General features: G+C 36.8%; 2 protein-coding genes across 5 annotated transcripts; both read left to right on the forward strand.

Annotated features, from left to right (window-relative positions):
• Positions 1-257: 257 nt before the first annotated feature.
• Positions 258-36,086, forward strand: nrip1a (nuclear receptor interacting protein 1a). 4 transcript variants are annotated; one of them, XM_084126581.1, is made up of 2 exons: positions 258-858; positions 31,787-36,086. In XM_084126581.1, the coding sequence occupies exon 2, from the start codon at positions 32,114-32,116 to the stop codon at positions 35,348-35,350; it is 3,237 nt and encodes a 1,078-aa protein (XP_083982707.1). In that variant the 5' UTR covers positions 258-858; positions 31,787-32,113; the 3' UTR covers positions 35,351-36,086. The 4 variants fall into 4 exon arrangements, with proteins under 4 accessions (XP_083982707.1, XP_083982709.1, XP_083982710.1 ...); XM_084126583.1 differs by lacking the exon at positions 258-858 and adding an exon at positions 7,172-7,294; XM_084126584.1 differs by lacking the exon at positions 258-858 and adding an exon at positions 24,261-24,835 and having other exon boundaries at positions 31,763-36,086.
• Positions 36,087-40,918: 4,832 nt separating this feature from the next.
• On the forward strand, positions 40,919-90,379 carry LOC311090942 (arsenite methyltransferase). The gene is made up of 11 exons (XM_084126588.1): positions 40,919-41,206; positions 42,057-42,187; positions 42,272-42,422; positions 42,550-42,686; positions 42,786-42,855; positions 42,979-43,060; positions 43,702-43,833; positions 44,024-44,166; positions 44,251-44,373; positions 44,510-44,588; positions 90,137-90,379. The coding sequence occupies exons 1-10, from the start codon at positions 41,114-41,116 to the stop codon at positions 44,585-44,587; spliced, it is 1,140 nt and encodes a 379-aa protein (XP_083982714.1). The 5' UTR covers positions 40,919-41,113; the 3' UTR covers position 44,588; positions 90,137-90,379.
• Positions 90,380-133,730: the final 43,351 nt, after the last annotated feature.

Consider the following 133,730-nt stretch of genomic DNA (forward strand, 5'->3'; position numbering starts at 1 on the left):
TTAGGAAGAGGACAGATATTTAAGCTGTGGCTTTAAGGGTGGCGTCCATCAGCATTGGGAAATCCGATTCATCTTAACGATTCGATTCGCTCGGGTGATTCGTTTTACTAAGCCGTTTAAACGATTCAATGATTCATCTGAATCATTAGCCTACTCATAAGTCTTCTCAGAAGTAATTTTACACTTCTTTGTTTTGTTATTGTTGTAAAATACAGTTAAATACGGGTATAGCCAAATTTATGATTAATAATATTTTATGTATCACATGTTTATTGTGTTAACATGTCACCTACCCCACAGATTTTCCCACGGTGATCACATGGAAAACATGTTTTTTTTTTTGTTTTTTTTGTTTGTTTCTAGCTTTTTCAGTCTGTTTTTTAGTTTGCCCTGGCTGGTTTTGCTTTCCTTAAAAAAATATAGCGACCCTGAGATAATTTATTATATTGTTAATGGAAATTGTTGTTGTAATTATGGAGTTTTGGTGGAACTGTGTTTACCATAATAGTGTATTTATTTATTTTTTATAAATGTACTCACTCTTTGCGAATCGGTTCGACTGAATCTTTACAAGAACGATTCGCTCTCGAATCGGATCTCACTAGCGTCCATGAGGAGGGTAGGAGGAGTGAACATGGCATTGCAGAGTGCCGGGGATACCTTGAATAAACAATTCAGTCAAGCGACTGACTGCAGGACTCAAGAGCAGAAGAAAACCGCGCATGTGGGGAATAGACGCTGTCAGCCCCAGTCATCTTTCCGTTTTCATATATCTGAATTGTTCGTAGAGAGAAATATCATATGCGCGCCACCCAAAATGCAGCATAATTTTCAACTGGATTCTCTTCATCCGAACAGGTAAGGCTTGGTGTGAAAATAAAATTTCTGGTTTATTTATTCGTTTGTTCACCAATGCATTAACAGCAAATCCAGAATCCGCTGTGTATTTTAATGGCTTGTGCGTATATGTAGCAGAGCATATATAGGGTGGTGGAAGCTGACGTTTCCATTTTGAGTCTTCATTTATTTCATTGAATGTTTACATGCAGGCATGCACGTATAATGTGTGCGGTTGTTTTAACAAATGCATGTGATCCAACGATTACATGAAAGCGACAAGGACTATACGCACCCTATATCATAATATAAGTTACACATGTACATTTATAGATAGAGGGTGTACCGGCAAGCACGTGAAATGTGATATAAAAGAGTGTTGTTGTGCTAATAGTAGCCGAGCTCAGTTAAAGCACTAGATATATCGTTACTGTGGTTGTGATAAGAGGATGATTTTAGCTCCATGCTTACCTCTTAGTTTATGTTTAGTCTAACTGAGACTCTTCAAGTTCTTGTGTGAAATCTTTAGCGTGCTCCAAGATCTTTCATTGAGAAACAAGAAATTATCTCGCGTGGTGCATGCTATAAATCTTTATCCTGAAATTCAGTGTTTATGCTTCCTAAAAACAATATTGTTTGGAGTTCAGTGTTGCAGACAATAGTATGGGTCTTGTAAAAAGAACATCAGATATTATTAACATATATTTTTTTTTGATCATGTGTGTAGTTTTACAAATTTTGAGCATGTAGGGAAATTTTACAAAGTAAACGGCACTTTTGAGAAATAGCAATTATGTACACTAATTTGAGACTCCAGCAGTCTTTATTTTTATTCTATGTGGAGGTGGTCGCCCCCTTATGCACGCAGACATGTTGATATCACATGACCAACTGGCTCATGCAATTGATCAATTTGTGCAATTGCGTACTATTAAAATCTGTTTACATTATATTACACTTTTTAAAATGAAGGTGGTTTACAAGCATATGCATTAAAAGAAAAACACTATAATATGCCCTTTTTCAGAGAGAAATCGAAACAGTCTGTCAGTTGCGTTATTATGCATTATATGTATTCGTGTAGTTAATGAGACAGAAAAAAAGATAAACAGATTTGGTGCATAGTGGCAGCAGTTAGTAAACATACTACATGCCTCCAGGCCAGTAGGCGTCAGTATGATGTTACTGAGTGCACCTTTATTTATTATATATTCATGCCTCTGGCTTTTGTTGCATTTCTCAATCCAGTGTGGAGCTGTGGATAACAACAGGACCTGAAGTATATAATGTTCAGTGGGTTGACTCATAGGTTTTTTAGGATAAATATACCTTATGACATTAGACAGTACTGAATGAGCATGGTGTTGTGTCATTAGCACAGCTGCACTGAATAATGTACTGTAATGACACTGTCTCTTTTTTTAAGCACAGAATGTGCACAGAAACTCTGTATGTGGGCAGTTGTGTTGATTTTTATTTTTGTATTGAGCATGACTAAATAAAAACCACTGAGTTGGTTCTCTTCTTACATCAGACTTTACTCAGTTTGTTCTGGTTTAAAAAAGTCCCAAATGTTGGGAGGAACAGCTTGCTTAAGATCACAATTACATGTAACCCAAAAACCTGACTACCCACTCACATAATGTTAAAGCGTAATTTGTTTATAATGTGGTTCTGTTTCAAATTAAAGCTCTTAGTCTTTCTGAAAGAGCTGTGAAGTAAGCTTTTGCAAACAATCTTGTCACCGAAGTCTAGATTAAAAGAAGTGGATATCTAGGATAGTGATAACAGCCAGTTAATAGTAATATTTGTGGACTCAGTTTCAACTCATGTTTTCCATATTTGTAAATGAATTACTTCATGTAGCATTCATTCTTATTAAAAGGGATAGTACACCCACAGATTTAAAATTTCAACATTTATTTACCATCGTTTTGTTCCAAACTTTTATGACTTTCTTATTTTCTGTGGAACACAAAATAAGTTTTTTTCCCCATATGAGTCAGTGGCATGACATCCCATGTTGTTCTTGACCCCATTTATTTCATTGTATGGAAAACAAATACATTATAATAAATGTTTAGGGCTGGGTCGATCTTTTAGTCTATGCTGTTTTCAGTTGATGAATTAATGGAATTGTAGTGCCTCCCATCCAAAAAATCACTATAAGCTTTGTTACTTTTGATATGAAAATAAGTTTTTCAAATTCTGTCAATTTTATTACAAAATTTGAATGTGGTGTGACTGATCGCTGTAACGCCTCAGAACAAACAGAGCAGCAGCGCGAAACGCACATGAACTAATCATCTCTTTTGCTTTACTACTAGTTACAGCACGGAATAAACATGAATGAACATTAGAAGGTATGTTAAAAAATACTTACCGAAATCCTTATGTGTCATGTAATCGCTCAATCAGTGTTTGAACTGCGGAAAGACGTAAATAAAATAGCTTGTAAACAGTCACGTAATGTTACATTTACCTCAGAAAAGCCATTCATTGACCATAAACTCGTTAGTCAGCTAGAAAAATTATCTATAGAGAGGAACATTTAGCTAAATATATGCATCATATTACATATTCATTATACTTTTTACTGTTCTTCAATATTTAAATAAATACGTCAAGTTTTTAAGAAAGCCATCATTTAAATGTTTATATTTCCAAAAATCAATTGGAGTAGAAACATAATTAGGTAATTATTAAGTTAGTATTTTAACTTTATTATTATAAAAACTTCCTTGTGTGTAATTTAAGTGTTTGTATACAAATCACTTAATTTTAACCTTCAATATTATAGTAATGTAGTACCAAAGTTTACATCATTAGTTGAGATTTTTATTCTTTGAGAAAATTTGCTATGTACTATACCTGATATATCCAAAATAATCGATATCCTATCTAATCGAATCACAAGCTTGTGAATCGAAATCTAATCGAATTGTGAAATTTGTGTCAATACCCAGCCCTCCCTCTTTTGTGTTCACAGAAGAAAAAGTCATATAGGTTTGGAACGATTGGAGATTTAAGATAGCCTGGCAAGCCAGACCTACATCAAGATGTTAGGTCTGGCAACTCACCATAGACACGGCTCAATCTGAGGGGCGGGATAAACGGCTGTCTTTCAAATTCCCTCTGCACGCAATAGAACAGCGCTTAACCCAACCAGAGCGTTTTCCAAACAGCGGAGCTAGTTGATAGATTCAACTTTTGCCATATCTGGCCGGCAAAACTACGAACACATCTTCCTTTTTTTAAGAATGACTTAAGTGCCGTTCTTTGCTCTTTTCTCAAAGAAAAACTTAACTCCAAGTCCTCCAGAGTCGAGGCCAAAGCCGATTCGAAAGATGTTCTCCAGCAGCAGCCGTCATTCTTTGTTTTCAAGTGCAGGGAACCGTCGCAACTCTGTCGTCATATGTTAAGCCCGCCCCGCCTACTCTATACACGACGTGATTGGCCTGACCTAATTTAGGTTTTTGCAGCTCGAAAGTCAATGGAGAGTTGCTAGACTACCCTGGCTGCAAAATACATTTTGCTGCCGCTAGGGTGCGTCTAGATTTCTAGGCTAGATTTAAGAGTGAGTAAACAATGATAAAATTTTAATTTATGTGAACTATTTCTTCAACATTCCTGTTAGTGAAACCATAATTAGACAGTTATAGTGGACATACACTAGTCAAAATATATGGATATCTAAAAGTTAATGTTTTTGATTATGCATAGAAGTGCCTGTGGTTTTCTTCTGTATTTGGTTGGACTCCTAAATGATGCTCACAGTCCTACAGAGATGTTTGCCAACTCTTGCTTTGCTTTTTTGTTGTTCTGAATAATATTATGATGTCAGTTCATCATATTACAAATTGAATTTCAAAGCTCATGGTAACTGGGCTTTGACAGAGTATGCAGTTGGCATAGAGAGACAGAAATACTCCTGTCGTTTTGCACAGGGCGGAACAGTAAATGCCATCTGATCATGTGGAAAGAAAGCCAGGACGAGGAAATGGAGGGATGAAGTGAAATGGTTTGTGTGTGTGTGTGTGTGTGTGTATGCGTATGGATGGCTGGAAGGGGTTCATTGTTCATGAGATAATGGCAGGATCATCTACCAGACAGGAGGTCACCACGCCCCTCAATCATAACCCATAATTGATTGACCATAATGGAGATTGAAGTACATTATTCATAGTTTGCGAGAAAAAAATTACAGCCGGCCCACTGTGAGATCAGGGTCAGATAAATCAGGAAGAGAGGTATGCATGCAAGCAACGGCTTGTTGAAGAGACAACCGGCTGAACGTGATCTTGTAAACATCAGGGATCAATGCGATCTCAGCAGCGCACCAGCTTTTAAGAAAATACATTTACAGTGCCTCTTAAATTGGCTTGTGTTGTGGTCCATGAGGAGGGCGGTGGTAAAAAAAAGACAAATGCAAGCAAAGAGTCCCGTATTAAACTAATGGCGTAAGCAAAAGTGGAGGGCAAAAGGAAAGAAGCATCTTAAATCATGTCTCCGTGTGCCAGCTCATCTATCAGCAGTACACCACAGAAATGATTTTTCCATCTGTAGAATAGAAATGTCAGCCCGAGGCAAGCGATGTGTATCAGTGATGTTTTTATAGAGTAGGCCAATATTAGGTATGCGATTTATGGCACATGTGCAACTATCCTTAACTTCACATGCATAGACTCTCAGAAATCAGAAGCCAAACTTAACGGGTTGGTAGCCAACGCTGTTTGTGAAGGTTTTTAGATTATTATTTTTTATCTGTTTATGTAATATCTCGGTCCATAATCTACTTTTTTATTTACAGAATCCTATGAAATTTTATAACCAAGCCCACATGGAATATGTGCCGACAGAAAGTTCCACAGATTTCTGTAGAATTGGAATGCCAGTCATTCATAAAATTCTACACATGCCTTATGTATACAATTTTTGGGTCTCATTTTCTGACATTTATGGGTAGTTGATAAATTTATGAATAAAAGAATGTGTATATTTATTTTAGGTGCTGTGAATGGTCACCATTTCTTCTAAAGGTGCACTACAGAATTTTGGCCTCATTATCATCATCTGTGGTTGAAACAATTTTTTATTTAATATATATATTTTTAAATAAAGTCTTCAATCTGACCTGACCACTCACAATTTTTTTTATATAGTTATTTAATGAGTGGCAAAATGCTGTTTTTAAAGTTTGCATGTAAAGAAAATCTTTTTACTAAATGCACGTTCGCATTCATTTTTCAGTGCAATGCCCACATCTCAAAATCAAATCAACAACCCATGCATAGAACCAGGTCACCTCCCAACATTTTTTCTTTTTCGATAATCCATTTCACTCAGATATACGTCACAATACAAATGAAAAATGTCATCACTTCTGTTTCATCGTGACTTTTAGAATTCTAGAGGTAGTTTAGCATTTCACACCGTACGACTTGTCAACGTCCCGGAAGTATTTCATGTCAGCTACCGATAAAGGCTCGATATAACCATATTTAAATCCATATCACAGCATGTGAAAATTGTCTGCAGATTCTTTCTGGGGCTGCTTATAACTTACTACAGTAAATGTCATAGTGACCTTTGAAACTTTCAAACCAGGTTTTAGTTTCTTTGGATATTGGCTGATTCTGCAAATATTTCCCAGAAATATTCACCAAAACCACTACATTTTAGCTCTGTACTGTAGCCATTACGTTCTAGCTCAGTTTTGAACAAGGACGGCGGGGTGAGCCGATCATTTCTAACTGCGTCTATGTCTCTAGACAGCTTTAATGGCTGTAGGGATAAAGGTTTTCGTAGGTCACCATGTGGCAGGATCAGCATAATTGAAGGCTTGAGAGGACGCAGTAGGGGCAATAGTTAAATTGGACTTAAGACTGTTATTCAATGGTGTCTTAATTTAACCACTCTGGGTTATATGAAGCAAATCCCACTGAGAAAAGTGGCTCACTCGAATGCCAATCATTCCTCACCGATCCTGAGACTTTTGAAGGTTACAGGGCTGTCTGTGGCTGGGCTGACGGATTGATGTATGTCCCCCGTCGAGCAGAGAATTCAGAGTCCAAGGCCGCCGCAGTGCTGTCCTATTAGGGGGGATTGTCCTTCACAACTTCTTAGCCGCCTGTCCTTTCTGGAGCCTACAGAGCTCAGGCAAGGGCATTGTGTCTGCTACAATAAGCCGAGCCATGGAGTGCTTCACCCACACATAATTATATGGCTTTAATGCAAGCATCTTTCACTGTTCATCCACTCACACCAGCAAGTGTAAAAAGAGTGGCGTTGTCAGAGGGAGTCAGTGGATGTATCCCTACTTCATTACGACTTGCTCTTCGGAATTAAATTGGTTCAGCAATTAACTAAAAGGGGATTTTTAGAATTTATGAATGACTGAGAAGATTGATATATTGCAAGAGAGGAGAGCAGCATGTGCAATGGATGTGAGGCAGAGGTAATGGATTTATTGTCACATTGAGAGGCACATGAAACGTGGTTGGGTGCGAGAATCACCGAATCCACGTTTTAGGACCATAACAGACTTGTGGCATTGTCTATGTGTTCGAGACTGGTTTCTGCCAGGTACTGTGAAAGTAAATTCTTTTCAAGGAGCTCTGTGGTGGCATTACGACATGAGTGATTTCACCAGCTGCTTTTTTGTGCTACCCAGTTCGATAAGATATGGGGTCATGCTTGCTAGATGTTGTCAGGAAAATCTAATCCAATGGTTGCCTGCCGAGACAAAGACGGCTCTATGCCGAGCAGATCAAGAAAATAATGCACAGCTTGAACTTAGACCTTTGAGGTGTTTCTTAAGAGTTAATTAAACAGAATTCATTACCAGGTAATCTATAACATATGGTAAGAAAAGATTATTGTGCCACCGCTTTGAATACAAACGCTTGGTATTTCCGTCTGCTCTTGTATTGAGTGTTTTTAGAGTTTTTAGAGTTTGGATTACAGCAGGGTGGTTTGATATATTTTTTGCTACCGTGGAAATATGTCAACTGGTAGATATTTTTCTGTAGTGATTATACTGCAATATTTTTTTTTATCAGGCTGTATATATGTGCTTATGTACTTTATTTTATGGTCTTGGCGGAATAGATCTGCTACGCTGCTGCTGCTGTTTTTGATTATTGGTGAGACTTGCTACTGCCAATACATTCAAAGACATGCTGCTGCTGCACATACAACATACATGAACCCCCCCGTAGAAGCTCTATACAGGTGGAGCTGGGTAAGGTGGAGAGTTTCTGAGGCGTGCTGCAAACAGTGGCAAGTATTTGAATGCTGAGCAGCAAGCTCATTGGCTGCTGATGCCACAGCAACCAATCAGCTGCGCTATGTAAATAACGATGTGATCACTTAACAGTTGAGTTAAGGACCTATCAGCCTGCGCCATCTAGAGATTCACGACAGAACTTATATATTTTATATAGTTACACACACACACAAAGACGCCAATAAATAAAGTAAAACGAGATAAAATTAAAATAAAAAAAATACACAATTCAGGCTATTTAAGGCAGTATTGGGAATGACTCGATAACAAATGCTAGACTAAGACACTTTTCTTTGCTCCTCAATGTAGCCTTTTTATATATGTTTCTTGAGTAAAAATAGTAATTATTTATGAAAAAATAATAATATGGAAATACAAGGTTTACGCCCAATAGCGACGATATATATTTTTTTATGCCGATATATTATCTGATATATACTGTTACTTTGATAACTTCGAGCCTTCGGCACAGAGTATGGAGACCTCTAATGGATTTTTTTATTTTTATTCTGCTTTATTTCTTAATAGTTACTCTATCAAACGGGTCTCTACAGCTAGTAAATGAACCTCTTAATGCCAAAGGCACTGAGAATAAGAGGGAACACCATGTTCAGCCAATCAGCCAAACAATATGTTCTTTAAAGACATTTAATATTTTCTTGTATGCTCCCCTCAGTTTTTTCTAAAGGTGGCTGAAACCAAAATATAGATTGTTGCTGTAAGATGTTACAGACAAGCTCTGGGGTTGTATTGGCATCACAGAAATGTTTTCAAGGTTTCTGAAAATGTTTGAACAGTCAGAGAGTTCATGGTCAAGGGCTATTTAGCGTGAGTGTCTGGAAAGTCCTCTGGCCATGATTTGGCAGAGAGCGAGTAATGGGCAGCAGATCCACCCCACCAAAGCATAAACTGGACTAATCTGTTACCGAGCAACAGCAGGCACCCCTTCACAACACATTTTGGGTGTGTAGTTCATGCTGTTACCCGGGGGATGCGGTTTTGTTGAGTTCAGCTCATGGCACATTTTTTTTGGAGTAGTCTGGTTGCCCTCCGTGTTTAGACTGTGGAAGGAATCTGCGGCGTTGGAGAGACAGAAGCACCAGGGACAGCTGGGTAAACATTACAGTTCTGTGTTTTCAACATGCCGCTTTGATATGTTAATTATTGATGCTTTTGAGGTGAGGGATGTAGTCTTTTTGTTGTGGTCATGTGTGCTTTTTTTGTTTTGTTTAATGGATTTATTGCCACCTTTGCGCTTTGAACAAAAAGTGTCACCTCATTCATCACAAAGAGGCAGCTGTTTTTCCATTTGATAGTCATCAGTAAATCAGAACATTACCCTTCCCCCAAGTAGCGCATATTCGCATACTAAAGAGAGCAGGTTTCCAAGACCTTGAAGGGGCGGACATGTCTTGGTCAAACCGTTTAGGATGACGCTATCGTCACCTTTTTATGCATGGCCTTAGACCTGACCCAGAGGGCCAGATTGTTTCCCACCAGGCTGAGATAATTATCACCCAGACCGCTTTGGAACAGCACTTTACTGTTCGTTCTTGTATTTTTAGTGGGCATCTTCAATAGTGGGGGCCGAAATCTGATCCAGCTTGCTCTGTTGAGTGGATCAAGGCCGTTTGTTGCTAGTATGTCATTCGTGGTTCAAGGTTGACATCCACTTTAGGAGTCACACCAAGGTCAAGCACGGTTTAATAAGCTGTTTTGTCAGGTCAGGACACATGATCTTCCCTCGACCAGTGATTTGAGTTAATTGTGAACAATGATCTCTCTGGAGCTGAGGTGAAAACAAGGCTCCGGGAAGAAAGCTCTGTGTCAGATGACCTGAACACATGATTTGTTTATTTGTGGAAGGTAACAGCCTCAAGTAAGGTCAAGGTGTTATGCAATTTAAGGTGAACTGTGGTGAAAGTGATCATTATTTTCATTTGGGGTGGGTAATATACATACACATCCATTCGAAAGTTTGGGGTACAGATGATTTTTTGGAAGCATTTACTTTTTATTTTACAATTTGTATTAATCTTAGAATCCCTATGATGCGAAATAGCTTCTGAAAATTTAGTGTTGTCATCACCGGAATAAATTACATTTCAAAATATTCAAATAGAATAAGCACTTATTTTAAATTGTAGAATTATTTAACAATATTACTGTTTTTTTCTGCATTTTTGATAAAATAAATGCAGTCTTGCTGACTTTCAAAAACATAATAATGCATATTATAAATATATGTAAATAATTAATTATCATTATTATCAATTTATTTTATATTATTTCTTTAGATATTATATAGCCATATATAGTAATTTCTTTTTTGATAATCTACTGACCTCATCATTATTTTGTGCGTGAAATAAACATTATATTTTGTTTAATCATTCACATGGGCTAATTTGGACATTTTCACAAATTTTATTCATGTATATCATTGGATTTCTTAGAAGAATTTATACATATTTGGGTTGGGCTGACCAAATGTAAAAATTATGAATCAACAATCAAAAAGCTCATACTGGTTGTTAAATAAGCTGAATATTGGGCAGACAAGTCCTCCCTGCATGATGAGAGGCTGGCTATTTTAATGCCCTTGCCCCAAGACAAATCACATGATCTAAATGTGTTTTATGATGTATCCCACTACAGAATTTTTGCCCTAAAATGTTATTACAGAAAGAGGATTTTCTAAAACCCACCATTAAAAATGTTTTAAAAAGGATGGATCTGGTCCTTTCTTCCCCACTGAAAAATAAACAATAAGTAAAATTTACTTAATTTTTATTTGGCAAGTTTTTGCACACATATTTTGTAAGTAAATTTAACACGCATATTTTTAAAGTAAATTTTACATATGGAATTAAGTAAACTCTACTTAACTAAGTTAAGTGAAAGTAACAAAGAAAATAAGTCATTTTAACTTGGCTAGTAAAAGGTTGAGTAATATCTATTTAGTTGAAGTTTCCTTTGCAATACATTTCACTCAAACAATATAACATTGAATTAAACTACACTTTTAAAGTTTATGCTTTACTTAGAAACATCTAAGTAGTTAATACAATAGATATTGTGTGAGACACCATTTCTACATATCAGAAGTAATGCAGCACCAGAACACAGAGACCTACTTGGTAGACAATACACAATGACGGTAACATTTGATGTATAGTTTTTGTTTGAATGTGTCATTTTGAGTAGAAAATGAACTCCAAATGAAGTTAGTAATCCTAACAACAAAAGCAGTAATACAACAGTGTAAATACAGCTGGAAAACAGTAAAAAAAAAAAAACCTCATTATTCAAGGCCCAGTGCATGATGGGAACACCAGTATCAGAAAAGTTGAGTAATTTTACTTAATTTTATAATGTTGATATTTGCGCTTTCATTTCTACACGCTTCAATTGAGTACTAATATAGAATTTACTTAGTTTTTTAAATTATTGCCTGAACTAACTTTTTCATGTAAATTACATTGTTTTTTCCTGTAGTATTTACTTCACCACAAAATCATTTTTATCAGTGCAAGGGCAGACTGATGTGATTGTTCTTACCACCGCCCTCATGGTAATTTTCTTTGCTGTACTGTGTTCATTTGTGGCATCAGCAGAAAGGAACTAGAACACAGAATCAGAACTGCTTCGCTAGGGTAGAATTATTTGGGCCAAAGTGAATAAAATGGAGGCCACTTGTTGGATTGTTAAATCTTGCTGATAGCAGAACCTTATTGTTTTAATCTGTACGTAGTAGTTTTTTTTTGTACATGTAAACATCTACATTTTGTAACACAAATGACTAGGTTCTAGTCCAGTGCTCTCACTATTACAGTATGTGTTACATAAGATAGTATAACTCGTATTAGGAGTCCACTTACAGGCAAATCGATCTGTTTTCAAAGTGAATCTAAGGGGATTTGTGATAATCTAAAACGACAGTTACGACCCTTTTGATGCACGTTGACATGACCCTGTTCTACACAGACCTCAACTCCGGTCAACTGCAGTGACACAATTTCACATATGCTTCAGTTAACCTCCATTTTATGCACAGCAGGCTGACAATTTCAGCTTTTATGTGTCATTTTGTTGTTTATGTAACTGTGGTTTGTCTGACATTCATAGCTAGACGTCTCTGATTTAGCTGGCCTGTTTTTTGAAAAGATATGATCTTTTTTGTGGTTTGACCTCGCTGATTAGGAGGAGATTAGAGCTGACCTGAAAACATTTGAATGGCGTAAATAAGGGCAATGATATAATTGGCGCTCGGCTCTGCTCATCCACCATTCGCCCGTTCGGTTCGTGTGGGTGCAAGGCCAGCAAGGAGAGCTGAAGGTGATAAAACATCCAAGTTGCCTGTAAATGAGATGAAGACTGGAGCAGCACCGGGTTCAGCCATTAAAGATGTTTTATAGCAGCCCTGCGTACTCTTCCCCTCCTGAGGTGCACACACGTAAACCTATCTATCAAAGGGAATTGACCTGCCTTTGAGTGATCACTTCACAAGACCTGCTGTTGTCATGAAAACATTCGCATGTCATCCATGTAGATGCCAACACCACTCATTTAGGGTAAAAAAAAGATATCTGACGTGTTATTTGAAAAATATAGTTCCTTAAAATGTGATGGCGATCACTCAAATTTTGAATTTTTTAACAAATGTGAAGCTTGAAAGTAACAACACTGAAAACGATACTATTTAAGCCCAATTTATACTTCTGCGTCGAACTCATGCCGTAGCTGCGTCGTAGGCTGTGTGTAGCGCGCGTACCCTGACGTGCACCTCTCCAAAAATGTAACAACGCGTCAACTCTACGCGGACGCAAGCGCTGTGATTGGTCTGCTAGGACCGCTCCCTCGGGTTTCACATGCTCCCTCTGCAAGTGTAATTGCACGTCAACGCGGACAACGACGCAGAAGTATAAATGAAAACCAATGCGTTGCCTACAGCATAGAGGCTCTGGCGTAGGTCCGACGCAGAAGTATAAATCAGCCTTAAGTCCCCGATATACTTGCGAAATCGAAGAACTAACTGGTGTGGCTTCATTTTGAACAAAATCAGGCCAAAATTAAGTTTGTTTTGGGAGTTTGAAACAGCTTGCAAAAGTCAGAACACTTTCCTCTGGCTGGTACACACCTTTGAACTATCATTGGTCTGTAGTGATTGCTTAATGGGAAGGTGTGGTTTGTGGCTCCGCCTTCGAAGCAGAAATTTCTCTGGTTAATTTCTTCTGTTCAGTCCGTTGAGGTCAGACGTCCGCGAGTAAAAACGTGAACGCACTGGAGAGCTGCTTTATAGTAGAAACTAAAGTTGTAATTTTAGTTGAAACCTACACTTACACACTCTTTTTTTGTTTTGTTTAATACTGTAATGCTGCTTCTATTGTAAAAAGTACATAAACATGATGTGACTATTGGAGTTCCGAATTAAAGCACTCATGCAAACATATCCACATCCCTATGATCGGATGCTTTCTTAACGGCTGTTTTGTCACCGCTTTCATTTTTGCTGTGTGGTTATTTATTTATTGAAATGAAAGTGCACAGCTCATTGTTACATATTCATCTAAACGCCGCTTGCGGCAGTGTAGGCGCCATTGGGATGTTTGCTAATTGTATACCGTTGCTCAGGTCTTTCAAACTTATTTTTACCCCTAAGAAATGAACGAAAAATAACTTTGCTCTGAGTATATCGGGCCTTTACAGTGTATAAAACCAAAATTAAGTTAATTTGTTAAAAAATTCTATTGTGGGCTAGCTTCCAACAAACTATTAGCACGCAGAGCTGTCTTATTTCTCGTTTGAGTGACATTTATTTCTCTAACACCATCTTCCACACTGTTCCCAACTGGTTTGCCTGTATTCGGCAGATGCCCTTGTATGACCTCGGTAACAGCGGATAGTGAAGCTGCCCTCTGAGCTTGTGGAACAAAGCAGAAAATAAAGTTGCTGCCTGCAAAGTGCTGCAGTGGGTGGCTTTAACATTCCCATCCACTTTCAGCTCCCGCTAACCTTGCTGAGCTCTGACATCATCCTGGAACAATGTCAGATCCATGTAGATGAATATAATTAAACAAGTGCTTATCATCCAGCCGGGGAAAGTTTAGTGGCAGGTCAACCATGTTTGCCTCTCTTTCGGCTGAAGGTCGGGCGAGGGTTAGACAGGCAGTTTGCAGGCTGGAAGGTATGTGAAAGACACAAAACACACACTGTAGGCCAACACAAGAACCTTTTCCAGAGCACAAAAAAAAATCTATTTTTACACTAGCTTGTTATTTACATTGAACTCTGTCGGGCCAGACTATATTGGAAAAATGGAGTACCAATGAAAAATTTATCACAGTTTCCTCAAATTCCACAGTTATTATAACCGTAAAACCAAAATAAATTAATTGTTGATCTCTCTTTTTTTTTTTTTGGTGGCTAATAGTTAACATAGTAACTGTATTTTTAGTGAAAACTATATATACTGTGTATATAGCACATATTTGCTAAAAAAAGTCAAGATAATTTAATAACAGATATCATATCACTGAACATAAACCAATCACTGTCAACAGTTCAGTAATATTTTGCAAGTGATTTTGTCATTCTGTCTGTGGTAGACTTGAGCTCTTTACACTAGACACGTTTGTTGTATTTGGTCTGCGATGTTTTAAAATTGATGGTCTATGTAAAGTACTGTCTTTTGTTGTTTGTCAGCATCTCATGACGTATAGTTGCATTTAAGACATTGTGTTGAAGTTGAAAGTAGTTAAACTTAAAGTAGTTTAGTTAAAAAAGCATCTTATGGCTTCTGTTACATTCTACTGCAATCCATCCAGCTATCTGTGCAAGAACGTGTTCTGTGAACAGAAAATGTACAGATTTTCATTACTTTAAAAAATGAGATGTACTAAATTAATGTCAAATTCACAGCCTTACTATTTACACATTAACATGCAGGTGACTGGTGACTGAGAATTGTGACAACTAGGATTTGCGACCTAACAAGTGAGTAAACGTGGCTCCAAAATGAGGCAGCCTGTCACGACCAAAGCCGTGGTGTTAGGTCTCAGCTTTGAATTCTAGCGAGTTCCAGCGAAACCATTTGCTTAAGATAGCATGAGGCACAATATGTTACTTAATAAGGCAAGGGATTTTTAGAGTCCTCCGCCATTAGCCGCTGAAATAATCTCCTCCCTGAATGGGAAAAGGCAGCAGTGAAGGGAGTAAAAAACGAGTGTGCTGCATAGCCTTTGGATAGGAGCAGTATTTAATTAAGATCAGCCTGTCTCACATACATGCTGGCTGATAAGGGCTCCAAAGCACATCTGGCAATATGAGAGCTTGATCTCTCTTCGCTGGGGTTAATGAAGGTGGTCTCTGCTGAGTTATGTGATAAAACTCAGCTGAACTTTTCTTTTGTCCAGTAAAAAAGTGGAAGACTTTGTGACCTATTTTCTCCAGCACAAAGCAAGAGTCTCTGTGAAATAAGTTTAAAGGGCTTGGAATGGAGTTCGGAGTCTTGTGGAAATAGAATTACTTTGATCTGAAAGGTTATTACAAATAGAAATATAATATTGATTCAGTACTCTCTGTATGAAACATTTGTACATAAATAACTACTGCTGGAAGATATATTTAATATTCTTTATATATTTGCAAGCAATGCAAATTATGATTTTGCAATGATTTTAAAATGCTTGGGTCAGTGACATGACCTGCATATTTTTGTGCCGAAGTGCTTTATATCCTTTTAAAATAATTGGATAAATCTGTGACATGTATGACTTTATTCTATAATATTTAGTTTGAATTTATCTTCAGTACATTTAGTTATATTTATTATTAAAAATTTTGGTTTCTTAAAGGGTAACTCTCGGCAAAATGCAACCTAGGTTTTTTTTTGTTAATCTACCCGAGGCAAACTTTCGTTTAAAAGCATAATTAGAATGGAAACGCCACTTTTTCGTTTTCGGTCAAATTGCCTTTTGAATGCGAGTGCTTGGGGCACTTCTATGATAGCATCAAAAATAGCTATTTTTAAAACACTAAGAAGGCTCGACACAACATGAAACTTTGCTCGAAGTATCACCAGAGGCTCTACACATGAACTTGAGCATTGAGAACATTGTTTGTGTACACAGAGTTTACTAAAAAGAAAGATTTTGAACAACTCACTGTAGCTGTGTCTGCAGGCATTTTGACAGTCAAAAATAGTCCATCTTTATTTGTTATTGACCCATGACCTTAAGGTTTCCTAAAGAGCAAGTATGAGAATGTGTTTCAGAGTTAAACTTCAGCAACATAAAAAAGCTTACTTTTTTTTAAAATTAAAATTAATTAAAAGTTATTTTCTTTATTCAGAGAAAATGCATAAAATAATGTATATGCAATATAACTTAAATCTTAAATTTTTTATTTTGTCAATTGCCTTACAAATTACTTTTTATTTTATTGTTTTGTTTATTTATTTTTCTATTCAATTTTTTTACTGTTTATTTAAGATATATGTCACCCAGCTCTCTGGATCACCTCTTATGGCCCGTGATGTTGACCTTTTGTCTTAAAGGGGAAGACAGACTAACTAATCAGCCTTTCCATTTTGCCCATGAACGTAACCTCTGATCTCAGGGTCACCTCATCTCGGTCCTTATCAGGACCCCTGGCAGTTGTTCAGCAAGAAATGGATACTCAAGATATCACTGTCCCTACAGAGTATTACTGGCAAGAACAAGCATTCTCGCCCATGTGTTCAACAGTAACGAGCTACATTTCTTACTTCTTGTCACGGTATATACCTGCACTTGAGTGTTGTGAAAGGCAAATGTGTCCTAGCATTCCACTGACTTGTGTAAACTTAGCTCTGCAGTGCAACCTGCATGTGTTGTATTTCCAGATAAGATATCTGGCAACATGTTTTCAGCCATACCAGGCCGGGATGATGAACAACGTTGAATTCCGTCCCCTCCTGATCACCCTCCTGAGGTTAAACTAAAAACCGCTCTATGCAGGCTAAAGCACACCCAAGTGCAGGACAAGAACAGCTGGGTACCAGTGGGGCCACGATTGGCAGGGTGTAGGGTTTCATCTGCCGAGGGGGTCAATTCTACTTCCTCGGAAGAGGGCCCGGGCCTCTGAGAATCTGTCATCGTTCACGTTGTAAACGCTCTGCATGTATCTGTTTTTGAATTGCCAGAAAAAGCCACCCTATCTAGGGTGGACATCCAACGAAGTGTTAATGCAATAGCATTCGGAGTAGTTCAATCATGCATTGAGGTGGCAAGTTGTATTTATGTAAAATGGTGTTTGATTAGTGACATTTTTTTTTAATTTAATGTCTTGGCTGAATTTTTAAATTCTGGATGCAATAAGATTTTTACATTTTTATTTTTTAATTAATTATTTTTAATTTAACTTAACTTTTTATTTTATTTTTTAATATATTTTTTGTAATGCCAATCAATCTGATTAATGTTTTGATGTATTTGATCAACTTCTTTCAAACCAAAAATAATATTTTTAGGCATTTTTGGCCAAAAAGTTGTGGTGAAAAGGGATACACTGCACAACTTATGTGCATTCTTTTTGTAATTGCATTATATGGCATGCATGTGGCATGTGACTGTTACGGATGGCGTTCAACACTACATCAGTGCGCAAAAGCTATCTGACCTCCTTTTAACTCTTATTCTTCTATTCCCCCCCTTGTCATGCCTTAGAGTAGACGATGCACTGCCTTCATATTGCAAATCATATCTTTGACTAGACCAGCAGATAACTGTGCGATTCCACTGTGGTGTGAGGGTAGAGGTACACGGCTCTATGAAATTTTTCATCACTGGGACTGATAGCACAGTCGGCCATTGAAGAAAGGCAGGATATTTGAGATTTCTATCAGGGTACCGTGAAGGGTTTATTTTTGAAGGGTTTGTCTTGCAGATGCAGTTCAAGGACGCCTGCAGGCAGCACGACCCTCGCTGTGCTTCTGACGTGACTCAAGGTCACGCACACTCACCCTCTGACATTCACTCACTACAGACAGAGAGCGAGAGTGTGTGTTACTGAGGAAGAGAGTGGGGGAAGGGAGGGAGCGAGTCATCTTCCCCTGTGTGCTCTGAGTAAACAGTTCACTTTGCTCTGTGTGAGCGCAGCCAGGGCCTCATTTGCTCAGCCGTTTTTACTCATCTCTCCCATTTGCAGACAACTTGAGACATGCTGTTCTCTGGCTGCCGCTCGGTAGGACCGTTTGTCATGTCGGGTTTTTATTTGACTTAAGTATGAGTTATCTCAAACTCGGCTCCGAAATTAATGCACCTTTAAATTCTGTGCTGTTTCAAGCCTTTATAGTTCTTTTATGTGATCAGTACTGAGCACTCAGGAGATTGAGATGACATACGCTTCCATTCTCTGCTAAACGGATGCTAATGTGATGTAATATAGCAAGTAGATTACCAAATGATATATTTATAATCTACCCAAAATAAAGATGTGCAAAACTACAAATTTTCATAACTGACCAGTCAGAACGAAGCTTTATATTAGCCTGGTTTAGCACGTCAACCGTAAGCCTTTCTTAAGGGGCGTTCACCTGTGTACACTGACCAATCAGTGTAATTTTAGTATTATTTAAATTAGTAGTATTTATTTATTTAGTAGTATTATTACTAATAAAAATGTTTATTAATATTTTTAATTATTTTTATTTTTCATTTTTATAGACGTTTTTTTAATATTTCTATTTAGCGTAAATTTATTTTTATTTCATTTTTATTTCGTAATTTTATCACGTCAACGTTTCATTTAATATTTATATTTTATTTCAGCTTTATTTAAATTATTTAAATTATCGAAAACATTACGTTTTAATTGACAATAACAATACTTTGAATTCGAGACTCGACTTCTATAAAATAATCATTTTAAGAGTTTGATTTGGCACAGTAGAAAGAAGTAGCCGATTACTTTAAATAACATCTTTAAATCCAATTGGAAGCTAATTCTGTCACCCAGTTGAATGAATGCGCAAATGGTAATCGTATCATGGCTAGCACTAACTTAATTGCCTTTAGAAAATGTATTAATTCTAATTATCTAATTAATCATCTAATTAATTTTCATAAGGAAAGTATTTATATTATACCCTCACCACTTTTTAGATCATTTCTACACCCCTTATTAGCATGTCAAAGCATGCTTTAGTACATTCAAACCTCTCTCAAGGAAGTTGTCTCTGATTTCCATCCTTTTAAGTTATCATTGTAAAAATTATAAATGCTAATCGATTAGCATAGCATCAAAGTGTCAATCACCCTATCCAAAAACTCTGATTCAACCCTTCTAAGTTCAGAACATCGAAGTGCGGCAGGCATGACCAAGGACATGTTATCGTTCGTAAGTGTTTATGCTACTGTTAGACACTCATTAATAAATAACAAAAAAGAAAATAGGACAAGAGGATAGAGGGAGGGAGAACAACTGTGTAAACATTACTTTTAAAGAGACAGGCATGTCAAAGGTTTGCTGACTCGTTTATCTTTGTGTCTTGCACTGCTATCACCTCCCCATTAAGTTTTTAATCCAACTTCATTTCTGCTAATTAGCAACTGTAGGACTGACAGGCCTTGCCATGTCCATCCGTCTGTGTCAGGACAACGATTGCCTCTCTCGAGTTGTTCATTACTTTTGTCTTTTTCAAGTCCTTCAAAAGTGCTTATTATTATTTAAGTCAAACCGATGGAAAGTGTACCGTCAGCTCTTTCGGGAGCGGGCCGTAGTAAAGAAAGCAGGCCAGGAACACAGGAGAGACACATAAAAAGCCCATGTGGAGGCCTAGCGCTAGCTGCTCTGCGGGTAGCCACCGCACATTTGAGATGCCGAGTTACAATGAGGATCTGAAAAAGTATTGCTGCTTCCTGAGGCTTTATGATGATTTCATTTAAGAGTTTGTTATTATTTATCCTAAAAAGTGGTGTGGCGATACCATTGTACAGGGATGGTAATACTGTGGTACTTTTATATATAATGTATGTAGGTTACAGAACTATTATCATGTTCATATAGAATTGTTATTTATATTCGACTCCAAAGCACTTTAAAGAGTACCAGGGCATTCCTAGTGTTGGTATATAAGCAGGAATGAGTTTTTTAATTTAGCAGATTGTTGGTAATGTATTATTCATGGAACCTCCATGACACGAAAATGAAAGAAACCTGCTTATGTAACTTGTTAACGCATCCAAATCCAGTTTCACTAACACAGTGTCTGCTTTTAGTCCTCACAGAATTCCCTGCATCATATTTGATGAACCCCTGGATCTTTGGAAAAATGACCAAATGAAATGGCAGATAGTGGTTTGTTTTTATGTTGATGGAAATGCATGTAAAGGATTTACTGCCTATCTATAGTATAACATTGTGTGTTGACACAATGACACAATTGCTTAGATCAGAGATACTACAGCATTGGTATTGTGTTGATTCGTTGTACTGGTTACATATTGAGTTGAATTATTTCGAAGCTTTGCAGTAATAGCTGCAGTTTCAAGTTTTGCCTTATAATAAGTTGCTTCGTCTACATTGTCTTAAGTTGACGGTTGACTCTGTCCGGTCACATCCTTGAAAACTCTCTGCTCCTTCCTATAGACTTATGCGTTTGGTTCTGATGACTGCAGAGACTTTACTGTGTTAATAACTTCTCTCTCATCTAGGGAAAAGGCAGGGGACCCAGGCACTGTCTTCCTTTTAATGTGCTGGCTTTTCTTCAATCATTTAATTAAGAAGAGGAGCGATTATTCAGCCTCGAGTCAGCTCCTTCTCCCTTCCAGCGCCTCATTCATCTCTGATTAAACTTGTAGCATTCGGTAACTGTACTTGTCTGTTCTATCCGGGGCATGTGAAACAGGAGGAGATTGTGACAGTAGAGAAAAGAGGAACCTGAGGTCTTTAAATAAGTTGCAGGATAAGAAAATGGTCCCCTTTGGTCTCTTCGTCTTGATAAAGGCTGTGCTTGCAGCTGTGTTATCTCTTTTTGCGTTTAAGTTTGGGTTGTATCTTTTTGTGCCGCATAACCTGTCTGAAGAGTTCGGCACAGTTTAACCCCCCTAATTAAGGGCTGCCCCCCCACCCCCCATAGGAATTCAAAGACTGGGGTCATTTCTAATCTATAATAACAGAAGTTAGTTAACAAGAGTATGTTCAAGTACAAGTTTACATTTATTTTCACCTGGTACTTAAATAGATGTTCACAAACAGAATGCCAAACATTAATACTGTCATGATTTACAGTAGATTTGAAAAGTTTAGGGTCAGGGACATTTTTATTTTATTTTTTATTAACATTTTTATTTAGGAAAATCCACAAAATTGATCAAAAGTGACAGTAAAGACATTTATAATGTTACAAAAGATTTATATTTCAAATAAATGATGTTCTTTTGAACTGAAATGTTTCAAATCAGTATATTAGAATGATCTATGAAGTTTAGTTTTACCATATTATAAAAAAGAAAACTTAAAATGTAATTATTTTACAATGTTACTATTTTTACTGTATTTTTTATCAAATATAGTCAGCCTTAGTGAGCATAATAGTCTCAAACTTTTGAACGGTAGTGTATGATTTTATTTTACATTTAATTATCCAGTTTAACAAAATTGACTGCTTAAGACATCTTTAATATAATGGATGTTTGCCTAACTGTGCCAAGAATGGAAATGAACCTCAAAAGATTTTCCTATAGAAAATCCTTAAAAAAAAATCGACCTCCTGAAAGTCCGCTCTTTGTGAAAGTAGATGGTAGTTAAAATTACTAAAATGAAAATGAGGTGGTGAAAGATTCTGGGGATTTTTTTATTATTTTTTTATTTAATTATAATTATTACAATGTCTATTGTGACATTTAATTTGACATGGCATTTTTAAAATGACGTGTGAACTTGATCACCATTTATTTTCGCTATATGGAAAAACATGGGAAACCATTTTTGAGTGAGGTTGAGGTTGGGTGGTTGCATCGAATATCCACTCGAAATAAAATCTGCTTGAATGGGCATGACGCTTCCATTGACAGCCTTGTTTTCATTGTCTAGATGTGTAGCAGTACCTCTTTGAACTATTGCAAAATGCATTCCTGTTTCATTAACGGAGAGGGAAACAAATGCGAAAGTTATATAGGGATGCTTTTCCAGCGAAGTACTGTTAACAGTGGAGGTGCTACGATTCGAGTCAAGTTCCTCAGCCGAATGTGACGGCGGTTGTAAACAGACCCCACGAGAGGAATTCCACCGGGAGACAAAGTAAGGGTTAGAGAGCCCCGTTCCCTTCTCCCTGTGCTCTAGGGTGGAAATGGTTAACATATCACTGTAATTGGCACCCGCAGCTGCTTGTCCTCTCCACAAACAGGAGGGGATGATTTTTTTCCCCCGGCCTCCCCCTCTCCTCTCTCACTCTCTTTCTGCAGCCTCTGCTTTGTGTGACAGCTGCCTAATTGGGCATTCTCCCCTCGTAGCGAGGCTGCCTCCTCCGGCCTCCACTGCTGACGAATGGCAGCGGATTACAGATGAGGACACGATGACCTGTTCGACCTTCCCGCAGCAGGGGGAGCAGAGGGAGGGGCCTGACGGGCCGTGCCCGTGCCCAGAGCCTCAGGTCACAGGAGGATGAGGTCGTGAGAAGGTGGAGGATCTGCCAGGTGGCCAATGACAGAGTGTCACATGACAGTAGCTTGATGTCAATGTGTCAAGGGTAGACTGGTGGCACTGCATCCTCAAACACACTTGCACGGATACGTGCATGCACGGTAGATTTTGTGTTAATCCCCAGCTCTCAGACGGAGAGGCAGTGCTATTTTTCATTCTCTCACTCTCATTTACATCTGTTTTTTTTTTCTTCTTCTAGGCTCGTAATCATGCTCATTATGCTCAGAATGGTCTCCTGGGTGGGGTATATAATTATATACAGCAGAAAGATATATTAGATAAGATTTAAGGCACAACAGCGTTAAATATATTTTTCTCTGTGTGTGTTTCATATGCATGTTGGTTAGTTATTTACCATTTAAAGTAAAGCGTGGCAATTTTTTGGATCTGTCATTTAGAAAAAATATATAGGCCTATATTATAATATTATAGTATTTATTATTTTGAACTAGCTTTTATTTTTCAATTTTAATTTACGTTTTATTAAGTTTGTTTGCATTTTATTTAGCTTTATTTTTATTTCAGTTTTAGCGATTTTAGTACTTTAGAACTTTGCCAAGGCAGATTTTCTATAATTTATTATAATTTCTCTTATTTCAGCTTTATTTGTATCAGTGACCATACCCTCGAATATTAGCATTTTTTATTCTATTATTATTATCAATCTGATTAGGATATTTAAAGCCGGCTTATTTTTATGCATATTTTTTCAAGTTCAAACTGAATACTTGGTTATCAGCCATAATCTGTCGGTCATCAGCATATTTTTTTTTAAATCTTATTTTTATTGTATATTTAATTATCAATACCTGCTGCATGTTGCTATTGCAACAGGCTTCATTTTTTTCTTAAAACAGTTTTTTTACATGGTTGGCCAGTTTTTTTTCTTCTTTGCACTATGCCTAAACAAAACGAAACTCTTAAAATATAATGTTTGTTTGCCAAAGTAAAAATAGTTGTGTGTGCATAAATGGCAAAAAACAGCTGGTATTTTAAGACACTAGGCTAATGACTGTATTTTTTTAATGCCAGCACCTTGAGAATTTCACAGCATATGTGCTGCAGACTAATGATCCAAATGAGCCCTTTTCTCTCCAGATCATTTGCTGCACACATTGGAAAGCCATTGGTTAGATTTTCCTCTGTTAATAAAAAAGGGGAAAAAGAGGAAATTCTATCACTAACCACTGCAAAGCAAGTTCAAGCCATAAAGGTCTTGTCTGCTGAAGCATTTCAGCTTGGCTTAGCTTTCTTAGTCGACTGTAGTCAAGAAGCCATGACCGGTCTCTCCTCCACTTCACCCACACGCACACACTCACTGTTGCACTATAAAAGCAAGTGTGCGGCGACAGAGCGCAGCATCTTCTAAGACACAAAATGCAGGCTGTCAGAAGGGCTGGCGGTGCCTTGTTCCTGTCACGCTGCCAGGATGCAATATCACTCAGCTGAGGTAGAAAGCCGTCAGTTGTAAAATATGATGAATTATCCCTATTCGGCAAAGAGTGGGCCGTCTGTGGGCGTGTGGCTCTGTGTGTACGCGAGAGTACGTGAGGGTGTATAAAGAGAGGCTACGCTTGTGTGTGTCAGCCTGTTTTGTGTGACTGAGCACCAACGGCGTGGTTGCGGCACACATAAGAGTGTGTGGGCGAGAAAAAGAGTGAGAGAGACCAGCCACGGGGTTACTACAGGTTTAATGGCGACCTTGTTGTGCACGCACTTAGCTGCTTTCAGTGTTGAGTTGTTCAGAGCGAGCGTCTAATCCCCCACCCGGGTGCTCGCACACTTGATTAGTGGCCTTGGTTATCTGCCTAGAGGACAAGCCGCTGCCACCCTCCTTCACTGGTCAGGGCTAGGGCACTGAAGGGTGTCAACCCCAAAGAAAGAAGAAGGGAGAGACAGAAGGAGAGAGCAAAGAGGGGCAGGATGTTGTTGAGGTGTATTAGTATTCAGACAAAGCCTTACAGCCTGCAGAGCAAATTGATTACTACACTGTACCTGTTCTTGGTGTCACTGCTGCGTAAGAAGGTAAGATCGTATATTGTATACGAGTGTGTGCATGGCAGAAATATCTCTTCCTCATTGCTGGGGGACCCTTATGAATTTGAGCTTTCTGAAGTTGTGGATGAGTCTTAATACTTCATATTTTCTTATTTTGCTGCTGTTATATATTAATTTGTGTGAAAAGTTTCAAATGTTTCCATGGTTTTAGGTTGTTGAAAATTAACTTGCATGTAGTACCCCCTCCTCATTTAAATAGTTGCACAAAGAAATCAGTCAAATATGTTTAACATCATGAAGTCTCTACTAGCCATATCAGTATCTTCATAGAGTGCTGCTGAAATGACATAATTTTGTAGGCCAACCCAAAAGTTTGCATCACCCTGGTTCCCTCGACAAAACAACAAGATTTTTTTCCCCACTGGCTTTTGGATTATTGCAGAAAATAAGCTCTGTGAACAACAAAAGTTTAGGATTTTTGCACATTTTGTTCATCAAGTTTTGAATTGTATACATTTTGAAGCCTTGATGCCATCACTGGAAGTAAAAAGCTGAAGTTAGGCTATAAACGAACTAACTCTGTGGTCGCATGACTTCAGCATCATCACCACCACTAAGCCTATGACAGCTCTTTTAATATTTATTTAAAGTCTACAAGTTGTAAAGTTTGAGTTGAATAGTTTACAGGAACGCAAATATATTTTCAAATTAAGCCACTATAGCCTTTTTCAAGACATGAAAAAGCTGAAAAAAAATAATAATGAGGGGGATATTACTGATGTATTTTACATTTTAGAATAAACATGAAAATATATTTAGCTTGTAAACCAAAAACCTTATTTCAGGCATTTAACCAAAAAGCAATTAAAGAAACCCATGGACTTTGGGACGATGGAAATATATTTTTAAAATTATTATCCAGTAAATCACAAATAACTGGAAAAAGTTGGGGCCATCGATTGTTGTGGACAATGGGGGGCCTTAGAGACAAAAAGTTTGAGAACTGTTTGAGTTTGAAAACTGGATTAGGCCCATTGTGCCTGAAATATAACCTGTACTGCCAGTAACTTGTAATGAGATCACATCCTGGAAAAAGTGGAAGCTGTCTGTTTTGGATGAGAACATTGCTTAGTTATCTCTAAAGACTCGGAACAGATGACATGAGGTTCATGACGCACATGCTGTCCCTTCATCTGACCCTTAAGGCAACTGTGCAGTGTATTTTTATTTTATTAATAAAAGGGTTCTTTGGTTCCCTCTCGATTTGGACTTTCAGACCACTGATATATTGCACTTTAGTCCGCACCATGTGACTTTTGTTTATTTTGTCATATGAACTTCTTGTGTTTGGTTTTGCAAGTACAGTTGCACGTTGCAGTACTGGCAGTCGATTGCTATACATGGTCAGAGCTGTTTACATAATGACTGGCATAAACTATGATCCTGATAAACATGATCTCTTGAGTTAAGGCGAAGGGTGACTTTTAAAGGGCCATGGGCTCTCGCTGTGTAGCTATTAGTTTCTATCTGACTTTTTCTCACAATGTCTCCGAATGCAAATTAGTTTTTTCCTCTGTGTGAAGCCTAAAAAAGGTTACAGCTTTCTGGAGGTTGGGTACAAGTTCACACAGCCAAAAACTTCCAGTAAAGTACTCAAAGTGATTTTTGGTATTTTTATTATGTTTTTTTTTTTTTTTTTTTTTTTCACAGACAGACTGATTCCCATGCTCACGTTCCTCGAGTAATTTCCAACCCCGGAAACTGGGCCATTTACCGCAGCAATTTAAGAGTACAAATATTTTGTTCTCATTTCCTGGTTGTGGGCAGTAATTACATTTTTCCTTGACAAGCTTTAGCGCACTCGGTATCACTTCAGTGTGCCATTTGTTTTTGGGCTGAAAGAGAACCGACAAAGATACATGTTATTCTGTAGTCGAAGATGAACCAGCTTAGTCTTCTCTAAGTGTTCCTGTTAACATTATGCTGCCATCATAAATCTACAAGTCTAAGGTCAAGACTATTACTTGTGTCAGGACTCTGGAATTATGTCTGGAGTCTTTTGACGGTACACGCAGGGGCCCCTGTATATATTTCTGCCGTCTACTTGGGAAAGGGTTCCTTCTGCTTGGCTAAAACATGCTGATATTGCCCCGTGCTTGTCCATGTGAAAGGGTAGCTCATCATAGGGTCGTCATAATGTAGGTCAGACCATGCTTTACTAGGAGTCAGAGATTGCACTTGGCAAAGCCCTAACTAAAGGGGTGTGCCCCAGCTGGGAAATGTCAATGCATGATGCCCATAATGCTTGTTTGTAAGTAGGTCACAGTGACCTAGTTTGAATGATGCATGGCCCTGATTGACTGAGTCACCCAACGCTATCTTAGGAATGTGTTGTTGTAGTTCCACAGGCTTTTGTGCCTACGTGTGCAACCAGAGGATAACAACAACTTAGCAGTTGCAGTGGCACAACTATGTCTGAGATTCCTTTTTATTTCGAGAACACATCAGCTAGACGCCAGGTACGAACGCACATCGCAAGGGCAGCTTTGTCGCTTTTTATTAGGACCTAATGCTTTGTATGGATGCCAGCTGTTGCATCAACTCAAACAGCCCCGGCGGAGTAAATGACCTTGACTTCAAACAGGGCATGCAGCAGGTTTTGCTCTTTTTGCCTCATCATGCATTTTAAATAGCCTAAATGGATTACAGTTTCTGGACTGTGGATGTAATTTATGATCTGGTATTTTTTTGGGGGTCAATTAATCTTCCAAACTTGCAATTGAGGAATGAGGGATCCAGTCCAGATATCAGATCCTCTCCATTTATATCAGGCCACTCATTTTAAAGGGATTTTTATAACTCAGGTTACTCATTCAGGAGCGTCTTCTCCCTGCACTGATGGTGATAATATTGTGATGAAAAAAACCCTGAATAGAACTGAGTGAACGGACTCATATATAACTAGGTTTTAACAGAGAGGCTACTACAATCGCTTCTTACACAGTTATTCTGAAGTTCACAGCTGTCATAAAATGGCTGGTTCTAATCTTTGCAAAGCTTTGATTTGAAAGTTGTTACCGAATCTGTTTAAAAAAAAAATCTTGCTGGTTGTAAACTTGCATTTAGACCGACCGACCGACCGATTATTATTTTTTTTTTTACTCTTCAAACATCTAATACAAATGCAATAAAATAATATTAATTATATTTTAGTAAGTATTGTGAATATAAATTGCCTAGGCCTACATACAAACGTAGGCTACGTTCTTTCTTTTAAATAAAAACCCGTGGCGTCATCTATGATTATGTTTAGGGATCGACCGATATGGATTTTTTAGTGCCGATGCCGATACCGATTTTTTTTTCATAAGCCTTAGCCAATGACCGATACGGGCTGCCGATTTTCTTGAGCCGATATTTGGAGCCGATACTGCTTTTTCTCCCTCAATTTACATCATAAAAATGACACAATGATCATGATGATAACAAATGTTACAAGTCTCAATTTAAAAAAGGATCATTTATTGAACTTAAAAAAAACTATATTTAACAAATAGTAAAAACAGGTGAGGTAGAACAAGTAAAAAAAGAGTTCAGTGCTGAAAATACTGAAAATAATTATTAATTATTAATTAAAAATGAGCAAAAGGTAGATTTGTTACTGTATTATTTATTAATCTTTGTTAATAAAAATACAGCTGTTCATTCAGCTGTTCATTTGTTCATGTTATTCACAGTGCATTAGGCTAACTAATGTTAACAAATACAATTTTGATTTCAATAAGGCTACTATAAATGGTGAAATTAACTTTATCAAAGATTAACAAATGCTGTAGAAGTGCAGTTTATTAATAGTTAATGTTAACTAATGAAGTTAACTAGAGTTTAATAAATTGAACTTTATTATAAAGTGTTACCGATTTGTTATACACCGATTCAGACGTCTGGTGAGTACAGTGTTGGATAGATCAGTTATAATGTGTTGCCATACATTAAATAGAATCGGTTCAAGGAGTCACTAGTGCGTGAATCAAAGGTTTCATTAGCGGACGTGTACGTGTTTGTGTGATTATCCTGGCAGTTTAGGACATCGCACAAGATTTGTGTCAACACAGAAAACATTTCATCACTGGATAGGTTTTTGGGTTTATTGAAAGTGTGGTTTGTGTCAGCTGAATGTGCGGAACGCTTTTCAGAGAAGATAAGGAAACGTTTTTTTTAGCACAATAACAATTCACGTCCAGCAGTAATTCAGGAAAAAAATGTCCCAATCCGCCACATGAAACTTCGCTCTTCCGACCTTTTACCATCATGTCAATTCTCAATTGATTTTGATTAATATGCGCGAGGGAGGGAGAGCAAGACAGTTTGAAGACGGTGAGAGTGTGCGCACGCGCGGCCAGAGGAGGGGTGCGCTCTCTCTGCTCGATCTTTCAGCAACATGTGACCTGTCACAAGCGCAGTTGTCAGTCATCTACATCACTCAGCGATCAAATAAGGCTTTGGCGGGATAAAAATTTGCTTTGGCGACCGCAAAAAACGCATTATGTGGCGGCCGGTGTTGATTCTGTGGCGCACTGCCACGAATTAGTCTATGTGTGGGAAACATTGGAGAGACACACACACCACACGCGTCCAAACCTCTGCCAGGTGGTCGCTGAATAAAACTCCCACAAATACCACGGAACAACGTCGGCATTACTTAATCCTATGACCAGTGTTATGCCATACGAATAGCCTACAACTTAGCTATTTGCAGCTCCCTAAATACAATGGCTGGCAAGCAGTTTTAAAGAGGCATTCGCGTTTTCCATTTGGACCCACAAACTTGCTTAGCTATAGTTGCAAGTACATATAGAGCTACGTGTTTCCACTTTCAAAGTGTATGGCAATATTTCAGCTAAGTCAAACAGTTAAAAGATGCTTTGGAAGTTTAAAACTTATCATTGTCTTGAAGAGCAGATTCCAGCACTCTGCTAGTGGGGGAGGGGCAGTGCAGCGTCTCCAGCAATACAGAGCTGCCTGTGGACGCCTGTCTGTAAATAATGCCGGGAAAAAACTATCGGCGAACGCAGCAGGCGTAAAAAACGCAAATATCGGCCCGATATATCGGTCGATCACTAAACACCATTGGTTTACGCATGTCACACTATGGCCTGTACGTTTGCTTCGTTTCATTCAGTGTCCGTGTCAATGGTACGCGCTTGGTAATGATGGCTGCGGCTGCAGTAAATAAAATGTTCGCGGTCACCGTTTAAAGTCATACGGGTTCGGGCACCATAATACATCTAAAAAATGCATTAAAACATCTCGACAACGCTTTAACTTGGCACGAAGTTCTGGAAAAACTGCCCAGATCTTTTCCCATCCCTTCTAGTCTAGTTGAAGACCCAGTCAGTGATGTCACGATATGCAAATGTGTTTAAATTCATACCTACGTAATCACCATGACCAAAATTTTAATTTTTTTTTGCTGTTACTGCAAACCAAAATATTTTTAAGGATAGCCTAATTTGTCTCTATCAGTAGCTTTATTCCAAATTAGAGGTAATTAGTTTGGTGGCACAGGAGTTTCTCGGGCCTGTCACTCTGACATCTCTTTGACCGATAGCTTGATAAGGTCATCCCGTACTCTCCACTTCCTGTCAGCCAAAGTAGAACAACCAGAGGTGCCAATTATTAGCAGAACAAATCAACCGTAGCCATTGACCTTCACTCTGATCATAGAGCACTGACAAAGTCAGCCTTGTGTGTATTCCATGATTAAGTGCTTACAGTTCAATCTCAAATTATGTTTTCAATTTCTTATGTGTAGACATAATTGTGGTACTGGTGCACCAAGAGGCTTGTGTGTGACTTTCACTGTACTTCAGTGAGTTGTGTGGTGAGTATAGTGTTTAGCAGGCTTGCGCATATACACAATAAATGTATCATTCTACAGAGCCAATGGCACTGTGTGATCCAGGGGTGGTATATTTTGAGATGTAGTGAGAGCAACTGTGGTAACATGGAAGTGAAGAACTAGGCTGGATTATGTGGGTGTTCCTTCTCCGGGCACTGACACTGACTGCATAGAGGGTGAGAGAGAGAGAGAGAGAGAGATGCATTACACAGGTGTCTGATGATGATCGCAAGGAACTTTAGCAATTTCTTAAAACCTTTAAGCGATTTAACCTATGTCTGTCAAAGCAGCCAGCAACATGTAGTAAATGTTTGCTGCAAATCAGCAATAAGAGATATAGCCTTAAGAGAGAAGTGTTTTTTTTAATAATAACAGCAATTTTTGTCACTTTCTGTGTCATTTTTGCTTTTATCTCGGTTTAATTTTTTAACCTGCCAGTCATTATAGATGATATGGAAACACAGTTCCAAAGTACCTGTTAGCTGTCTGTGGTTGTCTTGCACAGAATTGAGTTCTCAACTGGCATTTCTGTGGGTCTATCTTGGCAAGAATTCTGTCAAAACATTTAATCCTCTTCAGGATACTCTGCTTTGTTATTTTTTACCTAATATCTGTCAGATCAAGTATTCTTTTAAGTCCTGTGTATTCAGTTTTAATGAGATTCGGCAAGCTAATTCCTACTGCTTTAGAGTCTGGAGAAGGAAAAAAAGAAACTCAGGCAAGAAACAGATTGTAATTGCTGTCATAGGAGAGAATGAGTCTTGAGTGAATCTTTTATTATATGAAAAGGTCCATCTTTGGTTATGACTTTTTGCATGTGAAATGGCTGTCAAAACACTTGCATTTAGATTTTTTGGCCTTGCTTGTTTGATCATTTTCACGTTTAATCTGAAATAACTTTCTGTTTAATCACATTTACAGTGTCTTTTGCCTCTAAAACTTATCAACATATGACATGTTAAATATGATTCTGCTTCTTAAAGATTAGATGAATTTGCTTTGTTGAATACAGTAATGTGTGGTATGCAAAATTTAGCTTATAATATTAATAGTTCATGTTTCTCTCTTTTGTTCAGGACCGTCACCAACTGACCTTGTGGACAGATGTGGCAGTGATTTTATTCACAACCCTGGAGCTTTGAAGTACAGAACCAGTGCCATGGAATCCCGCAAGATTGACTGCATTACAATCCTGTACTTTTCTTAACAATGGCAAACATGATTATAAACAATAGTCTTGCCTCCTGTATGGGGGAATGGCTTGTGAATCTACATTAGGCCTTACTTTTACCTAAAAACAAGGTTTGGAAGCTAAAAACGGTAAGGTCTCTTGGTAGAACATAACAGAACGATTTTCCCCTCTATTGTAGTGGCCAACCATACAAAGGACTATAGTATTGAACATGACTCATGGGGAAGAGCCTGGCCCTGAAACACACCAGGATTCTGCTGTATTAACATATCTGGAAGGTTTACTCATGCATCAGGTAGCAGGAGGACAGGGTGCGGCAGCAACACAGAGTGGAAGCCAAGAGCAGAAGAATAAGGACGGCGGGACAGAGCATGCACAGCCTAATGGCACTCGACAGGAGCAGAACCGAACAAATTCCCACTGTGGAGCCTCGCAGCACCTCAGAAAGGCTCGTCTACTCAACTCAGAGGCTTGGACAGAGAGTGAGACTCCACGGAGAACAGCACCCTCCGTTTCACTGAATGGGCAAAGTGAAGACCACCACAGTGGCCAGAATGGCTCCTCCCAGGATAAAGGAGAGAGTACACTTCTAGCTAGTTTGCTGCAGTCTTTCAGTTCTCGACTTCAAAACGTAACCCTGCCACAGCAGATTATCCAGGGCTTGAGGCCACCGGACGCCCCCTGCCAGATAAGCAAGCCTGCACAAGAGGACAGTGCAGATGTGCCTTGCCACAGACCTGCCTTGAGCCACCTCAAAGGGTTAGTGAGCAAGAGCAAAATGCAGAATCACAGCAACATTGTGCCTTATCAACGTCGACGGTCTAGCCAGGAAAGCTTTTCAGAATCCCCTAAGGCAATGCGGAACAGTACTCCTTCCCCATCTCCCGAGTCTCTATCTTGTACCGAGCGCCTAAAAGCTGTGGCAAACCTGGTAAATATCAGATCCAGCCCCGTTCCATCACCCAAACCAAGTGTGGCATGTAGTCAATTGGCTCTTTTGCTCTCCAGTGAGGCCCACCTGCAACAGTACTCTCGAGAACATGCCCTTAAAACCCAACTCTCTGGACGATCAGCTAGTGAAAGACTATCAGCCATGGCCACACAGCAGACACAAGATAAACAAACTACAACTTCCAGCCAGACTCATGGACTAAGCCTCTTACACACCAAGAACGGAATACCTTCTTCACAACTGTTGTCAACAAACTCCAGCAGACAAAGTCCAAGCCTAACTTCAGGGCAAAGAAGGACAGAAGGTTCCATGCGGACAGGATATCGCTTTAGAGAGCGTCGACCTTTTGAGAAACAAGGCAGACCGTCACAGAATTGCAGCAGTCTCCTACTTCAGCTTCTCAACAGTCACAACACCTCACAACGAATTAATGGACAGGGTCACTTGAAAGATGACCTCTGTACCCTTGGCACTGTGGCCTCTCCGCTTTTTTCAGACAGCGAGCACTCAAACCCTGACAGCAGTCTCACAAAAGACAGCAGTGATGCTGAGAGCACTTACTCTAGTTGCTCTCCTATTGACCTTTCTTTAAAGAGCAGAACAAATTTACAAACACCAGTATCTACTTCGTCCTCACCTGTACTGGACAGAATCCCAGAGTCTTCATTAAATAGGTGGAAGCCTGAGAGTCCACCTGTCAAAGTGGATGCATGTCCAGAGATGAAACCTCATCACAAGGTCACTCTATTACAGTTGCTCTTGGATCACAAAAATAACGAGAGAGCAAACAAAGGTCTGGATAATCCAGATTTGCAGCATGATGTAATCCCTAAGGTCACTAGTGCATCTACAAGTAGCCAGAGTGTTTTCAGTACAGCTAGGTGTAAAGACACAAGTGAACTTAGTGGCCACTGTGGATTGAGTTGTAGAAGTCCCAAACTTTTGCCAACGTACACCCAAAGCCGAGACTCCAACAGCAGTGCATCTCCATATACACTTTATGGGTCTCCCCATTCTCAGTCTGTCCCCTTGGATCTTTGTAAAGCAAAACAATCCACAAGTGATGTAAGAGTAAAAGAACCTGCCTTTAGTGCTAGTAAACTGTTACAGAATTTAGCTCAGTGTGGAAAACAAATCCCTGACATTTCTCCTCCAGCGAAGGCAACTTTACCCCCTATCAAACTCATGACCCAAGAGCTGAAAGTTAACCATCCTCCAACTTTACTTGAAAGACTCACTGCGCCAATTCAGAGTAATAACCCACTGTGGGAAGAGGCCAAGGCAAAAACCTCAACTGCGCCCGAAGCAGCACAGCATGTCTCAGAAATTGAGAATCTGCTTGAAAGACGTACAGTTCTTCAGCTTCTTCTGGGCAATGCTCCTCAGAATGAAAAGGTAGGCAGTAAACGAAAACGAGAACATGGCAAGACCAATTCTTTGGAAAAACGAACACATCAGGCAATAGGCCAAGCAAATGGTTCTCCTTTGGATATTACAATAAAAACTGAGCCAGTTGATGAGGGTCATACGTATGACTATAACAAAATATCAAAGCAATGCCAGAATTCAGGGTTGGAGCCTAGAAAAAGCACCAGTTATCATTCTCACGAAAACATCAAGCAAGAACCACTGTCCCCAGAGGCTTCCACCAGAGATGGTCTTCTCTGTCATCTCCTAAAGAAACGACCCAACAAAGCCCTTCAGCCAAACAAGTTAGAGGACCTAAACAGGGGTTGTGTCAAAGAAGAATCATTTGAAACCCAGGGACCAACGATCCCAAAGAAGCGGAAATTTTCGGTAGAACTAGAATATCATAACTCCTCGAGTCATCATGCCAGGGATTTGGAGCATTCTGGTATCATAAAAGAAGACGACAGTGGTTGTTTTGCTGCTGGACATCTAGAGACCAGAGAGACAAGAGAGGCCAGAGACCCATCTAGCCCCCCAGAGGCAGACAGTCCACCAGCTAAATTTCCACCAAATGAGTCTAATGAAAACCGAAGTTTCAATGTTCTAAAGCAGCTGCTTCTTTCAGACAACTGCTTGAAGGAATTGTCTCAGCCCAGGGGTACATTCAGTTCACCATCACACGCGGTGCTGAATGGGAATACAATCAAGCAACCATGTAATGAAGGTGAGCTTCAAAACTTTCACCAGAGCCTGAGCCCCAGCAATGCATCTTCTAAAAAAGCAAACGTTCATAGGCAAGAATCTCCCCATATTACACAGCAGGAGCCTGCAAGGTCAAAAATCGATTACAGTATCATAAAGGATTTGAACGGCCCTGCAAGGATGGTTAATGGAGATGATCAAACACAAAAGTATGGGCTAGACTCACCTCGGTTTACCAAGACTAACCCTATTTTGTATTATATGCTCCAAAGGAGCAATGCACAACTGGTTAAAGAGGGGGAGGGACTGGAGGCAGGCTCGAGACAAATGCAGACAAAGGTCAAAAACGAGTCGTCAGGTAATACTGAGGCCTTTGAACTTTGAAACAAAAATTCACAGAATTACCTTGGAACACTTAGTTGTGATTCACCACGGCTAAACGGGTCATTGAAAAAAGTACTAGTTTTGAGTTTGTGAACCAGTATCTGTGCTTGAACTAGAAATGTGTTTATTCTCTCAACTTACCCGATTGCTACTTTTGTTTCTATTGAGGCATCACACATTTTTCACTTGAATTACATGTCATTTAGTTCACAAAAGGACCATGAAACCAAAGTTCATTTGAATATTTATAAGCACTGCTTTCCGGCGGATTTCTTTCTTACATTCTAAGCAGCAAAGGAAATACGTTTTCTATGAAAGGTGTGTGACAGATTTGCCCTCATGTATTCGTAACAGTATCAGTTCCCACTCTGTTTTCCACACATGGTTAGACTTTTGGCCTCAGGCAGTGAGTTATGATGCAACAATGCACATGACAATCTGTATAAACAGATTGTGCCTCAGCAGTTGTTAGTGAATATTCTTCAATTTACCATGCTGAAACGAAGAAATAACTATGTATTGTTACTTGTGTCTATGCCTGGAAGGCTTTAAAGGCTTGTCACCGTATTTATACATTGAAGTAAATGAAATCGGCCTTTTAAAAAAAGATAGGCATCTCTAATTGGTTCTGTATTGTTTGGATAAACTAACAGCAGTTTTAAAGCTGTATATCTTCATGTTTGGATAATATGGAATATGAATCCATCAGTATTAAAACATGGTGTCTTGATATCTATATGGTATGTGAAGTGTGTATACTTTATCAATCTCCTCTTTAATTTATCTCTTTCTCCCATTGAAAACAATGTTGTGATGTGCTATATTCTTTATTCTGCATTCTCAGCATTTACCTGTCAAGACAGCATTGGGTTTTTACAATACTCTAGAAGATGATGAATGAAAATCACAAGAGTTACTACAAATGACTGCTTTTTTTCCCTCATATGTTTTGTATTTGTGTATTTTATGAACAGGTCTTGGTATTAGCATGTCATAAAATGTTGTTCTATTATGCAAGAGATTGTTGCATCGACTTGAGACAAATCAGCCCAATCTCAGCTGTCTGTCATGTTAATAGACACGTTGATCTAATAAAGGGAGTGTTTGTGATATTAAGGCCATTCCCACAAAAATGTTTGCTCATGTGATGTTTTGCAGTCTTACATTTGACATGTTGTTTTTCATCAATTTAAAGACTCGTTATAAACTATATTTATGTACATAGCATAATCTTTATGAAAGACAGCTATTTTGTATGAATGAAAAGCATTTTAGTTTTGAAATTTCTTAAAGAGACTTCAAAGTAAATGCCATGTGAATATGTACTTTAGAGGATGATTTTTTGTCCTTCTTTTGCATGTGTCTCCTGATTAAACTATGATAATCTGTTCTGCAAAATTTTGTGTTATGTCAGATATTTAAGAGTACACTGCTGCCTGTTGCATGCAGATGCATGAGAAGGTTCCTATGTATTACTGGACATGGGGAAATTCAAAGTCTTAAGCATATATATATATATATATATATATATATATATATATATATATATATATATATATATATATATATATATATATATATATATATATATATATATATATATATATATATATATATATATTTGTATATTTTTCATGGAGCCCAATACATAAAAAAAATGTGATCTGTATGTTTGTCATGAGAAATAGACCGCTGGGCAAAATGTTTGAAGTTTTGAAACAAATGTGCATATGAAGATATTTATTTTGTTTTTACTCAATTTTATTTTTTACAAGGAGAAAACCAAACAAACAGGTAAACAATCAAGTTCCGTACTGTACAGTACAAAGATGGATTACACTGATGCTTCAAAGACTTCTATTGGTTTTAAAATATTGTTTTGATGCAGGCTAACTGCAATACATTTGAGTATTATTGTGTATCATTATTTCTAAAAATACATTTCATTTGGGTGTTTACTTGCACAGATTTTGAATAAAGTTCTGAAATGCACAATCAGAATAAACTGTCATTTGTCTTGCTAAGAGCTTTTTTTTCTTACTATATTGTCATAATTTATGTCTCTAGACCTGTGCTTGACCCCTGGCACAAAAACAGTGATCTTACATGCAAAAAGTAAGTTAGGAGGAATTTAAGAGTATGTTTGTTGTACATAAAAACCTTGTCTTTGGCTGACTAAACTTTGCTGTGACCTAAATTTTATCTGCTGGGCCCTGAGTCATGACCTTAATTCCTGCCGGTTGCAGTGACATACATAGATGTGAGTGGAAGTGATAGGACAGAGATGACCTCGTGCATCACTGGGGCCAACATCAAGACAGATCAGTGGACTGTAAAAAGGTATTCTGGAAGAAAGGGACACTCTGCAACAAAGAGCAACCTGCCTCGGGCCTGCAGGGTTGCTTTTTCTCAGGAAACGGAGGAGAGAAATCCTATTCCCTCACCTTCTGCTCTCTCACATCTAAATACTTAAGTTTTTAAAAGCTCAAAAATGCATGCATATTTTGTTGACAGGTAGCAGCGCACGAGGGGTTTTAATGCTCAAAGCTGGGAGAAGCACACACGCCTGTTTTTGAATATGAGCTTTCTTTTATGTTTTCCTCCAAAACTAGGTCATATAATGTAGGCCTATACCTCCTTTTATGTGTCAAAGTGAGGGAGTAGGGGGTGGCTGAAGTGAGAGCTGATGGGATTAACTTAAAGCAAAAAGAGGTTTGTGCTCTACATGAGTGAGAAAAAAAAATGCTTTTGGAGTTTCAGGTTATACTAACCGATTTGGTTTTGAATGTTAAAAAGCATAATAAATGGCATCATTTTGCCTGTAAAGGAAGGGATGATAAAGCTCTGAACAACTGGAAAGTGATGTCGGGAGGGTCAGTAAAGAAGCGGCGCCACTGATTAAGTGGAGGACACTCTTCACATTCCTGCTGAGTTTCTTTTACAGATCCTCTTCCTCGTAATTGGACAAGAGCTTGCGTGCATTTTTGATGGATCAAAGAAAGTTGCACAGTTGGCATGAATCTGCCGATGTGGAACAGTACATAAAAAGTATGCTGTGCTTGGCTGATGATAGCTAATGCCCCTTGTTCTTAAGCTGGTGATTCTAAATCATACCTGCAATTTATGGCTCTCTGAACTTCTCGCATGGAATATGACTTCTTGGCTCATTTACAGCCCATTCATGCCCCTTATTCCTGAAGTCTCCACTTAAACAGGCCTTGTAACCTTAAGCACAAGACTTTGCAGTATGCGTCTATGTGCCTCCATCTTTACTACGACTAAATTTAGCAGTGAAATTTATCTCATTTCCTCATGTCGCTTATTTTGTGATTCATAACAAGGAAATGTGTGTGTGTGTGATCATGCATATTGCATGTTTGATCAAACAGAAAAGTCAAAGAGATTTCATGTGACCCAGTTATGCCTATGAAAATGACATGAACATATATCTCACATTAGATATGCCAGATTACTGAGGAGAGGAGAGAGAGAGAGAGAGAGAGAGAGTGCAGAAATGAACTGCAGAGAATAACATCACATAAGATGTAAGTAACTTTTATCTGAGGGCTTTCAGCCTTTTTTAGACCAAGTGTAAAAAGACACACACACACACACAATTTAATGCTTGTTTTGCACATTTAATCAGGGCTTTAAAGGGGTCTCAGAGAGTGAGAAATGTCCTCACTTTACTGTATATGTCCTCACTTTGGTGGTCTAAACCTCAAACTGGTCCTCGCAAAAAATAGTTGTACAAACACACACACACACATCCATATATATATGTATATAATATATATATATATATATATGTATATATATATATATATATATATATATATATATATATATATATATATATATATATATATATATATATATATATATATATATATACATACATACACACACACACACACCTGATTGTGTAAACCATCTGAACATCCACAGTGAGTCAAGCACAGCAGGATTTGATGCTCTCCCGGTATACATTGTTCTTGTAGTAAAAAGGAAATAACTAACCTTGAATGGTTGCAATAGCTTGCTTTAACTAGATGGTCTGAGGAGTTCAAAAGGGCAGCAGAGGTTAAAAAAGACCTCAGAGATGGTTTGTGTGCATGTGACTACAGAAAGTGGAACAGTGGGGTTTTGTTTGCTGAGGAAAAGGCAGACTGTGTGACACTGTACACATTCTCCTCCTCTGACTTCCACTTTATTTGATCTTTCAAAGATTACCCTTTCCTTCAACTTCTCATAACCTTTAGTCTGGCAGCGAACCCTTCCCAGCATAGATGTTTGTCAGGCTTGAACTGACAATAACCTCTTGCTTGCCTTGACTACAAAAAAAGGAACAGAAATTAAACAAATAAGTCTGAGACCAAGACCGAGGTCAAGTTTTGGAGCTTGACAACTATTCGTTTGTCAGAGAACACAGAGGGGGGTGGAAATGGCGCACAGAGAACACTGGCTTTGATGTCTCGGTCTGCGGTACAGTGGTCATGCACTTACAAAGGGTCACAGAATAAAAAAACAGAGCTCTGATAAACAGTCAGGTTAACTTATCAAATCGGATGCCATACATGTGAATGTGTGCAAATAGCAGAAATTCATTTAATAGGCTTGAAATCATCTGTATTTATGCATGTAGGCAAGTTGGTTTATATAGAACATTTCGTACACAATGGTGCTTAACATTAACAATAATTTAAGAACACAGAAATGAGTAAGAAAATAAATGTTTACATTACATTGATTTGTTTATAATCTCTATCAATCATTCATGAGCATAACATATATTTAAAAATGCATTTTTAATTATTTTATTAAAATATTTATTTAGAATTTTATTTTATTAATTTCCTCATGCATTAGTTATAGAGTGTACCATTTTGTTTTATTGATTTTCTGAGGTCAAAACACTATGACTGTGACTCATCTCTATGACAGAGAATGTCTCGTCTTTGACAACAAAGGCCTTTCAGACTCGTCCCACAGATATTTGCTTACAAGGGGGTGAAACCAGACATACTTGGACGGACCACCCTTTAATCAAAGTACAGGCTGTTGTTTGGTAAAAGGCTCAGGACTCTGAGGGCAGAGTAAGGTCACAGCTGACTGATTCTGCTTAATGTCAAGCAGGACACTGTGGGAAGAGTTTTCCAGTTGCATGCACACACGGGAGAGTAACAATGTCTGCATTCATCACAGCATGTCAGGCCTCTTCTTCACACTGTCTTTTAACTGTGCCAAGACATCAATACTATACCACCTCCATCCATAGTTAACTTCAGATACACACTTTAGAATATTACAGATGTTTCCAGGACATTATATTTGACAAATCATCACAGACTTATTATACGGTTATAAGTTCAATTTTACCCTAAAAGTGAAATATTTCACAATTTGTCTGGAAGACACTTAAAGGGACCTCTACCCACTAGTCATTAAACATAGCTAGTAATAAATCGCCTGTAATGTATAATGGTAATAGCAGAAAGGTGTCCCATGAATTTATGGACGAGTTGCGCTCTCTAGTGGTTAGTAGTGATAGAGCATGCGTTGATCATTCATATCTGCAGGACCTGTTTGTAGCAAGGACTTTACCCCTGAAGTTGGACGCATATTGCTAAAGTTTAGGCCGTCTTACTTTTTGCAATACACTAATCCGTTAGATTTTGGGTCATTTATATCCCCAACAGCACAAACTCGAAGACGTTCACAAAACTACAACTAGGCTACATTCCGTTTGATTCATTTGCATTTATGAAACACGTTACCACACTTCTCCGGACTCTGGCTTTTCAGCGTAAACCACAAACCCTTAGCATGTCTTCTGCTGTTCACGAAAACGTGAAGGTAAGCGGTGACAACGCTCTGTTACTCCGTGTTTACATTGCAAATGACGCGACGCGACCGACGACATATTAATCCCATACACATCTGATATACTTTTGCGTTTGAGTGGCCTAATAAGAGTCGACGATGTATTTTATGCAAAATTGTGCACTGTAAAAGAAACTTAAGATTTCAAACTGTTTTGATTTCATGTGAAAATAGTCACATGACCAGAGCTGTTTGATTTCAGTTTGCCCCTCTGAAGTCTGAGAAAGATGTCTGAATCATGTTCCTCATTAAGTAGGCTACCGTATTTGAGGCATGTTATTTGTTTGTTGGATTTTTACAATTTCAAGATTTTAATGTGTAATTTTTGACTTAAAACTGTACATTTCAAAGTTGCATTAAATTAGGAATATATTAAAAATAAATAGGAGTTTTAAACTAGTAGTTTTGCAATAGCTATACATAGAGGTAATCATTCAAAAAAAATTAAAATTAAAAATGGTCAAACATTATTTCTGTTGGATTCATGATGACCAACTGAGCAATATCTGACTCTGTAGTTTCACCCTGGATTACAGAAATAAAACATTTGCATATAATGTAGGGTAACATGGGGGAAGATGCCCCCATTAAGAACAATGTGGGTTTACTTTTAAATTGTAATATATTTAGAAAAAATGTGCAGGATGAAGATGCATCAGCCAATGTGTTATAGAAAAGAAATAGAAACATTTGCTAATTTGGTTGTTATAAAATGTAAAATATTTAAAGAGGGGGGTGGGATGGCCCCCCACTGGGGTAAATTACTTTTGATATATTTTCTACCAGATTTTTTTTTTTAAAGCTCACTCTTTATTACTTCCAGAATTATTATGGCTCTCGGCTGGAGACTTCAGATGACTTGCAGACCAATGCTGCGTGTGTCATGCCCTCCAGACCCATGGCCAAGAGTGCATGTGAAGCCCTGAAACAAGTCCACCCGGATGTTTGCAAGAGGTACAGCAGCAGCACTGAGATTGTGCCTTAAAACTTTAGTTTTGTCTGATTTGTTTCAGTAATGCACAGAAAATAAATCTGCAGGTATTTTGGCTGTGGCCTGGTGATTCCAGAGAAGCTGGAAGGATGTACGGTTCTTGATCTGGGCAGTGGATCGGGGAGAGACTGCTTCGTCCTCAGTAAACTGGTGGGGGAGAGCGGTCAAGTCATTGGACTGGATATGACGGACGAAATGGTACTTCAAAGTTCAGAAACAAAAGATCTGAATAATGTCAACCAATGTATAAATGGTATAATTGAAAAGTGTAAATCAATATGAAAGAAAGCGCAACCATTAACCTTTGTATTTGCTCCATAATTAGATTGTTGCCTCGCAAAAATATATCCAGTACCATCAGGAGAAGTTTGGATACTCAAAACCAAACACTGTGTTTGTGAAAGGATACATGGAGAAGCTCAGTGATGCAGGGATACAGAACAACTCTTTGGATGTAGTTGTGTATGCACATCCTTAGGTCATTTATGATGTTTTCCATGATTTGTAAACCATTAATCTGCCTGTGCAAAAGTTGTAAAAAAGGCCAATCATTTTTTCTAGGTCAAATTGTGTAATATGTCTGTGCCCAGATAAGAGAACTGTGATAAGTGAAGCTTACAGAGTTCTAAAGGTGAGATATTTCCATCATATAGCTACTGATAATTTTCCCCTCATTCTTCTATTTATGCAACAAAACCCTTTACGAAGTCTTGCACTTACAAATGCTATGTTTCATACGTGTTTGATCTCATAGGAGGGTGGAGAGTTGTACTACAGTGACATCTATGCAAGCAAAGTCATTCCAGACTCTTTCAAAGAAGATCCAGTTCTGTGGGGTAAACTTGATTTCTTTTTGTTTTCTGACATTCTCTCATCGGTTACATTTTAGAACTTGCATTCCTTTTTTTGGGGCTGTTTAGAGTTAAGATTTATTAAGAGGGGGAAAAAAATGACAAAATTATGTCAAAATCAGTTCTCACTGGGTTCACACTGTTATTTTAGTATAATTCAGATTAGTATAATATCATTTTAATAATCATTAAATATCATAATAATAAAGGGCATAATATCATATCTAATTTCTATACATGTCTATTTAGTTTTTATTCAATTATTTTTTTTAGTTTGTTATTTTAGTACATCAAATTAAACTTAATGAAAATGAGAAAAGTTGCTTCCTTAAATTTTTTAAGTATGTTAAACTTGGATTTTTAAGTCATTTCAACTTAAATTACAGTTGAAATTGCTTAACTTATTTTGATGAGTTAAAGCAACGTAAAAATATATGTTGTCATAACTTATTGATCATATAATTTTTTACAGTATATACATACTATATATAACCTTGGTCCACAATTGAAACACATTTAATTGAAATTGCATTCTTCACTAACTTATGAAATGTGTCTCATCCATGCGAAAGAGAATTTGATTTTGCCCAAAGAAGTGGATTTAAATGAGTACGTGTTATTATCAGGTGAGGGAATGGCTGGCGCCCTCTACTGGCGAGATCTCATTGCTCTGATGAAGGACATAGGCTTCAGCACTCCCCACATGGTTGCAGGCAGTCACATTGTGGTTCACAATCCTGAACTTCAAAAAAAGACTGGTAACCTATTTGTTTACATTTTTTTTTATTCTTATTTATTTTTATTTTTTTACCAATTTGTTTGTGTATGTGCTTGCATTATAGCTGAACTGCATTTGTTTTCATGTGCCATTGAGCTTTTATGTAACGTGGATGCAGGCAGATGCTTTAAATTCTAACTAGTGATGCTTTGACCTGTGACGTATCATAGGTGATGTTAAATACGCATCTGGAACTTACCGGATCTTTAAACTGCCTCAAAACTCCATCAAGAGCAAAGCTCTGGTCACATATAAAGGAACCGTGCCTGACTGTGCTGACTGTTTTGAGTTTGATGCCTCTCATTCTTTCAAGGTAAACTTCTACTACTACTTCTTTTTTTTTTTTGGTATGTTAGTATGACTTATTCAGTGGTCGGTTTTGCTAATTCGATTCCAGGCGAAAGTCCCAGTGGAGGTGGATGCCGAGATGGCCGCCGTCCTCAAAAACACTCGTTTCTCTACAGACTTCAATATTACGATGTTAGACACTCCAGATCCAAACCAGAGCGGAACTCCTCAGGTAAATGTGCTGTCTTGTGCGCATAGCTTATTCATTATCTTTTGGTAAATAAGGCTTACTTTACAAGTTATGATATATTTTTTTTAATAGAAGCAATAAAAGGAATTACTTTTAATCATAGTTTTAATTTTTCCAGTATTGCCACCTTAGCCCGTTCCTTCTCGCGGATAAACTGGGCTCCTCTGTCAAACAGTGCTCAAAGACAGGACGCTAAGGTAAATGTGGAGAGTCTGATGGGTCATGTGATGTCTGGATCACTTGAGAAAATGTGGTGGGAAGTGAGAGTATATGGTGTCTGTAGTGCTCAAATGATCATTCCATATGTTTTCTTTAAACTTCAGGAAGCTTTTTGTCCTGCTTATTGTAAAATGACTTTTAAAAATGGTAATCGCAATAACAGCAGCCTCAACAACAAAACAATAATTATTATTAAAATATGAATTACATTAATATGTGAAAAGCATGAGCAAAGCTATCCACTTTTTATTCAAGAAAGAACAAAACCAAGATCTTTGTCAATGTATTTTATTTTTATTTTACTTGATTTGTACTTTTTACTTCTTTTTTTTTTAAATTGAACTTTAAAACCATTGCAACAGTTCTCTTTTCTTCTTCTTCTTTTTGTGCTATAGTTGAAAAAATGTAAAGCAAATTGTACTGGCCACTATTTTTTTGGCCCTTAGAAGACTTAAAAAGTATTGGCACTTGTTTTCCATTCTGACTGAACTACGGCAGTGCTGATATTGATATCAATACACAATAAAATGTATTTTTGCATTTATTGTTATTTTTATTTTTTTTTAAAAAGTTTGTTTGTCTACCAAGGAGACGACTGTCAATGAAGTGAATTCTTGAGATCACATACTCTATGAGAAATAGATTCTTTCCCCACATATCACATGTTAATATCACTTATGTAGATACTATTGTTTTTTTATTGTGCATCATTATAAGCTGTAATGTGTCAAAATATTCAAAAAGTGTGAAAATATGATTTTGTTCCGTGTATTTAGGTTGCATAAAATACTACCTTAGAAATTATCCTTAACATACAATTGGTTTAGAGGTTGATAATTTTATTTAAAAAAAATTTAAATGTCGTTTCCACCATAATTGTATTGATCAAAATACAAAAAAAGCAAATGACAGAATGAATTTTTGTGATGGATAGATATTTGCTGTTGTTAGTAGATTAAAAGTTTATCTAAAAGTGTATTGAATATTTTTTAGTGTCAAAAAGAGCTCTTAGTCAAAGAAACGCCCATTACATTTATAAGCAACATCACATTGATGCTGATTCCGAGAAGGGATATATGTTAACTTCACTTTTTGATTTCCCCTATTCCTAAAAATGACGTGATTTTTTTTAATAGCAGGATGTAGACTGATGTCACTTTCACACACCAGTCTCTTGAGAAAGGTTTATTGCCAGTAATAGGAATTTCATCATACTTTTTAACAACCATGCACATACTGCGTTTTACCTAATAACAGTGCTATTATGATGAGTAAGATTATATTTAAGATCATGTGTAATCTCAGTATTCTTGTTCGTATGGTTTAATTGTGTCTCGTTTTATTGAATTGCAACCTTTCAATTCGTCACGTGGTTTAATCAGCAAAAAGTCCTGATGCATAAATGTAATTGGACTGTAGGTGGCGCCAAAATCCTCAAAGTGTTCCCACATTAGCTCCGTATTCTGTGCTCGCTATGTTATTGCATTTTTATGGTTCTGCAGTTTGCAGTGCAGAACCAATATGATTAGTCAATGATAAGGGCATAAAGCAGTCATAATTGAATGATTTGAAGAGGCAAATTACCTGCAGGACAATTCATCCCAAGCAATCAATGAGCATTTCTGAATCTCATTTATAGTAATTTACTTAGAGACTTGCTAATATTAGCCTGTAAGAAAAGAAAAAAAGTTAATAATGACAAAAAAATTCCTCTGGATAAGTCTTATCCAGGAGTGTGTTATTTGAAACATTGCACATGACAAATTGAGTGTGCACAGGTTTATTTCACCTGGATTCTAGGTGTTGATTAAGTCTCAGGCATATATCCATAGAAAAAGCTTATATTGGACTATCTCACCAGAAATGAGTCGAATAAACTCCCTGACTTCTCCTCAACGCTCTGAGAAGGAGTGCTGTGACATTCCGAGTTGTGTGGAGGAAGCAGGTGTGGTTTAAATGTAAACACAGCACTGAGGAACGGCTCTCATTGTCCTGGTTTCACCTCTCCTAAAGTGCTGGGCTTCTACCGCGTGCCCAGAATGTATCCCATTACTCTCAGCCACTTAATGCTTGACGATATCCAGAGCTAAAAAGCCTCTACTGTCAAGAGACACTGTGAAGGGAAGAGTAAGCTTCAATGTATAAGACCACACACTGATTCCAGCATGATGCTCGTCTTCTGAGCTGGTTCATGGATTAGTTTTCAATGACGTAAGCTGGTGTATTGTACTAGAAGATTGATAAATAGGAACTGTGCCAGATATGTCTGCAAAAGTGAATTTCACATTAATTACCAATTTCCTTTAGATGAAAGACCCTATCAAATCAAAATCTAAGATTTGTGGATACTAGTTCAAATCGTAAGTTTGGGGTTGGTTTTAATGTTTTTGAAAGAAGTCTTTTATGCTCACCAAGGCTGCATTTATTAGATACAAAATAGAGTAAAAACATTATAATGTTACAGTTCAAAATATATTTTTTCTATTTTAAAGGTACACTATGTAACTTTTTTTGTTCAAAATGAACAAAATTTTAATAATGAGCCACAATCCTTACTTCAAAATGTGTTTTTGTCTTACCCCGATTCACTATGGTAAGCCTATTATACATATTTTGTAATTTAGACCGGTCGGCATGGTTTTCGCGAGAAATTGTGTACATACGTCACTCGCCCGTGGGTATGTCATCATATGCGCAAATAGACAAAAGTTGCTTTTGTTTGGTGTGGGAGTGGCATAGGTTTAGTTGTCACAACGAGTGAGAAAGTTTGACATGGTTCACGACGCTAAGGGAATGTTTACATGACAACGATGTAAAACAGACGACAGCGTTGTCAAAACTATCCCTGTTTGCACGGATCTGCAAAAATGACTAAAAAGGCTTTATTAGGCATACAAGGCCAGTAGTTGGCAATATCACTTTTTGTCAAAAAGCACGTAATACGTGCATGCGTGAACATGTAATACGCATGCTCATGACATCATCCTTTTCACATATTCACGTTTTGGTGTCATGTAAACATACCCTTAGTCTCCAACCTACATCTGGGGAATCACCCATTTAAAATAACGGCAAGCAGAGGAGAGTATGTGGCAAGAAGAGAACACAACAGAGCTCGTAATAAAACTAGAATCAACATTGGCTTTGATTTTGAAATGTTGTAAAAGCGATGTGGAGATGGCGTTTTTATTACTCAACAGGTGAGTAAGGTTGGATTTCTTTGAACAGATAAATTGATATATGTAGCTCTCTAACAGAGTTCAGTGTAAATCATTATCTATTGTAAAGGGTCATTTCATTATAGGTTGTTGTAGCCATTTGTGTAGGCTATATGTAGATGCCGCTCCAGACATTTCGACGCTTCTGCCATCTTGGAAGAGTTAACATCACTCACACTGACAAATCAATGAATTTTAATTGAGAATGTCACAGCATTGTGCTGCCTATGGCTGTAAAAACCACAGAGCTATAAATTCCAGATGAAATGGGATAACCTTTCAGAGGTGAGAATGTGCTGGTTTGTCTTTTCATGTATAACTCAATATGCAGAATTATCACATTAATAATTAACTAAATGCAGTGAAAATCATCTGCTAATGTTTATTGCAGATATAGATATTCATACATGTGAATAAATAGGTTGCTGATGAACAGTAAACTTGCTCTCAAGTGGTCATAGACCAGAGTCGACCTTTCCAATATGGCAGACAACTTACGTATAGCAGCCCATAGAAACAGACACTGAGGCATCGATGTATATATGTATATATGTATATGTATATATATATATATATATATATATATATATATATGGTTGTAGCACTGTGCTGGAATTTATATTCAAGGAAGTAACGTCGTCAGCTAGTCAGCTTGAGAACCTTTCCATTTAAACTGGTTATATCCCTTAAGCCTAGTAAGTGAATGTTTTAGCACAACCAAAACAATGTACTTCCGCAAAATACATGTTTTTTTTTACCGCTTGAGACTTAAGTTACATCATTTAATATATTTTAGAATTATATTTATTCCAGTGATCATGTGATGGCAAAACTGTATTTTCAGCATCATTAGTCCTATCTTCAGTGTCACATGATCCTTCAGAAATCATTTGAATATGCTAATTTGGCGCTTTAGAAACATTTCTTATTGCTATCAATGTTGACAACCATTGCGCTGCTTAATATTTTTGTGGAAACCGTGATACAATTTTAATGTATAGAAAAACAATATTTATTTATTATAATATTTATAATTTATTTTAAAACTTTTGTAACATTATTATGTCTTAACTGTCACTTTTAAAAAAAAATCAATTTAATGCTTCCTTCCTGAATAAAAGTATGAATAAAAAAATAAAAATAAAAAAAAGGTCCAATCAAATGCTTGTTAGAATGAGAATGTCCACTCCTTCTTATACCACCTGCTTTGACTAACAATAGTAAGTAAAATAATTGTTGTGGTCCTCTATGGGCGCTACACTGACCAAGATAATCTAGATGCATAAATGAACACCTTCGCAATTCATAGCCGAGCATACTTCTAACCACACATGTCTGAGGCAATGCTTGAAGCTACAGGAGCTCAACTGAGTCTCAGTGAAGAGGAAAAATAGAACGGTGCTCTTGACCTGACCTCAGCCCCGCTCCCACAGAGCCTGACCTGCAGGAGAGGCTGAGGGATATCTTACCCATGCTGCTTGACTAGCCAACCGAGATCAAAAGCGCTCACGGCTCCCCTCCCCTCCTGTCCCAGCAAGGAGCTGATAGAAGCGATTCATGACCAGGTCGTGACCCCTGTGTGCCAGGCACGGCTGAGGACAGACAAGCAGCTTTCCTAAGCAGGTTTTTGCAGACTCAGACTGAAGCAACCACATCTTTATCAGAGCATTTCACATTTCCTGGCTATAAATCATGCTGTTTCCTTTTTCATTCACCTGCTTTTCCTTTTAGTTTTAAGGTAAATTGTGTGAAAAATTAAATCTCAGTCTTGAAGTCAATATGAAACTTAAGGAATGAAACAGGATATTCAGCACTTTACAATAGGTTCCATTCGTTAACGTTAGTTAATACATGAACTAACAATGAGCAATACATAAACATTAAATAAGATTTATAAATGCTTTAGAAGTATTTTCATTATTACTTCATGTTAACAAATGTATAACTTTATTGTAAAGTGTTACCTAAACATGAAACAAATGTAGAATATCTTATATTTTAATTAGAATTTTGATTTAATGCTCTTTTAAAAGGTGCAATATGTATGTGTTTTTTTACATTAAAATATCCAAAACCCACTAGCACAGTGGTATAAATTTTGTTCAATTATGTACTTACATAATCCCTAATGTTTCCAACATTGTTTAAATCCAGAGAAATATGTGTCACCTGTCAATGGCATCATGTCCACATTTATCCTAGTTTTCTGCTTTTACTGCCGTTGAAACCATGGCAACACAGTGAGTCTCATTAAAAATTCGGAAGTAGTAGTTGTAGCGTAGCACGCAACTCTGTTGTTGTTTCTAGCAAGGCATTTTGTTGTTTTCAGACAGTCTTCATGGACCACAATTTTTCGTTATCGTTTTCAGTTCTGTCGCCAGAGATGACACCAAGAAACGTAAAAGGTAGCCAAGAAGAGTTTTGGACAAAAGGATAAATTAAATGAGGATCAATATCGGTGTCATGTCCTAACATTGTTTAACAAGTCTGGTAAAAAAGTCTATGGCAGTGTAATTAAATACACTGTGTTATACATACAGTAAATAGTAAGTCAGCCTTTTTGCAAATGCTGTGAGTACGTTCAAATGTACTTTTAGTGTGATTGTTTTAAACACGTAAAACTGCACTGTGTTTACCCCACTATTTAATTCGACAAATAAAGTGATGTGCGAGTAGTAATTTAGCATTAAACATACGTTACTTGCGGCTAATTCATTAGAATGAGAAAAAAACCTGTGATCAAACGTAACAGTTATAAAACTTTATTTCATTACCTCATCCATGAACATGATTTGTGAGTCCCGTCGGATTGATTTTCATCGGCAGTGGAGGTGAAGACGACATCCCATCATTCCACGCTCCTTCACAGCATCAGCAAGCCATGCCTTTGTTATTGTTTTGAATATGCAACCTCTACCTGCAAAAAAACCCATCAGATTACTTTTTTGCAGAATACAAGGAAAGGAAGAAGAGAAGAAGCAGAAGAAGAAGCCCAGAGTCTTCTGAAACTAACAATTTTATGCTGTGCCTAACAGGAAGGGACTAGGGAAAGTACCTATTCTTGATTGGTCTCTTGCAACCATTTAATGATGCACTCAAGACAAAATGTAGGCTACCCTAGCAGGTCTTATTAGGTCACCATGGTCCTTGGCACACAGAATAACTTGATAAGCAATTATGGTTTTAAGACCCTTTAAGATAATATTGCAGATCTTGGATTATCTCATGTCTGCAGAGATGGAAACGAACATATTTTGATACCAAGGAGCATCACGTAATCAATTCTGATGGAAAACACACCCGGTCAACAGGACAAACCCCAGAAGAGACACAAAAGAACTTACATTTTAAAATAATTAAAGAAATCAGAATATATTAAAGAAATCAGCATGTCAACGAATAATCATAAGAAATATAACGATTAATGATGATTAAGTGAACACACAGATATCAATGAATAAAAGATAAATAAGATTCATACAGTTTAAAAAATAAATAAAATAAAAGTCATTAATCAATAGAATAAAATTGAATTAATTCTAATACGAATAATTTCGAATACACAAACACTTTGATGCATTGTTTAGCTTTGGTCCTTTCGAATCCTTTGATAAGCAAATATTTTTGTTCCTCACTATCTGCCTTTTGTGACATTGTTCACTTCACAGGGGCCTCTTTTTTCCTCTCTTTCGAACGTCCTTTCGTATAGTCTGCGAGTATACGTATTGATTCTCGTTATACTTCCCAGCATGGGGCAGCTTAGTCCTTGTTCAATGTCGCTTTCTGTTTTAATTAAAAGGTTATTAATACGGTATCAGGCGAGGAGATTAGCCCCGCGGTTATTGAAGGAGAGCTTTGTGGAATCACAATGTCCATTCTCTTGGGCCCTGTCAAATTTATCAGGTTCAAGGGCAACAATAGGCACTAGAATATCAGCTAACAGATCCATGGAAGCTTTTGTCTTGGCCGGCAAGAGATCTAAATTGCCCTGTGTTGTTAAGCTAAAAGCTTATTCAGAGGAATGCTAAAACCCTCGCCTTTGATCTCTCAAGCAAAAAAAAAAACGGATGAAGGAGAAACAGAGGAGAAACAACAATAGTGTTTGGTTTGAAGGATTTCATTATTCCCATTTGATTGCTTGCAATTGGGTCACTGGCTCGATAGTATATCTGGATTTGTTGCGCTACATATTCCATTTCATATCAATGCAAGTGTCGGTTAATAAGGGAAATCCCACATTTGTAAGACAAGCTGGAGAGTGGAAAAACAGGGGTTTTCCTGTTCCCATTGTGAGTTTTTTGATGGTCAAGGACCTTGCAGACAGAATGTCTTGGTTAAACAGGACTGCTTCCAAATACAACCATAACAGTCCTTAAATCACCAAATAACCTTTTATTGTTCCACTGTCTAGACATTTTGTGATTACAAGATAATTTAATATCCGATTTACGCAGGCTCTAGATACTAGTGATGTAGTCTTATTTTTCCTCTAAAGATAAAGAAATGGGGGACAACCTGAATGATAAACCTAATATCATTTTTATTTTTTTAAGGCAGTAGATTTTTTGTTAGGAGTGTCAAGGAAAACTTGCCCTCTGTCATAGGCCTACTGCTCATTATTACAGGGGTCATACCGAGGAGCTTTATCGCAAAACTGCGCCTCTCAATTAACCCACAATTCATTCTCTTCCACAGACAGGCTGTTTACTGTCACAAAAACTTCAACTCAAATTTATTGCCTTTGCAATATCATAGGTCTGCTAGCCAATGAGATGTCTTTGTTGGGATGCTCATAAATGCGTTGTGCCCTAACTTCCTTTGTTTAGTTTTATAGTTTTGTGTGCTAGTATAATGTGACCATTTGAAGAACACGACAGTTTTATTACAGATTCTCAATAGGCAGTAATGCTTTCAAATGTCAGAAGACAATAGCAGAGCTCACTGCAGTCTGACACTTTATTTTTTCATTTATATGCATTTTTATATTGATTATTTAGAGTTTGATTAACAGTTTTCATTTGAAATTGGGACAACTAAAATGCTTGTGATTTATTTTGCAGTAAGCTCGCTGCAAATAGTACTATGTGTACTGCACCTGATGAAATATTACCGCACTGCCATATGCGTATGCAAATGAAAGACCAGCGGGAAAACGGACAGGTCAGCTGATTGCAAACTGGTGTACAGACAGAATGGATCTTGTGAGTCAGTGTGGTATTAATATTATTATCACTGTCAAAATTCTGTTTTCATGATATTCACTTTGCATGAGCACCTGGTGGGTGGGGACCAAATTCATCACAGCTAGTGTAGTGCATCTAGAGTTACATGCAAGCGTTACTAGAGCACTCCAAGATTTATATTTCAGCACATCCTTACATAAACATCTCAAGACTGCGGATACACACAGGCTAAGAAAATCACAATCCCCTGTGGATTCTGTTATGGAATTGAGGACAGCAGAAGATAATAAATTGTTTAATACAATCAATGTTTGTTTAATTCTTCACTTGACACTTTGCTAATCCCCGCATTAAAAACATAATAGCCTACCAATAGCCTACTTCCTTAGCAAATTTTGCTATCAGTCATTTGGGTGTTTGCAAACAGCAATTATGTATTTTGTGGGCGGAGCCTACCTGGTGGCAGAAAACGATAGGCTTATCTCACAATTCTGAGAATAAAAATAAAAATTGCGAGATAATCTCGAGATTCTGACTTTTTTCCTCAGAATTGCGAGTAAATGACATACAATTCTGACTTTTTTTTCTCAGAATTGTAATTTAAACTCACAATTGCGAGTTATAAAGTCCTAATTGGGAGATATAAACTCGTAATTGCTAGAAAAAAGTCAGAATTGTGAGACAAAACTGTTATAGGTTTGAATGGTATCTAAAATGTTATGTTTAAATATTTCATGGCTACATTATGCCCTCAATTAACTGCATATGTAAATTTATACTACAGGGCAGTTGAATGCTTGAATCTGATTGGTTGATGAACGTTCTAAGGTGTGCAATTATTTTTTGCACACCTTAAAGTAGTTAAGCACGGCTAAAGTAGTTCCAGCCAGGCACTGCAGGCAGGTCTTGACCGCATTACAGTTCCATATCACTTCGCTAAATGATTTCAGTTATTTCAGACTACAACAGCAAAAGAACCAAAACCCAGAATGACACTGGCCTAGCAAATAAATATAGTAAACAATGGGATAAAAACTAAAAAAACTTATTTCCATGTTTTTTTTTTTGCCACAAAATTTGGGAAAGCACATAGGCCTACTCTCTTTCTTCCGCTCTCTCTCCACTCAAATGCACACACATACAGTGCGGACACACACTTGCACAGAAACGTTTTGTCAGCCCAGCCTGATCTCACGGCAATTCGTACGAATTCTACGAGGTGGCTAATTCGTACGAATTCATACGACCTCACTCATACGAATTAGTAAGATTTTTGCTAAATTGTACATATTTTACGAATTGCCCAATGACCCAACCCATCACGTGGGTTTAGACAAATCGTACAAATTCGTACAAGTGAGGTCGTACGAATTCGTACGAATTAGCCACCTTTTTATCACTCGTACGAATTCGTACGAATTGGTAAAATAGTTTATCAACTTAAAAGCTACATGGCATTTCTCACTAGCAAAGTTATAAAGGCGCTACAAATGTAAAAATATATTAAGCGGTTTAAATGTTGACTATACCAAGATGTGATTTTATATAGTTTATACTCTTTATTATGTACATAAATGGGCCAAAGTGAATAAATTTAGACAGGTTGTGAACCCGGTTTTGTTCTTAGGCAGTTGAATATAACTTTTGAAAAAGTCCAATACAAACGTTACTGCCGCTCACGGAAACTGTCACAGTTGCTAGGCGACAAGAGGAGTCCTCTGTAGGCTGGACCGTCCCATTTGCGCTCAGTCCAACCTTCGCGGCCTTCGAAGTCTGAGTCCTTCGAAGAATGCAGCCTTTGAATTGTGACACAGCCAAAGTTTTACTCTTTTAAGTCTAATTCTACAGACTTCTGATGTGTTTGGGTAAAATTTGAAATGAACTTTTACAGAAATTATCCAAAAATAGTGAGTGAGACATCCGTTCACTTACATTAACGTTACTGTAATCGCTTTCAAATGAGGCTTATCTCTTTTCAGTTTACCAATGTTTGCATTGATTTTTATTCAGTTTCTGCCAGTTTTTAATCGTGTTATTAATAATCTAGCATTTGCTTTGAAGAAAGACAGCATATAAAAGATCCAGTTCTTTTCCTATGGGACCTTCTGCAGAGCTTGTCTGAGAGGGGGGTGGAGTTTAACAAAGGGTCATTTGGTGCACAGCTGAACAAATCCAGCTGCTAGTAAGGTGTTTATTTATTATTTAGTTTAGTCTATTAACTCTGACTTGTTCATTTATAATATTTTGTAAAAAATCGTATAAAAAGTGTCAGACATGAGGTCAGGCGGTTCTGTGTCATAATGAAAAGCACTTTTTTTCATAAGGGCCTCATGGGTGGAGCAAACACTTACTCCACTTGTCATGTGCTGTGTTGGCTTGAGTCCAAATGGACGTCTAATAGACCCTATTCTAGAACCTCAGCACTGAGGTCTAGATCCCCAGGGTCCGATTAGTCTCAAGAATAATTCTTGAAAAATGCACAGTGAAGACAAGGTTGATTCTAAAATAGGTTCTAAGCAGCTACAGGAGTGAGTGTGTGGTCTCGAACAGACATGAGCAGTTGATAGTGCACTAAAAGCCACTCGACTTCTGCATATCTTGAGCTTTGACTATAAGTGAAAGTATTAGTTCAAGTGGCATTGCTAGAAATAGTATTCCTTTTGTGAGAGACTGGCTCAGAGGGATATTTATGTCTTGTGATTGCCTTAAGACAGTGTGAGGAAGGCAAAGGCCAACGGAAACGTATCCTGATCATATGAGCATGAAGTTTGTGTTTATGGTGAAACACTGATGTTCTGTTCACTGAGCGAGCGTGAAACCAGATGGAAAAGTCTGCCTGGGTTCACAACCTACCTCGAGGCACGGTAACTTATTTTCACTGCTACAGTTGGACATGGAAAATGATCCTTGTCTCGTTTGACATCCAAAACATACACTTGGATAAAAGTGAACAGAGTAGAGGCATGTGACAGAAGTGAAATTCTGACTTTTTTTTGTAAGTTCACAAAGGTAAAAAAAAAAAAAAAAACATTATAAATGCATTACATTATTGCTTAAAGGGAAAGTTCACTAAAAAATGAAAATTCTTTCATCAGTTACTCACCCTCAAGTTATTCCAAACCTGTATAAATTTATTTCTTCTGCTGAACACAAAAGATGATATTTTGAAGAATATCGGTAACAAAACAGTTGTTGCCCCCTTGACTTCCATAGTATTGAGTTCCAAGCAAAATGGGGTCCATCAACTGTTTGGTTATCCATATTCTTCAAAATATCATCTTTTGTGTTCAGCAGAAGAAAGAAATGCATACAGGTTTGGAACAACTTGAGGGTGAGTAAATTATGACATAATTTTCATTTTTGGCCAAACCATCCCTTTAAGTTTGTTCAGTGCAAAAATTGCTTCTCATTGGCAACAGTGGCTTGATAAAATGACAAATTCAGTCACTATACTGTTCTGGGGTGTTCATTTAGATATGTGGGATTAATGGGGAGAAATAAATTCAAATTTTGTACAAGAAACACAATTTTTCCATTTTAAATATGTATGAAACACTATACTGTCATAATGCAGTGCATTTTTGTCTTTAAATAAATTTCAGTTGATGAAAAACGTAAAAAAGTTTAGGTAAGATATGTTTCAGTAAGATATATATATATATATATATATATATATATATATATATTTTTTAATAGTAACTGTATACATTGATAAAAAGGATTTCTATATAAATCTTTTTTTTTTTTTTGTACAGAAAAGTTCATCAAAATATCCTGAAGAAAACATAGCACAGTTTCCACAGCAATATTAATCAGTACAACTGTTTTCAACAATAAGATATGTAATATTTTACATATTAATAATAATAATAAGAAATTTTTCTTGAGCGCCAAATCAGCATATTAGAATGATTTCTGAAGGATCATGTGACACTGAAGACTGAAGTAATGCCTTCACAGGAATAAATGACGCTTTAAAATATATTAAAATAGAAAACAGTATCACAATATTACTGTTTTCACTGTATTTTTTGATCAAATAAATGCAGTCTTGGTGGGCATCAGAAACTTACCAACCCCAAACTTTTGAATGCAGTGTATACCATAGGGCAATACCACAATGAAATAGTGAAATGAATACAATTATTTTTACTGACAAGTATGTTTTCATTTCAATTGGGTATGCACCGCCCACCTGTATCCTTCTACTTTTAATCAACAGTACTTCCTCCCCAACCCTGACTAATTTTAAAAAAGTGTAAAAGAGATAATAGGGCTCTAATTTGGTTTAAATGCACATCCGTGCACACGTGCTAGTGTTAAGCTCGAGGTCACAGAGGAGTGACTGACTTGAGCTTGTCTGACTGGGCCTCTTGAAGCATGGCCTTTGCATTCCAGTGCTCAGACAAGGGCCAGCAGCTCATATGAGAGAGAGAGAGAGAGCAAGAGGGAGGAAGTTTCTGCAGGGAAGGGATTATGCACAGTTTCCTCCCCCTCCCATTCGCTCTCTCCTAGTCCTCCACAAACTATGTCGGAAAAGCTCTAGAAACTTAAACCTGCTCCTCAGGTACACGACCCCGCCGACAGGATTATGCTCTCTCCGCGTCTGCTGTATCTTCTGCGCTTCACTTACTAGCCTTTTTTTTTTTTTTTGAGTCATGTGGTGAAGGAAGGGCCGATCTCATTGGAGAACGGATCGGAGAAATTTACAGCTGCACAATGCTGAAGCCGGTTTTCTGCCTGACAGGCACTTAAAGCGATTCCACTCATGGATGAGGTAGGGGGTGCCGGGCGGGGAGGGGGGTAATAGATCGTTCGCAGGAAGGGGGAAGGTCGTTTCACTTCTTTAGCACCAAGTTTCTGCGTGGTCTAGACAGCAGTTATTTCAAAACCTTAAATGGAATAGACTGTGTTAAAGGTGGATGCTTCACTCCCTTTATGATATACAGGCTAAAGGCATGGTAAGTGTGTTCTGCCTTCTTTGTCTACACAATTTTGTTCAGAGAGTAAAGTGTATTTGCGCCGTTATGGCATGGACATAGACTTTAGCAATCTTTTATTTTTTTTGTGATCTTGTATTGACTCTTCAAACAAGCTCTGTGCCTTATCAGCTGAAACTGAGAATTGAGGCAAAAAGCCAGCTTTGTGCCTGAATTCCGGACAAGTTCATGGCCTGGTCTGGATTTTCAGTCTTTTACTTGAACACATATGAAAACAAGAGTCTGAATTTATTTTCAGCAGTTCCTGGTTCCATATTGTCTTTTTATTTAAAATTGTTATTTTCATATTTGGATGTATAAAATTGTATCAAAGACTATATATATATATATATATATATATATATATATATATATGTATGTATGTATCACACATATACACACACACACACACACACATATATATATATAATGTTAATATTAAATAAAAGCAAAGTATGTTATCTCTCTTTTTATAAACGTTTTAAGTGAAGTATGCTTTTAGCTGCATAAGTGTCTAGTCCAGTTTCTCTTTTGCGACAGCAAACACTAACCAGCAGGCTCTGTCACTTTCAAGGACTTTCTGGGAATAGCTTTCAGTATTTACCTGTGTGCTGTTCATCTCTGCATGAAGTCCTTTATGCTGTTTATTTGTGCAGTCTGTAGTCATCCAGTTTACTGCTGACTGCTGAAATAATAATAAAAAATGAAAATAAATGTAAAAATGTATATGAATGGGGGGGAAAAACTAAAGAAAAACTCATAGCCTATGTATTTGTTGTGCTGTAATAATCCATCCAGTGCTTCTGTCAAACCAGTTTTAAGTTATTAACCATTAAACAGATAAAGTAACATTACGCCAATGATGACTGATATTCATGTGGCTGTGGAAACGCTGTTTTTCTATTCAGGTTTTTGGTGAGTTCAGTTGTAGACTAAAAACAACCCCGCTGGGAATGCTGTTTGAAGACCTACATTCATCGAGTTGGCAAGAAGGCCCAATTAGCAAAGTTAAGGTTCTTGGTCTGAGGTGCCACACATGGGAGTATTAGGTCAAGTGTAGATCAAGAAAATTGTAATTGGAGTTCACAGAGGATTAAGACAGGTTAGATCCATCTTGTTCAAATTCCTCGGGTGAATGTGGAATTTCTTTCGTACTCGCACGTTATGCTGAATGTGTTTGTAGCTATGCTCCAAGAACCTTTTGCGAGTCATTTAAAGAGTTATAAAGTTATAATATTTATATACTTTTGAGTAATAAAGTATTCAGGGATTATTACTTTTAATAGACAAAGAGAGAGGAGAGAGAGCATTGTTCGAGGGCCTTTAGAGACCTTTGCTGCACTGTAAAAAGTGATCAGCTGACTTTACTTAAAAAACTGAGGAAACCCATTGCCTTCAAATTAAGTAAATAAACTTAATGCATAATTGAAAAAAATAAGATAGGCCAAAAGCTTTCCTCCTTTTTTTTTTAAGTTAAGTCAACTGATCACTTTTTACTGTGAGCCACCAAAACTCATCTAGGAGGGTTTTGCCAAAGCCATGATGCAATACATGGAAATTCAACCACAATATATTTTTTTTATTTTGCATTATATGACACAAGTATAATTTACATTATGTAATTATATCAATATTTTTGAGCTCATAAACCAACCCTTACCACCAAACAGTATTCATGACCAATTACATTTAGCCACGTTTAATAATTACAGTAATTTAATAAAAAAAATTTTTTTTAAATAAGTCAATGAAAGTCCACCTTATGCACTATATTCTAAGTCTTCTAAAGCTGTATGATGTTCTAAAGCTAATATCATTCTCTCCCAATTGGCTTTCAAATCTCATTCAAAAAGATGCATTCAAACTTGGCGGGTTGCAGTTGGTTAAAAGGCAGCTGGTCTTTTACAACACTGATGTCAAACCTGACTCAAGGAGATAACATATTGTGACATTTTGTATTCATTTGTGGTGCTTTTGTACTTTTTTTTAATGTGTCAGTAACAAATCAGTCAGCTTTAATGTCTTTGGTTGTACTAGTAAATGCACTTTTTTAGTATGTATTTATAATTGTAAATTATTGTTAATTATAATCTACTATTGTAGATTAGTGTTCAAAATGAGGAAATCCTGATACCTGCTGGGAAGAGGCTTTCCTTGGAAATTTAGAAATCAGTTTTAAATGATCATATCATTTAATATCTATCAATAGAAAAGATTGTTTAAAAATTCACTTGAAATGACCGTGTGAATGTTTAAACATCAGAGCCAGTTCAAAAATAATTCCTGCCATGTTTTTTTTTTTTTGCTGGCTGATATCTCAGTCAAATTGAAACATGACTTTTAACTTGGAATTGTCCAAACATGCTTCTGCTTATGTTATTGTCTCCTTTACAAGTAAGCTGTACAAACACCTGTGATGAGTACAAAGGAAGTATAATATTTCCACAAAAAAAAAAAAAAAATCTTTTTTTTTCAAAATCACAGGACACTTGTTTGGGGAAATGACAAGACAAAAGGAGTAGTATGCGAGTAGAATGGCTCCCTGATATCCACAGGAAATGTCTTCTGCTGTGTTGCAGAGAGAGCAAGAGAGTTATTTGGGTTCAGTAAACATCAAGTAATGTCAGACTTGTCACTAGAGTCAGTTTTTGCCATCAAGAAAAAATTGTTTTCTTAAAATAAAAATTATCATATGAAACCATTTATTTCTGCAATAAAAAAGGAAACAAATTAGTGTAAACTTTTAACATCTATCTATCTATCTATCTATCTATTGTGTACATTTTTATTAATAACTGGCTAAAGAGTTGAAATGCATTATAAAACAGTACGTTTCTTTAAGTGACAAAACAAGAAATAAAAGGAGTATACCAATGTGTGCCATTCCATATAATGCACACTCTTAATAATAAAGGTACTTTATAGTAGAAAAGGTTTGTTTAGATTATGAAAATGTTCTTTGTGATAAGAAAAACATTGTTCTTTTATGAACTGATCCCTGAAAGCTTCTTTGAGAAGCCAAAAATGGTTCCTCTATGGCATCACTGTGAAAACCCCCCTTTGGAACATGTTGTTTTTAAGAGTGTATATAAAAGTAATACATTATCTGGTCTAGTTAATCTGTTTGATAGCCAAGAATTAAGATTTGAATTTTTTTAGTTAAGCTTAGCTTTTCCTGGGCTATTTCCAGAAATAGAAATACTTTATGGTATCAGTGTTTGTCATTTTTATTATATTTGGGTGGGAGACTCATGTGATATTATCATGTGGGCACACAGCCTCTTTTGTATTCAGAAGTGGCGCCTAAGGGTTAAAAGTCTCAGATTTGAATACGTAATGCCAACTATAGTACTCTCCCAAGCTACATACTTCCAGAAGTGCTTGGAGAGAAAAAAAATGGTAGTGAAAAAAGCTAGGGTTTCAGTGAAATAAGCCTCCTCCAGGCAGGGGCTCATTCTCCACTGTAATCCTTGAATAGATCTTCTAAATGACAAAGCCCTGATGTCATGCTCTCCTTCTGTGCGTGTCAAGCTGGCAGACATACCCTCGATTCACAGCAAGATCGGTCCGCAAGTCCAAAACACTGAAGGGTGAGGACATCCATGTCCACAAAGAGATGACTTAATCACGCGAAGAGCACTGTATGAATAACAGATGTAAAGAACCACAAAGCAGGATTGAGCAGAAGAGCCATTCAGATACATGTTAGAGATGATAACACAAGTTAAGATGGAGATTATGAGATCTGACATCCTGTGAAATGGAAATTATACACATAGAATTGTGTAGTTTTTTTTAATTACATTTTTAACAACTTAACATGCATATGAATACGCTGAAAAAATAGTGTAGAGTTTACTTTTAAACAATTTTTACTAATTTTTATTAATTGCTAGTAAATTTCTCAAATAATTACAAAGAAATGGCAAGTAACACATTGAATTAAAAATACAATTTTTAAGTAGAAAGACTGAAATGGTATTTTCTTGTAAAACGTACTCCAATAATCAGTTTTATAACTGTGTTTATAACTGTAATTTTTACTGTATATATTTAACATCTATTAAGTAAGATCAGTTGTGTTGGCACTTGGCAACATTTGATGTAATCTCTGACTAAAAGAAAAATGGAAAGCATTTTGTCTTTTTTTTTTTTTAATAATTAATCTTAATTATATTGATTATTAAATTATATGGAATAATTTTAAACGTATGTATAGTTATATTTTAAATAATTATAAAATATTATTGATAATAATTAGTTTTATTGTAATTGTCATTTTTTTTTATCAACAACAACATTTTTATTTGTATTATTGTTAAATATATAACCATAGTATGATATATAACCTTATTACGATGGAAAACATTTTCCGTATATAAACAATACTTTTTCCCCCAAGTTAACATTAATGATGTGCTTGATGACATTATTTCTGTTACACTCCACATTTAATGAAACATCAGATGTGCTGAATAAAAACCAGCCGGAGCAGGTTGATTTGGTGAGCTCCTCTATCTCGTCCAATCACCTGTCCACATCGTATCCTGACCCTTCCTCGCCCTCTAATTATTGGACAGCAAACCTCCATGACATCACAGAGGGAAGTCGTACACATGGCTCCTGTCGAGTGTGATGGCCGAGGCTGATCTGTCTGTGGAGGATGGGGGGAATTAGGGATGTCTGTTAGAATAGATGGGGCATCGCAGGGCATGGGAAAGTGTGGCGGGGTCACAGGACACGTGTGTTGAACCCAAAGAAAAGTCAATCAACTGGCCAGCCCTACAAGATGCATCCTGCTCCCTGTCCAGAAGGCCCAAACTGCGATTGGCTTGAGAACAGCTTGTTTTCCCAAACTAAAAATGGGGATCTGTTTTTTTTCCCAAGCTCCATTTTGTGTTATTGCTGGCTAAAATTTTGAAACGAAGAGTCTTGCCTTAAATGTATGTGTGAGAAGCTTCGGTGGGATATCGCATTAACCGTGGAATTTTATATGGTTATTTCTCAAACTTATTATTTAGACATGTTATTTTCATCGAGCCATTTATCCAAATATACAGTTTCCGCTGGTGTTTTGTGACGGAGCAGTTCACAGGTGGTTGTGCTTAAGTAAACATTGTCAGTAATGATGACATATGCTCGCGATGGCTTTAACCGAAGCGTTTCTACATCGAAGGAACAGAAGGGATGAGGCCGTTTTTAAACCAAGGTTGCTTTGCTTGACTTCCCCTGCTGGAGTGATCTCCCCCTCACAGGACTGCTATTTTATTAACAATTCATATGGAAATGAGGGGCAAGGAAGGACCAGATTCTCACATAAACTTGATGTGGCCATGAATGTGTCTCTGTGTTTGCCATGACCCTGCTGTGGCATAAGACACTGCCTGCTAGGGCCTGAGGGGCAGACACAAAGAAAGAAATGAAAAGCAAGCACATTCCTGCACGGCACACAAAGGCAGCAGGAGAAAGGGAGAGAGAGAGAGGGAGAAAAGACAGAATGAACCCCATCTCTCTCCCTCTCGCTTTTTTTTTCTCTCCCAGTGTGATACCAGCCTTTTCTCCGAGTCACCATTCCTTCGGGTCATTCGTCCTCTGCTCAAACTCTCTCCAACCTTTTTTCTGTGATCAACAATCATACATTAGGATTCAAATGACAGAGCGTTCATGTAAAAAAGATAAAAAATAAAAAAACTCAGCCTTTTTCATTTAAATCTGTAATTAAACAGAATTATGATGTGAAATCATACATAGCTATTTAAAGTTTGGAAGTCACTAATCAAATAAGCATGTGTGAACTCTTTGGAACATTCATCATATCAGGTTTTGAATCACAAACTTGCCATCAATTAATTTAAAGCATATTAAATTCATGTTCATTTTCACTCAAACCCTATATACTGATATAAATATCTTAATGTTCTCACTTATTCAATTGTATTAAATTAAATTATACAAAATAGAAGCTTTGAGAAGATGTTTGAGAAATATTTATTTTCTTAATAAAAATTAAATGCTTTTTAAAAAACGTTTTATGTTAGAATCACAAACACACACACATATATATATATATATTAGCTGTCAAATTGATTAATCGCATCTAACATAACATTTTTTGTTTATATAATATGTGTGTATATATATATATATTATAGACAGTGTATATCTATCTATCTATCTATCTATCTATCTATCTATCTATAGGCCATATATATATATATACACACACACACATATACTGTATACATATGTGTATATATTTACATATTTATATTTTACATATTTTGTATCACACTGACAACTGTCAGTGTATCACAACCACAACTGTGGTTGTTTCATTAAACATCTGTTTAGTGAAGTGTGCTTATGTTTGAATGCAGGGATTGATGCTAAAGCTCCATTAACCTGTTTAAAAACCCATTAGGTTTGTGTGTGTGTGTGTGTGTGTGTGTGTTTGCTCAGGGTGCTTGTTGCAGCACTGTCATTCATGAGCCGGACTCCTGTCTTTGGGGGGTGCAGGGGCGGTGGTGACCGCCGTCATCTTTTGTGTATTGACTCGTTTGTGTCACACTTCGCAACAAGATGCATCTTGTCATGTAAATAGAGGGTATTTAACAGTTCTCAGGCAATTAAACAGATAATGGTGTTTTGTTAGCTCGGGGAATGCAGAGGGGGATCTTTTTGTGATGTGTACTGACTCTGAGGGGGATCTGTTTGAGAATTTGTTTTAAGAGCGACAGGGTACTTAAGGTACAATCCACAAAAACGAATGTATTGGACCTGGTGGATATGTGTCCACCAGTTTAATCTAGTAATTGCAATAAAAATCTGAGATTTTTCAGTAGGGTACAACAGAGCACACCAGGGTAAAAGGCACCTTTGATTTTATTTTCCTCTAAACCACTAGATGGCACACAAACTTGCTGTAACACTTTCCGAAACATCCACTTTTCAAGATGCACGTGGAAATTTGGCTGATACTTGATGCCATCTCGGGCAGCAGTGCAATGTTGATTCTGTGCTAATTTAATCTAATATTTCATGTTTTTTAAAATGTTGTAGATTTAAGTAGCAAACGAGAATCGCTAAAATTATGGAATATATTTTTATACAAAGGTCTTATTAATGATTTTCAGTTTTGTTCAAGGTAATTAAAGCAACAGTTTTTCCATATGTAAAATTTCCAATATGTAAAAAAAACAAATGCTGTTGGGGTGAAAGGCACAATAATTAACATAATAATAAACAGCTGGCTGCCTTTACCAACATGGTTAGATTCAGATGGTAAATATCATATATTAAGTTGGGTGTCCACCTTAGAGATAATCACCATATTTAAAAATATGATATTAATCATATCATATAATCAATGATAATTTATTATTACTACTGTAAATCTATATTAAATTATTATGGGTTCTCATTCAATGCTTTCAGAATATTTACTCTTTTTAAAATAATTTTGTTTCTGTTTTTAAAATATATTTTTATATTAGTACATTTATTTAACAAAAATGTATTTATTTATTTATCAAAATAAACAGACAATAGTACAAACTTTGCTGCAGTGATTGTTTTGAACAAGCATTAACTTAGACATTATTAAAAACATAGCTAAAGTATTTGTATAAATAACGTGTGCATTTTGCCCCATGCTGGTGAGCTTTTTACCCGTGTGTGGGGTAAAAGGCCCACCTTGCCAACTCATTCATTTACAAGATTTTTAAACAAAATAAACAACTTTTATGATTTATTTTCATACAAAATCTGTTGCTCCATCAATGTTCAGTACAAACATACAGTTTATATTTGTTTTGCAATCATACACTATGGGAGTAGTGAAAAGCAAATTTGGTGTGCCTTTAGCCCCCTTGTACTCTATCTAATAGCAAAAATTGTATGTGTAGAAACAGAAAAAACAGATTAGTGAGAAATAGACATAGCGATTGAGACTCAGCTCTATTAAAATGCATTATGAGGACAGAAAAGCAGTCAGATAGAAGGGGTTATCATTTGTTAGTGGTGACCAGAACGCGAATGGGCTGGAGACATTGTCATGCGGTAAAGGGTCAAGCTTTCAGCCTAATCTACTGATGTGACTATAAATAATGCATAGAGTGAGCTCAACAGAAAAATCACAGCTGGTCTTGGCTTCATTGTCTATTGTGAGTCACACGTTCGAGCGAGCCAAAAGAACATATTGAACGGGAAAGTCTCAAAGTCAAAACACAAAGCAGCACATCACAAATGACACTTTTGGACATGGCCATTTAACGCATACCACAAGTGATATAATTACATTATGGTGAAAGTCATTTGCCTGGCTCACGCTGATTGTTGGGGATGAGCTGACCAGATATACTGTCTTCTGTGCGTTTAATGCATTGGCAATGTAGCTTCTCTTTTTAAATTAATTTTAATTTAATATTTCACTATAAATCACTATTTTAGACAAATCAAATGCTGTTCAGATCTTTTCTTAATTATTTTGAAAAACAGAGAGTATCTAATTGTCTCTATATTATTTCTTTTAGAGAAATAATGCCATTTTCTAATATCTTTCCTAATAAGTCTACAAATTTGCTATGTAAAAACAAGCACCAGAGTTTTAATGGATTTGACTTCAGTATAACATTTATACATCTGCTCTAATGTTGAAAATTGAATTAGAGTTGTATAAATAATATGAAAAAATAAGAAAACAAAGAGTGAACATTATTTTCACATTCAAAAGCTCTATAATTAAAGAACGAAAATGCTTTGCCTTAGCAACTGTTCAAAATGCAAAAACAGTAAATAATTTGCTAATTACATTTCAATGTTTGTGTATTTAAATTGGACAAGGCTTGTATTTGTATGACAATAGTCAGTAAATGGAATCAGACAGATTTCCAGACTGAACTCAGACCTTAAGCTTCCATTTTCTGTGACCTCACCGCCAGCTACTGACATGGCGCGTGTGGTACACTGCGTGGGGCTCCGTCCAATCAAATTTCTCCAAAATAAAATCCCCATTTCACCCTTAAATACCCAGTTTGGTGCATTCTCAATCTTTCACCCAAACTTACTTGAGCAGGCAAAGAAAAAGAAAACAATTATGTCCACAATGGTTGAAAAGATACAAAACTACTTCTTTCTTTTTTTTTTAATGGAACATAGATCATGTACTTATAATGTATGTAAAAACATATGGGGAATATGGGATGTTTTAGAAAAAAAGTAACACAGGAAGGTTTTTTTTTTTATTGAAATGCTTTTTTATTTTTGCATTACACAGTTTTAAATAACATTTTAATATACGTATTATAATATAATTCACATTTCTTTCTAAATGTTTTAATCAGTCTTGCAAATGGGATATTTTTAAATTAACAATGTTAAAAATATTGTTTTTCATTTATTTGTTTTAATATTTTTTGTAAGATATTTTAAACAATACTGTGCACATAAAGTCGATCGTAATCAAAAATAAATAATATTTTAATATTACTTAAATACAATCTAATAATATTGTCCAATACAGCCTAATATTGTTTTAAATAATATTGTATTATAAAAATATATAATATTTTGACTTCAGTTTTGATACCTGCAATGTTGTTATTTTTTTTCCAGACTATGTCATCATATTACATTTGTGTTGTCATATTCTTAGAACATATGACAAAACAAATGATCATTATTTTAGTGTGCTATTTAGTATGCTTTTGGTATTTATATTATCATTGATGTTGATTGATGAGTTCATATCACATTCCTGTTTATAGTTTCTATATATAGTGAATTCAATATATAATTTCAACACAATAAATAAAGAATAATTTGATTACACTTTATTTTAAGGTGTCCCTGTTACAGTGTAATTATGCATTTAAGTACTGAGTAATATTAAGTAACTACATGCACTTACTTAGGATTAGGGTTTGGTTTGGTTTGGTTTGATTTAGGGTTAGTTGCATGCAATTATGCATATTTTATAGTTATTACTATAGTAATTACATGTAACATATGTAACAATGACAATGTAAAATAAAGTGTTACCATTTTGCTAAAATTATTTGGAGTATATTTTTCTGCCTCCAAACAGAAACATTTCTTCTAGCAACAGCCTAAAACCAAATGAAATGTTTTCTATTAGTATTTAAGAAGTCTGAGTATATAGTATTAGTCTAATATATATTAATTGATGTTCATATGCGGGAAATTGAGCACTTAAGAAATCTCATCACAATATGTACATAGTGAAAGCCCAGTAATCCCACAATAATTGCAACACGTCATATGATGAGAGACACAGATAAATTCAAAGACTCACAGCTTTAATACAGCATAATATTCAACATAAATGTTTCTAATATACGAAAACATAATTATACTCACCTCACGAGACATCAGTTTTTAATTTGTTATTTAGTTTTTTTTAAAAAGGAAACTGTCATCCATACATCTTGGAAGATGGAATGGAAACAAAAGCAGTGCATTTGCCAGTATTTTTGTTTAAATAGTTTAAAAAGTCCCTCTGTGGTTAGTGGTCATCCCAGTTGAAATTGAAAAAGCAAACAGTTGAAGAGCAGCATGCAAAATCCTCGGGTAACACAAAGCTGAAATCACTTCAAGATTAATAACAGATTGACATTGATCAGAAGCATCACAACATTCTTATCCAAATGTCCCAAATGATCAAAAGAGAAGTGTAGAAGAGGAAGGAAAAGCAGAAAGGGAGAAAATGCAGAAAGAGGAAAAGAGAAAGAGAGAGAGAAATGGAGAAAGAAAACTGAGAGAGAAACAGAGAAAGAGGGACAGGCAGAGAGAGAGAGAGAGAGAGAGAGAGAGAGAGAGAGAGGGGAGGGTTCGAGAGCGGCTAAGTAAGAGAGAGAAAAACGAGAGAGTTGGCCCACAACGCAAGCTTGATTAGAAAAAATGCTTACTAAGCTATCCGTTCCACACATGCACAGAGTGAGGGTTCGATATTCAGCCGATCGATGAGGGAAAAGGCACAAAGGCAAAATCGGACGGAGCTCCTTTTCAAATTCACATCTCCGATGTTCCCCCCCCTGCAGTCTGCGGTGGTGCGACGCACGGGGAGCAAGGGTTACCTCAAGGCTGTTCCGTGGACCATGCAAACAAGTCTAGACCAGTGACCTGCTCAATCGCTCCCTTTGAGGGCCAGGCAAGTTCGGTCAGGAAGAAGAAAGCGAGGCGTGCCCTCTTTTCAATGAGGGAGCAAGGAGGTAAGGAGGGCAAAGAGAGTAGGCATCTGCTTCCATGGTTACTAGCCAAGTATGAGGATCCTGCTATTCAAAAGGCTCCGTTCTCATGCTCTCAGCCAGCCAGTGTCACAGGTTTAGAGGGAAGGCAGCACAGGAGGAGACCCGCGGCACCAGGCGCGCTTCTTTTAACGCTCTAACGATACGTGCATGGGCTGCTCACCAGAAAAAAGGAGAAATGGAGGATAGAAGGGCGACTGTGTGTCACATGACTGCGTAACATAGCTCTATTATTTAATGTTTTTTGTTTTTTTTTAAAGCAAAGCATTACTTTTGGCTATTGCTTTGACAGGGCCGGTTTCAGTAAAAATGACCCAAACAAAAACCTTTAAGAGCGTGAAGGTCAAATGCTTTTGAATATGTTGCAGATATTTTGTTATTGTGTTTTAGTGAGAAACATTGGCAGCTAAAGAACAGACTTCTTAATCGCATTCTTGACAATTTTGGTTAGAGCTTTTGGCTTTTTTTTTTTTTTGGTTGATAATAATCCTTAAATTTCTCACGTTGGATGTATTATTTCCTCTTTTAATTAGTAAATTTTCTATTTAGGAAAGTAATATTATAAGAGGTTGATGCTTGATGGTGAATCTTTCTAAAGTACAGATTCTATGAAAAAAAAAAAAAAACATGCGCTTACCTCTATGAAATTCACTTTTCTTGGACTGTCAGAACGCCACGGGTTTCTTTCAAATGAGGGAGACAGACATAAGGAAAGAAAGAGAAATCGTTAGGTATTCCATTGTTTATAGTAGTACAATTGATGCATATTAAATTTGGAATCTGATTATTTGTATTTCTGGCTAAATGTTGTGGTGAAATCTGTTTTGGAATGCTGGACTTGTCCCAGCAGCTAACACTTGCTCCACCAGACGCTCTCTAAAAAATAGACAGATGGCTGTGACAGAGGAAAGGGGCAGAGCAAAGAGAGATTTACTGAGGGATCGTGGGAAAGTCTTGAGCTCAGTTCACCTGCTTAGAGGGAGGCAAGAGCGAGAATATATTTTCGAACCAGTGACCCATGATTAAAGGGAAGGATGAAATTGTCCTATAATCACAAGCGTTGAACTTATTTGAAAATCTGTGATATCATGATTTATGATGGAGAACTAAAATTGAATGATAGAGCATTTGTCATTTCTTGCAGATTTAAATCAGAAAAACTAGTTTACAAATAATGAATGGGAAAATATGAGAAACAAATTCTGATGCTATGCTTCTAAATCAGTATAGGATGCATTTTGACTGTTTAATTAGGGTTCGGTTAGGAGCTTGCATTGATGGTTTTCTTTCATTTGTGGCTCTAACTATTAATATTTTTGAGCAAGTTTAGTTTATTAAATAGTCCCATCTAGACAGGCAGCTTTTAATAATGTAATAAACCATTTGACTAAAACATAAGCTCCAGTCACAGAAAATGTATGACATTTGCATGACAAATGTCAAGCAATTTAACATCATTTCATTGCGCTTGGGATCAAACAAATGAGTTCCCTAACGTAAAACAGGAAATCAATCAGGGGGGGGTATCAATCGCTCCAGGCACTTGCCCTACCAGTGTGGAGAAAGTGAGAAGACTTTGGGGGAAGTTAGGAAGTGCTACTGGTGTCTTATCCTCTTTACGTCTATTGTTCTCAACAATGGCCAATCACAATAACCCCTGGGGTGGATGGCACTCCAATGAATAGCCACTTTGGTGGGATTTAACGGGTTAACCCTACACAAAAGGGGTTGTGGCCATGTAACACAGCAGGGGTAGAATGTTGGAAACACCAGGAATCTACATGCTTCACTTCCTTAACTGTTGGCCTTAATTTAACTCTGGCTTTTGCACATTTTCCATAGATTTTGGGTACTTTTTTCCCCTGCATTATGCGGATGCTGCAAGTTTGGTTCCGTGAGTGATGCAAATCCCCCCCAGATTTAGTTATGCAAAAAAAAAGAAAAGAAAAAAAAGCCTGGTGTTGAGCATTCACTGCCCTCGAGTAGTGTACTTGACCTGGAAAACGATTTAGACGAGGTCTGCTTTTCTGCTGCACTCTGAATAGGTTTCGGCAAATATTTATTACTGTAGTCTTGCTCTTTGTTCTACTCGCTCCGATTTTGAGTTTCTTTGGTTTGCTTTCCATAAAACTGGATCATAACCATTTATGCCCTGTCTCCCTGGAGTGATTTCAGTTTTTGGAGTCTGCTCCGAGGGGAATGGAGGGAGAGAATGAAGCTAAAGCCTGACCTGGGATTGATTTCATTTTGAGAGGGTTAGTTGGCTATGGAAATTAGTTTGTTAGAAACTCATTTATTCACACTTGTGAGCACCAATAATAGGGAGCTTAAAACATGATGAAACTTATGAACCATAAATATTAAACTATAAAGCAAATGTCCATTTACTTTTTAGCAGCAAATTAATTAATATCTAAATCCATGTTTTCCATATAATTCATGATCTCAGTGCACTGTAATTTCAGAATCTTCTTTGTTTGTAGCAAGCATTGATCACATTATATCATATGAAAAAAATGTACTCCCTTCTCAAAGTGTTACCGTAATTATGAATATTATAGTAGCACAGAGTGGTATCACACAAATCGAATTGTGCAGCAGTGAAATCTGAGTCTCCGTTTCATTCGGCTCCTTGTTTTGATTCCACCCCTGAGGAATCGTTCCCCTCGTTTGACCCCAGCTTTCATTATGATGCATTTCTACTCTGTTTCCATTAGCCGTATTGTTGAGGAATACCACTTTGCATTGCTTTGCCTCCCACAGAGACTGTGGTGTGCACAGATTCTTACATGCTAAGCAATGAAACTGTGAGTTTTAACTAAGTCATCAAACCTTAAATTTACCTCTAAATAAGAATAAATGTAGTTGGACACAAAAAGTGAGTAGATATATAATGCTGTTTACAATACAATCATGTCAAAATAAAGGTCCATTCACAAAACCCACTATATATATTTATATATATATATATATATTTTTTTTTTATATTTTTTTTTGTGAAATAGAAAATAATATTTCTAAAAATAATAGCATGTTTTTTTTTTAGAAATCATATTTTCTCTTTCACTTTTTTCTGGCACATATTTTCTCTTTCACTTTCTAAATCTAGAAATAAAAACTGCAACAAAAAAGGCAAACTCAATTTTCAGTATATTTATTAAATTTAGTAATTTAGCAGACACTTTTATTCAAAGCAACTTGAGGAACATCTCAAACCATTTTACCATAAAAGCCTACAATATTTGATGTAAACTAGAGCAGAAATAAATGCAAAAGTAAAGAAAGAGATGGAGTTAAGTGCCTTTGTTTATTATTGTCATTTAGTTTACCCGATTTTGTCTTTTAAAAAGTTTACTAATACAACAAATACATAAAAATGAAATATAAGTTGTGCATAAATGTTATGCATACTATGATATGGTGATAATTTACGAGACATTTTTTAATAAAAAAAAGAGGAACAAATCAACAAAACTTCAAAGAAGATGTAATATTCATCACAAAACTGTATAGGATAGTAGTGTCACAAAGACTAGAGTGCTTTTATATTGAACAATTAGTTTAGGATATTGAATAATGAAAAGATGACATTTGTCAGTATTTTTTATTTTCAGAGGTGCACGGGTTTAATTCTGTATTATTTCCTAACCGTTAACACGAAAGCAGCTGTTGTAGATCTAGTCAATGCATGGAAGCTCAGGACTTATTTTTCATTTATTTTTTAAAACCCATTCTCATGACCTTTTGAATGGCATTTAAGTTCCACGCTTTACTAATGCCACAAGTCATTTTTGTCTCCCCCCTTGTGGTGCTGTGGTAAATGCTTTCAGAGATCTGAGAATTAAGGTGCATATAGTGTCTATGTTTGTTGTCCAGGCAGAGTCCAAAATATGAGCCTGAGTTTCCTGAATGCATTTACAGTTTGCATTGATCTCCTGTACTCAATAAGATTTCAGTGGTTTTGAAAATGGGTTGCATCATTTTATTTCTATCCTCATTTTTGCTTGCCAGTGCTGTTACGATGGTGCCACCAGCACGTTTAGTAATGTGGTAGGTATTCTTTATTGCAGTCTCACACTAGGTGCTCTTTAGTAAAAACAGCCAGCGGCAATAACAGCAGTGCTGAATGAATCTTAATAAATTGGTATTTTCATCTACAGTGATCTTGAACGGATCTAGAGGCCAGGGGATAATGGTATTCATGAGACATTCGACTTTTTAGAAACTTAGTAAGCACACAGGTTGCATTACTGCATATATATTACATTTTTTCACTGTATAGTATACTTGGTTATATGTTCTTTGGAGGTGTTTCATGTAAATCACACTTTGGCTGTTGACATGTTATTCATTTAGCATGTTCACTCTTAAAAATAAATGTTCTTTATTGGCATCTATGGTTCTAAGAAAAACCTTTAACATACATGGAACCTTTCCATTGCACAAAATACTCTTTTTTTAAATTGAATTCTTCAGTCACACTAAGAAGAAAATGGTTCTTTTAATGAGTGATCACTTTAAGGATCTTTGAGGAACCCAAAATGGGAAATCCATCACTGTGAAAAACTCCCTTTTTGGAACCTTTATTTCTAAGAGTGTTGTTGGGCCTTTGCAGTTTAGTCTAATTTAAATTTTAAGGAATTTCTTTTTTTACTTTGGTATAATGTAAGTGTTGATTCAGCATATTGTTTGACCAGCTTATTATTTGATACTGAGTCATCGGTACTGGATCATGTGACCAAGTGTCCAGCTCCCAGAATAAGGATTGCATATAACTATATGAAATGGAGGGAATTTTTATTTTTACATGCCAACTATTGAAAATGAGTTGTTGTAAGCATTATTCTGGCACAAGCTTATTCAGACAGATGAAATTTCCAGACTTTTGCAACTTCAACCTATTTTGAAATATTTAGAAACAAAATTTCATGATGAAGACCAATACTGCTTACTCTGTGATCAACGGAACGACCATGAGAGAGAGAGAGAGAGAGAGAGAGAGAACAATTTTAGTGCAGACTTAAGTTGGTATTATATTAGTTCATTTGCATTTTCCCATCCTTGTTCTACTGGGATTTCGCCTCTAATGGATAACATACACACGCCTATGGTAAGCAATTAGCACAAAGCATAGTTGATCCGCAGACAAGGAAAGTAATTAAAAAAGTAAGTAATTAAACTGAAATGCCATTTGATTTTTTGAAGGGAATTCTAATAAATGGTTTGACAAGCTTTTGCTTTCATTGATCCTAAAATAATGCCTTATTTAGCCACATTGATGCATATGTTTTTTTTCAAGCTCAGTTCATTTAAAATCCATAAAGTATTGATGTTTTTCATAATCACCAGATGTAGTGCTTGGCAGTAGTCTTTTATATAATGAGAAATTATCAATATGTACTTCCATTACATCGGCTTCAACGTGACTTTTGTGATAAAATATTGTGATTTTGTGAAAATAAAGGACTTAGCTGCCAAGCTCAGGTTTGAAAACTTTTTTAATCATTTCTGTAGTATGCTGACCAACTGATGGAAAATAAATGTCTTTGTTATTTAGTAAATTAAATTAAATTACTTGGCCTTACTGGTATAATCTTGTGTTTAAATGTATAATCACTAGTTTAACTTCCTTTGTCAGAATATTTATACAAGGTTGTTCTAATAGAAAAACAGATGATCATGACAATTTTTCATTGAGTAATAATAATTAACATTTTAGTTTTCAAACATGAGCGCGACGACTCAAACTAATTATATTATAAATATGGAAATCTCTTTCAGATAACCATATCTCAGGCCAAATGCAACTTTTGCAGACTTCCTACTATTTTGCAGTCATGTATCCGCGGACACTGGGGTGAGTGTGTGTTTACTGCTGCTTCATGTAACTCTCCCCGAATAGAACCCCAGTTTTCCCCTCAATCATCCGGTAACTGCCGCCAACAAGTCCTGCTAAAATACTGACCGTGTTTAGTCTGGCACTGTGCGTGGAGATTGATTGGCAGCTGGGTCAAACAAAGTCATTTTCTTGGCGCCTCTCCCAGCAAATCTCTACTTGATTTGAACTAGTGCTATCAGGTCCCTTTCCACAGGGGCTGACAAAAGACCTTTCCCAGCATACCTCAGGTCTCGAGCCTCAGCCCATCCAATCATCAATCATAGCAATAATTGCTTAAAATTGACAAAAATGGATGAGTTGAGCGAAGGGTAGTGAGTCAAGAAACACAGGTAACAGTCTGAATTTTGAAGTCTATTTCAAATAAATCCAAAGTAGGATTTACTTTGAAATAGTTTTCATTCAGAAGTTGCAAGTAAAACGAAATTTTACAAATAATTGCAATGAAACGATAAATAAATTCCTTGATGTGCATAAAAAAAAAACATGTGACTTTGCGATGGGATGGCATAACTGGACCAACCAGCGGACTGATCTCATTGCATAGCATCTGAAATGCTGTTTTGGTCATTCTGAAATGTCTGAGCAAAGTCTGTCCTCAGAGTGTTTCGGTATAATTAACTCCCAGAACGGTCTTACATGACTGCGTTGCCAAACAGCAGGCATTAGCCTCCGAAAGAAATATAACATGACCGTGTTTATTGCATTTTTGTCTGCATGCTCTGAGGAGTAATATATTTTATACGAATTATATACAGTGGCTTCCCCTACTTCATCAACTTCCATTTTTCTTTGTGATATTTATCGCCAGTTTATCAGAAAGTAACAATTTTGTTCTCTTCGACCCACTGGATGAAAACGGTGTTTTATTCGTAAATGTTTTATGCGATATTCCAATTTTGCGCATAAGTTATATTCCCAACTTTGGATGGAAACAGCCATTGTGAAACATGAAATTTTAAAGTAGAAAGACTGGAATAGTATTTTCTGATTCCATTTCCTCTTAACAATTCTGGTTAGTGGTTCCATTTAAAAATTATTTTCATGCTGGAATATGTATATATTTTTAATTCTTCATTGTCAAATGAAGATAATCTTTGAGAGTAAATGATAAAAACAACAAATATATGTAAAACAATTCTTACAAAAGGTGTGTTTTCACTTTTTAATGAATGTCTTTTACAGCTATACCATGGGATAAAATAACAGGTCTGCAACTACCTTAATTTAAGTCCTACAGACAGTTTGGCTGTGTGTCCAAAGTGTTTTTCCCGAAGCTAGCTTAATTTTCCAATTGTTTTCAATGAGAGCACTGCATTTTTAAAATGGCGGCAGCATGACGAATCGTCGACGCTGAACATCTATTTCACACTCTGCGCTCATCACGGTCACTTTTTTCACATTCATCCAATCACAGTGGAGGAGGGGCGGGACAAATACCACACCGACCCACCGTCACATTTTTCTCGTCAACATTTTTATATTCAGAAACAAACAGATACTAGTAACAGTTCCGTGAATACATATAAAGTCTCAACTGAAAAAAATGCTGCGCTGCCCAATTGTTCTCAACTGCCCGCAGCAAGGCGTTTTCTTAAAAAAGAACCGTCTCATAAGAGTCATTTGATCAATAGGCAGACTACGCTATGGCTGTTTTTGATTCCCTACAAAGAACTGGCAAGACTTTGGTTCCAGTATTTTTATGTTTTCTCGAACTATAGCTACATCCTGTTGCTGTACATCAAGTCTGGGTAAAGATTTAACTATTTATCAAGCAAGAGAGGGATTTGCTCTCTGACATCACTACATCTGGAAAAGTGCACCGTTTGTCAGTGGTCTTTGCTTGCCACGGCCAACAATGTCGTCTTGGACAACCACACACAGGTGTATAATGCTTTTAAAATTGGCTATGAATTACTGCAGAGAGGCACTGCCCATAACCAAATTCCAATTTGTCTTAAGTTAGTGTGGGTTGGCTCAATGTGCTTGGCTAAATTTCAAACTAATACTAGGATCTGTTTTTGTCATCATTTTTTAGCCTAATGATCCATCTTATTATAATCCATTTCGTTAGTTGATCTTCACCTCTTGAATTATTTAAGTTGCCAAACGGAATATTCAATAAAAAAAAAACTTTTGATGAGACAGGTGTTACATGTATGATCTGTGTTTCCCCCTTTCATTGTGTTTTTGGTTCAGTCCTGTGACCTAGTGTTCCATGATTGTTCTAATTAGTCATGTCTATCACCTGTGCATTGTCAATCACCTCATTAGTTATCTTGTTAGTACCTGTGTATTTATACCTTGTGTTCTCTTTCAGTCTTTGTCCGTTATCATCAATGTAAGAGTGAGTGTTTGGTGTTTCCCCTGAGAGTTTGGTTATTAAATGTTATTTATTCATTCCTCGTCTCCATGAGCTTTGTCCTACACTTATAACGTGACAACAGGTGAAGGCAAAATGCACATTGCTGGTGAAATATTAACTAGATATTGACCTCGATGGATCATAAGTAACCTCCATTAATGAAAACGAGCTTTAATTAAATAATGGAAAGAACAGGCTTTTGTCCTGCTTTCAGTTAAAATATTTTCCCCAATCAGCTGGAGAATTAAATCAAATTATGGCAACGGTTCTCTCTGTGAAACCTTTTAGGTCAGGTCTGGAGAGTTGCAGTGAGAAGTGTGGTGGATCTGTCAGAGTTTTCTCAGTGACTTTAATAAGATTCAGACCAGTCTTGTTTTCACTCAGCAAAATGCGGTGCAGTGTGTGAGTCATGAGTCCTGTCATATGTTTGAGTAATTGCTATGAACCGAGTGACTCCTCGACGCATGTAACACTGCCTTGTTGCCAAATGGCACGTGAGGGGCCCCACTCAGCTGCTGCTCACATTTGCTTGTTTAAGACTAATGGCACCGTTGAGTTCACTTCACGTGTGCACAAACAGTCAGGCTGTAGTCAAAAATATCTCGCTTTTTCAGATAAACTGCCACAGCAATCCCTATCTATCCTTGCTTTCATTACTTTTGTTAATGCTGTGGGATAAAACTAATCGATCAGTCTAGGTCTCCATTCTCACATGTCAGAGAGTACAAATCCACTAAGGGATGGAATTTATGATAAATGGAAATATCCTTCATAAATGAACTAGGATTTGTCATATTCTGGGCTAATCTTTATGTTTACAAGGAATGTAATTGGCGAGGTGAAATAAACTTTTATGCGAGTATACATTTTGGAGGGCACTGATTTATGGATATTTCACAGAGAGGAGAGGTCTTAAGTCTGCTTATCTTTATTACTTACTTTTATAAGATTATTAAAATATTAGTTTACCCAACAATAAAATTCTGCCATCATTTACTCATTCTCATGTCATTCCAAATTTTTGTTCACGCTGCTCTTTTCCACGTCAAGCTTTTTTTGTGCGTGACAAGGCTTGTGCTGTGTTCCAAGTCTTCTGAAGCCATATTCTATCTTTGAGTGAGGAAAAGGCCACAAATGAATTCATTCATAACTACTAAATTTCAGTAAAAAAATACTTTTCAAAGTTATAAATAAAGCAAAGATTATATATTGGAGTATGACCGTACGTTTTACAAGAAAATACTATTTCAGTTATTCTACTTCAAAATTTCATGGTTTTATTCAATGTGTTATTTGCCATTTCTTTGTAATTATTGTGAAATTACTAACAATTTCATTTTTATTTTTTTTGTGTATTCACATTTTTGCATTTGGCAGGCACTTTTATTCAAAGCAAACTGCATTGCTTTCAATGCACACAGTTTTTTCAGGCATCCCTTGCTCTAAAACATCATGATACTTTTAAAGGACCTATTTTCCTTTTTGGAGCTTGACAGCCCTCTGGTCACCACTCACTTTGAAACAGACTGTATTTGTGGTCTAAAGAAGGAAAATCATACGGTGAAGAATTGACTTTATGAGTTTGAGTAATCTGTACTTTTAACTGTCAAAACTGTAAAATGTTAATCAAAAAAAAAAAATTATCAAAGCATCCTCATTTGTAAGGGCAAACGGATCTTCTTGTATTTTTTTAGATATATTTATCCATGTTGACTACTAATGATGCCTGAGTTATTCTTTGGTGTGGGGAGCATGAAATGTTATTTTATGACCGGTATATTTTGACATGTCCACATTCTTTATTTGCAAAGCCTCATAGCTTCGTTCCTATTCACCATGCTCCATTTAAATTTACTGGTAATGTGAACCAGCTTATGGGCAGGGTTAAACTTGGAAGCTGACTACAAAATCAAAGAGCCATGTTTGACCTTACATGGCCGTTTCATTGGAAGATGTTTTTGGTTCACATGTTTTGTTATGGAACACAGCAAAGAGCTCAGATGGTGGTTGTAAATATCTCACTCCAAGCCCAAAATTCTCTACCACTGTGAACCTATACAATGTTGGCTCTACAAAAACTGTCAGTCAAGCAGGGTAAAAGGTCAGAAGGTACTGAAACTGATACTGTACTTAGTGACTCTTCAGACAGTCATTATATAGCTGTTTCATGTTTAGGATTAGCAGCAAACTGTGGTTTAGTTAGGGTTACTAAAAGTAATGCTAAGATGCAGCTTTGCTCTCAGCTTAGCAAGAAAGATCAACTCTTTTGCTCATAGAACGGAGTTTGACAGCCCAGGGCGTGCCGCTATTTGAATTTTTGGCATCATTTTTGAAAAAGCAAGATTACCTCAGTGACTCATGATTGGGAAAGGCTGTTGAGGTTTTGGACTAGGCAAGAGTTCTGTGTTATCAATCACTGAACTTGTCAAAGATTTTAGTGGGGAACATGATCTGTTGAGCTACTTACTTTTTTTATTTTCTCAGTGAAGCCACTTGAACAAAGTTGAGCTCTTGAATCAAACTCCCCAACCATCATAATCACTTTTCAGGTACAGGGTTGTGTGTTGATTTGATTTTCATCATCATGTACAATTTATTAGTAAAAGTTAATTTATATTAGAGCATTATTTATTTATTTTTTATAAAATAGTATAATTTTTAACCCTTAAATGCATGAATGTGTAATATAAAACTCTCCTGATTTTAGAGTAACAATTACAGAAGAATAATATACATTATATTTTGTTACCTTTTAGAGCTTGGAAGGGTTCAGTTTGAGCAGATGTTTTATACCATCGTCATTGTTCTCGTCAGAGCTCATTTTCCAGTACATTCAGCATCTGTCTCAGATTACGATCTCATATTCTCAAAACTATAATTTTCAACATCTTCAAAATCAATATTTTGATAGCTGAGCTTCTTCACCAGATCCACCATCAAGTGACAGTGACACTAATATTTGATTGCGTTCATACTGAGCCATTTCAAGTTTTGCTGATGATACTTCCTATTCTTTTGTTTTCTGCCTGCTGTAACTATGAGTGAAACGTCACGTCATCATTGTGTATCAGAAATTTCCACCTTGTGGAATAAAGGTAAATTGCACTTATTCAGCCATCAAAGAAACAATTATTGTTGAGCAGAAAAAGAAAAAATACTGGGGTTGTTAGCGACCCTATACAATTGTTTACAAAAAAATTAATGGGAAAACAGGCACTCTTTTATCATTTTATTATTTATTTTCTTGTTATATTGTTTATAATGAATTGATTGAGGAATATTAAGAAGGTTAAAGTCTAGATTTAAAAAATGAATGAGTAGGAGGGTAGTAAATGACGTCCTGGGTCACTAAAGACCTGAGGTATGAGTTTAAGTGTCAGTGTCTTCCATTTAACAGTTATTGGCCAAAACATAAAACAGTGTTTTTCTGTATTAAGCATTTTAACATCTGATTCCTAACTGCATTCGTTATAGCAAATTGTGTGTTTATCATCTAGTTTATTATTATATCTTTGCGTTACAGGTGATAAAACAGGAATGCTTGTCTTCAGATATATAAATGTTATTTATTCATGGTCTTAAATGCATATTTCATTTGCATAGGACAAAAAAGATCTTTCCTTGTAGTGCATCATACCTTTGCCTACATATACATGTATCACAAAAGAGTGTTTGGTATATTTCTCTACATTACGTTGCATGTTGGCCCAAATTAAAGGAAAGATTAGTTTACAATGCAGGTCTTTGTGAAGGTCATACATTGATGTGCCAGATATTAACATCATATTAACATCTCTATATGGTGTAGGACAATCACAGTTTTTTTTTTTTTTTTTTTTTTTTAAAGTTTTTGATCAAATGAGCAGCCACTTGTCATTAACCCGTAGATCCGATCTTGTGATAAGTTTGATGGCACAAGCTCGTTTCTATGGGTCTCTGTCTCTGTGGTAGAAAATCGTCCAAAATATAAGGCCAGCCTGCTTTGGCTTTTTACATATTGCACTCTTTGCCTTGCTTGCCAGGCACTGAAGTTGCTCAGACATGTCTAGTGTAATTTACTATTGATTGACATTTATGTAAACTTCTTCAAAAGGGATTACAGCAACCGAGACTGTGTGCATCCAGGTTGAGGTAGTAGGTTGTATGGTTTAGAATTTTGCCCTGGGAGTTAACTGTACAACCTTCTAGCTTTCCTTGGAGCTCACAAGCCACCGATCAGCATACAGTTACCAAAATTAAACTACAATAAAACTTTGAGACTTGAAGAATGTAGTATATGTAAGTAATATGAAGCAATGCATTTTTATTTGGAATTAGTATTTGAATCAATTGTGTGTGAGTCTGAGAGATGGACCTTTATATATCCTTTCATTAGTATTGAATGGAATTAAACATTCATGCATAACTCTGTGAGTCATTGAGGATTATGTCTGTCAGAAGTAAAGCTGTAGCCAGTCACAGGTGAAATCGATAAAATAATCTGAAAAGGAATGTTTTATTTCTTTGTTAGCTTTCTTTATATATATATATATATATATATATATATATATATATATATATATATATATATATATATATATATATATATATTTTTTTTTTTTTACAGTTAATTTCATGCATCCATTTTTGGTGAATGCTGCACTAGAATATGGCTCATATTTTGACTACAGGGTGAACAGAATTGATTCTGTATTTGTCTACATCTCAGTCCATTTGTCTTGTAAAACCACAAGAAAGCAATTGGCCTCACTTATAATTTCAATGGTAACCCAACAAGTTTCCTAGAGGGGATTTTTTTTTACCTATTTGTTCACCCTTTAGCTGTTGCATGAGCCTATTGGCTTTTAATTTTTCTCTGAAGCTGTAATATGAATTTTGCTTAGCTCTGCCGCACCTGACAGACAAGTGATAAAGCTTGGTTTTGCTTCATGTCCAGTAAATAACCATAATGTATACGTGGTGCACTGAGGTGTCATCGATTTGTCTGGAGCTGGTCCTTTCGGTGCTGTCAAAGAGTCTCATGGATCAATGCCGGCTCGCCCTTTGACCCCTAAGAGAAATCAATAGCATTGAGCGTAAGGGGCATGGGCAGCGTCGATAGAGTTGGCTGTCAATTGGTGTGACAAGACATGATAGTTATTAATGTTTGCACACTCTACCCTGTCGGCCAGTACATCTCGGCTCAGACATTTTTTTATAGACATATTTTATGTTTTTGAAGATATTTTATCAGAGCAGGGAAGTGTTAGTAGAGTGCAGAATGACGCGCTGTTCGGATTTGAATTGAGAATGCCTTTTAAATTTAAATCAAATTTGAATTGAGCACGCAAGATACAAGTTGCAATTCAAATTTTAATTAAAAGAAATGATATAACTGAAATAAAATGTAATATGACCAAATTTTTTAACTAGAAAAACAAATTGTCAAGCTAAACGTGTTTATAAAGCTTTGCTGGATAGGCCTATGTGTATTTAGTTTACATATTTCATCATATTTAATAAATTAAGCTGTCAATCACCTGTTACATTTCTTTGAATTGCAATTCCATTTAATTCCTCTTCCTGTCATTTCAATTCAAATTCCAACTGAATTTCCTGTGAGGCGTGATTAATTTAAATCAAATTTGCATGAATTGAAAGAGAGACAATTCTTCAATTCTGAATTTTGCACAACCCTGATACAGTGTTGAGATTCATTTATTGGTTTTGTATTTGCCTATAGTGAAGGGCCACTGCAGAACCATAACACTCAACTGCACAAGGACTAACAAGCTTTGTAAAGCTGGTAATGTATTTGCTGCATCTTTAATGTCCAAAGGTGAAAGTGGGGGTCAGCAATGTCCAGACACTAAGGCAAAGCCTGTAATAGAGTTGATTGATTACAGGCACTAGTTTAGGGCCTGCATTGATTTCATTTGCTTTAAAAGTCCCTAGGCCCTGTAGAGTCTCCAATGTCTGGAGTCCAAGCGGACTTGGACTTGAATTATGTGTTGCTGTAGAAATCGCTGTGTTCCTTGTGGTGCAGTGGAGATTATATACTGACATTCACAGCGCTGTGCTCCTCTGAGAATGCCTGCATAGGGCAGGAGTGTTAATGAAACGGGGAATGAACTGAACCACAAGATAGGTTGTTCTGCAAGTCATTATATCGTTACACAAACCCTCTTTCTCCATGAACCGCCTTTCTCAGTGTTTGCGCTATAATGTTAGACATAGTTAATGATGAATTAGTCATTAGGCATAGACTTATTCATAATATGCTATCAGAAGTGGTGTAAATGATTGCTTAACAGTTAATTTCTCAAAGAAGATGCCATCGACTGACCCAGACCAACCGCAGAATAGTTTGTGCAAAAGGTTTATTGCTGTCCTCAGTCAATTAATTTTAGCGTCCCCTGAGCCGGGATGAGTTTGAAGACGAGGTTGGCTGTCAGGAAGACATCGAGTTTGTGAAGTATTTCTTTGGATCTTCACTTTTCTGCCACCAGCCATTTGCCTTGTGCCTGAAGAGAAGCGCTCGCCTCACTCATGCGCCGCAGCTTCCTGCCACTGCGGGACAGCGTGATGGATGTCTCCCACAAGCCAATGGCAGCAAACGGCGGGGCGGGTATAACCTGCGCCTTCCAGTCCACCCCCGCCCCCCTCCTAAGACCAGTCTGCGTCTGATTCAGCACCCGGCTCCTCTTTTCTTTACCTCCAAATATGATTTTTTCCCTCCTTCAGAGATGGATGGTGGCAGCGATGGCGTCTCATTTGTTCGGAAAGGCAGAGGTAAATTGTAATTGCCGATAATGATCTGCTCATTCCCGGGAGCATCACCTTGGTCGGTTCTCGCCTTGTCCTCAGGGGAGGACAGGGGCCAGAGGTGTGGGGGGCGGGAGGAGATTGGGGGAGGAGCCGGGAGAGGTGAAGGGAATAACATCACTCATGTTTTGGCTGGGGTGAGCGACTGAATTGCCACCACAGATGGGAGAGATTTCATTAAGCGTACCGAATAGTGTCGACAGAGGTAAAAGAGGGGGGTGGGGTTCGCCTTTCGCTGTTCGTATGTTTGCCACATCTGTATGTAGTTGCCAACTAGTCGCACCTCCAAATATCTAAGTGACAGCTTTGTCTTGAGGCAGTTTGGTGCATGCCTGCATTTCCAAAGGGGTTTGAGTGTCCGATGCAGCCTATTTGAAAGTAACACAGACTTGCGCTGGGGATTTTTCTGTCTTTTCTGTGTCTGCAACTATTGCCTGATGTATATAACTGCAATGCAAGGTCGCTTTGTCCTACCTGTTATGTGGACGAGGCACCTTGAATCTCTGCTGGGTGTCTATGGGATTGCATGTCTATCATGACTAAGACAAGACAACAAAGAGGAAGGACTTACCGTCTGGCTCTGAGATGGAGGTGGTGGTGGTGGTGGTGGTGGGGGGGGGTGTTTCCTCTCCTCACACAAAGACTGCAGAGCAAGGGCATTTGTCTATCGATGTCCAATCTAAGAAAGAGGAAACAAGTTTCACAAGTTGTCATTCAGCTTGTTGCCATTCCATTCTTCATTTCCGCCCCATCATCCTATTATAGTTTTGTCTCATGCATAACAGTTATTAGCGAAATGTCTTTGTATTTTATATGCAACATTTTCAGGCTTTTCACAGGACCAGTGATGCTTTAGGACACAAAGCATACCTGATGCAGCCAGACACAAACTTTTGGCAGTGCAAAAGCTGCTGAGTTCAGCTTTGATAAAAGAAAAGCAATAGCATCAGCTGGTTATAGCTGCCCTCCTCCTGTTCCCTGAGACCCTAACTCGTGAGTTCTTCTTTCAAAATCACGGGTCAGGAGCTTGGGAGACAGGTGGAGGGCTTCAGCACCTCTGACCAAAAAAAAATTCTCTCAGACAAATGAACTTGTGCGACAGTATGTTTGCCTGCTTAATACATGCTAATCGTATCGTGTTATATATGGGCTTGTCACACTGCACTTAACCCAGGGTGAGCATTTAAATCCCAGGTTAACTCCACTTTTAACCCTGGGTAAAGTGTTTCACAATTCTATTTTTGAAAGCAAGTAATCATGGCTGTTAACCCCGGGTTAGAGCAGGGTTTATCGGGACTTTGTGATGCTAACTCTCCAATTGTGGTGCCAAAAAATATAGAGTGTAAAACGATTCAAAAAAGTTTCACACACTGAGTTTAGTTTCATCTTAGGGGGAAACATTATTGTATATTCTTATAGTGTAAATGATATTGTTGATATAGCGGTTTCCGCAGATATTCTAATTCATTAATTAAAAAAAATTTTTTAAATGTAAATGTAAAAATGTATCTCCTGATTTCACAAATAGGAATGTCTAGAGTTTCCAAATATACTGTGTGAAGTTAACTAACCATAAGTAAAGTATAAACAAGTGAATGAGTGATATGAGTGAACCCGGGATTACATTAAACAAGGGTTTGGAATGAGAAATGAGAAATTTCGAGATCTGCATTTAAGATCTGAATTTAAATGTATAACTTAAAACATTTCACTCACTTCAATCACCTTGAGGCACGACCGGTTTGTAAACCGGGAAATACCAACTTAGGATACACCTGGCAGCTAAGGTGTCTGGTTAGGGGGTTTTCCATCCCAAGTTCTCAGATCAGAGCATACATTTATTTCAATACTATAGTAAAAGTCAAATTAAATGCAACATGTACATGTTCCTTATACGTAGTTTTGGTAAACCGAGATGTATCTTGTGGCTCTTTCACAAGCACAGCTAATGCATTAAAAGGCGTATCAAAAGGAGAATTTACTGGGAATTTAATATGTAGGTAATGCATTTGGTTTGCTTCCTGCTGGGCATATGGTTACTATTACAGTTTATTGGCAGAGACAGAGATTGTCGAGAGTGTAGGGAGGGCAAATGCTGTTTTCAATAATTTTTCGAAGAAGTTCTCTGGCAGATTAATTAAAAGCAGATTGGCTCCTTTATTATGGAATTATCGTGGAGGCAAGATGTACAATGGAAATAAAAGGTGGAAAAGGTCAGTATATTCCATTACTGTCCATTTGATGTCTGTGAACTAGGAGGATTAGGAATATATATATATATGTGTTTTAAGAAGCGGGTGGGATTTATTGCCGTCACTCAAATATTTTCACATCGTTAGAGTTTCCAATCAGACTCCAGGTCTGAGGATAATTGCTTTGCTTCAAAATGTCATTGCTGCGTTTATGACAGCTGTTAGCGAGTCTTCAAACATTTATGGATTAATAGCATAATTCTGCAGACAGTTCTAATGCCATTCGGTATGCTTGTCTGCAGAATAATAATTCACTATTCCAGTACCTGGTTTACCATTTGCATTTAACCTACATTTATTGTGGATGTGTAATTATAAAGCCACTGACTGAGTAAGACTTTGCTAATGTAATATATATATATATATATATATATATATATATATATATATATAGTAAGTGATATATTTGTTTAAAACACTCAGATTGACTCTTGCCCCCTTTCTGTCAATGAGTTGAATGAGAAAAAAAGAAAAGCGTCTAAAATGCATCCTCAACAAAACTGATTGTCCTCTGACGCTAACCATCCAATTACGCACTGCATGGCTTTTATATATTTATTAAACTTCACTCCAAGCCGTGGCAGTTTTCCAGCTAATAGGTGGTTGCCAGAGCCCCCAGCAACAGTAGCGAGATAGTCATCCACCATGAATACAAAACAGTCAGGCATGGCACAGTAAGCCTGAAGCCAATAGACTGAAGCCGCATGACCACTGAAAGAAAAACAGCCATGGTGCGTCTGTCTGTAATCTGGCCACCGGAAATCGGGATATCAGAAAGAGTTTATCTTTGCATCTTTGAGTTTCCATTCAGAGTTACAGTGAGGGTTTTACAGCTGAAACATCTAACTTGATAGTTTACAGCTCGCTAGATATTAGTAATGAGATTATATAGTATGAGCAGAGGTTCTCAACTTTCCTGCAGAGTTTAGCTCCAACCTTGATCAAACTCACCTGCTTAGTAATCCTGAAGACCTTGATTAGCTTTTTCATGTATTTGATTAAGGTTGGAGTTGAAAAGTGAATCTTGAGGGCCAGAGTTGAGAACCCCTGATATAGAGTTTAGTGGGCACATTTCAATGTACTGAGAAAATTGCAAATCAAACTGTGGAAGAAACAGGCAGGTAATTATGAGACTTGTTGGGTCTTTTTCTTGGGAAATCGCCATCAGATCTATTCTAGGGCTGTCAAAATGGTTTAAAAACAAAAATTTTACTTAAATATTACTAAAATTAACTTTTTTAAAGAGAGTACTGAATCTCCTGATCAAAACATGCGAAGAAAATACAGAAACCAGCGATATCATATGTAATCATATGCATATGTAAAATAATGCGATCATCAACATTAACCAGCAGGTAAATCAAAACTGCCTAATGTTACTGAATGAAATGTCGACCCAGGACGAGCTATAGGACTGTGCAAGCATTAGGGGTGTTGATGGACTTGATTTACTCCATCTATGTTTTGATCATCTTTCTGAATCCGATCTGGATGTAGTCTTTGACAAAAACTTGATTTTCTCATTTCTTTGTTCAAAATGTTTCTTTTTTAAAATTAAACTTACCCACATTCAAGTGTTGATAAAAGGGAAGGGTCTGTTCTTTCTTTTGATATATTGCATGTTCAGATATTCATACAACAAAATATTCTGGGGGCCATGAAATTGTGAAAAACCGCATTAAAATGTTTATTCAAAGCAATGAAATGGCATGACTGTCTGTACAAAAAACGTTTAAACTAATGTTAATAAATCGAATATAATTTCATAAATTGCAACAATTCTGAACAAAACAGCATCAGCATACAAAGAGCCGAAGCGCCGATCACACAGACTATTTTTTGCGTTTAAAAACATGAGATCCAGTGGAATGGAAAACCTCCCACAAAGTCTAGAGACATGTTTTTCAAAAGCTGAACTTCTTTTAACTTTAAATGGCTTTCTAAACATGCAGCTTCCTTGTATGAGATGCGAGTGCAAAGATGTACGTCTAGCACTTATTTACAGAGACCCAATGGAAAAGCAGCGCTCTGGGTGAGCGTCTTGGTGAGCTTCTCCATTTCTTAGTGGTTTGAATGGTTTTGTTTGAATTGTTTGTATGGTTTGAGTCATCGTAGCATCTTGTGCACCATTGATAAGGCTGTCTGACAAAACTAAAATTCATATGCACCATTTTAGCATTCGAATGTGGATTTTTATTTTAGATTCGACTAATATTCAAAATTCAACTTTTAATTTGAATCTATTTCTAATCAATTCAATAGTATGAGTCATGAATTGTGGGTAATTTCCACAGTGCAGAGCTGGCACGATCTTCAGCCAATTTAAGTGCATTAAATATGTAGTCCCATGGAGGTCAAGGAAGGCCTCAAAGTGACTGAATTTCTTGACAGATATTGTAAGATGCTTGAGGGCGAAGCTATTGTCTTCATTTAATAAATGTGAGTCAAATAAGGACACAAAAGCTGTTTTGGTCACAGATGTCTTGCTCTTTTCTAGTTGACTTTTTCTTTTTCTTCTTTTCTATCACACACGCGTATTTGCTAGCACACACTTGGGTGATATTCAGAGTTGGCTGATGTCTGGGTTTTTCAGACACTGCGGCAGGCGTCCAGACAGTCACCTGAAAACTCACTCCATCTTTGAGTGCGCTGCCGCCATTGCTTTCACCCTCCATTTCAATCTTATGAATACGCTGCATATAGATTACAACATTTTCATTTCATTTTCACATTTCAATTGCTTGAAAATGAGAGGCTGTTGAGGGGCAAATCAATGTTTTATGATATTTTTTACCTAATTTCAACCATGCACTGTCAGACAGCCATTAGCGCCAGTGAGATTCACTTTTGTGTCGTCATGTGGTGGATATAGTCTGTAACTGATGCAAATGATATTCTGGCTCCAAATCTCCCATTGTCCCTCTTCAACTCAGTTTTATCTCCTTGGCGCCCTCTACTGCATTGCTTTGTAGGTGTTGCCATGACAACCCAATCCCTGTGCATCCATATTCCATGTTCGCAAGCGACAACAAGGTGCACTGTCACATTATTTGTATCGGCACCACCAAGGTCACTTTCTCTCAGCAGTCTGTCTACCAAAGTCAGCAACCCTCATGTCGGCCAGCCCACCATGAGCTACTGAGCAGACACGATGTGCACGGACACTATTTTAATATATGATATCGTATGATTAAGATTGTCTGCACTTTCTCAGCCACTAGGTCACATTTTGCTGACATGTTTTCTTTAAACTGGCTAAATAATCCTTTAGTGGAGGAAAACCTCACTGTGTGTCTCATATACCAAGCTTTAACTGTACGATAATTGTAGGGGGAATTCAATGGAATGTTTAGCATAATTTTTGTGCCTCATATGGAAATGTATCCGTTATTTATGGCCGATATGTGGGTTTACCGCAGATGAGTCGAGCGCCAAACTAAAACCATCTCATAAGATGGTAAATGTGTGGTTTCGGCTCAAACTGAAATACCGCAGTGTGAGGACCATTTCAAATGATGTATATGTGCGATTGTGGCTGAAATTGTGCCGTGTGTTTCATTTGCAGGCAGTCGGCAGTGTTTAAGCGAAGCTCATCTCCACACAGATGAGCTGAGAGGTCAATGAGTTCCTGGGCTGCCACAGAGACTGCCAAGTACAACCAGACACACTCTATTAGATGCATAACTGTTGAAACTCTCTATCTTTTTCTCTTGCTCTGCTTCTCTCTCTCAGTGTTGCATTAACCAACTCTTATTACTGTCAAATGCTTTTGTCCAGGCTTTGTTCAATAAAGGTGAAAATCTTTGTTCTTTTGCTTGTTTTTTTTAAAAGAAATATACTGCAACTTTATTATATATATATATATATATATATATATATATATATATATATATATATATATATATATATATATATAAATAATTTTTTTACTGAATTGAACTGAACACAAAAGAGGGTATTTTGTTTAAAGAATATGGAACAATTGATGGGCCACAAAAACTACTATGGGAAGTCAATGGGGCCCATCAACTGTTTGGTCTTCAAAATATCTTCTTTTGTGCTCAGCAGAAGAAAGAAAAAACTTGCGGCTGAGTAAATGATGACATAATCTATCCCTATAACAAAAGTGTTCATTTTACAATTAATAATGTGCAAGTTTTTGAGTACAATCTTAAAAGAAACATTTTTCTGTTAATTTTGTAACTGTTGTGTAAAATATGAAACAATATGTATTAATTAATATTATTTAAATGCATGTTATATAACATGAAATAATATTTGTTGTAAAAATTTGAAATATCATTCTAAATATTTTAAAAAAAAAATCTAATTCAGTGTTATATAGGCCTGCTCTTTAGAAATCAGCAACAGCCTTTCCAGATGGAACGGTTAACAGAAGTGCTTATTTTACAGTGAATAATGCACTTTTTTAAATATTAAAGGAAATATGTTTCCTGTTATATATTGTGCAAAATAATAAATAAATAATAATCAGATGACATATCTCAACCAGGGGCATCTGGTACTCACAAACAAAACTATAGGTGGTCCAGAAGGGGAACGAAATATCAAAAATGGAAAGAAAATCCACGTTCAAGCACTCACTTGGTAAGAAAGGTAAGGCTTTTTACCTTTCTAATTATGAGAGTGGATTTTCTTGCTCTACAACAGGATCCACCTACCATTTTTAAATAAACCAATAAATGAATAAATAAAATTGTACTTTTATTAATTCTTTTTCATTTTATTTAAATTTAGCATTTTATATTGACCTGCACTTTATATATCAGCATCAGCTTGTCCTGATTGGAGGATTAACAGAAGTGGTCATTTTACAATGAATAATACACTTTTATGGTAAACATATTTTGTAAATATTGTGGAAAATAATAAAAAAACATTTTATAAATAAATAAATAAGATTTAATATATGTATTATAAATAAATAATTTTGTAACATTTTTCTATTCATTATTTTTTATTGAAATTCAGTATTATATTGGCTTTAGATATCAGCCTCAGCCATAAACACAATCTTATCCTTGGACCACTAGAATCCAAAGACCAGAAAAGACTGAGTTCCGCTTGGCATTCTCCCAGCTAAAATCGCTCATCTCTCTTCCACAGCCCCCTCTATCCACCAGTGAGCCGAGGCAGCGAATGAGCGCTGCATCCTAATAGGATGAATCCGGTCACTGCTGTAGGGGGTAGGGGGTACGGACTCGGAGTGCCATGAGAGTCCAACCAGAGAGCCAGACGCAGACAAAAGCCCCATGCTTTGCCCAAGTTACCTGCCACAGACACTACCTGCAACACAACCTGACCTTCTCTCTACAATACAACCTCTATTGTTCGCTTATCAAGGGCATCGAAATGAATAGCTCCTTTTTCCCGTAATAGCTTTTTCCACAAGCCACACTTTGAGCATTAGTGCTTTATTGAGACATCCACTGAAAATGAATGAGACAGATTAAAACCAAAGCAGCGCTTCTTTTGGTTCGAACTTGTGCAGACTTGGTTTAGTAACAGCCACAGGTCTCCAGTGTGTTTTATCATATTATCATGAGTCTCGAATGTCAATTCATTAGTCGTTTTTTATTCGTCTGCTCTGGCTGCATGCGTCAGATTTGCGTCAGGCACGAACCCGACTGTGAGATTTAAGCTCATACGGAAGGATGTGAGGCGGCCAAGTCAAACATTCTTTGAAGTCATGCATTTTGCAGAGATATTAAACACTCTTTTACTCTGCAAAGCAGCAGATATTATAGAGAAGTCACAGATAAATCTCACACGATGCATCTAATCAAATGTCCGGCCGAAAAAGCTACACTGATATTGTTGCTTAACTAATAATATGTTTTATTTTAAAGTCATCTTTCAAAAAACTGAACTCATATACTCAAATGTGAAATGTACCAGCTATACTGTGTATTGGATGAAGATATGAATGTTTTGAAGCTGGTAGCCTAAGGGCTGGAGAGATGCCTACCTTTCTCCCTTCACAGGCCTCTGTCTAATTATACATTCCAACTGAGAGATCTCCATTCAAATGGCCTGATCCCTACATGCACACATTCATATTTCTATCCAAACTGTAAGCCAGCCCAGAAAGACCCAACTGAGAAAAATTGACCTACAATCAGTTATCATATATTTTTTTTAAACCACAGAAGTGAAAATCAACCTAATGTTCAGAGAACATGAGCACTTTTGATTGTTGAACCACAAAGTTGCCAAAACCACAACAGCAGAGGTCCAAACCCCCTTACCGCGTCCACAAAGAGGACTCGGCTTTGTAGGAGCAGAAGCAAACATTGTGCTCCTCCTACCTTCATCAAAAAGCGCTGACGTTGTATTTTGTGTCACTGAGTGTTTTACACAAAGGGCATTGCGTTTATCCCCCTTGTACATCACAAGAAATGTAAGTTAGACTCATGCTGAATCAGGAATGTGTCAGAAAATAGAAATTATGTACAGAAATGACAGATGTCACTTCATGAATCTTTTCTATGTAATAAAATGTTACATATCACACACCCCCACACAAATCTAAAGGATGCATTGCTGACAACTGCTCTCTATAAATCACAACTAAAATGGTGTTTTTTGGGGTTTATGCTTATTTACTCTTTCAAATGGATGGACTGAAGTTGCTACACAGAGAATCAACATTGTGATAAAAACAGATGGGTGAAGAAAGTTAAACCAGACCGAGGGCTAGACCAAAAGTTAATTATGTTGCCCATGTATCATGTTATCTTTACTGAGTTGAAACTGTTAACTAACAACCAGCAAGTTGATGAATCTGGGTTGATTTTTCCCATTGCAAGGTAATCAGAAAGTAAACTTCACTTGCCAGTGCAATAACAAATTAAGATACATCAGATTTTCCCTTCAGTAGCCTATAAAATGCCCAACTGAAGTGAAATGCAATTCTAGTGAAATCTCCTGTAACTAAAACAGGAGCTGGTGTGAAGATAAAGCCTGTCATCTAGTGGTGCAAAGCATGTATTAACTGTATTTCCTTAGATTGTGTATCTATAAGGTAAGGGTTCCTGTTCTCAGATATCTAGTGGTTAAGGTGAAAGAAATTAAGTTAAGATGTGGGTTTAAATCCCATCTTTCGCAGGTGGACAGTGAATCTATTGAAATTAACATATTTAAATTTCTTTGCTTGCAGGAAAGACTTTTATAATACATATAATGTGCCGTAAGCTCTCACATATGCACATGCAGTATAGACAGACAGGATGATAGGCATTTCCCAGCTCACAAGTGTGTGATGGAGTCATTTTGAGATAAAAAAAATAAAATTCACTGAATGTTGTTTTAGAAAGGGCAAACCAACGATGCTGTAGGCCAAAAAGAATGATTGATGCTTTGCAGTGATGCTGGCCTTCCATAAAGCCCTTCATAAAAGCCCCTCCTTTTTAAGCTATAAGGCTGACACTTTCATATTCTTGCCACATATACCTTCTATAAAACATATCCACAGTCACAGAGCTGGGTTGCTCTTGCAGCTGTGTGTAGACACCAAAATGAACATGCACATTTACAAGCATTTAGTGTATCGACATTTTCCAGCTTTAGGTCTTCATAAAAGCCTTTCATTTACAATGATATTGTAGTAATACTAGATTCTTACTAAATCTATTAGCGAATATACTTCATTTTCTTTTTTTACATGTACAAAAATAGTCTATTTGAAAGAAACCTCAGTTACATTGATCTAACCATGATAATAAGTTTTTATCCTTGGTTTTACTAAGAACCAAGTAGCCTAAATGTTCACACCCCTCACACCAATATACCTGGTCACACCCAAACAAGGTAGGTGATAACATTTGAAATAACGAAATGCAACTTGCACATGGATATTGTAACTGTGTGAGGAAAAAAAATTCTAAGACACGTTTTAAAACAACCGTTGTTATTGCTGCTTACCTTTAGTGACGTTAATGAGTCTGCAAGGTTTGAGTATCCATGTTGGCGCGTTTTTGTAAGTTACTCGGTCTGTAACTTAGTGCCAATTATTATAAAAAAGAAGAGGAGCTATTTATTGCTCTTGAGCACCCCTTTAGCCCCTGCTGGTAGAGTATGTAACTACACTATAATGAAATTCAAAGACGGGTAGAAGGCATAGACTGTAAAAAAATATAGACGTAGTGTCCGTGACGTCACCCGTAGGTTTCTGAAGAGCATTTTTGAACTATGTTTTTGAAGCCTAAAGTGGGCGGAGCCGGCCATCGCCATCTTGGCCTTGCATCACTCCCGGATAAGGCCATTCAAAAGTAGTAAACATTTTTTCCCATGGCAAAATAAAAATACAATTTGATTGTACTATACAATCAAATTGTAAAATACAGTATGTGTATTTATTTTTATTTTTTTTAAATCAGTGTTCCATTTAAATGTTCCAAAAAATGTTTGAGCCATAGGGTTTGAGCCGATTAAGCAAAGATGGCAGCCTTAAAGGGATAGTTGATACCTGAAGCCATTCTAGGTGTATATGACATTCTTCTTTCAGACGAATACAATTGGAGTTATATTAAAAAAATGTCCTGGCTCTTCCAAGCCTTATAATGGGAGTCAATGGGTATATTTTTTGGAAGCTCAACTTCCATTAGAATTAATTGAAAACACTTGCTCTTGCCAGTGGACACGCTAGTGCAGTATGGGCCTTGAAATGAAATACGCGTGCTCACGCAGTAGTGTGAATCTGACGGTATATTGCGCATCCACAAAAAACAAAACAAAATAATGAAAATAATAAACTTTCAACAACACATTCAGGGAAATTTAGAACGTTCTGATGATATGGCCTAGGCTAGAAATACGTTTGAGAATGAATCGCTTTTTTAAAAAGAGAAATAAATATTTGCATGGTGCCCCCCTGGACATGGTGCCCCTGGCACAGTTGCCCATATGGTTAATCCGGCCTATGCTCTGAGCAGTTCGTGACTCTAAATTATGGGTTTCAACTTTCAAATGGCAACACTATCAAAGGCGAAATGAATCTGCAGCAGGGTGGTGGGTGGTAGGCTACAGGTCAGTGCTCTTTAAGTTGTTTATGTTCAAAATTATTTGTAATGTGATGGGCGATTTCGAAAAACTGCTTCTTGAAGCTTCGAAACCTTTACAAATCTTTTGTTTTGAATGTTCTGAGCATGTATCAAACTACCAAAGTCACGTGATTTCAGTAAACGAGGCTTCCTTACATCATAACCTTACAAGAAATTTAAATTTTTCATGTGAACCTGATGTGAACCCATGAATCATGTGTATTCACTGAGATCGCACCCACCTGCGAAACATTTAAGTCTCTATGGGTTTTACCTGATCTCTGATCAGTTTTATACATATGTACGCGTTTTAATTAGACATTAGTATAGGCTAATTAAAAGGAATAATAGTAGTTAATAGTCTGTTGGCCTGTTTAGCTGAGCAATCCAACAAATAAAGCCCTGAAAATTGATAAAAGTAAACATATAATACATATTTAATCTTATTAGATTATTAGTTAATTGAATTTGATAGATTTTACTTTTAATTGAACATTTGCAATGGGTTTGTAAAATTTGTTTCAAACTTTTTATGCATGTTCGGCCTGAGTTTCTGTTTCCACTGTTCTGACCAGCAGGCGTCGCAGCGTGTGGCGTTTCAAACGATTAGAAACAGTTCGAATCAATTGGTTTAATTGATGTGTTCATATGTTTTGAAGGTGGTGGCCACTAATAATTGCAATGTGTGTGTGTGTGTGTGTGTGTGTGTGTGTGTGTGTGTGTGTGTGTTTAAACAGATGGATGGGTGACCTAAGCCTTGATAGATAGATAGATAGATAGATAGATAGATAGATAGATAGATAGATAGATAGATAGATAGATAGATAGATAGATAGATAGATAGATAGATAGATAGATAGATAGATAGATAGATAGATAGATAGATAGATAGATAGATAGATAGATAGAGTCTCTTATCCCATTGCCCAGAAGATGGCAGCGTTTGCTCATATTATGGGGCAATGTGCTAATAGTAAATGAAAACACTGTTAAACTGAAATACCTTTTGATTCTGACTTCACTGTTTGACAAATAGCCTTGAGCAATTAGTACAAATGTAAATAATTTCTGTTCTCACGTGATTGTGAGAACTCTGAGACTGTGTGTGGGACAGAGGTCTAAAAATAAAAGCTGGCACTAATGATGCTCATTCACGCAGAGAAAAATCTATTAGAATTGAAAACACATCATAATAACTTATCTCCTGCATCCTGTTTTGAATATTAATATTGCACAAATATTTACACAAATGACAATAATTCATGCTGTAATTTCATGCCTTACAGTTTCCCATTTTAATGAAGGCAGAAAAAATTAGTCTGGAACCAAACAAAACAGCTTCCTACAAATACTTCCACTCTGTGTGATCAAACAAAGGTGTATCATGTTATTATAATGAACTCTAATGAATCTTCTCGGTTTACCTTGTGTCATCTATACACACGAAGGGAAATATTATTGTGTGCTGTCTATCTCGAGCATGTTTACACGAGCCTGTTCAACAGAGTGACTGCCACACAAACACACACACTATGATACTGTCAAGTGCTTCCTGTACACTGACACCTCCATGTCCTTGCAAGGCTGAACCGTGTTATAATAAGATTCAGGGTTGCAGGGTTATACAGTGGCGCAGTGCTGTCAAACCCCTTCAGAATTCCACCTTAAAGACCTCATGGTGTTCTGCTCTCCTGCAGATATGATCAAACTAGAGCTACAACTAGCCCTTCAGCAAAAGTGCACATGCTGTACTGTTACAGCTACAGATTGGTTGGGTTTGTTTTTCAAAAATCAGTGTGAACCAGGAGCCACTTTTTTTTTTTTCTTAATTTTTTGCTTGTGTGCTTTTTTCATTTGCTTTTATCCGTCTTGAAGACGTTTTTAAGTGCAAATCGACAGCGCTTATCATTTGGAGATGTGTTCTCTCCTCTCTCCTGCCGTCATCCATGTGATATTAGATATGGTTTTTTCTCTTCATATGTTTTCACTGTCTATCTCTGACACATCTGTGTGCATCTGACCAAGAACAACGGCCTCCGCGCCCCAGCCTCCTCGCTAAAGTTGCTAACGGTGAAAAGTAAGTGGCTTTTTAACCTCTCAACCGTTCATTCTTAGTTATTCAGGCTTTTTCTCAGGTGGCACTGAATGCCTTTACTGTGCATGTGTACCACCCCTTCAGATTGTATAGGTTCAGATTGTACAGATTGCCTTCCTTATTATTTTTCCTGAGGTCCTTATCTCAAAGATTCAGCGTCTGCACCTTTGATATATATTGTTTGAAAGGTTGCTTGTTAGTCCTTGATGTTCTTGTTAGATCTCGTCTCTCTCTCTCTCTCTCTCTCTCTCTCTCTCTCTCTCTCTCTCTCTCTCTCTCTCTATATATATATATATATATATATATATAAATCTAACATATCCTGGAAAATTACACTGGCTTTTGCTAGACCTTTGCTAACTACACAACTTAAATAGGGATGCACATATTGCATATATATGCATCCTATATTGGTCGTATAATTGTGCATGCTCATTCCCCTATTTTTACATTTAGATTAACTTTAAGGCCCGGCAGACAAAACAATGGCACTGACATATTTTAAGATATGTCAGTGCAGGTTGTTTTCAGTGAAAACAGCTCAAATTATATTAGAAAAAACCCTGGCACTTCAAAGCTGTATAATGGGAGTGAATGGTACCCTAGATTTGAAGCCCAAACAAAGGAAAAACATCCATTCATCATAAAAGTGCTCCATATGGCTCCAGGTGGTTAATAAAGGCCCTCTGAAGCGAAGCGATGCATTTTTGTAAGAAAAATATCCATATTTATAACTTTATAAACTAGAATCACTGGCTTCCGGAACATTTTTCATGCTGTAATTTGCATTATAATGTAATACCTAAATTCACATGTTTAAAATAATTCATTGTAGTTTTTAGTGTTTTATTCATAATTTATTTAGACAACATATTATATTACTACTATTATTATTTCATTTATGTACATTTTTAAATGACAATACTTAAATATAAAAATACTGTATTATTCAAAAGTTTGAGGTCAGTAAGATTTGTTTTTAAATAAATTAATAATTTTATTCAGAAAAAAATCTTTTAAATTGATCAAAAGTTAAAGACTTTTTTAAAAGTTAAAGATATTTTATTTTGCAAATATGCTATTCACTTTCTATTCATTAAAGAATCTTGAAAAAAAAAATGCATCATGGTTTTCACAAAAATATTAAGAACTGTTTGCAACATAGATAGTAATAAGAAATGTTTATTGCGCACCTAATCAGCATATTAGAATGATTTCTTGCCATCACAGGAATATATTACATTTTTAAATATATTTACATAGAAAACAGTTATTTTAAATGTTACATTTTTGCTCAAATAAATGCAGCTGTGGTGGGGAAAAAACATTTAAAAAATGTTTTAACATTCCCAAACTTTTGAATGGTATTGTGTAAAGTATAAGAAACAATAAAGAATACTTTAATTCTCAGTAAAATAAATAAATAATAATAATAACACATTAGCACAATGTATCACTAAATTGTATTAAATTAAATTAAATATTGTATGGAATTGTCTATAGCACAAACATAAAATGTTTTTCATATAAAGTACATGAGCTCTATCTTGTGTCCCTCAAGTGAACAATATTCCTTATCTGTTATTGTATTTTTCTGACAGAAAGACCAAACAGTTAGTTGACAAGGGACGGTGTAAATAATTCATGTTTCTCAGAAGAGACAAACGTTTTATTGCTTTTCCCTGTCATGCAGACATTTTTTGTGTCTTGTTTTGTTTTCCAAATCCTCCCACACTACAGATAGGCCTAGATTGTAAATTTGATGTCAAAACAGCAAGCTAGTAGTTTTATGGGTTACTTTAGCATGTTGTTTTTGAACATTGTCGTTAATGTAAATTATGCCGTCGACAGAATCCGTGATCAATAAGCATCACACTGAATGCTAATTTGCTGATCATGTGACAGCTTTACATTCATTCTTTATAAGCATTTCTAACATCTATTTCACATGCATCTCCTATTCCTGTGTTAAAATTAACAGCAGAGCAGTGAAAGTTCAGAGAACTGAATCATATATACAGTATATGGATCATATATGTAAATGCATACAGTATGTGCGCCCTCAGACGATGATGTAAATAGAATCTATTGCTCTATTTTTGTTACAGAGCCAACAAACAGCAAGTGTTTTGATGGATAGGGGATCCAGCTGGGTTTGCTCAGTTTCCAGTGAATATTGGCGAAATTGGATTCAAAGTGACAATTGAAGGGGGAGCTGGGGGCCGGCAGTTGGGTCATTAATGACCTATCCATAGCAGGTATCTCCCCTATTTGACAGAAAGGAGGAGGAGAAGGTACGGGATGTATTTACAGGTCTGTCGTGGAGAAACCACAGGGCACTTCTCAGGAGATGACACTGTCAGTCAATGTCATCCAAACTCATTTACTGTGTCATTTACTGTGGTCTCCAGGAGAGCTAAGACTGAGCTCCCAGTTGCGGTCAGGCTAGAAGATATCCTCAAGCTGATAAGATGTGTCAGGATGATGCTTTATTTTGGGGTTTTAAGCACAGTGTGAAACCATGTCCATGTTGTCAAGGACAGAACTTTTCTGGAGTTTGTAGAAAGCAGAGCCTGTTTTCCCTTTTAGTTGACGTGATGTGGATGGAATTAGGGATGTCCAATATATTGATACTTGTGCACTCCCATTCAAAAGTAAGAGTTTTTTAAAGAAATTATTCATTTTTCTTCAGCAAGGATGCATTAAATTAATCAAAAGTGACAGTAAAGACATTTGCAATGTTACAAAAGTTTTCTATTACAAATAAAGGCTGTTTTTTTGTTCAACATTCTATTCGTCAAAGGATCCTGAAAAATATATATCCACAAAAATATCAAGCACTGTTTTCAACATAGATAATAATAAACAATGTTTCTTGCGCACCAAATCAGCATATTACAATGATTTCTGAAGAATCATGTGACACTGAAGACTGGAGTAATGATGCTGAAAATTCAGCTTTGGCATCACAGAAATAAATTAAATAATTAAACATATTCAAATAGAAAATAGGTATTTTATATTGAAATTTTGCAATATTGCTGTTTTACTGTATTTTTGATCAAATAAAAGCAGCCTTCTTTCAAAAACATTGAAAAAACTACCCAAACCTTTGAATGGTAGTGGATGAATTGTCAGATAGGCTATTGGATATATAAGTGTGCATTTGGCTTATTTCAAAATTTAGATTACCTTTTCCATCATCATTCACTTTCAGTTAATCTTAAATTGATAATAATTTGTTACTTTTATTTGGTAGATAGATAGATAGATAGATAGATAGATAGATAGATAGATAGATAGATAGATAGATAGATAGATAGATAGATAGATAGATAGATAGATAGATAGATAGATAGATAATTCGTGTGTCACTGGAGTATTGTGCTTGAGTAGAACACATTTTGAATTATTACATAAAATAATACAAAATATATCAGCCACAAGCCTTGGGAAGAATCTAGGTTCATCTTTTATATCTAGGGGAATAGATTTCTTTTCAGAAGATTAATGCCAGTTAATGCAATCAGTCACATGCTATAGTGAGCACTAAAGCAATTCCAGCCCTGCTGCTTTACTATGCTGCCATAGTGAGTGTATTTATGAGGCAATGATCAGGAATGAAATGATTGTATGTTGATGTTTTAAGTAACATACCAGTCTGCTTCCTTTTTTTGCAGTTGCATCCATATTGCTTTATAACATGTACCAAGTAGAGATGGTAATGTTGCACTGATACTGACTGAATTAGCATTTCGAAGCATTTGATATATGATGAAAGCCCTAGCATCCCGCACTCGATTTGGATGGCCTCAGTAATGCTTTTGGTGGAGAAACTAATCACTCTACCCCTGCTCATGACAGCCAGCACTTTAATTACACAATAGAGCACAAATGTACACAACACAATAAGCAGTTTTCAAAACAGTGCAATCCCAGCACTTCACCTTTCCCAAATGTTATGCAATATGATAGCATTTACAATGTGATATATCGGTCTGTCTGAAAATTAAATAAAAATGCACATCTATCTATCTATCTGTCTGTCTGTCTATCTGTCTGTATGTCCGTCCGTCCGTCCATTGTTTGAATTCTTTGATTTTCAATTCATTTTAATTCTACTTCCTTATACATTAAAATTATAATTGCAATTCTCTGTTGTGTTTGCTACCTCAGTTCAAAGTAAGGAATTCAACTGGAATTTAAAAAGCATTCCTATTCAATTCAAAATCAATAGTTAAAGTTCCTTCTCCTATCCCAGACAGGTTTAAAGAGTGTTCAGAAACCTATATTTTGAAAACATTCCATTTGGTGGCTTCAGAAATTACACACTGCAGCTTTAAAAAGTGCTTTCAGAATTGAAGTATTCACTCAGCCTCTCTCAAGCTTTTTAATTGTTTATGCATATCATAATGAAGAGTTCCTTCAAAACATGTGTCTAAGAACTGTGCGCTAGAACTGTCTTTTATCTGGAAACTTGCATTGCAGATTAGCACACACTGGCATTTTTACTTCCTTGATTAAGTTATAAAAAAAAAATCCCTGGATTTGTAAAAGAACTGGATCCTTTAGAGGGTCAAAGAATGGATTTTCAGACAGCCCGAAATACTGGGCCAAAAATGAAAGCTATGCCATTAAAAAGCACCTGTTTGTTGTGAGGAACAATGGAATATTTATTTAAAAAGCCACTCAGAAATCAGATAGAGATGCCCCAGTTTAAACTGAATATGATACAATTATAAAATCAAAAGTACAATCATTATATTCTGAAAGGCAGAAGTCATGGCGGAAACAGATCATTGATTAGCTTTAAGTTAATTTAATTTAAAAGCATGGATTACAATTCTGTTCAGATTTAAATGGTGATTGTTTACTTATTTATAGCTGATAAATTGAGCACAGCGCATCAAGAGATGTTGAATCAAATACCTGAATTTCTCAATTGACCAGTGGATTATTATTTTTTTATTGACAAGGAGACACAAGTATGAAGTGTGAATTTCTTCTGAAATGTGCTCACACCAGAGGGAGTTTTCACATCTAGAGTTCATAGTCTGAGACTAACTGCTAGAGCCAGGAAACAGGAGTGCAATTAGCACTTAAAATTTTTTATTAGGCCTATAAGGAATGCTAATTATAGAACTCTTGAAGTGGAAATTTCCAAATGAAAATCATTTGCCAGCTTTAAGTGGGTCAATTAGGAGAAAAAGATTGTAAGACTGCTCCAGTCAAGAAATTGCTTTTCAGAGTGAGCTTCTGACTGTGTGTAACATTTATACACAGGGCTAACAGTACCTTTCTGACCTTTTCGTTCTGTTTCAGCCAGTCCTGTGAAGAACAATAGAAGAGAGCTGCAATCCAAAGCCCCATAATAGCTGAAAGCATATTACAGTCTAACCTGCAGTCCTGATTTTTCTAAAAATGGCATGATTTATCTGTAAAACACCTGCTATAATATTGCACTGCACAGTGCACACCAGTGATATAGCATTCCAGGAGTACAGATATTTTTTATAACAGCACTGCAATGTTTCACTGTTTATCACTCTTCTTTTTTGTATTTGAGACATTTCAGACATGATTCTGCTTTGCTTCTTTTTAAACCACTTTTGTTAGGGAAATAGTATAAAATTCTGTCTAAAATGTAAGCTACTCAATATAGTTACTCTATATGGTAACACTTTATTTTGATAGTCCACTTAAGACATTCTATAAGTAACTTTGCAACTACATGTCAACTAACTGTCATTAGAGTATTAGAGTGTATGCTAACACTTTATTTTGATGGTCCCCAACAGAAATGTTTCTGACTATAAGTAACTTGGCAACTACAAGTCAATTTATTCTACTAACCCGAACCCTAACACCTAACAGTCTATAGACAGTCTACTAATACTCTAATGACAGTCAGTTGACGACATGTAGTTGCAAAGTTACTTAATAGACTTAGTTACTTAGTAGAATGTCTAAAGTGGACTATCGAAATAAAGTGGAACCCATATTTAAACCAGTGCTAATTATACAGTAACTTTCACAGGGATCAGCGTTTTGAAAAAATAACTTCTGAAGGTCATTTTTGTATCATGTTGAGGTGTGTCTTGCACAACACGAGGACTTTTTGGGGGACTTTATACGTATACAAAAATTTAAGTGAAATGTAATTTTTTTTTACACTTCTCGTGACCTGTTTTTCTGTTATAGAGAAAAGTTCCACTTTCCTCGTATTTCAAAGAAATGGTACTGAGCTGTGTTACATCTATATGGAAAAGAGATACTTTTTGTCTGCATGCTTTGTATCCACACCAACATTTAATAATAATTTAATGATAACACAATAATTTATACATCATTGCTCTGGGGGAAAACAAACAACTGAAGAATTCAGATGCAAAAGCCTCTAAGTGCCATCTGAAATGTTCTTCTAGAATGATCATTTTGATCAAGCTTGCATGTTTATGTTCAGTTATTTCATTTTAATGGCAATGGAAATGACCTATTAATTGTTATTAAAGTGAAATTACTGAACTTAAATATACAAGCTTGATAAAAATGCTCATTTTAAAAGAAAATTTCAGATGGCACTTTTGCATCTGAAGTCTTCATACCCTATAAACTGGAGTTGAAAAGTGTGGCGCTAAAATAAGATGATAGGACTTCCTGTCTCAGGGGGATGTATACATGTGCTTTAATATTCATGAGTGCATATTTATGTCTGCATGTTTAAATAACACGCCTCCAGCCTCCATCCTGATCCTGCCTGCCATGCATCTGCCACTAGCCAGGGTCTTTCCCCTTGTTTTATCACTTTGTTTACTTCTATGATTTTGAATAATTCATGAAGTTGAAAAGCTGGGGGGCAATGACATGGGGATGCGGAGAGTAGCCAGCAAATGACATAAGCTGATATATTGAAAAAGGTTTTCTTGTAGAATGACAACTATTCAGCCAACTGTTAAGGCTCTTGAGTTGCTAATTTCCATTAATCTACCAAACAGCTAACATATAATCTGACTGGTGCACTATACCAACACTATCTCACGACCATATCGTACGAATTCGTACGAATGATAAAAAGTTGGCTAATTCGTACGAATTTGTACGACCTCACTCGTACGAATTTGTACGATTTGTCTAAACCCACGTGATGGGTAGGTTTAGGGGCGGGGTCAGGGGTAGGTCATTCGTATGAATTCCTACGAATTGGGCAATTCGTAGAATTTGTACGTTTTCCCGTGAGATCGGGTTGACTATACATTACACCTATACATGTCTTTCCTGAATAAGTGGCACAAAACACCTTTCACTAAATTTTTTGTCGTAATTACATTTATTGTGTTTCAAATGTTAAAAGTAAATACTGCTCAAAATGAATACTAAAAAGGTTCTGAGAAAAGGAAAAGTGTCAGGGTTCTGTCACGTCGGTCGGGTATATTTTTGTTTGGTGACTGAGCCCTGACACTCCTACTGTCTCGTCATTGTGAGCGTGCAGTTTTGAGTTATCTCGGGCCGTTCACTCTCCCGTCCCCGTGAGTTGTTTTGTGTGCGGAGCGTGGTGTTCGGATCCCTGTACTTCGGTCTGGTTTGGTTTCGGTTCTGTGTTAGGGTGAGAGCTCTCTTTGGCTGCGTGTTTGTGCCATATTTTGTTTGAGCACATGGCTTGTGATTGTTTTCACTGGCCATGTGCTCTTGTTTTTGTCATGTTTGGTGTGAGAACATGGCTTGTCCAACCTGATCTCACGGCAATTCGTATACACTCTAAAAAAATGCTGGGTTGTTTTAACCCAATTTTGGGTCAAATATGGACAACCTCAAACATTGGGTTAAAAATGTCATTTAAAAATGTAACCCAATGGCTGGGTTTGTCCATATTTTTTTAGAGTGTATACGTATTTCACGAGGTGGCAAATTCGTACGAATTCATATAACCTCACTCGTACGAAGATTTTTGCTAAATCACAGTTCACCAATTCAAATGAATTCGACCCACCCCTGACCCCGCCCATAAACCTACCCATCACTGGGGTTTAGACAAATCGTACGAATTCACCCATATGAATTTGTACGAATTGGTCGTGAGATAGCATTGGCTTGTCATGTTTGTTTCTATGTGCCATGTGCTTTCCTCTCTATTGTCTAACTCCTCCCTTCTTGTTATCTGATTATTGGTTAATTTGCCCCACCTGTCCTCCCTTGTTACCTGCTTTGCTTGCTCTCTCTATTTATTCTCCTTGTGTTTGCAGTCCTGTGCCAGATTTTTGTTGTATGCATCATGCTTATCTGCTGCTCCCTTGTCTTGATTTACCTTGCCTTATCTTGCTTAGTCCAGCCAATCATGTTTTCCCCCTCTTCTAGAATGATCATTTTTATCAAGCTTGCATGTTTATGTTCAGTTATTGCACTTTAATGGCAATGAAAAATACCTGTTAATTGTTATTAACGTGAAATTACTGAACTTAAATATACAAGCTTAAAAATGCTAATTTTAAAAGAAAATTTCAGATGGCACTTTTGCATCTGAAGTCTTCATACCCTATAAACTGGAGTTGAAAAGTGTGGCGCTAAAATAAGATGATTGGACTTCCTGTCTCTATTCTCCTTGTGTTTGCAGTCCTGTGCCAGACTGTTGTTGTATGTGCATCATGTTTATCTGCTGTTCCCTGTCTTGTTTTACCTTGCCTCGTCTTGATTAGTCCAGCCAATCATGTTTTCCCCCTCATGGTATTTATTTTTATTTTTTTTCTGATGAATAAAAAGCCCATATCTGCATTCTTAAGTCATTGCCTCATTCTTTACCTCAAACCTGACAAAAAGGGCTAGTTGTTTGTCGAACTTGGTTTGATTTTTTTGCACCGAATGCAGTGACATTCACATATTTTAAACTTTATTTATTTAAAATTAATTTAAAATGTATTTATAATTCCAAATACTGTTTTCTGAGATGAAATCTGTTTGAGTCTGTATGTTGTTTAATGTGTGTGTGTGTAAAATGACCACATTGTTGTGCTAAAACATTTTTTTGCTCTTATTTAAAAAGAAAAATAAGATTGGAACACTAAACTGTTGTGGCAACTTAAGTACATTTGCCTACTTTTGCACCGTTGCAATATCACTGACCTCATGTATGAAGGTGTCCTGTGATAGACAGTCCGTTGCTCTTCCTCTTATCAAAGCCATATGGAATATCAGATTTGCATTTAGATGTATTTTTTCACACCCTTTCTTTTTTCCTTTCTGACTCAGGCGACAAAACTCGCCTTTGACATAATACAAGGATCTCTGTGGTTAGGAGACAGGAGCAAGCTACCCAAAGCCCTTTAATAAATGGCTGTTGTTGTTCATGCTGACAGCACAGCACCTGGTTGGCAAGGAGCTGCCTTTTCTGTATTTAAAATGAGCTACCATTTTATATTGACTTCACGCTCTTCCTGCAGGGAAGTTATTCAGATGTTCACCTCAAAATTAGGCATCAAGAGCTGATGTAGCTGTAATGATTAAATGCATTATTCATTTATTTTATTTCTTAAATAATTCCAGTCATAATGTGTCAGGAGCGATTCACTTCTAAATAACGTAATTCTAATATAACGCTAATAATAGAGTTAAGTGATTTTTGGTGCTTGCATCTCAAATCACTCTGAAAAATGTATCTAGCCTTGTGTTAAGTGCTTACTGTGTCAAGTGAAAATGAGATCCCAAATGAACTTTAATGGCTAATTTTGCCTTTGGGAGCAGAATCATACACATTTTGAGATAGCATTATTCTAAAGCGAAAGCCAATTATAGCAGCTTTTTATCTTAAAGACCTCAGATGCTAAAGCAATTTTGGGCTACTAGTAATTATGCAGAGCAAGCTGAAATAGCTGTTTAGTTATTTATACACCTGCATTGCCGTTATTCGTATAAAGGAGGTAAAACCACCATGTTCTAAGAGAGGAATTATATGATGCTCTGTAGCTAGTAATAGCAGTCTAATAAAGTCTGTGGTAAGTACCAATTAAAAAGTGAAAACAAAGTATTTTCAGAGTAATGCTGAAATCCATTTTTTTTTCACGCTTGACTTAAACCACTGAAGTCAATTAATTTTAAACGCAATGAATGCAGTCCTTTGAATGAAAACTGAGGATGACATCATTGAGACAGCTGGTCTAGATTTTGCTATATTAGTAATGACTTTGTTGACATGCACCCTCATAATTCAATCATGAAAACACAATACTTTGATCAAATTGATGTACTTGAGCTCATAATCAGAGCAACCATAATCGTAGTAAAATATGTGGTGTATGTTGATTTGAATCGCAATAAACAGACATGTAAACACTTCAGTCCTCTACTCTGACCAAAGTGTGCATGTGCTTGTGACGTACACGGATGACATGTCAGGCTCCTGCAGTGATAAGCAGATTCGTAAACATGTTTGTAAAGAAGGCATCAAATTTATTTGGAAAGAAACTGAGTTCATGATGACAACTTTGCACTGCATGAATATAATGCAGTACATTATTGGCTGAAACATAAAAATAAAGACATTTTAGACGTGTCACCGAGATTGGATTCAAACAGTAGCCAGTAACACACCTAATGAATTTGAGTTTATCATTGCTGTGCATTGGGGTATGTGGATAATGGCGGTAAAAAATAACCATAATTCTTCGAAAATAATCAGAGTAATGAAAATTGTAAATGGGAGTGAAGAGGTTTGCTAATGTCATGTAAACATCTTACTGTGATTAAGTCCTTACTCTGATTGAATAATCACAGTAATTACATTAATTGTGTAAATATATTGCATTTTGGTTATTTCACAATGCAAAACCTTTTGTGCAAAACAAGTGATTTACTAAACAGGGCACATTAGTGTGAAAGCGCAACACCAAAACAGCGTTGATGGGAGTGGAATGTTCTGCAAATTAAAGAACACAGACGCAGCCGGATCATTTCCATTATGACCAACGCAATTTACCAAGAGCAGCGCAAATTAGCATCTGGTTTAAGACATGCATATTTGGCCGTTAAAGGGATAGTTCACCTAAAAATGAAAATTAGCCCATGATTTCTCACCCTGAAGCCATCCTAGGTGTATATGACATTCTTCCTTCAGATGAATCGGAGTTATATTAAAAAATGTCCTTGCTCTTCCAAGCTTTATGATGGGAGTGAATGGGCACTATTTTTTGAAGTCCATACAAGTGCATCATATCCATCATAAAAGTGTCCCAAACGGCTCCGAGGGGTTAATAAAGGCCTTCTGAAGCGAAGCGTTGGTGTAAGAAAAATATCCATATTTAAAACTTTATGGACTAAAATAACTAGCTTCTGGCAGATGGCCATACGCATCGATTTATGGCATAAACCATTGAACTTGACGCACAACGTAATCAATCAATCAATCAATCAACTTTTATTTGTTAAGCACATTTAAAAACAACACAAGTTGGCCAAAGTGCTGTACAAATCTAAAAATTACTCAAACACTCAACAAACAGTACTCACACAAAACACTGGATTAATATACAACCCCGAGCAGTAACCTGAACCTAGGGGCAATTATAAGCCACAGCGTAGAGGTGCGTTTTTAGCATAGATTTAAAACATTCTAACAAATCACAGGATCTGATATGCAGAGGAAGAGTATTCCAAAGACGCGGGGCTGCCACAGAAAATGCACGATCACCTTTGGTTTTTAATCGTGATTTGGGAACATGTAGGATCAAACTCTGGGATGATCTAAGGGGTCGAGCAGAATAGTGATGCTGTCTCTGTATCAGACGTGCTACATACTCCGGAGCCAGACCATGCAGACCTTTAAAAACCATGGACAGAACTTTATATTGGACTCTAAATTCAACCGGAAGCCAGTGCAAAGAGGCCAGTACCGGAGAAATCCTAGACCATTTCCGTGTGCCTGTCAATAGTCTGGCTGCTGCATTTTGCACCAATAATGACCAACGCGGTTGCCCAGCCCTGTTTGTTTGAACCGTGAGAGGCGTCACCTACATCCTATGTCATACATCATATATACGTGTTACTCTTTTGGCGTAAGTCGACTTGCGTACGGCCGTCTGCCGGAAGCTAGTTATTTTAGTCGATAAAGTTCTAAATATGGACATTTTTCTTATAAGAACGCATCGCTTCGCTTCAGAAGGCCTTTATTAACCCCTCTGAGCCGTTTGGGACACTTATACTGTATGATGGATATGATGCACTTGTATGGACTTCCAAAAAATAGTGCCCAATCACTCCCATTATAAAGCCAGGACATTTTTTAATATAACTCCGATTGTATTAGTCTGAAAAGAATAATGTCATATACACCTAGGATGGCTTCAGTGTGAGTAAATCATGGGCTAATTTTTTCATTTTTCATTTTTGGGTGAACTATCCCTTTAAATAACGTAGCAAATTCCAGTAAATTGACTAGCGCAAACCTTAGTAAATCACCTTGCATGATTCATTTAAATACTCTCCTCCCATAAATTTTGCATCTGAAATGGAAACTCCTACAAATGCATATGCAATAAGATCAGCCTCAAAAATAACCCTGTCCGGCCTTTTTAGTAAAAAAGTACTAGTAAATCTTACTAGTGTCTTTAGTAAATCCTGACAGTATTTTTTTAACACTAAAAGAGGGTTTGCGCTGGCACAAGCAGATAGTAAATCCTAACTATAGTGCATATGAACCACTTACTTTGCATTCTAGAAGAAATAAAGAACTGTGAATAATTGTTTTGTGAACTTTTTCTTTAATACATCATAAGAAAAAAAAACTGATGTTCTGAATTTAAAGTGCAAAGATACATTAAATTATTTTATTGATGCTGACTTAACGCTCACCCTTCTTGTTCATCTCATATTTATTCTGTATGTCAGTGTGTGAGACTGTGGTCGGGAGATGGATGCACCAAGTGAAATAGCTCACGCTGATGGATCAATGCAAACATTTCTGTTGACAAGGATAAATGTGAACATAAAACCTACACATTACAATGAATCACTTCTGATTTCTGAGCAGTGTAGTCTCCCTACTGTGAAAGTTTGGTTATTTCTGGGTGATATTTGTATCAATAAAGATTAGCAAAAATTTCAGGAGAGATGATCCGTGCTCTGCATGTTAAAACGCCCCTGTGATAGACAGACAGGGATCAATGTTGACTGTTATTTAGGATGATTAGCTTCTGTCAGCATCGTGAGCAAATACTTTTTTGGTCCAATGAATCACTTCCTGCCCTTTTTATTTTAGTATGCAGACACCTCAAATTGTATTACATTCTTGTATTAAGAGAAAATTAGTTGTAAAATATTCTAATGTTTGTTATCGAATTGAATATGTACTTTACCATTAAAAAATGTGGAGTCAGTGCGATTTTTATTTTTAATTTAATTTTTTTTTTAGAATTTGATTCGGCAAGGATGCATTAAAATGATCAAAGGTTACAAATACATCTATAAAATTACAAAACATTATTTCAAATAAATGCTGTTCTTTTGAACTTTTGTATTCATCAAAGAATCCTGAAAAATTGTAACACGCTTTCCACAAAAACTTTAAGAACCAGAACTGTCAATATTTATAAGGAATGTTTCTTGCGCAAATCAGCATATTACAATGATTTCTGAAGGATCATGTGACTCTGAAGACTGAAGTAATGATGCTGAAAATTCAGCTTTGCCATCACATTATATCACAAATTATATTTCAAAATATATTTAAATATAAAAGAGTAAAAACTGTATTACTTTATTACTGTTATGCTGTATTTTCAAATAAATGTAGCCTTGGTGAGCATCATTTTTATAAGAGTCATTTGTTCACGCATCAGACATTGCAGCTCACTGTGTTTGAGCAGGACAACCACTGCAATGCATGCCAGTCTATTTTTGTAGTATCATTAATTTAATATTTGCATGCCCCTAAGTGTCACATAAAAATGAGCAAACTGTGTTTTGGTTGTTTTATATGTCACTCACACGCCCCCTCATACTGTATTTGAATTGATGGTTCTTGGCTAGAAAATACACCAGATTTAATGCCGACTATCTTTGCCTGTCTTGTCTCAGACTGTGTTGGGTGAGCACAAACAGAAGATAGTGCTGTGAGTTTATGAGAGCTGCCAGAATGCAATAATAATTCCCAGTACTGTGAGTGTTTTAGAATATCGTCAGCCATACTTGTCTGGCCTCATACTGACATAGTCCAACAGGGCACATCACATCCTCAGTCAGCTATGAGAAAGTATTTGCACCCAGTGGAGCAGTCAATCACATCAGAACAGGCCTACTGACACCAGAGCCACCATAACTCTCCTCAGAACAAGAGGCTTTTGCTCCGGTCCTGCAGTCACGCTCGTCCCGGTCTCCACTAAGATTCAGAGCATGTTCCCTCTCTTCATCACTCTCTTGGCTAATGAGTCGCGGAGCTCTTGTGGTGCAATCGGGAACCCTAGCTATACCCTCACTCCGGTACCACTCATCCCGCTGAACGCTGACCCTCCCATCCACCTCTCGCTTCTCTCGGGTTGAAAGACAGCCAAGTCTTTTCATTACAAAAAGTGGTCTGAGTCTCCTCTCCTAGACCGACTCACTCAGTCATTTCTGTCCGCTGCAGAGCCATTACGATGATTGAGGTTAATTGTGTAAATATTTCAGGTGGCCCATCACAATGCATTTTGTCATTGCAGCACCAAAATAGAAAGTTACATGGAGCTTGTTTGTTTACTCAGCAATACAATATGATGAGCAGAAATTACAAAAGGTTTCTATTTCAAATAAATGCTGTTCTTTGAAAAAAATAATTCTTGAACTTTCTATTCAACAAAGAATCCTGGAAAACTGTATCACGGTTTTCACAAAACTATTAAGCACACAACTGTTTTCAGAATTGATAATAATAATAAGAAATGTTTCTTGAGCACCAAATCAAAATATTAGAATGATTTGAGAAGGATCATGTGACACTGAAGATTGGAGTAATGATGCTGAAAATTCAGCTTTGCCATCACAGGAATAAATTACAGTTTAAAATGCAGAAAATAGTTTTTTGTAATAATATTTAACAATATTACTGTTTTTACTGTATTTTTTTTATCAAATAAATGCAGTCTCGGTGCGTATAAGAGACTTTATTCAAAAACATGAATACAAATCTTACTAACCCCAACCTTAGTTGGGTAATTATTTCAGACATAGCTATATATATATATTTTTTTTTTTTTTAAAGCAGCATCTACAGTATTTGCACTAAGTGCAAGTATCAATTGATTTTATTTACACTAACTAGTGAAAATAGTAGCATGTTCTTGGTGATATGCTATTTATACAAAGTAAAAAATAGTGATAGATTTTATTTACACTATGTAAAATATAGCAGTATTTTCTTTGTAATGTGTAAATAGTAGTTATATGCTATTTATATAAGTGCATGCACCTAAGTGTTGTTGTATATTAAACGGTATGCAATAATAACACAGAGAGTGAATTATTTATATTTATTAAAAGTCTTTCCGATCTGATATGTGATGGGAAAAGTAAGTCGAGTAAGGTCGGCAAAAGGCGGATTCGAACTGTGGACGATTAAGGTTAGGGTTGAACTTTCAGACACACGCCTTACCTACACTACTGCGACATTTGACAATTCAGTGTTTTCTGGCATTTTGTCTGGCCCAAACCATATGTTAGTGGGTGGAGTTGGTGTAAATAGCCTCTGCCAACATGGCAGGCTATTTGCACTTAGTGTAAATAGACACTCCGTAAAAGGCAATTCTGGAAAAGAACCAGTTCGTAAGAGTAATTTGTTCACGAATCAAACATTGTGGTTTGCTGTGTTTGTTATAGAACAGCACTGTGAAGCTCATAGTGGCACTGCCCTGAATCTCAATTCATGCGCAAATGTATCCATGCTTCCGTTATTTGGAAGTGACAGTCGAAATTTCTTTGGTACAACTACAAGCTGAATGCCGCATTACTGAATCATTTTCCAAGTCTGCAATAAGTTTTTGCTCGCTGGGAACAATTCCAGCGCAAGCTTGATCAGTGTGGCCGATTCATCACATTCCTGCTGTTCTCTTCAACAGAAACATAGATTACAACCTACAGCCTGCACATAAAGGAACCAGGTCAAGGACCAACATGATGGATGGGGTACATTTAAAACATAGTTTACAGCCACCCACTTCAAAAGCTTTTTCAATGATAAACAAATCTTGAAGTCCCTTGACAGATATTTACTGCTTCTTAATTGATTAGCTGTTTCTCTCACCCAAACGGAGGAGGGCTAAATTAAAGAGTGGTTGTGTTTTCCTAACTGACACAGGCACTTTGTCAGTGAAAGGTTATTGGCTCCTCTCCCATCCTCATGACCTGCCAGCGCAAACCGACAGGGAGCCTCTGTATCCAACTTCTAATAATTCCTCCTTGGCAGTTTTAAGCAGGATCAGTGACCGAGGAGCTTGTTCAGTGGGGGCAGCTGGGAGAGCAAAGTCATTTAGATTCTGATCACACACCAGATTTACCTCCCCCTGAGCAACAACACGGATAACCGCTGCTTGTTTGTGCTGTTTGGGTAAATGGCATAGCCTATCTTTTGTCACATGCTTCAGAGAATGAAGAGACACATTTCAGAACACCTTTTTATTGACGTTCATTTGTTGCTGGTGACAACTTGTTCGTTTTTTGACTTTGTGAAAGAGTGTGGGCTAATGATATGAACACCGAAAGCTATTTTTTTACATACTGAAATAATAGCAAACATCTGATATTTTCTAATGAAATGTCTCATTCCAATGTACAAATATGAATTTAAATATTTTTAATGTTGTAATATTTATTTTACATATTTTAATATTTACAGTTTTCAAGTTTTTTCAGCAAATCATGATAATGGAATGATTTTTGAAGGATCATGTGACACTGAAGACTGGAGTAATGATGCTGAAAATTCAGCTTTAGATGTTAATATTTCAAATATCAAATATACATTTTATTTTTAAATTGCAATCATATGTCAGTTACATGTGGAGCTTAACAAACAAAGAGTCTTTAATGAATAAATCCAAAACGGAACAATACAGCATTAAACTACAGAGTGATGAACACAGAACAAAGGAAACTGAGGGCTTACACAGAACTACATAATTAACAAAACTAGAAACATGCGAGTAATTTAATCAGGAACCATGGAAACCAACCATCCAGAACACTGGAAACTGGGATCAGGGAAAAATGAAACCAAACTACAATTTACTGTATTTTTGATCAAATAAATGCAGCCTTTGAGACTTAAAAAAAATATATAATTGAACGGTAGTGTCAGAGCCATAGAGAGAAAGAGTTGCGACACTCCCATAGACCTCCGTTGTAAAAAATGGCGGCGCTTTTAACCGCCTACTTCCGGGATTTGAAGATCGGAATAGTTCCAAACACTGTCATTTGGGCGTTGGACACCATTCACTTACATTGCTGCGCGTCGAGTTGTTCCAGAGTTAAGTTGCTGAAATATCGACCTCTTTTGAATTGTCAACTGTCTATATTGTATCAGAGGCCCTTTGCGATGTTTATACTGGTCTTCATTTGTACATGCACAGCGTAATTATTTATATTTTATGTTGGTTGTTTCAACCAATTTTCAAGCACTGCCTGCTAGCTAGTTAGCTAGCGCGACTTCGTCAGCTGTGACAGTAAGAGTTCGGTAATGAATCACTACCACCTTTATTATAGCAACTTTTATTTAATTAAATTTTTTGGGATATACTAACTTTTCATTATGTTTTATTGTCTTGAGTGAAACGGCTTGTGAGAACAATTGCTGGACCTCGGATTGTTATGGCCATCACCAGTCCTGTCTGTTTCATGGAACACCTGCCCCTGGTTTTTGTTTTTGTTCACACACACTCACACAATAACACATTTTTGTTGTCTGTCATTGTTTATTAAAAACTATTTTATTTGAAAACCTTCATTTGTATCAGCCATGCTTAATTGATATCTCAATAGCTGTAACAGAAGTTACAAGTGTTTTGTTAGTTAATTGTTTAGTGCACTAACCCAGAGTCATAGAGAAAAATCTTCACTCTGCACTTACCTATAGACCCAAACATAAAAGCGTAAATTCGTTTTTAATCTGTTATAGTTTTGATATTGTGTATGGCTTAATCTTAAAATAATATTCTTAGTCTTAACATGATCATGTTTCACGTTGTGGTCCTGGGGGTGAAGCTAGCTTAAGCGAATTCTGAACGGACCGCCACGGCAGACCTCTTTGCGTGATCACGAAGGTAGGCTAATAACTGTTGAATCAAAATTTATAAGCAAAATCACGGGAATCAATAGCCTAATACAGCCCAGTTGTGCTAAAATAAATATCATGAGACGTCCATCATCAGATGAATGATATGGAAAAGTTAAGTTAGCTAAAGCCAGTGCTACCCATGCGAACATGAACACTAAGCTTTTCCTTCCAAAAATATAGCCTAAAACTTATCTCCAAATGCAAAACTGACATTAACAAAATGCAATAATGCAATAACAGCTGAAAAAGTACTTGGGTGTGTGTTTTATTTTATATTTACCGTTCAATAATGCAATTGCTGCTGTCTGTCCCATAGAAGAACATGACAGCCAGCGTACGTTTTGGAACTATTGGGGCTTACATGAACCACGTGACAGCCATAGCGGCGACATCAAAGAGTGTCGCAACTCTTTCTCTCTATGGCTCTGGGTAGTGTGTGTATGCACTGTAAAAAAAAAAAAAAAAGTTGCTGCCTTAAATTTTTAAAGCAACATCAAGTAACTTTTGCTCTCGGGGTCCCCCTACAGTTGGGAAACAGTATTGTCTTCTACTATTGTTGTAAAATCTGTCATGGTTACACCAGGGGATACACGTGCATTTGTTGACAAGCCGATACCCCCGAACTCTGCAGAATGAGTTCTCATGTCTTGGGCAGACTGCCTGCGTTGTGTGTGAAATGTCTTGTGTGGCATATATTTCAGCATGTCATATGAATATATGGGTTTTATTTTTTTCAAATGCCAAAAGATCGCGTAGCTCACGTTTACAAGCCTATTGGCTACTGTTTTACAGAATGCTAATTCAGTTCAATGTTTGTGTGGTAGGTAATAGCCATATATCGTCAATATTATAATATCAAGCTACCATAGATGAATCTGCAAAGTTGAAAAATCGATTTGCATTATAGCCTGAGGCAAGACACTTTCACCAGAAAAATAAATAAACAAACATGACTATCAGCCTGCAGTCATAGGCTAGCCTAAAAGATGATTTTGTCCATCTAATCATCTATTATTTACTTGCAAGAATGTAGCCCCTACCAAACTTGTACACGCCATTTAGACATAGGCTTACTTCTGACTTTTTTTTTGTCCGTTGCTGCTTTGGCCATGACAAAAACATACGCATGAAAGCCGGAAAACAAACGCTGGTTGGACTCTCACGTCCGAATTTGAGGAAGTGGTGGGGAAAGTGACGTATGCCGTAAAGCAGTCGAATTTTGTAGTTCTTTTTGTGCTCGGGTTACTATCCGAACCCCGAAGTTCCGTAGTGCCAGTAAAAGCGATACAGACCCCGTCAGGCTATGGCAGACGTGTCATTCAACCTATTGTAAGTCGATGTACCATCACAAGGGTCTTGAAAATATATTATGAAGGTTGAAAAAATGCATAGTGTTGCTTTAAGTACAATCTACGGTGACCGGGAGGGGACATGTTCGGTTCACTTATTTTTGTCGTGGCCACAACATATAAACTCGTGGGAACGTGATATTAACTCGTGGGAACATCATAATATCTCGTGGGAACGTCATATTAAGTCGTGGCCACGAGATAATTTTGTTGAGGTAACGACATCATTATGTCGTGGCCACGCGATGCAAATTCGTAGCCTCGAGATCATATGTTGAGGGAACGATATATTTTTCTCGTGGCCACGACTTCATATTTTGAGAGAACGACATCTATTTGTCGTGGCCACGAGTTGAGGGAGCCACAGCGGCCAATACTGTAACCGTACAGCAGAGATGGAAATGACAGAAGAAATAACATTTTACTTTAAATTAGGAATGTCATATAAAGATATAGTGCACGACTTATAATCACGTTCCCACGACTTAATATGAGGTTCCCACAAGATATTATGACGTTCCCACGACTTAATATCACGTTCCCACGAGTTTATATGTTGTGGCCACGACAAAAATAAGTGAACCGAACATGTCCCCTCCCGGTCCCCATATCAAGCTTGGGTGTTTAAGTCATTTCAACTTAAATTACAATTAACTGAATTAAAAATGAGTTGAATCTTGTTTAACATGAAAATTGTGATTAGTTAAAGCAATGTAAAAACATATGTTGTCATAACTTATTGATCATATCATTTTTTGCAGAGGCATTCATTTATGTTTATGTGTGTGTGATTTGTGTACATAAGAGAGACTCTTTTGGGTTTTTGCCAGCTGGATGTTATGCTGGATGTAAGTGTTTCTCAGGTGAGCGACAGCTTTGGCAGTCCCATATGGCTCTGTTCAGTCTGATTCTGTCAGGAGTGCAAAAGAGCTGTGAATTCTGCGGTACTTCTTGGCAGCTGTTCCTCTCATGTGGGAGTTGTCATTGAAATTCCATGCAGGTGATTAGGAAATGATATCAACGTTTGCTAGTATTTTAGTTTCATTTATTTATTGCTTTTTTTATAATTTTTTATTTTGTCAGGCCTATTTCCTAGAAGGATTTGCAGCTTTAAATTAAATTCCACCTGTAGCAAATTAACTCAAAAGGGAAATATGTTGGCTATAATTAATTACAACGAATTATAATTAATTATAAATATTTGGATTAGCTTCAGAATTGTCTGTAGCAGAATTAATATGACAATTTATTTCTTCCTGATAATAATAATAACTTTTTCCTACTCTATACAGTACTAGCATTTTAATAGCATATAGCAAGATCAAACGTTTAAGTGACTTTGATTTGTCAGCCGCAAACACAGAGGCAATCAAGCGTGGATGTAATGGATTTAATAAATGAAACTACAGGTACTTAGTTTACAACTAAACTAAGCAAAGATTATATATAGAATAAAGAAAAGTAAAGAAAGAGTGGGAGAAGAGCAAAGCATGGCAAGATTTACAATTAGTTAACCACAGCCTATGAGAACCATCAAAGAATCACCTTTAACAAGGGGCAAAACGCATCTAAAGGCTGCAAAACAGTTATTGCATTAACTTCGGCTGATGAACAAGTCCAGATACGGTAGAGTCCAGAGATTCTTGATGATTTCGCTAGGAGTGCGCTGAAGCTTTCTTTGAGTACTTCTGGATGGTCCACATTGAATCCAACGAAGTTAACCTAAAGGTAAGTTGCCGGAAAAAGTCAGGAAGCATGGTGTCTCAAAAAGATTGAGTGAAGACATTTCTATAGGAAACTCTTAAAGGCTTGTTGATGAGGTGACCAATCAGAAGTTTCTTTTCTAACCCTTTCTTCCTAACCATATGAAGAGAAGTTGCTTTGCGACTCTTTGGGGCCGAGCCAGTGATCAAGTTTGAACAAAGGCCCTGTTTACACCTGGTATTAAGATGCGTTTTGGTCGATTGGATCACAAGTGGACGACGCTAAATACAGGTGTAAATGGGGTCTAAAATGTTATGAGCTTATCCACTTTGGACCACTTCAAGAGGTACACTTTTAAGAAAAATGTGGTCAAAATGCTCGATTGTGCTTGAGGCGTTATAAAAAACCTTCCCCGTTTCCCTTTTGGTTCTGCTATTGTAACAATAGCAGAACCCTTTTTGGGGCTAAACAGAACCCTTTTCATAAGGTTCCATAAAGAAACATGCTTTGAAAGTGCTATAGGACCTTAATGGTGTTATAAATAACCTTTTCAACAATATTTATTTTCATTAATATTAGTATATTAGTATCTTCGTATTATTAATATTACTATTATTTTTTATAAATTATATATTAATGTTGTTGTTGTTGTTGTTTTTTAGCCATCTATCTGCCTGGTCTTATATCTTGTTGCCTCTATTTTTGTTTTACATTAACAAAACCAGCATGTTGTGTCTTTAATTTTTTATTGACATGGGAGATTGTCGCAAAAATGACAGTGACCTCTTACAACTGAGGTTAGCTGAATACATTAATAAATAACAATTGACATTGATATAGATGTAAAGAAGACCAAGTTCCAGTGAAATATCTTCACGATCCCCTGTGATGTCTTTACGTCCTTCATTATGTGTGTATTCTGAGTGGCAGTTTCTCTCTGCAGATGATGAGGTTATGATACGTGACAGCATCTGAAATACACAACTGAGTTTAGAGTTAGACATTGTGTCTCTTCCATTTGATTATGTAAAAATATTGTTAATGAAGACCAAAATTAGCAAAAATGGACAGTATGAGCTCTACCATGTTAAAAGGAAAAAGTGATTTTTTGACTGGGTATGTTTAGACAAAGTCATAATTTAAAAGAATCAATATGGATCATAATTTATTGACATTTTAAGAAAGAAATAATTTACCTGTTGAGAGTATGTTGACAGTCTGTGTAGTAACTGTAGTTGTAAAGCTGAGTTCCAGAAAATCAGTAATGAGGTGGCTTTGACAGTTACAGATTTGAAAAACAAAAAGGCAGGGATAAAGAACCATAAACTCTAACACAAAGAACCATTTCAGCATATAAAGGGTTCTTCAGGATGATACGGTACTACATAGAACTGTTATACGTGTAAAGAACCTTTAAAGAACCATCATTTTTTTAGAGTGTAGTCAAAAACACATTTGACCGGATTGCTTTCGTAGTGTAAACGCTCATGTGCTTGAATGCGTTTGAACAGCCACAAAAGACCACTGACCTAATACAAAAATATATATAAGAAGCTCACTAGCTCACTAGGATTTAAACTTTGGCGGCTGGAGACCCAAGTTCAGTTTGAAGACAAAAAATGTACCAAGCACAATGTTCTCTCACCATTCCTGATTTCTAACATGCAACTCAGCATTCGGCGAGTTCGGTAGAAACAAAAGCTGATGCTCTCCGTATGTTTTTCCATTGTCCCAAATTGAGCAAGCTTATTTTGTCCATAAGATTGAAAGATCTGAAAAAACACATACATTTACCCACTCATTGACCCTCTCCTCGAAGAAATCAGGACAGATATGGTTGAAAGTGGACAAAAGAGACGGATTAAAACACCAGTTGTAAACGGGTACGTGTCTGCCACGTCTACCTGTTATCCGATCGACTAAAATGCATCTTAATACCAGGTGTAAACAGAACTAAAAGGGAAAGTTTTTTTATGACGCCTCAAGCACAATCGAGCATTTTGACCACACCATCGATACTTTTACATCCTTCTGCATTTAGCTAGGTAATATATTCAAAGGTAATTGGACTTTCCTCGAGATCAAGCAGGTCATCTGGCCTAGTCAAATACAGTGGAAAAGAATGGCCGGCCACCTTTGCAGATCTCACCAGGGAGACGTCTGGCATAATTACACCCACCTGCCTCAACACGCCACCCACAAACCCCTCCAAGTTGGCAGAAGTAAAAGCAGAATCCAAGGTCAAATAATATACAGCATTGTGGAAAGCTAGCTGATGAAAAGAAAAGGGCTCAGCATGGGGGCTCTGACTCACTCTGACAGAATAGAAAATTGCATGTAATATGCCTCCAATCTGAGCTTACTAGCGGTGAATCATGTTAGAAGTTTTGTTCCTTGTCCCTCACAGCATCAATTAAGTGACTTTGAGAAATTCTGACTGAATCGTGTGACGACCAAAAAGCATTAAGGAAAGAGACATTTAATATAGAGTTGATAGGGCCAGCTGCGCTGCATTTTTAAATAATGGCTAGCAAAGTCTTGCTGCTAAATGGCAAATTAAAAAAACACACCATTGAAGGTAAAAAAAGACCTGACCAATTTGATTCTGTGGATATTGCTGCAGTAATTTTCAAATGATAAAACGGGCATCTGTTTGGTTTGAAACGTCCTGCTTAATATCAGATCGTCTGCAACTGAACAACTGTGGGGATTTAGACATTTTTATTTGTGCATATGCGTATGCATATGTTAGATTTAAAGATCACAGTTCTCTCAATCCACAGATGGTAAAGCAAATGTAACTCTAAAGGTTAAATTTAACATGTTTCACACAGCATGCATATTTATTTTGCCGGTCATATTAGCATGTCACAGCTTTCACACTGTGCAACAGTCTGCGTAAGCAGAGAGGTGCTGCGTCGCAAGTGCTTGAGCACTTTAAATATTCAACACGTGACTGAATCTAGATGATTTTTAGCAGTTTGGTTTGTGTTCTATGTATAATCATATTATAGATTTAAATGTGGTTTCTTTTCTCATGCAAATTCATTTTTATTGATGATGAAGTTCTCAATTGCACACTCCCATTAATCTTATCATAATTATAAAGCCAGTAAGAAATATTAAAGAGGCCATATGATGCTTTTTAATGTTTTGCTTATCCTTTAGTGTGTAAGGCATCTATTTGTGCATGTACTGTATAATATCTGCAAAGTTGCAAAGCTCAGTCTCCCATAAAGGGGTTTATTTTATCAGAGAACACATCTAGACCTGCCTAAAATGCCTCGATCAAAGGCAAGGCTTCAGTGAATTGTAGTGTTGTCGTCATGTCGTGATTACTCTGGGCTTCCGGAAGGCAGGGTTTTGTGAAAACCGGAGCTCAATCAAACTGGAATAGAGGTGCTGCAATAATGTAAAATTATTAAAAAATGTTTTTTGAACATTGAAGCACATTAACCTTGTACACCCAATAAACAAAATAATGACCTGCAGGCAGCATCATATGGCCTCTTTAAGAAAATATTCAATGCAGCATTACATTTTCAGTTGTGATACAGAAAAATATGGTCACTTTAGGGTCCAAATTAATTCTCACTATTAACTAGTTGCTTATTAGCATGCATATTACTAGGATATTGACTGATTAGTACTTATAAAGCACATATTAATGCCTTATTTTGCATGACCATATTCTACATCCCTTATTACAACTAGCCTACTTTACTAACTATTAATAATCAGTAATTAGGAGTTTATTGAGGCAAAAGTTGTAGTTAATAATTAGTTAAAGCCCCCCTGTAGTCAATCATTTTATCCCTTAGTTAAAACTCATCTTTGATCACCAAAATTACATATTTAAACGTTTTTTTTTCCTTTTATAAAATTATTCATGACTTAAAATAGCGTATTTTAGTATACATGGTTCTATGAATATGCAAATTAGTCCCGCCTCCACTCACTCACACCAGCTCAGAGATCCACTTGTTGATAATCACACGTTCACCTGATTGGTTACAATGTAGTTTGTGACGTCAGACACACCAATTATTTCAAAACGTCTTTGAGACTGTCTTTGGTTCACTGCAGTTTTAAGGAGAAAATACTCATCAATGGTGTTGACTTATGCATTTGTACATGGTTTGTCTTTATTAAAAACACCACATTAAAAGCTTGATTTTCACCACGGGGGACTTTAATAGTGAGAATTGGACCCTAATCTAAAGTGTGACCAAAATTATGCCATTTTAATGCAGTGTGTTAATTTGCAGCTCTGCTTATGCGCTTCTTACATGTGTGGTGTAAAACAGGCCTAAGATGTACTGAGTTCTGAGATATGATGTTCACAAATGCTCCTCTGCCGAGTTCAATAAATCAAAGTTAAGCTGTCAAGTAAATTTTTTTATGTTTCTTCAGTCGCAGCTTGACTTGAAGGTACAGTACCTTCCTCTGTGTACTGTGTGTGTGTGTGTGTTTCTGTTATTGTGGAAATGAAACAGCCTAACCTCAGAATGACACACTTTTCAGGGTATGCCCTCCACTGAATGGCGTGTATGCTCATCGCATCACTTCCTGCTCACTAGTTCATGTCAAAGCATTTTGAAGAGGTCCTTTGCCCCTCTGCTGCATTCAACTGAATATGTTTGGGTGATTCTTCAAATAAGTGCACTTTTGACTACATTAATACACTACCACTCAAAAGTTTGGGGTCTGTTTGTTCATGTTCAGAAAGACTTATAGAAGCTTGTTCATGCGTTTATCGCCAGCAGGGTGGACTATTGTAATGGACTCCTCACTGGACTTCCCAAATATGCCATTAGACAGCTGCAGCCCATTCAAGAACGCTGCTGCCAGGATTCTGAGCAGAACCAGAAAATCTCAGGTCTTTACACTGGCTTCCAGCTACATTTAGAATTGATTTTAAAGTAATGTTACTTGTTTATAAATCACTCAATGGCCTATGACCTCAATGCATTGCAGATATGCTCATTTAATATAAACAGATCACTCAGATAAATCAGGATCAAGTCATTTAGAAATGCCAAGGTTCGCTCAAAACAAGGCTAGTCTGCTTTTAGTTTTTCTGGAACCAGAAGAGACCAGATCAGTTGCCAGCCACATTCAAATCCAGACACAAAACACATCTGTTTAGCAGTGCATTTACTGAATGAGCATTGTGCTACATCCTACTGATTGCACTGTATCTTATCTGTGTATCCTCTTTTTATTAATTTTTTATACATTTTAAATAAATTATTTTGCTTTTATTGTTATTTTTATTTCTTATGCATCTGTTGTTTATATTGATTATATTTTAAAATCCTTTTTATGTAAAGCACTTTGAATTTACATTGTGTATGAAATGTGTTAATAAACTTGCCTTGCCTAATACAGTACATTATAATCTAATCATTGAACACACCTTTAGAAAGTAGAATGCATTAAACACAACCAATTTCAGATGTTTAACTTTGGTTACGATTATTTATGAAAAGATATAATGTATTATAGAGTACATTATGAATACCTTTATAATGCATTATACATAGATTTATTTGATTTATAATGCATTATGCAAGTAACGTGTTGGCAAAGCATTTCTTTAAAAATAACTACATTGTCTTTCTGTTTCAGTTTTGTTTTCACTGTGTTCTATTCCTGTTTTGCCTTCTATTTTTCTAGTTTCCCTGGTTAATCATGAATTCATTTTAGGGGGAAGTTAACCGAATTGAACAAACACCTATTTATAAAGCAGTTGTACAGTGTTTATTCAGTATAATTAAAAAATATTTTCACTCAGGCATAAACACAGCCCAAAAAAACATGCTAAAAAGCCAATAATTGCATATGAAATTTATATACTATTTAATGATGATGCATTAAGCTCTCAGTCTTTGTTTAGCTGCTTGCTGTAAATGGCTCTTGTGCAGCTGAGGGCTTTTGAGAGGGCCAAGTGAAGTTAATCAGATGCAGTGTATGTCAACAGCTGGATGATTCCTAATGAGTAACAGCAGGTGCCCTCTATGGAGAGATGGGACACCATAATATCAACAGCTTTTGACTGTTAATCTTGCACTCTAACCTGAATATCACTGTTTGAGTTTAAGGGGGGGAAAAATATTAAAACATCAAGGTGATGGATTGATGTCTATGATTATAATGATGTGAATAATCTGGGGAGAATAATGTTGGTTTTATGTTGGTTTAACATGTGTGGAAGCCCATTTCTGCCACATAAGAAAAAAAGTCATGCAGTCAAAAATAATCAAGACATAAGTTATAATTATGACACAACAGTTGACATTATGAGATACTAAATCAAATTTATTAAATGAAGTCATTATTAACTGAAACATTTTATCTTATGTCTTGACTTTTTGTCATAATTTTAACATAATTAAAACATTTTTAACAAAACTTTAAAACTAAAAAGACATAATTATAAGATACCATGTCACAATTATGATTTACCAAAGCATGATTGTTTTATTTCCCTCTTTTGTGTCAGGAATGGGTTTAAACATGTTGTAAGTATTAAAAATATTTTTCTCTCTTTTTACTGTGCATTAATCCATCCTTTAACTTGTCAGTTTAATAAAAAAAAACAATAGAGTAATGCATTCACGTGCTATTGGAATTATTGTAAACATGAGTTTCCTAGTTAAAAACTGGACATGAATGCCCTCTCAAGCCGTATTTAACACTGGGAAACTTGGAGATAATTTTGCGACCCGCAAACTTTAAACATTGTGGAGGGGCGAACGATTGCTGCTGTGACTGGTAGTTTATTCCTTTTTCGTTTTTTTTCACAACGGTTACATCGCTTTGTATAGCCATTAAAGTAGCACATATTTACATACATGAATAACCATTTGAGGCACATTGTATGTTTTATACACAGTGAAAATAGCTTGTATTTGACCGAAATTCCAGAATTGCCAGCGAGCTATCTAGATTTCGTGGTGGATGTTTATATGGTTGTCAATAGATGGGTTGCTAAATATAATTTTGGCTTTAAATAAGATTTTCCCAATAAATAGGCAAGAGTAAACCTGGTGTCCTCCATGATTTCTGTTCTTTCCGACAACAAAGAACTTGAATGTGACAAGCTCGTAATCACAACTTCAGAAGTGGGAAGTAGGACATCTCCAATAGTACGTGAAGGCAGCATAAGAGACATTTTACACATCCATCAGCTTTTGAACAGTCTGTTCATTTCTGTTAAAGTTGTGTCTGCAGTTGTGTCCACACTGTGACGAACGCCTCTGTCTGATGAGCAAAATGGGATCATTTCATTGTCCCCACCAGGAGATTTAATGGTTTTCTATGACAAAGCTAAATAATGGTACTCCACTCTCTTTCATTCTGTCTGTCAGACAACTCAACAACCCTCTCCATGTGCCTTCTATAATGTGTATTGTGTTGTTTGCATTACAACAGATGTACACTCCTGGAAAGAAATGGCTCAACACTAAGCTTTTAATTGTTTTAACCACAAATTATTGGTCAAGAAATTATCTAAATTTAAACAAATGCTTAAAAAGCCATTGCTGTCTCAGAAAAAAACCCCATCAAAGACAGAATGAAGTTTTTTTCAGGGAATTGTGTTGAGTGATGAATCTCAATAAAACACGAGTTGCATGGTGATGCTCCAGAGCGGTGTCTTCGTAAGTCTGTTGAGAAATATAATAATAAATGCATCTCTACTACAGTGAAGCATGGAGGAAGAGGTATTGTTGTGTGGGGAGTCTTTTTAGCTGCTGGTATTGGTATATTTCACTGTGAAAAGTCATTTAATGCTTTCAAGTACAGTAGAATATTGCAGAATGTCTTACTTCCCACAAGTGAAAAGTTGTTATCTAAACAGAAATGATCAGGTTATTTTTCAACAAGACAATGATCCTGCCCAAACTGAAAAGACAACCAAGAAGTGATTTGAGAACAAGTCCATCAGGCTCATATTTTGGCCTGGTCAGAATCCAGATCTGAAACTTATAGTGAATATTTGGTCTTATATTATATTCAAACGCATTGGAAGACATTTTTCAACTACTCATGAACTGTTTGAAGCCATTAACATTGAGTGGAATAACACTGACTCTTCTTTCTGTAAAATCTACAGTATTTGTGCAATTCTTGTTAATTTCCTGATTTGTGATTAAAATAGAAGACCATTAAAAGACCATCTACTATTTTGCCATTTTTGTCTTGGCCCCACTTTTTTTGCCCAGGAGTGTATGTTTACAGGTGTGTGTAAGGATGGATGTTTTTCACCACAAAATTCTATTAACTCAATGCGTAGGATGTGTAGATTTAATATGTTTGTTGTCAGCAGTTCTTCTCATCAGGGTATTTGCACATACCGCCTCTGCATATTTTTTATATTATAGACAATTATCTTACTTCATAATTTTGTTTACTTGGAACAGCAATTTGCAGTTTATTATAGCATTATTTGATTTTAGTTGTGTTTGATATTGTTTTCCACAAAATATATATATATATATTGTAGTGTCTCATAGAAGTACTCAGGCACTTTTAATAATAAACTTTAAAGTTAAAGTTTAAACTGAACAGGTAATGATATTGTGGGAAATGAAGTGTGTATATATAAATTAAGTACAAATACATTTCAGACAAAATGTCTAAAAGACTTTTGTCATGCCATCATTTAAAGTTGAAGTGAATTATTTTCCTATTAAAAAATACATGTATCGCCTTATTTGCATTTCTTGCCTTTTTGTTGGCCTTTGTATTTTATTATAATTGTACTTCTTCATAATACTCAGATTTGTATTTAAAACCAATTCCAATTTGATTCAGAATAGCACACAACCCCTTACCATAAAATATATAAATATTTGTATCTACTTATGATCTAAGATATTCAATGCAGTTGTATGAATATATTTCTGACATTTTGTCATGAAAAAAGCCAGAGGCCTTCCACCTATTAACTATTTTATTATATAGATTCTTTGTAAATGTAATCTTATCCAGCATTTTTGGTATGATTCATATCTGTAAGATCACCCAGGATCGCTTTGACCCCTTAAGCGTAAACAACCTACCACACAGTAAAAAGAAACAGTACCCATTGGGTTTCATCTGTTATCTACAGCGGGACTGAAAAACGCAGCGCTCACTCCTTTTTTCTTTGCAGAGACAGTTGTGGTTGTATGCTTTGCTTTGGTGCCTTTGGGCGCCCGTGCTTGATCTTCAGTGGTTTACTGAGAACTTGTTATGAGTGCACTTTGTTCCCGTCTCTCGTTTGCCACATTTTCCCTCGGCTGCCTCGAAACTCGCAGCTACAGCATTGAAGGGCAAAGCCTCTTCATGAGATTACAATTCAGACCCATCCTATGTATTATATTACCACTACTTCCCGAGCACTCTCTGAATTTAAATAAAGTTTCTAGGCAATTATTATTCATTGGATTGCAGGACGTTTAAACACCTCATTAGAATGTGCATAAAATCAGACTTAAGGGAGAGTGTGGAAACAGTGTTATTTTACAGATTATGGAGCTGATTTAGCAATTGTTGCAGATATTGTGGTTAGACGTGTTGGAGCATTTTGAACAATGCCCGATGATAGCGTGCAGCTATTTCCATAACAATGACACATAAAACATTCCTCCTGAGAAATCAGTCCATTTGTTCATCACTGTCTGAATTGATGCACATTATGGGAGTGTTTTTCTGAAATAAAGCAATGAAAGTGTCCCTTAACAATCTCTGCAATGCTGTCCTTGGCCATTTGTAACAACAACTGTGGCAAGAGACATTGACTTATTACTTATGAATTACTAAGAAGCATCCAGCGTTGAAGTGACCCTCGCTTGTGAAGCAGTCCGGCATAAAATAATTTGCATATAAAACATATAACACTTTAACGTTCATTTTAATTTTCTTCAGCACATGAAATTCAACCACAGTGTCCTCAGTGGCTCAGATGCCGTTAGTATATGGAGACTCTTATGTTCGTTGGTACATCCAATTTTTTGGAGCTGACATTGGCTGTGTTTAAGTGCAATTTTTTAAACACTTCCCTTGTTAACTTTCTTCAGTCTCGTTCACTCAGATGTACATCATTGCTTATGTTGCATGAGTACCTATATTGGCGGAACCTTGATCACTTGGAATCTGGTATAGAATTAAAGCCTATTAAAAGAACCCAAAACAGGGAAGGCAGTTTCCACTAAATAAATGAAGGAGCCTCCTGCATAGGGGACCCCAATTCTGGGGGAGGCAGCTACGACTTCATTAACACAAAGGAACCACTGGCTTATAACCTCAAAACAGTGGGAGGCAGCTGCGACCTTGAAACTTCAGCATATACAGTATGGAGAACGATGCTAGCGGAGGCCTCAGCAGAACGACTCTCCATAGTGAGAGGAGGCCAACCAAACTCAACCTCAAAGACAGTTTACCAAGGCAACCTCACAGAAGGCTGACACACTTGATGTTACTTGTCTAGCTGGAGTTCAGGTGAGCGGAGGTCTCAGCAGAACGACTCTCTATAGCAAGAGGAGGCCAAACTACACTCAACCCTAAAGCTGATCACAGCGTTCCACAAAGAGCCAACACACTTGATATAGGGTTGGGTGGTAGGATGTTACTTCCCTCTGAAGCGCGGCTGTTTGCCTGCACGCTTACTCTCAATGACCTCAACTAAAATCCTTTTTCGCCCTCCTCTAGACACACCTTTTCTGCATCCTGCTCCGCCTCTGGGCCTATCTGCGCTCCTCAGACTGAGATGGCCCAGTGCCCCCAGAGGTTTGAGGCACAGATCCGGGACGGCGCTGAATACATTTCTTAAATGCTGCAGACCGCGCCCTTACCTTCATGAACATCTAGACCACCATCTCAACGGATGTGCCGAGAACAGAGGGTGATACTGGCACATCAAGGAGAAAGCACTTTTCTTTCTCCCCGATGTCAGCCAGGTTAACTCACAAATGCCTCTCCGTGGCCACCATTGCCTCCTTCGAATGGCCGACAGCAGCAGCTGTTTGTTTGAGAGCTAGATTTCTTTGCTGGGGAACGAGACATAGCCATACCTCGATCAAATTCCTCCGCCAGCTCAACCTGCGATCCCCACGATCTGCGTCTCTGCTGGGCCTCGGCTGCAGCAGGTCCCGAACTGTGTCCTAATTCCCTCGAGAAGTGAGCAGAGCTTCTTCATGGAGAAACCCTAGCAATCCGCACATTCTACCCCCTCGGAACAAATCGCGCATGATCCTCTTCAAGACAGATGACGCACAAGTCATGTGTGTCGTCTGGTGTCAGATAACGCTGACACACATCCTGAAACGCTTGTCAGAGGATACATCCATCATCGCCAGAAATCACACTTTAAAAATAAACAAAATAAATAATAAATAAATAAATAAATAAATAAAAATCTCCTGGAGACAAAAAAGCTGTTGACATCTATTACAGGTGCCCTTATATACTGTACTCACGGGTGCACCAGTAGTGATGTCACGGACTGCCGTCGGCCAATGACGTTGTCGCATTTAAACCTGTGCTTCAGACACCAGTCACACTTGGAGGCATTCCCCTAGAGTGTCCTCTAGAGGATGCAGTGCAAGTTCCTATTCGAAATGGAATTATATGATTACTTGCCTTTGATACTTAATCTGAACCAATTATTATTTCCTCACTGTTATTATACCTATGTATTTTAAATCATTTTACTGGTTATTGTTCACTTAGGTCTATTTTTATTACCACAAAAAAGAGTCAGATTACTTGATCATTCGTAATAGGGAATGCAAAGCAAGCAAATTGCGAGCAAATGCAAAGTTTCTCGGGGGAACGCAAAACTTTATCAGAGAAAACGCAAAAGCATATATTATATATTTTTTATAATATTTTTTATAATACATTTTTTTCTCCAATCCCATATTTATTTATTTTTTCACCACCATTTCCCTTTACGGGCTCCGCTTGAATCGAACAAATTTTGAACGAATCAGTCTAATGAAATATTTAATAACTCACTTGATATATGTTCATGCTTAATATTTCCTTCCTAATACGCTCTATGCACGAACGCTGCTGACGTATTTCTGGTAGAATCTTAGCCAGCGTCTTTACTTCCTCATAGCGCGTTCTATAGCGAAGTGTACTAGCGGCAAAACTTTCATAAAATTTATTTTCTCAGAATCAGAAACGGAGACAACGATTTAAATAAACGATTCGCTAGTCGGATTTCGCATGAGATAATACTCACCCTCAAAGTTGTCGAAGTAGCTCGAATTGTAAAATGTAAAGCCCTTCTGTTTCTTACTCTTAGGTGTGACAGCTAACTGCCTCACAATATTGTTAATATCATTCACGTTAACCGCTGGAAGTTCTTGTAAACAGCGAGTGTAATTTACCATTATCTCCACCGACTGCAAAAACGGCTTCCGACGCAGCACCGGATGTAACTGGGCGGGCTGAGACAAAACGCGGAAGCGATCGAGCATAGAGCTTATTACATAGACTTAGACATCTATTTTGAGTTAGGTCAGTTACCTACTACTAGTACAGTAGACACAATTTCTATATATCACTTGTCCTGCTCGAAAAAAACATAAACATTACAGATAGTGTCCGAAGTAAAAATTAATTTACATACATATATCCTAACTAATCCTGTCCCACTTACGCTGTAAATCAGGTGATTGTAGGTCAAGGTTTTGACTGTAAGTCAATGATGCCCTCTGTCAGTTGGGAATAGCAATATGATGATGCATAACTATTCGTTGATGACTTGCTCTGGAGACAGTCATATGCAAATGTATTTGCCGGTTTGACATCACAAGTCAGTCACCCAATATCAAAACGAGCTGTTTTTTGAGCTTGAATAAATGCTTTGTTTATAATGATGACAGCGTTTTAAGCTATGAAACTTGCAGGATGTTTTAATGGTACAATGACCTATTATACAGTATGTCAAAAGATCAAGGCAAATTAGATTTCTCATGTCATGACCCATTTAACTCTTTCCCCGCCATTTGACACAACGCTTCCCCGCCATTGACACGTTTTTCAGACCAATCCATGTTTTCACTGTTATGTGGTAGAGGGTGCAATTACGCATCTTCTGAAACAGTACAGAATCTTCAGATTCAAAAACAAGCAATCAAGCAGAAACAAGCGATAGAATAGAACATTGCTTAAGCACATGTAAGCTCACATGATCATCAAACATTCACCAGCAATAAATCAAAACAGCCTAACTTTATAACTGAATAAAATGTAGAACCTAAGAAGATATATATGTATATATATATATGGCTTTGCAAGCTTGGGAGGTCCATCTGTGTTTTGATCACTATTCTGAATCTGATGTAGTCAGCACCATTGTTAAAAAATGCAATTTTCTCCGCTTTTTGTTCAAAATATTGCTTTTTTATGACACTAGCCCACATTCAAGTGTTGATGAAAAAGAATAAATGAAGCTCGAATAAAATGTTTTTTTTTTATTGTTGTTGTTTTTGTTTAAAAGCAGAGGCTCTGTTCTTTCTTTTGATATAGTTCATATATTCATGCAACAAAATAGCGTTACATGTATTACTCTGGTTGTGTGTAGTGTGACTGAACATTTATGTGAGCCAATTTATAAGGATATGTTTTTTTTGTCCCTCTGCCCTTCAAAATGGCAGAAATGTAAAAATATCACTTTATTGTGAAATAATTTCAAGGCTATGTCTGCACACAAGTGTGGGTTTCGGCTGCTGTGTGATTGATGCTTTGTGCCCATTACAGTTCAGAGAAGATTAGAAGTTAGTCATGGTCTACTGTTACAGCACCAAGGGCATGTACTGTAGTAGGACAAAATCCTTTTTAAGTCTTTTCCACTCCACAAAGATTATTTTCCTTTTTTCAGGGAAATGTCCTTGTGCTTGTTCAGGAAATCTGCTGTAAATGTTATTAAAAACAGATGCAGCAGCTAAAGGGTGAGAGCTTTAAATATTCCATTAGGATAATGATAGAACGGCATATGAATTCTGTGTGTGTCCTATGCTATATGAGCCTGTTCACGTTAAGATGCATAAGGCATGTTGGAAATGAAAGCCATTTCAATGCTAATGTGACGCAAAGTCTGGTGCGGAGGTAAAAATGCCATCTGTATGGCTGCATCAATATGCCTCTCAGTTTCAGCCTTGATGAAAGGGCGGAAATTCTTAAGGGTCCATCTGTTCAATAAGAGCAATTAGTTTATCTAAACTGACGTCACCTGGCTGACTTTTACCTGGCCTGATTAGATCTGGGAGGTCAGGAAGGTTGATGAAGATGAAGCAGTGAGACACACACACACATTTTGTGAGATTACATTTTATATGAATGTCCAAAGGAAAAGTGTATATTGTAGTTCCTTTTCATCAATTACCATTTTGCCTAGTTTATTTTAAATGACCCTGCTGTGTGACAATATGCAATATCTCAGGGAGGGATGCACTGATATTAACATTCTGAGCCTTAGCCTTCTTTCTAACATTCTAACATTCTAAGATATCTAACAGTGTATTTGAATTATTAATGTTTTTAAAGATTAACATTATATTATGGCAATAAATAATTAACATTGATCAGAACATATCCAATGTCAAACGATGCAAACAAATAAAAATAAAATAAAAGCCTATTATCGATATGGTACCAATATATTG

Source organism: Abramis brama, assembly GCF_963993115.1.
Source record: "Abramis brama genome assembly, chromosome: 10".
NCBI classification, from domain to species: Eukaryota; Metazoa; Chordata; class Actinopteri; order Cypriniformes; family Leuciscidae; genus Abramis; species Abramis brama.

Coding starts and splice junctions, on each gene's coding strand:
- LOC311090942 (XM_084126588.1), top strand. CDS start 41,114: ATGAAACACGTTACCACACTTCTCCGGACTCTGGCTTTTCAGCGTAAA. Junction 42,423..42,549: donor TGGATATGACGGACGAAATG/GTACTTCAAAGT, acceptor CTCCATAATTAG/ATTGTTGCCTCGCAAAAATA. Junction 44,374..44,509: donor ACCAGAGCGGAACTCCTCAG/GTAAATGTGCTG, acceptor TAATTTTTCCAG/TATTGCCACCTTAGCCCGTT.
- nrip1a (XM_084126581.1), top strand. CDS start 32,114: ATGACTCATGGGGAAGAGCCTGGCCCTGAAACACACCAGGATTCTGCT.